At 41.8% G+C, this 134,463-nt stretch overlaps 1 protein-coding gene across 11 annotated transcripts; it reads right to left on the bottom strand.

Moving 5' to 3' along the window:
• Nucleotides 1–19,843: 19,843 nt before the first annotated feature.
• On the bottom strand, nt 19,844–134,252 carry LOC144683541 (high mobility group protein HMG-I/HMG-Y-like). 11 transcript variants are annotated; one of them, XR_013577287.1, is made up of 7 exons: nt 133,876–134,158; nt 133,456–133,567; nt 130,168–130,251; nt 106,433–106,483; nt 78,734–78,784; nt 23,696–25,351; nt 19,844–19,900 (listed from the first exon to the last, which is right to left on the bottom strand). XR_013577287.1 is itself a non-coding variant. In XM_078546644.1 (6 exons), exons 2-6 carry the CDS (start codon nt 133,555–133,557, stop codon nt 25,289–25,291), a joined length of 351 nt encoding a protein of 116 aa, XP_078402770.1. In that variant the 5' UTR covers nt 133,558–133,567; nt 133,876–134,158; the 3' UTR covers nt 19,844–25,288. The 11 variants fall into 11 exon arrangements, 10 of the variants coding, with proteins under 10 accessions (XP_078402770.1, XP_078402771.1, XP_078402775.1 ...); XM_078546644.1 differs by having other exon boundaries at nt 19,844–25,351; XM_078546645.1 differs by lacking the exon at nt 133,876–134,158 and adding an exon at nt 133,743–133,869 and having other exon boundaries at nt 19,844–25,351.
• Between the last annotated feature and the right edge of the window lie 211 nt (nt 134,253–134,463).

The following is a 134,463-nucleotide window of genomic DNA, read 5'->3' as shown; positions in this document are numbered from 1 at the left end:
GGGCTGGCAACATGGTGGGTGATGGGGAAGGTATCGGGGGAGGCTGTTGATGGGGGGGAGCCCAATGCCTTCCTACGCCATGCTATATTCCCAGCAGCAGGAAGATTGGTGGCTTGGGCACCCGCTGTGAGGCCAACTAAGCCATTTGGGTGACTTCCCACCTTTGTGGACATTTTTGCCTGCAATCGGAGGGCTTGCTGCCATGTGGTGAGGCTACCAGGTGAAACCTGGCAGCTTCCCAGCAGATTCTGGGGGTGGGGCTGTTGGGGGGGGAGGAGGGGGTGTACCTCCTTCCTAGGCACTCCATGGCCCCCCCAAGGCAATGGTCACTTTCACAGCAACGTCATTGCCAGTGCTCTGAGAAACCCCACCCCTCCCTCTACCAGCCTGATCACAGGGGCCTGGCTGCCAGGCCCTGTCATCCCCCAACCTTACCTGACTTTGAGAGTGCTTGGCCATTGAAGCACCGTCTCCCTGGTGTTGAAGCCTCAGCAATGGCCAATGCTAGTGGTGGCGCAGCTGAGTCTGCTGAGTGACTGACAGGTTGCTGTCCTTAATTGGCTGCTACTGGCAATATGCCACCCTAGGTCCTGCTGCCTGAAGTACCTCACACTTTCGACCCCAGCGTGGGACTAGACAGTAATCTTGAGGGCAATCACGTTAGAATTTTTGGATTTTATAACCAACCTGTCAATGTTCCCCCGAAGATCAACTGGTTTTTGGCTATGTGGTACTAAAATCTGCTTCTTCCCACTGTTTCTTTTCACACTTTCTTCCATCTATCTCCAATAGTCATTTCTAGAGGCTGTCGGTCAATTTTGCCCATGTAGCTGATAATTGTGTGCCTGGCCTCCCAAAGTCTCCCAGCTCTTTGGCCCATACATTACTAATAATTCATTTTTGTCAAAATTATTTTGGTATGGACTAGGACGATGAACATCAATTTTCATTTGCTACTGCTTTTCATTTAGGGTCGTGATCCCTTTCATTCTGCTGCACAAAAAATAAATATCATCATCTGATCTGAGGCTGAGTCATGATGAAGCCAGATTCCAAAGTGATCTTCATTCAGATATTTAACTATATTAGTTATGATATAAGACAGCCACACAAAGAAAATCTATAATATTGCCTGTAATATGCAATGTTGAAATTACTGATGGTGATAACTTTTGGTGAAACAAGGTTGGCAAATAAAAATACTGAATACAGATAGCATATGATTTTTTTGTGACTTTGGCATGCGTGTATGCTTTGGTGTGTGCATTGCACATATTTGAGCAGTAAAAGGGCGCATATGAAAATGCAACTTGAGTAATAAAGCAGGATTTCTAATTGGAACTCATCATTCTACTTGCATTCAATAAGAATTCGCTGAGGTGCATTCTTGGCTGAACATATTCTTTCTACTCTTTCACTCTATGCACCTATTTATAAAATCTAGAATGTCACAGCGATGCGTTGTGTGCAATGTGGAATATTAATTGTTAGGTTCATTGGCTGGTGTAATACCTGAAATTGTTCTTAAAAAGGAAAGAGAATAGCTAGAATTGCAAAGATAGTGAGTTTTAAAATGGCTGCAGAAGTCACGACCTACAAATTTGCCAAGTTTCTAGAAGTCTCTGAATGGATTACCAGGAGACATGGCTAAGCAGTTCACCTAATGGACTTCACACCTGCCGTTGTCTGAACTCTGCAAAACAAGGACAATAGGCTATCAGACTTCCTGACTACAGAAACTGCCAGGAACGAAGAAGGACTAACAAAACTCATTATGCACAGAGGGTGCTAACAACTCCCTGTTTCAATGGCATCTTGATAACTTTGACAATGGGAGATTGAAGCCCCTTTATTAATATGGATTGCCCTCCATTATGTGCCAGTAGTCGCTGTCACATGACAGGAACCCCACTTGTGTAAACCTACGAACATAAGCTTGTCTGTCTGTTACAGCAAAAAGAGGAGTCTGCAGAAGGCACCAGTAACATCCAGAAGAAGACTGCAGAATGTAACATCATCTGGCTCCTTGCTACTCTCAAATTCCAGATCCTCTCTCTGTTACCTTTTGGAATACATCACAGACATAAAGAATTTTAATCAAAAGGAACTTAAAGTGACATCGTATCCATTTCGGAAAAAGATGGTTTACAGCTTAAAAGAGATTGTTCCCAGAAAAACAACCAGCTTGCATCGGCTGCGACACCACTGGAATTTCAAGACCATCAAAAGAACGTCGGAACATATATTTCTGTTTTTTCTCACAGATGTTAACTCTTATCAATTCCATCTCCTCCACCCTCTAACTTGTACTGTGTTGCATGTTTGTGTGTGTGTGTGTGTGTCGAGGGATTCAGGACGTGTTTTTACCTTTGTAATAAGTCTCCTACTTTTATCTGAGTGAGTTTTAACAATAAAACTACCTCCTTACTTGTTAATTCAAGATATCTGGCTGGCTTATATTTTTCATATAGCTTTACATACTGGTCAGGTACATACTGAATTGAAAAATTCAAATTCTGTTATAGCCAAGCTCAGGAGTGGGAAAGAGGAATTTATTCACCCTTCTGGACTTGGTCGTAGCAAGTTATATAGGTAAGAAAATTGAAGTTTTAGCCCAGAAGTGTAAACATGGTAGTGCCTGCCTGAAATGCATACAGCACTATTCCTATGGGGTGGCGCCCAGAATTCTACACAGTACTCCAGCTGAGGTCTAATGAGTGTCTTATATAAGCTCAGCATAATCTCCCCGCTCTTGTACTCAATGCCCCTATTAATAAAGCCCAGGATACTATATGCTTTGTTAACTGTGCTCTCCACCTTTCTGCCACCTTCAATGATCTATGCACAAATACACCCAAGTATTTCTGCTCCTGCACCCCCTTCAAAATTTCACCCATTGCCCATGTTCTTCCTACCAAAATGCATCACTTCACACTTCTCCATATTGAACTTCATCTGCCACCTATCTGCCCACTCCATCAACTTGTCTATGTCCTCTTGAAGTTCCACAGCATCCTCCTCACAATTCGCAACACTCCCAAGTTTCATATCATCCGTAAATATTGAAATTGTCCCCTGCACACCAATATCTAGATCATTAATATATATCAGGAACAGCAAAGGTCCCAGAAACGACCCTTGGGAAACTCCACTACAAACCTCCCTCCAACCCGAAAAATATCCATTGACCATTACTCTCTGCTTCCTATTTTTCGGCCAATTTTGTATCCATGTTGCTACTGCCCCTTTTATTCCATGAGCAATAACTTTTCTCACAAGTAGGTTGTGTAGTACTGTGACAAATGCCTTTTCAAAGTCCATGTACACCACATCAACAGCATTACCCTCATTGACCTTTTATCTTACCTCTTCAAAAAACTCCAGCAAATTAGTTAAACACGATTTTCCCATTTAGAAATCCATGTTGGTTCTTCTTTATGAACCCATATTTTTCCATGTGACTACTAATTCTATCCTGAATAATTGTTTCTAGCATTTTTTTTTATTATTCATTCACGGGATGTGGGCTTCACTGGCTGGGCCAACATTTGTTGCCTTTGAGAAGGTGGTGGTGAATTGCCTTCTTGAACCACTGCAGACCATGTGGTGTAGATACATCCACAGTGCTGCTGGGAAGGGAGTTCCAGGATTTTGACCCAGCGACAGTGAAGGAAGAGTGATATATTTCCAAGTCAGGATAGTCAGTGACTTGGAAGGGAATTTCCAGGTGGTGGCATTCCCATCTATCTGCTGCCCTTGTCCTTCTAGGTGGTAGTGGTCGTGGGTTTGGAAAGTGAAGTTTAAGGAGCCTCGGTGAATTCCTGCAGTACATCTTGTAGATGGTACACACTGCTGCTACTGTGCGTCAGTGGTAGAGGGAGTGAATGTGGATATGGTGCCAATCAAGCAGACTGCTTTGTCCTGGACAGTGTCCAGCTTCTTCAGTGTTGTAGGAGCTGCACTCCTCCAGGCAAGTGGGGAGTATTCCATCACATTCCTGACTTGTGCCTTGTAGATGGTGGACAAGCTTTGGGGAGTCAGGAGGCGAGTTACTCATCGCATGACTGCAGCCACAGTATTTATATGGCTAGTCCAGTTCAGTTTCTGGTCAATGGTAACCCCCAGGATGTTAATAGTGGGGGATTCAGTGATGGTAATGCCATCGAACATCATGGGGTGATAGTTGGATTCCCTCTTGTTGGAGATGGTCATTGTCTGACACTTAGGTGGCGTGAATGTTACTTGCCACTTGTCAGCCCAAACCTGGATATTATCCAGGTCTTGCTACATTTGGACATGGACTACTTCAGTATCTGAGTAGTCGTGAATGATGCTGAACATTGTGTAATTATCAGTGAATATCCCCACTTCTGACCTTATGATAGAAGGAAGGTCATTGATGAAGCAGCTGAAGATGGTTGGGCCTAGGACACTATTCTGAGGAACTCCTGCAGTGATGTCCTGGAGCTGAGATGACTGACCTCCAACAACCACAACCATCTTCCCTTGTGCTAGGCATGACTCCAACCAACGGAGAGTTTTCCCCCTGATTCCTATTGACTCCAGTTTTGCTAGGGCGCCTTGATGCCCTAGCATCAAATGCTGCCTTGATGTCAAGGGCAGTCACTCTCACCTCACCTCGGGAATTCAACTCTTTTGTCCATGTTTGAACCAAGGACCTTGTAATGAGGTCAGGAGCTGAGTGGCCCTGGCGAAACCCAAACTGAGCATGAGCAGGTTCTTGCTAAGCAAATGCCGCTCGATGGCACTGTTGATGACCCCTTCCATTACTTTATTGATGGTGGTGAGTAGGCCGCTGGGGCGATAATTGGCCGGGTTGGATTTGTCCTGCTTTTTGTGTGTAGGACATACCTGGGCAATTTTCCACATAGCCGGGTAGATGCCAGTGTTGTAGCTGTACTGGAACAGCCTGGCTAGGGGCGCTGCAAGTGCTGGAGTACAAGTCTTCAGTACTATTGCCGGAATGTTGTCAAGGCCCATAGTTTTTGCAGTATCCAGTGCCTTCAGCCATTTCTTGATATCACATGGAGTGAATTGAGTTGGCTGAAGACTGGCATCCATGATGCTGGGGACCTCCAGAGGACGCTGAGATGGATCATCCACTTGGCACTTCTGGCTGAAGATTGTTGCGAATGCTTCAGCCTTATCTTTTGCACTGCTGTGCTGGGCTCCTCCATCATTGAGGATGGTGATATTTGTGGAGCCACCTCCTCCAGTGAGTTGTTTAATTGTCCACCACCATTCACAACTGGATGTGACAGGATTGCAGAGCTTAGATTTGATCCGTTGGTTGTGGGATCGCTTAGCTCTGTCTATCACTTGCAGCTTATGCTGTTAGGCAGGCAAGTAGTCCTGTTTTATAGCTTCACCAGGTTGACACCTCATTTTTAGGTATGCCTGGTGCTGCTCCTGGAATGCCCTCCTGCACTCTTCATTGAACCAGGGTTGATCCCTGGCTTGATGGCAATGGTAGAGTGGGGGATATGCCGGGCCATGAGGTTACAGATTGTGGTTGAGTGCAATTCTGCTGCTGCTGATGGCCCATAGTGCCTCATGGATGCCCAGTCTTGAGTTGCTAGATCTGTTCGAAATCTATCCCATTTAGCACAGTGGTAGTGCCACATAACAGGGTATCCTCAATGTGAAGGTGATCTTGCCCACCACCGAAGTTAAACTGACTGGTCTGTAATTGCTGGGCTTATCCTTACAACCTTTTTTGAACAAGGGTGTAATTTTTGCAATTCTCCAGTCCTCTGGCACCACCCCTGAGTCTAGGGAAGACTGAAAGACTGTGGCCAGTGCCCCTGTTCTCACTTCCTTCAATATCCTTGGATGCATCTCATCCAGTCCCAGTGCCTTGTAAACTTTAAGTCCCGACAGTCTATTCAACTCTTCCTCCTTATCAATTTTGAACCCTTCTAGTGATAGAGTTTCAGAGTGACAGAGAGGTAATTTTGTCTTAGGCTAAGAGGCAATTAATTTTAGTTCCACTAAGAACCAGGCACCAACCATCTCATCAAAAGAACAAAGAGGATTTGTTTTTGCTCTTGAAGATGTTTACCAGGTGCCATTTATTGCCCATCCCTCGTTACATTGTCATTTGTCAATATGTACCACCTGACTCTTCTGCGGTTGCGTGCCGGTTTCCTCTACAATGAATAGGGCGTATTCTGGCACGCCGCGCATTCTGGGTAACGACGTCCCCCATTAGCAAGTGGAATAACGGATCAGATCCCAATTCAAATTGAGGCCGGAGAGAAGCAAGAAATGCGGGGCAGATCCCGAAATAAAGAAAATAAACAGAAACCTGAGTACTCTTGGCACTGCGCAGGGTACCGGAAACCCACGTATAACGTTACAGCTACCGACTTTGGTGAACTTGGGAGGGTTTTTCAATTGAAATGCTATCATTTATTTATTTTTTATTTTGTTTTCACTTTTGCGAATTAATTAACTTTTGAGTTCAGGCCTGTCTCTGACCTGTGAACAGTGAAAGCATAAAAGACACAAACTGTCACTGCCAATGCCAAGTACGTTTTCTCCCATTTTGCCAACAGCAGTGTCTGGGAGACCAACTGTTCATTCCCGGAGTCTTCCAGATAATCCGAGAGGTTTGCCGACTCTATTGATAGCACACACCTCTGCTTCTTTTGGGGGGAAAAACTGTTTGGTGAGGGTCGGCTCTGTTTCAGTTGCAGCTTCTACCCCTTCAACCTAAAACAATGGGGATTGTTCACATTCACAGTTACCAGAGGGTTCATGGTATCAGGAGAACTGGGTCCCAAGGCAGGAGAGAGTCCAGACCCGCAGCGAGGTATCTTGCCCAGCGCCAGTATCGGAGAAAAAAAATCTGGCTCGTGCTGACGGCGATCGAGATATTTCAGATAATCGTAATGTGAGAGATAAACTGTTGTTCGTGTAAATACAGCAAGGTCGACCCAATGTAAAACATAAGAAAAACAAACGATCACAACATTTCTCTTAAGTCGCCACTGTGATATGAATAAGTGATAGGTTTGCACCTTGGGAACAGATCACACACAGACCACAGCAAAACCCAATACAAAAGAAAATACCAGCAGAAATTCTTAAACTTAAAATTGGAATGTAAATCTTGAGCCCAGATCAAGCTGTTAGGAAAAATGTAGTTGAGGAATTGACCAAAAGATTGATTTGTATTTCAATCTCAGTGTTGAAATTTTCCATAGCAACAATGTAATCTTATGTAACATCTTATGTAACTTTTCAAGAAATCAAATCGCTGCACGATAAACCTACTCGGGCGTCCTGATACCTTATTTTATTCTGCGACACTATATTACATCGTAGAAGTTCACAAGATCTTTCTATAGACGAGGACGTGCAGATCGCGTGATTCCCGTTCGGAAAGGGAGTGGGGACAGAAGAGGCGTCACCGCCGTAAATGATCAGCTGATCCTCACTGTTATGGCACCCACACCCCTGTATAGAGAGGAGTCACTGGAGGGAGATGCTAGAGCGGTGCATGTGGAGCAGAATCCAGCATGAGTCCGCACCTGCAGGGCGAGGGCGACGACGACGGACGGAAGATGGAAATTGGTGAGATTCAAAATAAATGAATACTAAAACCTTAGGATTAAAGGATTTGCTCTTATTTATAATTTACTCCTCAAATTAATAAGGCTCATAAACACAACATAAACGACAGGACTTACAACTGAAGTCTGCTGGTTTGGCGGACGGTCTCAAACGAATCATATTTCCGAGCTCCCTTCACAGGTTGATCAGACTTTAGTCGAATCCAAATACTGATTACGAGCAGCGAATTGTTAAATATTTCCCTCATTCCCTCCGTGTGATTATCCATACAATTCCATTCCATGATTATGTCACGAAACCATCATATTTTTCATAATATTATTGTTGGCTTGTGGGTGTGAGTGTGGATGGTTCAGTCTGTGTGACTGATTTAATTAGGCTAGAGAGGCTTAGACTACAAGATTGAAATGATCAAAAAAGTTAGGTGTAAAGCAGACTTTTGAAATGGAAATGGATGAGCTAGGATGAGGATTCTGCAAATATATTGCCTCCAAGAGCTAGACTTATTAGGTTAGGATTGAAACTAATGAGATGGGAGGATTTAGGCCCTAAATTAATGGCAATGCACCGAAAAAGATTAACTTTATTATTACTTAATTGGCACAGCATGAAATAGTGCACAGGATATTCTAGATCAGGTTAGAAATAAAATTGTAAACCTGGTAACTGATGATGAATTCTGGAAATGTGAGACACAAAATGGATAAAAGCAAAATACTGCAAATGCTAGAAATCTGAAACAAAAAATGCTGGAAAAACTCAGCAGGTCTGACAGCATCTGTGGAGAGAAAGACAGAGTTAACGCTTCGAGTCTGTATGACTCTTCTTCAGAACTAAAGAGAAGTAAAAATGTGGTGAAATATATACTGTTCTGGGAGGGAGGGAAAGGTGTGAGGGCAGAGGCGTGGGAGATGGGTCAGACATGGTTGAAGTCCCTATCAACCACCGTAGGTGGGAAATCTCGGTGAAGGAAGACATGTCAGAAGCATTGTTTTGGAAAGTGGCATCATCAGAACAGATGTGACAGAGGCGAAGGAACTGAGAGAATGGGATGGAGTCCTGACAGGAAGCAGGGCGTGAGGAGTTGTAGTCGAGGTAGCTGTGGGAGTCGGTAGGCTTGTAATGAATATTGGTGGACAGTCTATCATCAGAAATTGAGATGGAGAGGTCAAGGAAGGAAAGGGAAGTGTCAGTGATAGACCATGTGAAAGTGATGGATGGGTGGAAATTGTAAGCAAAATTAATAAATTTTTTCAGGTCCAGACAAGAGCATGAAGCGGCACCGAAACAGTCATCGATGTACCGGAGAAAGAGATGTGGGAGGGGGCCTGAGTAGGACTGGAACAAGGAATGTTCCACATACCCCATAAAGAGACAGGCATAACTGGGGCTCATGGGGGTACCCATAGCCACACCTTTTATTTGGAGGTAGTGAGACAAGTTTAAGGAGAAGTTGTTCAGCCAAATGGAGGAGAGTTGTGGTGGATGGGGATTGTTTGGGCCTCTGTTCAAGGAAGAAGTGGACCATCCTGGAGGTGTAGAGGGATTGGACATCCATGGTGAAGAGGAGAGGTGGTTGGGGCCAGGGAACTGGAAATTGTTGATATGATGTAGGACATCAGAAGAATCATAGATGTAGGTGGGAAGAGACTGGACACGGGGAGAGAGAACGGAGTCAAGATAGGGAGAAATGAGTTCCGTGGGGCAGGAACAGGCTGACACGATCGGTCTACCGGGTCAGTCCTGTTTTTGGATTTTGGGGAGAAGGTAGAAGCGGGCTGCCCGAGGCTGGGAGACTATGAGGTTGGAAGCTGTGGAGGGAAGATCTCCAGAGGGAGATGAGGTCAGTGACAGTCCTGAAAACAATGGCCTGATGTTTGATGGTGGGGTCATGGTGCAGGGGGAGGTAGGCAGAAGTGTCTGCGAGTTGGCGCTCAGCCTCTGCGAGGTAGAGGTCAGTACGCCAGACAACAACAGCATCATCCTTGTTGGCAGGTTTGAAGACAAAGTCAGGATTGGACCTGAGAGAACAGAGTGCAGCAAGTTCAGAAGGAGACGGGTTAGAGTGGGTGAGAGGAGCAGAGAAATTGTGACAGCTGATGTCACACCGACAGTTCTCAATGAAAAGATCAAGAGCAGGTGAGAGGCCAGAGGGAGGGGTCCAGGTGGAGGGAGAATATTGGAGGCAGGTGAAAGGATCCGTTGAACAGGGGGGAGGACTCCTGCCCAAAGAAGTGAGCACAGAGACAAAGGTGGCGGAAGAAGAATTCAGCATCGTGCCGAACCAGGAATTCTTTGAGGTGAGTGTAAGGGTATGAAACTGAATCCTTTGCTGAACACTGAACGTTCAGCATCAGAGAGGGGAAGGTCAGGAGGTATGGAATACATGGCCGGGGCTGGGATTAGAAGACGGGATGGGGTCAGAGGGACGGGAAGTGGTGGAGGATCCTGGGTGAGCGTTGGCATCAATGAGTTGTTGGAGCTTGCGTTCCTTAGCACCTGAAAGGAAGAGACAAAAGTTTCTTGTTAAGGCGTCGGATGAGACGAAGAATGAAATGAAACACAAAATGGATTTCTGCTGGAGATTTTGATATGTCACCTAGTGTGCTACTCTATAAACTGAGAATCCAACTCTGCAAGGACTCTGCATGGGTTTCTCAGTTACTGTACGTTCATCTTTGTGAAAGAATGAAAAACAAACTTTTTCCCTACAGTGAGTCATTCACCTCCAAGATCTAAGTTCACATCCGTTCTAGATTACTGGGATGAAATTCAGACAGCTGTATGCACCTTGCATGAAATAAGTTCATGCAGTTCAGTTCCAAGTGGGGCCTGGGCTCATAGTCTAAACCTAGAAGTAGTAAACTGGCAATCTCACTGAGAGGTAAATCTCACAGAATGGGTTGAATTTTATGCCTTCTCATCACAATTTTAGTGGTGGGGAGGGCATTTAATCAAGTGGGAGGGTGGGGGCTGGGGACCCCGTCACCTTCCCGATTAAGTCCATGACAGGGAAGCCCGTGGATAGCCTTTCTGCCCTGCTGCCAACTGAGACCCTTAGGTGACTAATGAATGTCCAAAGGCCTCATCCTGCCGCCACTAGTATCAACCCAGCGGCAGGCAGACCTGTTGCCCTGTGGGGAACATGAATAGAAAATCCTGTCACAGTTGCTTGCAGACTCTGGGGGGTGAGGGAGTCCTTGTTCAAACTCATTCAGTGCCTGATTGAGGGACCTGGCAAGAGGAAGGAGGGAGGGATGTTGAGAGTCATGCTCTAGCCCTTGCTGCGGGTTCAGGGCCCAGGAAAGCCACCTTCCCCAGCAGGGCAGGCAGATAATTCAGACCACTAGGAAGAGCCTTGTTAACGGTAAGTTTAGGAGGCCAAGTGGAGTTTCCCAGTTTCCAGAGGGCAGATCAACTGCCTGGAGCTGGGTACCTTGCAAACAGCCGGGATGCCAGGGTTCCAGATAAGCCTATGGGCAATCTCTCCCTTCTTGGGTCGAGGTGCAGTCAAAGGCTGCCCTGTAGAGGGGTGCCCACCACCAGCAACCCACGCCCACCACCACAGCCACGGTGGTGATCTGGCTGCTTTTTTTGTTTTTTTTAATCAAAGGTTTTAAGAAGTGCCTGAGAGAACACCTTTCTGTTGACACGACCTCTCACTTACCTTATGTTGCAGCTGGGTGCTCCTACAAAACTGGATAACCTCTGATTTGCCCTCCAGCTCCAAGAGCATGCCATCCCTAATTGAACAGGGAACCCATCTCCAAGCCAATTAAGGGTTCAGCCATATGAAACCTTTTAACTATTAGTTTCTCACCAAAGGCGGGCTCCTGAACCGAAAACAAACCCAGCTCCTGTTGCCGTAATGCAAATTCAGCCCTCCATGCCCAAAGTAGCACATGTTGCATTCCACAGCACAAACATTCTTCCCCTTGAGCACATAATTCACACACACCAAAGAGAGTCCTCCTACTTGAATTAGGTTGTGAATATCCAACCATGGAACTTGAAACTTTGAGAAGTTTTGAAAAATAAAACTGACAAGATTGAGAGCAAAAAGATATTTATTTGTAACTTTCCATTCACAGCACATAATCAAGCATTTTGGGGTCAAACAAGTAGATTGTCTACAGACTGTGTGGATATATTTTCAAAGCTCACTAAGTTCTTTTATATAGAAAAATGCAACCAAATGTAAGAGAAAGGTTTTATGCAAAGAGCCAACTTGATGAATTGAATTATTTTAAAATACTTTTTCTTTTTCTTCAGAGGATGCCAAACACAGGAGAAACCAGCCTGTGTGTGATACTGAACAGTATGTTACATGAGCTGTTTGAATTTGTCACAGCAATGATGATGCAGCAGGCTAGCTTATTTAAGACTGACCATATTTGCTTATGATAACTCAAATGTACAATCCATTAATTAGGAAAAAGTGTAAAACTAAATATTTATAGCATATTTACAACATTACTTAAATAAGCTACAAATCTTGAGCGTTTGGATGAGTTGATCCTTTTCCCCATCCTCAACTAACACATGAGTCAAAATCTAGACCAGAGGGAGCATCGCAATCATCACTTCACTATTGCCATATTACTCTTTTACTGATTATAGGTTTCAGAAGTTGACTGAAGACTCTGTTTTATTTGACTTCTGTATCCTTTAATCTTGTCAGAAATGTAATTTAAAGGTTTTTAAATGGAGTTACACTGAGTCCTGCATCAAAAGGCTATATTGGAATGTCGAACTGTCGCTAAATATTTTGTAATTGCTCGCATCTCAGTGAAAGAAGGTAAACTATGAAAGGACGCTTACTTTCAAATCTGACTTTATAAACAGGTCCATTTAATTCAAAGTTGCTTGGTACAGACTGTCACTGCGTCGAGTAAAGAATAGGGTTTTAGAAGGAAAACAGTGCAACAAAAAAGCCTCTTTGCATAAATCCTGAGAATAGACATTACACTAATAACAAGAGCGGGGAACAGCTTCTGAATTGTTTCATTTTAAACTGCTACTTTGTGTTAAAATCCCAGGTACTAATATGCCCTTATGGTATTAGTAATAGAATTATGGGGAGACAGTTGCATAGTGTTAATGTCACCGGATTAATAATTCAGAGGCCCAGACAAATGCTCGAAGGACATGGGTTCAAATCCCATCATAGCAGCTGGTAGAATTTAAATTCAATCTGGAATTGAATAGTCTCAGTAATGGTGGCCATGAAACTATCGTCATCTGGTTCACTAATGTACTTTTGCTATCCTTACCTGGTCTGGCCTACATGTGACTCCAGACCACAGCAATGTGGCTGACTCTTAACTGCCCTCTGAAGTGGCCTGGCAAGTCATTCAGTTCAAGGGTAATTAGGGATGGGCAACGAATGCTGGCCTTGTTAGTGATGCCCACATCCCATGAAAGGATAAAAAAAGTACATGGATAATTGTTCTACGACATTATTTTTAAAGAACTGAAAATGTTGGTGATATTTTACCGGTTTAATAGGTTATATTCACAGTAGAGTTGTGTTTATGAAATGGTCTTGCAAGCTAAGTTTCATTGACTTAAGACCAGACTTTGGACTACATGAAACAAATGTTTTTTTTTTACCTCTAAGAATTGTCTGTACGTTTCAGTCATCTTTGAAGCAGTCACATTTTCTGACAGGACAAGCTTGCAATAATAAAAAAAAAGTGCATATTTTAGAATTTGTCCTCTACATGTTAAACTGAAAAGATTTATGTTATAATAACACATTTCCTAAATAAATAATTTTCAGTTGTTTAGGTACAAAACTGGCTGTTGTATGCTATCAAGGAACTATTAAAAAGTTCAGCTTTAGCACTTGTGCTCACCTTTATATTCCTGAGAAACTATAGCATTTTGTAAAGGGTACTTTGTTGGCCTACTCTTGTTCCTATGTTACTATAATTTCTACTTTTAAGATGAGCTGTGGCATTTTCAGACTGTGATATGAATAACATTTGTAACAAAATGAAGATGAAACACCAGAGCTGACACTCAGCAGTTATACATACAAATAAGCCTATCACATTCACTTTTATAGCAGTTGTTACTTATAACAGTCGATAGACAATTCATTTACAATAAAAAAAATTTAGTCAACCATTTTATTCAGCCAAGCACTGCAGCAAAAACTTAGACACACATTAGTCTGCTTTGGTTGACAACTTTGGTCATCAGTTATACTATGACCAGTGATTGTGGCTGTAACGGAACTTCCAGAGAAGCAGCTATTTTAACTGGTGTAAACATTATGGCAAATGAAACTGTGCAAATGAGGTGGAAAACACACAATTGCAAAGAGGACATCAAATTCAAGTTACCTGCTGAACCAAATTCATTAACATGTTATGCTATTAAGGATACAATTGTACAATAGCTGCAGAGAATGGAGCAGTGAAGAAAATGTTTTTGTTTCATAGGAAGAAAAGCATTTCATTCTGCACTTGATGAAATATTTTAACTAATAAACTGAACCAAAAAGGCATTGAGGGAGTGTGCATTAATGTAAAATCACACCTCATGACTATTAAATGATGAATAACTGTCAAGGTTCAAAGTTATTAATTTTTAGAATGAACTGAAAAAGTGGATAAGTTTGTATTTATATAGTGCCTTTTAATGTAATAAAACATCCCAAGGTGCTTCAGAAATATTATAAAACAAGATATGACTCAGAGACACATAAGCAGATATTAGGACAGATGACCAAAAGCTTGGTGAAAGACAGAAGTTTTAAGGAGTATCTTAAAGGAAGAAAGCAAAAGAGAGAGCTGTAGCGATGGAATTCCAGAGCTTGGGGCTAGGCAGCTGAAGGCATAGCCATCAATGTTGGAGTGATTAAAATTGGAGATATTTAGAGAAGTGCAGATACCTCAGAGAGTTGAAAGGCTGGAGATTACAGAGATAGCGAGCAGCCAGGACATGGAGAAATTTGAAAACAAGGAGAACTTTACAATTGAGGTGTTGTTTAATCAAGAGCCAGTGTAGGTCAGTGAGCACAGGGGTGATGGCTGAACAGGATTCGGTGTGAGTTTGAAAGGGCAGCAGAGTTTTGGATGAATGACTCCTATGGAGTGAGAGGCCAGTCTTGATTGCATTAGAATAGTCAAGTCTGGTGATAACAAAGGCATGGATGAGGGTTTCAGCTGTAGAATAGTTAAGGCGGGGCGGAGTCAGGAAATGTTATGAATGTTCAAAGTGCACCATATAGAAGCAGAAGCAATATTTCCACTCTAGATGACACCACAGCCTTAAAATATCTGCGGTATAAAGATTAGCGTATGAATGCATTCCTTTGCTCAGGGGATAATAACCTGTCAAATACAAATTCCATTGATATAGTGGTCAAAGGAACTGCAAATGACAGGTTAATTCTGTGCACACTAATCTTTGTACAGTGTAATGTTGAGTCCTAATCTTTATCACTCAAGCACAAAATACTGTTCCCAGCTTACAATGACACATGCAAATATATATATATCCTGCAACGCCTTAACAAAACTATTATTTAGATTTGAAAGCCTCTGGGCACTTTTAATCTAAAACCATTCATCCATGTCTGGGTATGCCTCATTAAGGTGTTATAGGATACATTTCTTCATGTTTTGGTCTTGGAATCATAACTTCATGATTGTTTTTCAAATATATTCAATCTGAAAGCTGTAAATAACACATGGCTTTTAAAAATCTGTGCAAGTTTTAAATATTGATGGTGAAGAATGTGTTACTTTCAGTGGGATCACAAAACATGGGTTGTGGTTATTTAAGGCATCTAGATGGGAAAACTATGAAATACATTTCAATGTAACAGCATATGTAAACCAAAGCAGAAAATTTAGGGTGCATTGACAGAAATCTTTAATTTTCTCAAGGTTCAGTTCAGCATGATATATAATATTTACATTCAGGGTTACCTGAAGTTGATAAATTTATTATTTAATAAATAAAAGTTAAAAATATTTCATTTAGCTTTCCCATTAGTGCAGTGATTTTTTTTTGGTTAGTAACTTCACAGTACAGATCAGGAAGGTTCTAGGTTTGATCCCTGGCTCTGATTACTGTCTAGCATCCCCTACTGGATGTCAGATGACAATAGGAACTGGCTCAGCTGTGATGTTTGCTGCAGTCAAATAGCCTGCTATCAAACTCACACAAGAATAAACATCACTTGGACCACGTGCCACTGGGGAGCTGGTGCCTGCAGAACTTTAGCCCAGGAAGGAGTTAACATCGGTAGGACAGGAGGAGAGAAAAATATATTTCCAATATCGCACTACTGGTAGTAATTTTTGTGCAGGATTAATGATGCCACTGAGGTTGTGAAAAAGTTCAATTTCACGAAGAAGGGCTTTGGAATTTGGAATTAACACTGAAAATTATTCGAAGAGAGAAAATTTGCAGGGGAAGAGGTAGCGGAGTGGGACTAGACCAGTTGCTCTTGCAAACAGCTGGCACGGACACAATGGGTTACATGGCCTCCATCTGTGCTGTAACCATTCGATAATTCTGTGAAAAGGTAAGTTAAATTTTTAAGTTTTAAGCCATGAAATGCAACAGTCACTCTGGTTTGATTTTATTCTTTATTATTTCAGTGCATTAGCGCACCTTGGCACACGAGATTATGTGGAGTTCTCTAGGTTTTTGAGTTCCTGACTCCAGCTATATTATTGAGGTGAAGAAGAATTCTGCTATTGGAAGGGAATGAAAACCTGTAGGTAAGTCAACACATGGCACTTCCATAGGTCTCCCCAAAGCCAGTTCAAAATAATATTTCCACAGTCCTGGAGACAGCTGAGTTTGGAGATTGTGCATAATAAGAGGAACGCAAAGAGTTATTTATGAAAATTGGCAAAGAATTTTCTAAGATGATTTGTATCAATTTTTAATTTAGCACTAAAACACTTTTTAGAGCACAATACTGAGAAATCAGTCTTTGTGTGATTTTGTTTATAGACATAACAAGTGTATATGGTGAAGGAGTAATGTAAATGAGCAGTGAAAGGACTTCAAGGGGGAGATGCTTCATGTTCAGACTAAGCATGTTCACAAAAGGAGGAAAGATGGGCATTTAAAGCCAGAGCGCTCTGCTTGACAACAAAATAGAGGTTAAAATAAATTAGGAAAAAATTTATGACAATGTCAGGTAAAGAAGACAATAGGAAAATCAGACAAAATGTAGAGTGTGCAAGGGGTCACTGAAGAAGGATGAAGAAAGAATATGAGAAAAGCTTAAAGGGTAACGTAAAAGGAAACCTCAAAATCTTGATTAAATATAAGAATGAATAGTCAAAGGAATAGTAGGGTTCATTAGGGACAAAAAAGGAAATCCTCTTACACAGGCAGAGGGCGTGACTGAGGTACACTGAATGAGTAATTTACATTTGTCTTCACAAATGAAGATGAAGTTAATATGGAAGTAAAGGAGAACAGACTAAGAGATATTAGATAGGATCAAAAAAAAGGATAGAAAGGTGAGGCTAAATAGGTTGGCATCACTTCAAGTTAACAAGGGAGCACCACCACCTGGAACTTCCCCTCCAAATCACAGACTATCCTAGCTTGGAACAATATCACTGTTCTTTCACTGTTACTGGGTCAAAAACCTGGAAATCCCTGTTTAAAAGCACTATGGGTGTGCCTACGCCACATTGACTGCAGCAGTTCAAGAGATGGCTCACCACAACATTCTCAAAGGTAATTAGAGGAACAAATTCTGGCATTGCCAGCAATGTTCACATTTCATGAACAAATAAAAGTCTCCCAATATAGATGTGGTGCATTCTAGGTTGCAGAGGGAAGCTACTGCGCAGATAGCAGAAACTCTGACCACAATCTTTCAGTCCTCCTTAGATATATAATGGAGGATTGCAAATGTTATACCTCTGTTCAAAAAAAGGGAGAGTGATAAACCTGATAACTACAGGTCAATCAGTCTAACGTCAGTGGTGGGAAATTTATGAGGTCATTGTCAAAGTCAAAAATTAATTCATAGAATCATAAAAAATTACAGAAGGCAGTCATTTGGCTCATTATGTCTGTGCCAGCCCATAAATAGCCATCCAGCCTAATCCCAGTTTTCAGCTCTTAGTCCATAGCCTTGTAGGTTATGGAAATGTTTAAATGTTATGAAGGTTTCAGCCTCTAACACCCTTTCAGGGAGTGGCCTCCAGATACCCACCAACCTCTGGATGAAAAAACTTCCCCTCAAATCCCCTCTAAACCGCCTTTCTCTTACCCTAAATCTATACCCCCTGGTTATGGACCCCTCAACTAAGGGGAACAGGATCTTTCTGTCCACCTTATCTAGACCCCTCATAATTTTACAGACTTCAATTAGGTCTCCCCTCAGCCTCCTCTGTTCTTCTGAAGAAGTATGGGTTAATAAGTGAAAGCCAGCACAGATTTATTAAATCATATGACTAACCTGATTGAGTTCTTTGATGAAGTAACAGAGAAACTTGTTGAAATTAGTGCAGTAAATTGTGGATATATAGGCTTACAAAAGGCATTTGATAAGGTTCCACATGACTGACTTATTACAAAAATAGGACAGTGAGAACTTGGCTATGTAATTGGCTGAGCAATAGGAGGCAGAGATTAGTGGTGAACGCATGTTTTTCTGGCTGGACAATGTCCTTAAAGGTTATTGCTTTCTTGTTTATATATAAATGATCTAAGCTTTTGTATAGGAGGTACAATTTCAAAGTTTCAAACTTAACAACATTGTAAGTAGTGAGCAGAATTGTGTCAGACTTCAGGTGGAGATAGACTGGTGAAATGAGCAGACACATGGAAGGTGTAATTTAAGTGTGAGGTGATTTACTTTGGGGAAAACAATACAGAGAGACATTCTAATCTAAATGGTACTACTTTTGAAGGGGATGCAAGAGCAGAGGGATATGGATAGAAAAGGTAATTAAGAAAGTGTATGAGATTCTTGGCTTTAGAGACACTGATTACAAAAATACAAGTCATGCTAAACCTTTACGAATCATTCAGCTGAAGTATCGTGTACAATTCTGGGCAGTATTGGAATAATGTTAAGGCCTTGTAAAGGAAGTTTACTACAATAATACTAGGGATGAGGAACTTCAGGTATGTAGAGATTGGAGAAACTGGGATTACTGTTCCTTAGAGCAAAGAATGTTAAGGGGAGAAATGATAGAGAAATTCAAAATTAGGAGGGCCTTTGATAAAGTAGGGAGAGAATATTTTCTCTGGCAAATGGTTGATAACTAGAGGTCACAGATTTAAAATAATTGGCAAAAGAATGACAGGAAACAAGGAGAATTTATTTTCATGTAGAAGGTTGTTATGATCTCGAACGCACAACCTGAAAGGTTGATGGAATCAGATTGCATAGGAACTTTCAAAAGACAATTGAACATTTATTTGAAGAGAACCAACCAATTTGCAAGGTTATGGGGAAAAATGTGGGGTGTGGGTCTAAATTGTAAAGTTTTCAAAGAGCTGGTACAGGCACAATGGGCTATAAGATTCTTGGGTACACTGCACTAAGTCAATGGTCAACATAAGACCATATTGAAGTAAGAATTCTAATTCTGTAGTTATAAGGACACTAACAATTAAGTTTGAGTGGTTCGTATGGTTATCTGTGCTTGAGAATAGCCTGTTTCTTTGAGGTAACTATTTAGTATTTATTATATGCTTGCGATTTTAAAGGGGGCATTTAATTAATTTCGTTAGCTGTTTTGTTGACGATGAATAACAGTGCAAATTAGTGACTTGTGTCCCCAAAGAAGACAATCAGAACATGATTACCATAAGTTTTGGCTACATAACAATTCACTACACCCCAGTAATTCATTGTGTAAAGTGCTGTGAGGTATTTTAATGTGAAAGCTGCTATTCAAGTGTTATCAAGGAATAATGTATTTGATTGTCAGAAAATCAAAGCAAAGTCATTTTATAAACCATCGTTTGTCAGTTTTTTTTCCCCTTATTAAAATTCTAGGTCATTCGGTTCTACAACATTCTGTACAATTTATGAAGCTCTGAGGAAAATTTTCATGCATCAGCTTGTAATATCATGAATAATCCAGCAGATGGTGATCCAGAGGTGTGATTTTGGTTTAAAAGTGCACACAACTCCATACCAGTTTGTCTAAATTTTAACTTTATTGTTGCACCAAACACCATCCAAATAAAAATCCTACTGGACCAAGAATTTTAGCAATTAAACACAATTAGGGGATTCATGTACAAATCATCTGCCACATTTATTGATCAGTATATATGTTAAAGTACCAAACTCCCACAGAGTGCCAAGAGATTAGATTTAAAAATAACTGGAATGCATAATATTTCTGGTGGGAAAACATTTAACTTATAACATTGTATAATTGTTGTGTCCTTAATTGCACACATTTGCGTCTCAATTTTTCACAAGCAATGCTTCAAGTGTTTCTATGAATATAAAATATTTCTATGACAATTGCTCTTTGCTTTAATCAGTAAAAATGAATTTTCAGTAGAACTTTCTAAACTATGTGTTAAGTCAGCAGGATCACCAACATTTGTCCTGAGGTAGGCTTTCTTAAGTGTGTGTGTTGCCTTAAACATAACCAGGTTTTTTTATTTAACTGAGGTACAATCCAAATCTGTGCCATAATCTCCTCTGGATAACAAGTGATCTTACAAAAACTGAGATCCCTACAGGAACGTTATTTTATTTTAATCAAACAATTATCACCTCGCTGACATTCAACTATCCATGAACTTATACGATGCATAACATCACTGAATTCCATAAATTCAAACAGTAAGTTGGTAAAATCATACAACACGTACATCATCGCATTCATTCTTGTCCCTTTTGGCATAGAACACCCTCAGGAGAGTGGCACACAAGCACAAATTCTAAGTAAACACCAGAACAGATGTTACATATCTTGATATTGAACCTACTGATTTTGATGTGGTTGGCAAGAAAGAAGATATTTTCTGATTGTTATGTGCCACAAATTTACAAGCCTTTATAAATTTACTTGTACTTTAATTCCACAGGTTGCACAAAAAAATCTTACTCCAGGGTTACAGGTTTTATATTGAAGTTCCATTCATCTAGTATGTTTTGCGTGCATTTTGTATCATGGCAGTTTCAGGGGCTGTGAAGCAATGTAATAACTAGCAATTTCCCACCACTACACTGATAGGAGCCGGGACTGTAATTACTGCCAAAAGCACCTTTGTGACTACTGTCAGCAGAATTCAAGTGTTTCGACTGCCAGAATGCCAACATGGATGGAAGGAGGTTTACAGAAACACGCCATCAGTAACAATAACCCTACACCCCAAACAACTTTCTCCTTTTATCCATTCTTTCAGTCCTACCTCTACTGCAATAAAAATTGTTAAACTGGGTGCAAGCCTCTCCTGATCATTCAAATACATCACACAATATGGTACTGAGCTACCTAGACGAACAATATCCTAGATTTGATCCCTGTTCTATACTGAGTTAGCTCACCTCAATGGCGAGGTACTACAATGGAGCACTGGGACAACAAAATCAGCCAGAGTTTGCACTCCTTAACACGATCCAGTGATCCATGATTAAATTACAATTATAACATAAAACCAGTGACACCCACTATAGTCAAAAAGCTTGCCAATTCTTAACTAACTAGGGTTACACATGGAGTGTTCAATTGTCAGTCAGAAGAGATACTATATAACTACTGGCAGCTGCACAGACTACATATGAGTTTTCCACACTGGAGGGGAGAACATTCAGGTTTAGGGAGAAACCCAGATGCAATCATTTAGATTTATGATTTGTTTTCCAGAAAATATTTTTAAAATATTTATTTGGAAATTTACACTTTGTCATATTTATCAAATTCTCATCCACGGTGTCCTAAATCTCCTGAATGAAGGAGATGGACATTAACATGGGGAAATTTGCCTGCCAGTTATTAACATATGACCATCCACCAGCCATCAACTGTGCTGGGAATGTCACAGCCCAATTACCATCATTAGTTGGTAATAAGAAGTGCTATCTTTTATTTTGACTACTAGTTCGAATTTACGTACGTTTGAAATTCAAGCATCAAAAAAACCTCTTTTCTTGGTGCCAGTTCTTAATGTGCCTCCTGTGTCCTTCATATAAATTACTTGTGATCATCTAGAACATTTTCTTGACATTAACTCAACATTTACATTGTAAATCCCCTTTGTTTCTCTCCCTCTTTTTACCAACTTACTGTTTTTTTTTGCAACGTGGTAAGCAGCAAATTCAGAACAGTTTTACAATTATTTTTTCCTCTCAATCTGGAATTGTACATGTAACCTGTAGACAATAATTCAGAAACAACATTATTCACTGTAGTTGAGGAGATGCACAAATGAATTGTATTTTGTGTACAGCAGCAACCAACCGAGAGACTATGAAACTAAAAGAGGTAGTTGTGATTAAGGAAACCAAAGAAGTTCCAACTGTTCAATACAGTACTAATACTGCAAAATTATATGAAAGCTGAGTAATGAACTGACTCCTGCTGAACAACCTATTAGGCAGATTTCATTTTAAGTAGTAAAGAAAGTTGTACTTTGCCAATATTTGAATATTCACGTTAAGCGCCATTTAATTTGCCTCCTTATATCTTTGTCACTTAAGAAGAAATATCCCATTTGCTTGTCCTTAGACTGGATATTTAATCACAACCAAACAGTGCCAATATTTTCCTTTAACAAGCTCCAATTTAATTCAAGTGTGTTTTTTGGTTAAGTATCTAGGAGAAAACACAGCAGTTAACTGAAATTTGGTAGTCATTTTTGTTCATTGCAAAAAGTTCTCAGTATTTGTTCAAATTTTATGGAAGGACACAGAGCTCAAACTGTTCAATTCAACAGCCTGAATATTTTGTAAAAGAGAGTTTCATGGATTCAAAATTCTGATCATTGAAATCACAGTAGACTGTGAAAAAAGTTTTTAGTAATGGAACAACTGTTTGTTGGTCCAGATTGGCTTGTACATTAAGCCACATTTATAACTGCACAATATTGTAAATTATTGTAATGATCGTAATTCATTGTATATTAGATACATGATCATGGGACATGGAATAATCTGCTAATGACATCTTGACAAAAGCATATGTATTGAAGCTATCACTACCTGTGCACAATGTTAAATTTTAAAAAAGGAATGAAAGAAAATAGGCATTCATTTCTTTGGTTCTGTTCTATTACAATGCTTTAAATCCATACAAGTGAGAATCAGTCCCTCAGCAATTTGTGATGAATGTTTTGATATTCTCAAATATTTAAATGTATGCAGTTGTTTAATTATGACCAAAGCTTTACTTCCAGAATATGTGATGCAGGAAAACACATGATAACAACAATAAATTGGTCCACTTTAGGTTCAACTGAGAGTTCTGTCTAAGTAACATTTGAATAAATTGATTAAACAAGCACAATTTGCCATCGCTAACCAGGGATTAAGTAGAATAACAGTTTATCTCTAGTCTTTGGTGTTTGTTACAGTAAAGCAATATTTAGTAATATAACTTGATCATAGCTGGTGAGAGGTATTACAAATCTATATCAGAAGGTACTTTAATAAAGCACTTTATTTTCAATTAATACTTCAAGCACTGTATTCCAGATGCAGTTATTGATGCCATTTTACCATCAGTCCTGATATTGTTCAGCATGTCGTAAGTTAGGACACTAGGACCCAGACATGTATGACAAGCAAAAATCAAAGTAGAATTTTTAATGCACTTTTATCCCTTTATTAAGCCTGAATTCAATGTCTACTCCAACATGGCTAAATTTTCAGCATCTGGCAATCTTTCTACTTGAGTATCCAATGAAATTTAAGGGATTTTAAATCTATGCCAGTGTATCCAATTTGTTAAAGACACCCTATACGATCCAGCAAAAGGGATACTTTCTCTTACTTGAATAATAACAAAAAAAATTAAACTGTGTAGCCAGAGTATAAATCTTTATATTACTGTAAATATTGTATGGACTAGAAGCAATGCAGCAATTGTACTCTTCCACTGAATTGGGCCAATAAATCCATCTTAACTTTGTGTATTTGAATACAAATTGGTTAACAAAGCAGACAAAAGTCAGTTAAATAACAAGATGATAGTAGGGTACTAAACTGTTGGTGTAACCGTTCTGGACCAGGCAAAGGTTTTTAGTTGTGTGTAATTACTGTCATAATTTATTTATAAAACCAATATTACTTTCAATTTAGGAGTTTAAGATAATGGAGGAATAGAATTCTTATGGTTTCCATAAGCAATAACTTTTATTTTGCAGGTGTTACTTGAACTCTTAAACTATTATAGGGTGGGATTTTTTGCACCTGCCCTCCGCCGCGATCTTCCGGTCCCGCCGCAAGTCAATGGACCTCTGGCTGGGGCGCCGCCTCGCCCGCGGCGGGTCCCACCAGTGATGGGGCCGGAAAATCTCAGCCATAGTTTGGGATGAAACAATTCTCTCACTGACATTTTGCCTCATGCAACTTTCAAGTTCTTTTGGACTAAATGTCACTACAGAGGAGGGGAAATAATCTTTGCCTGGCCACTGTTAACCTCACATTACTGTACTACAAGTGTGTTTACCGACAAACCATATCCTAATCCACTTGCTTGCAGTTCAGAGATTCTCTGGTCAAATGCTTTTCCATGGGTAGGAAAGATTTTGCTGCTTCATATTATGAAAAATTAAACATGCATTCAAATAAGAAAACAAAGGAACAGGGAAAAAGTACTTGCTAATAAAATGTTGCTCTTTTAAGTTTCGCATGTCACTTAAAATGTATTTGCATGTCACAAAGAATGGTATATATTAACGTAAAAATTAATTGATAATGTAGTATAAAAATTACTAACTCCAGGCTAACAGTTAACTATTATATAGAGCCTAGAGAAATGCCTAGTCCTCTTAAATTCAGAAAGACAAGACTACAAAATAAGAGACCATAATCTATTTCAAAGACTAACATAGGTTTACCTACACAATCCTAAGCCATGCCAAAGACATGGCATTCTAAGCCGTGTCATTAACAAAAAAAAAAGATTCACGAAAGAAAAGTAAATACAAAGTGGATAGTTTTGTGGCTCTAAATGCAACAGCCATTTTGATATTGTGGGCAATGATCATTCTACAAGCTAGTATGGAATTTCAATGCAAAGCTTGGATTGACATTCTATTACAATATGGCAATGTTTGAAGATTGCTTTTGGAAGTACCAGTATAATAGCCACTACAATTATCTTCATGTTAGCCAAGGTCATCACCTCCAATATGTGATGTACATTTTCTATGTGAATCATCAGCAACAGAACAAATCCCTATTGTACAATATTTTGTAGAATGAAAATGTTGATTGGCATGGTCCTATTAGCTGGTTTAACCTGAAGACTAATGCTTAGAAGTTTGAAAGAAAAAAAAAATTGATGTGAGTTTGAAGGTTTAGACTTCACCCTTTTATTAAATGTCAATTTCTTTGAAATACCTTGAACTGTACTAAAAGAAAAAAAAGTCCTGTAGTGTTCCAGTGCTGTTGTAGTCTCCTGTTAAGACTATGATGAGAACAGTGTGATAGGATTTTTAGTCCAGCTATTGACATGAGCCATCTGTTGAATGAGGTAGTGCCAGTCTTGCAGATTTATTGATCGTCTTCTGAGGACTCTGGTGAAGCATGCTCCTCTTCTTCCTGTTCCACCTTTTCCTACAAAAATAAAAGTGAGAGTTACAATCAAAGAATTTGGATAGAGAGCTTGTAAAAGAAAAAACTCTGACTGACGTTGGCTTCCAAGTCACGTTAGTCTTTTGCAGTACAGGATCCTGGCCAATTTGCAAGACTGTGGTGTAACTGAATGAAAGTGAATGAGAGTAAGACTTATCAGTAAAAAGAAAGAAAAATAGAGAAATACAAAGTACACAAAAACAAAAGAAATGGTGATATCTGAATTGGAATGAACGGAATACATTTATGTATGTTAAAGGAAAGTTATCCTATAGTTAAGTGCCATAAAAGGTAATGCCAGAAAAATGTCCAAGGGAGTTGGGAATACTTTTGCACATTCACTTTAAAAAAAACCCTAATGCAACTTTTTCATAGTATTCTCTTAATCTGCAAGAATTGCAAACTTCCAAATTTAAAACAAAGGCAATTACATTGTACACTTATTAAACACCAACATCTTCATGAAGAAACAGCTCAACTGTAAAACTTCACTTGAAGGATTAAGCATACAGGGATATGAGGGAGACAACAGGAGTCAATCCTAGTACTGGGCACCATACATTTACCCAAATGCTCTTCTTTTAAATGATTAGGAAGACAACGTTTTGAGTGATTAATGTGCCCACTGAGGAGTCATCATGAAAAGTTGGCCTTGCAGAATAACAAAAGATAGCCACTGCCACTGGCCCCAAAGATCTGAGCTGGGCCTTGATTATGAAACTGTTGAATAATGTGAAGGATGTTAACTTTAAATATCAAAACATATGTTCTCCAGTCTGATAGGACCCCAATTCCTAATTACAACTTCTTAAGTTCACAAAATGGACTAGCGTGTCAAAAGTGCAAAGTGAATGGGGAACAAATCCCTCAATCTGTCCTGAAATGTGCTCTTACAGAAAGCTGTCGAGATGTGGGGAAATGCTTAGCTCTTGAGGCACAGACATGCTGCTATTATAAGCAGACTTAAAAGTCAAGCTGCAATGTTAGAAAAAAAGCCAATCTTGTGAGCAACATATGCTCTCTGTATGGTGCTGGTGGATAGTAGGATCAATTTTGAAGATGATTTTCTGGTTTGCAAATCCGTAATAGATTTAAAGTCGTCCACACCCCCATCCCCAATCCCATCCCTAACAACCACATTAAACATGCAAAGCGACGAAAATAGAACCATATCCTTTTCTAGTTTAGAATCCTTCCATATTCTTAACAGAAATATTAGAACATAGGAACATAGAAACAGGATTAGACCAAGCAACCCCTTCTAGTGTTCTACCATTCAATAAGATCATGGCTGAACGTTACCAGTCTTTAATCCATGTTCTTATCTAACAAAAGTCTATGGATCTCAGTCTTGAATATTTCAATTGACCCTGCATGTAACCTTTGAGAGAATGAGCGCTAGATTTCCACTATCCTTTGTGAGAAAAAGTGTTTCCTGATTTCACTCCTGAATGGCCTACCTAAAGTTGTAAGACTTTGCCCCCTTGTTCCAGATTCCCCCAGTAGAGGAATTAGTTTTTCTTTGATTACCCTATCAAATGCTTTTGTCACTTTAAACAGCTCAACCTTCTATCATCAAATGAAATGAAAATCTGCACAATGAAAATATTTAACTTTTTCCAGCTTTGGATTGAGATAGCTGATTGCAACTAGGGTGGCAGTAGAGGTACAATTCTAGAATTATAGAATGTTAGAGCATTATAAACAACCACATAATCAGTCAAGTCTGCACTTTTCTTCATGATGGCTTCAACATTTAATCCCACGCTCTCATTTACTTGCAATGCCCCTTAATATTTCCCTTTTTCATGCAACCAATTCCCTTTCAAGAGTACTTTTGGACTCTGAATCACTAATAATTTGTGGCAGAGAATTCCACATCCTAACCACCCACAGTGTTCAGACGTTTTTTTCTAACCTTCCCCCTTCGGCTCTTGTGCTGCTGGTTGCACATCGTCACGGATCAGTTTGCATATCTTCAGTGAGTCACAGTCCATTTGGATAATTAGGGCCTGCTGATGTTGAAAATACCTCTGATTGGGAGCTTGCCCACTGGGGGACAGGAAAGAGTGTGGTCATGCAGGATTTGAGAACTGTAGCAGCTTCAAGAGTCATTTTTGGTGTGCACACCCAATTTATTATCACTCAAATGTCGACACCATCTTTTGTAGGTACAGAATCCCTTAGATTGCGGATTCAGATGGGTACAAGTGTTGTTACAGGAGGTTATCCCAAGAAAGACAGTTCTTTGTAGAACAGATAAAAATGAGAGCTGCTCAGAACCAGTAGAAGGAGATGGCGGGTGTAATGAGTGCATGCACAATCACTCATTCGTTGCCATACGGTGCCGAAACAACTTTTATGATCTTACCAGATCAGGCAAGATGAGGAGATTCAGCCACATCTACCTAAACTACATTCTGCTAAGTCACTTGCACCGATCTTCTCCTCATGCAGTGTTAAAATTTAAATTGTTTATAATCAATGCCTCTAAAATAGGAAAGTACTCTCTATTACACCAATCTGGAAGTTCTGAAGAGTCATATTGGACTCTAAATGTTAACTCTGTTTCTCTCTCCACAGATGCTGCCAGACCTGCTGAGTTTTTCCACTTTGTTTTTATTTCAGATTTCCAGCATCTGCAGTATTTTGTTTTTCTTCTTCTGGAAATGTTTATACACTCACATCCCCATGTGCATTCACACTGCATAAGCTACACATGTGACGTACTTGCTTGCTGCATTCACTTTTTACCATATCATAGAATCACAGAATAGTTACAGCACAGAATGAGGCCATCCAGGCCATCATTTTCACGCTGGCTTTCTGCAAGAGCAACTTGGGTGGTCCCACTCCTCCACCCTTTTCCCCATAGCCCTGCAAATTTTTTCTCTTCAGGGTGCATTGGGTGACACACAGGTAGGATCAAGGAGACACAAACAGGCAAAGTGCTTCTTGGTTGCTGAGCCTGTGGGCTGAATTTTCAAATGCCGGTGGGGCAGGGAACAGCTGCAGGCACGGACCCCTGGAATGCAACACAACTTTCATAGGGAGAGTGGGAGCAGCAGCATGGGGAACTTGCCTCCAGTTAATGGCCCATTAAGCTTTTTGAGGAGCTTGTTAATGGGCCAGGGGGGGCAAGAAGGTAAATTGTAAATTTGTAAATTGCTGAACTCAAACAGTCTCGTGCACATTAGTGCACAGCTATCAGGTCCAAAGTAGGCAGAGTTAAAGGTTCTTTTTTATGGTGAAATATTTTTGGACCTGAACCTGATCGTGTGAATTATCTTTCATTTTGGCCATTTGGTCACTTTTGTGCTCACGAGGATGCTGGCCCTCCGAGGTGCTGTCTCCTCTCCTCTGCAAGGCAATGGTAGACTCCATCATGGTTGCCATCTTCCCTTGACACTCATGCTGTGCAGGCAGCTCCCACCTCCTGGTAATGGTCACGCCACTAATTAAGCGCTGGGCTCGCCTCTGGCCCAATTAGGGCATTTACATTTAAGATTGCAGTGTGGGGTCAGGTCCCAGAAATTATCTGGGCACCAGGTTCCTGATCCCAAATTAGAAGTCAAGCCCTGCTGATAAGAAAATCGCAGCTCCTGTGTTTAAACGGACAATGTTAGAAGTGCATTTATTGTGAAAGACCATTTCAGATGATGACTGTACCTCGAACAGAGGAGTCCCCTAGTAGAAAGCAAATTATGCTTAACACCACCATGGAATTTGAAGAGGTTCCAGGAACATCACAGAAATCCTAAGGACAATTCTGTGTTTCCTCCATGGATACTTAGACTGCTGTCATAAAGGCTTGGTAATGGCAGGTTGGAGGTTGTTATGAGATTCTAAGTTTTCTAAATTGGAGAAGAAAATAAAAGAGGTTATGCCAGGGTCATACAAATCACTGGTTAGGCTGCTTTTGGAACAGAGGGCTGAATTTTTAACGGACCTGACCACAGGGCGGGAAGCTGATCAGTGGAGGTCACAGCAGCATACAAGTCTATGCCGGGGATCAACTGGGGGGTGTGGGGGCAATCGGGTGCGTTGCTGATCCCAGAAGATCGGCCTTGGGAGGAGGTCATCGGTGGGTTTGCCTGATTGTTGACACTCCCCAGGCAGGCACCTGGATTCAGGAGGTAGGCATAAAGACATTTATCTCCTGAATCTCCCGGGTGAAGCTGCCGGATTTCCCAACACTCGAGAAATCAAAGTTTCAGTCGCCACATCCCACCCACCCCGCATCGGATTGGTCACCCACCCAACTTCCAGCCAGGAATGTGTATGTTGAAGGTGGGTTTGAGTCAAGAAACAGATTTTTGAGGCTTTAACCACTGATCCGAGTCGAACCGCCTGTTTCTCTTTTTAGTTGAAATCCAGCCCGTGTGCCTAATTGTGGACACCTTGCTTTAAGGAAAGACATCAATGGCATGGAAAGGACACAAAAGATATTCAGAAGTTTGATGCTAAGAATGAGAGGTTTTAGTTATAGAGAGATAGTAGAGCAATGGGGCTCCTTTAGAGAGCAGGTGAAAGTGCAATAGGTTGAAAGGTCTCCCTCGTATAATTTACCATTTCTGGATCAACGTTGAAGGGAGTATGGCAACAAAATCCATGACTCTCAAATCCTTAGGAAATCCAGCCACCGTCAGTTTTGACAGCTTTGTCATACATGGGGAAGGAAATGAAGCTGCTGGTTCTGGCAAATAATGTACCTGTGACTTGCTTAATGAATGTTGCACTGCTGATTGGCTAATGTTCATGTCCAAAGTCGCAGCCTAGTAGGATCTCTTAGAGTAAAGGTTCAGGGTGGTTGAAATCCTCAGTGACTGAGAGTGTGATGCCGTGTGGCACAGCTTGACTGTGGATCAGGTTGCAGTGTGTGGCATAACCTGCCGGAAAAGTCAAAAAGCAGCAAGGTAAAGCAGTGTATAATAGAGAATAAAATCAAAAAGAGAAAAGCACCTAACTAATGCCAGAAATAAGGGTACAGAGATTGCCTGCTGTGTTGGCACAAATGCAGCAGGGCAGAAACCCAAACCCAATCTAGCCCCAGCCTTGGGGTCAATGTTACGCCCCCCTCCTCCCCACCCCCTGCTGGCGTATTTGAAGGGGTGGGGAGGGGGCATGTAAAATCAAGCAGGTGGCCAGCTTGCTGCCTTCCTGCCCACCCCTCACCTGTTCCCCCGTATTAAGGTGGGCAGCTAAGGTGTCAGGCAGCCCACCTGCCCTCAGGCCTATTGAGGGTTAAGCGGACAATTAACTGCTACTTGCGGGCCTCATTTCACCCATGCCACAAATTTTTGGTCTGCGGGGGAAGGTGGAAGCAAGGCAAACAGCCCGGCAGCTTTGACAGTGCAGGCTGCTGTCGGGCAGAAGTGGGGGAGCCTCCTTTGGGGGAGGGGGTCTCCTTGTTAATGGTTGGTTTATTATGTTGTTAAAGATACACAGGTGGTGGGCATTGTTTGTTAAGAACTGAGAACACCTAAAGAGAGTCAAGGGAAGATGGTGGTGCAGCGGTGATGTCACTGAATTAGTAATTCAGTGGGTCAGCCTAGTGCTCTGGGGACATGGGTTCAAATCTCACCATAGCAGCTGGTGGAATTTCCGTCAGGAGTAGTGGCTGTCATCAGGAAAACGCTGCTCAGGAATGCCCACCTCCAGCGTTATGACGTCAGGTGGCCGGCGGAGGAGAGGGCTGTGGCTGCCGGGATGACCAGAGTCAGGGACGTGCTGGATGGCGGAGGAGCCGGCTGGATGATACCATTGAAATTGGCGCGCCGTGCCTCGGTGGGTGTCCAGCTCGCGGCCGATGTCATCCAAAAGCTTAAAACGGATGTGCTCGGCCCCAACGACACACCTCTCAAGGCAACTCAAATGTGCGGTCTGAGCGTACCCCTGCTTGGGCGGAATTTCACATTGACCCCACGTCTTGAAACCTCCCTCGGGAGCTGGAGCCCCACAATTGGAGCCATCTCGCGGGAATTCCGTCTGAGCCTTCTCGGTCGGCGCGGAGGGTTTTCCTGTATGGCTGCTGCTGCTACACGCCCTTCACCTGCCGTCCAGACACGCCTCGACGTACTCTTTAGCCAAATGGCATGGGAGGTTCCCAGTAGGTGGGGGGGGGGGGGGGGCTCCCTACATGGGAGTCCTCCCCCTTTTGTTCGAGGACCCGAGCTGGAGGGTGCTGCATGCAGCAGTCCCATACAGCCGGAGGTAAGGTGGTTCATGGATTCCAAGGCCAGTTGTGTTTTCTGTGGCCTAAAGAAATCTGTGGACCATGTGTATATAGGTTGTGGCTGTTTGCACCCATTTTTCAGTTTTCTTGAGGACTTGCTCCTTGAATTTTAGTGCCGTGCTCATGATCTTTGGACACCCAGTGTGGAGGGCGGGGGGGTGGGTGGGAATGGAGGAGGACCTCTTTGTGAGCCTGCTCCTGGGCCTGGCCAAGCTGGCAATTGATAGGTTCAGGCAGCAGACGGTCAAGGGAATCCTCCGACCCGACTCTTCCACGGCTCGGTGTCCCTGGAGAGGGAGCATGCGGTGTCCGCTAGCACAGTTGAGGCCTTCCGCAGCCAGTGGGCACCGCAGTGGCTGGGATGCATCAATGATCCCCAGAATTACATTTTAATTTAATGTTTTGTAAGTTTCCTTTAAGATTTTGTTTTTAGTTGCAGTGCCCTCCAAGGGGTTATCCCCCTACTTTGACCTTTCGTTAATTTGACCTTTTAATTCATTTGTTCATGCTCAAAAAAGTTGAAAGAGGGTGCATCAGCAGCTCTGGGAACATAATTTAATTTCACAAGTTTCCTTTGTAGTTTTTGTTTTTTGTTGCAGCGCCCCTTTCAAAGATTGTTAAATAGTTAATTTGTTCATTTGTTTCTTGTTTACTCGAAAGAGTATAAATAGAGTCAGCTGGAACTGGTAGGTAGTTAGGAGGCAGAAATCTGTAATGCTGCATCCTGTGAATAAACTTACTAACAAGGAAAAATCTGTGTCCTATTTTGTACTTTGCCACCTGGCTTGGATCCATTTAACAACCCGTGCCCATCAGGGGGCAGACCCCACAAGATGGTATTTCACCTTTGCCTCCCCCCTTGGCCTCTCTAACCCGATCCCCACCCACCCCCACAACCCCTCGCTGAGGTCTCCCAGTCGTGCCCACCCAAAATGCCTGTGTCCATAGATCTCTGAAGGCGGAGGGGCATGTTAGTGGGGTGGTGAAAAAGGCATATGGGACACTTGCCTTTATCAATCGAGGCATAGAATACAAAAGTAGAGAGGTTAAGTTGGAGTTGTATAGAACCTTGGTGAGGCTACAGCTGAGTACTGTATGCAGTTCTGGTTGCCACATTATAGGAAGAATGTGATTGCACTGGAGGGGATGCACAGGAGATTCACCAGGATGTTGCCTAAGATGAAACATTTAAGTTATGAAGAGAGGTTGGATTGACTTGGGTTGTTTTCGTTGGAGCAGAGAAGACTGAGGGGCGACCTGATCAAGGTGTACAAGATTATGAGGAGCATGGACAGGATGGATCGGGAGCAGCTGTTCCCCTTAGTTGAAGGGTCAATCACGAGGGAACATAAGTTCAAGGTGAGGGGCAGGAGGTTTAGGGGGGATGTCAGGAAAAACTTTTTTACCCAGAGGGTGGTGACAGTCTGGAATGTGGTGCCTGGGAGGGTGGTGGAGGCGGGTTGCCTCACATCCTTTAAAAAGTACCTGGATGAGCACTTGGCACGTCATAACATTCAAGGCTATGGGCCAAGTGCTGGTAAATGGGATTAGGTAGGTAGGTACATCAGGTGTTTCTCACATGTTGGTGCAGACTGGATGGGCCGAAGGGCCTCTTCTGCACTGTGTGATTCTGTGACTTATCTGATGTCCGGGAGACATCTTCACTTCTTTGTGGGGACTGCTTGTAGTCCCAGCAGTGGCCACTACTATCTTCTGGCGCTACTGGGACTACAGAGCTGCTGGACAGTCAGATTGGCCAGCAGCTCTCTACGGTGGGATTCCCGTTCCCAATGGGCGGAAGTCCCACTCCACTCTAATTAAGGCCATCCGTGGTATCGCCACAGGCCAACCAGATTTCACATTGGTGAGTTGTCAACCGACTTTTCAGTTGGGGGTGGGGGGAAATGGGTAATCCCGGGGACAGGGTGATTTGCATTTCTGGAGCTGGCCGTCCATGCCTGTAAGAGTACATCAAGTTTGATGGAAGGAGTGCTCCGATCAGCCCTCCAAAAGCACAGCAGTGCCTCAGCACACTGCCCCAAGATCCCATGCCCGACTGGGCTAACGAAAAACATTTGTTTTTAATATGTAAAAGTCTCCAGCTCATACTGGAGCCACCCAGATGCTAGACAAGGAATTAGATCCCCTCGGGATTTCTATTAAAGTTTTAGGGGCTTCAGAGGATTAGGTTTGAACTGATGTATGTACTGCTGAGAGCTTGCTGTAGGGAATTTGGGTAGAACTGAAAACAATTTAAAAGGTTGGTGTAATTAAGGCACCATGTTCTGGCCCATTTTCCAGGTATGCATCCCAGGAATTTTGAAGCCAAGATTTCTGGATGTTCTACAAAAACTATTGCTGAGCTCTTCTAATTAATAACTGCAGCTTTGAGTACAGTTTTATACAGGTGAGGACATGAGCTGGTGCAAATGAGACTGAAATGTCATTAATACTTTTGTTATATTCAATTTTCCAAGAATTGAACTGACACTTTCTTCATTTGATGTAAATGCATTGAACATGGGGCAGGTATTAAAGAGGGTGGAGTTCCAATCGTGTTCCAACAAAAAGAATCTCCCATCTGCAGATTTACTTCAGCGCAACTAGGTACCAGTAGTGGGGGAGAAAACTCAGACTAGGCTATTGTCACATTACTGTACCTTGCAGTTAAGATGTCTTTGGAAATTAATTCTGTTATAATTAAATACTGAATGAGATGACTGTTCTCCTGTTGTGAATGTTGGTGATTAACAGTGAACTTGGATTAAGTACTAGAAAGCTGGTAAACACAAAAGCTTGGTGATATCCTGTGAAACTGTTTATAGAAATGTGTTTTATTTTAATTTGTGTCTCAGTCCCATAACTATAACTCTGCTTCTCTCCTGCTCTGTATAATGCATTCTGTGTACTTCTCTGTAAGTCTGCCATTCTCCGTGCTTTCTTTCCTTTGTATCTCTCTGTGTTTTTTCCCCATTACCACCTATGATTTCTATAGGCACATCCTAGTCTGGATCACAGCAAATCTTCCTGAAACACTGTAGGTAGTTTACCTCAGTTTGCATCAATTTTGCCTAGTTGGTTCAACGATGTAGCGCATAGTAGCACATGCTTAAAAACATACTCTAATGCTCAATATTGTTAACAACTAGCAGCTAAAGAAAGGCATGCAAAGATGCAGAGACAGCAGAGATGTACCTGCACCTGAGATTAATTGTATGCAGTCTATAAATATGCTTGTCAATGCAATTTGCAGCATCCGAGCATCCACACTTTAGTAATACGCCCCCAACATGGTTAAAGAGTTAGGAGTGCGGGGTCGCCAGCAGAGTTGACGCAACACACATACAACAGTGGAACTGGAACAGTGAATTTGAACTGTGGCTTTTAAAATTCGTTCTGAGGTGCTAATTCAGCAGAGAGACTATTTCCAGCATTCCCACATGTCCAGTTAACTGCTATGATTGATTTCAAGCCTTCAGTGGGACAGGAAATAACTCTTGAACCATGGTTGCTCATACGCAGGGATTTCCCCACCCATGTCAATCAATTGGTGATCCAAGTCTTATCCAGAGTTTACAAATACACACTGTCCATAAAGAGATGTGGGTATATAATGGGATTTAATCATTCCACTGCAATAGCAGGCATTTTGGGGAAAAAAATACTATTTGTATAATCTTAAGCACTTTAGAAGTTCCAGATTTCAGTTCATGCCACTTAAACTGAAGGGAAGCCTACATGTGATCATTGGCTCCTCATAATATTTCCCTTGCCAGAAAGATTTATTAAGTAGATTTCTATAGTAAAACATTGCAGTGCTTGACAAGACTGCTGTTCCAAACTACAGCTATGTGGAAAACAGATGAGTCAGTTTCAAATGTGACTCTGAGTCAGCGTAGCCACTTCCTCCTTGGCACAATAGTTGAGAGAATCAGATGCAGAAAATTCACTGAGTAAAAACAGGACCTATAGTAGGCCAAGTCTTCAGTCTTCATTGATATACACAAGCCTAACAGGGAACTTCAGCTGGATGCCAGCAACTAATCTTTGTTCGTTCATGCCAGAAAGAATGTGTATTTCTCAGTTCCGTTCCTTACCTTTCTGCATTCTGATATATTATTTCCATTACATCGTCTGTTAAATAAAAGTGAGTTTCTTATTTAGTGTTTAACAAAAATCCTCTCCACTTTTCATCTCTACCTCCTTGCCTGCTGAACCATTTTGATGTGAGACCATGGTTTACCAAATCCGATACAATTATTTGTTAAGATTAAGACACCACAACGAAGGCCCAAAACTGAACTATGTACGTAAATGTGCCTCCTCACTCTGGTTTCACACTGCGGATGACGTGCCGCTGCAATTTAACCGTAAATTTAGACACACTTAAGATATTTTATATTTGCCCCACCCTCATATATTTGCTTTTGACAGCGGTTCTGTTACAGGTAGAGAACTTGTGCTAATGTGGATGGAAATTTGAGAAAACATCACAGTTTCTGCAGACATCTACAATACCCATCTAAGATGTATCTAAACACCACGGGTCAGATTTTCAAGTGCCTGGAATGATGGGGGCGGGAATGATGTAATTTGAAAATTGCGTTGCTGGAGGGTGGCACTGGATCCCACTGATTCTGGGATAGTTTGGAATTTTCAAAGGGCCTGCGGGATGCAGGGAATGGGAAACCTGCTTGCCACCAATTAACGGCCCCTTAAGCTCTTTAGGAAGCCTATTAAGCAGCCTATCCAGAACAGAAGGGAATTTTTAATCCTTTTTCCGGATGAAGCTGAACATTCGGGTGGACATTAGTTTCCAGCAGTTGGGGCAAAAAGAAGTTTACTTCCATCCATGATTTTCTGCGAAATTTGAGGCCAGTTTGAACGCTTTACTTGACTTGGTGTCCATGGCCACTTTGTGCCATCTTTATCTGCCTGCTCATTTCATGAGCTGCCTGCTCCCCTCAGCAAGGCAGCGGCAGCCCCTAACATGGCTACTGCATGCCTTTGCTGCTGGTGTCAGGCAGGCAGTTTCTGTCTCCCAGAGGCACTCAGGGCCTGGACTCCAAACTTGCCTTCTGCCCAATCAGTCCATCTACATTTAAAAATAGTGTCATGAGAGCTGGACCCACATCATTATAGTGCAACAGAGCATCATGACCCCAATCAACCATCGCCCTCCTTTTCACCAATACCAACCCCATCAGCCATGTGATCTCTTAGATGAGTCAAACAAGAAAAAGGAATGTAAAACCCAAGTTTGATTCAAGGAAAAACATCTGAGCGATTGCTCTCCAACACCCAAAGGTGTAAAAATCATATTCCAGGAGATCATAATGACCAAGAGACACTCTGCCCATTACCCTACTTATGTTTTAAATGCTCTATCAGCCACAGTTAGGAGCCCAACCTGCTCTCTTTGGAACCGAGTGATTATGCATTCATCCTATGAGACAGCAATTGGTTCCAAAGGTCACTGACCTTTTTCAAAAAGGAACACTTCTCAACATCTAACCTTGGTCTAAGCTTATTTAATTTATATGCATGTCCACAGGTTATCTGTAACCTAACCAATTCAAATGCAATATCCAGATGGGTATCATCGGAGCCCAATATGCATATTTCAATAGGACCTCACCGGTTTTAGTACTGCAGCCAATTCCAGGGTGGGAAAGGTGTATGTATGTTCCCCACTCCATTATAACTTCCCACTGCTCAGTGTTCTCCAGGAAATAACATGAATTCCCCATTCTCACCGGTTGCCATTTTTAAATATTGGCACCACACGGGCCTGTTTCCAGTCCATTTGAACAACCCCATGCCCTAGTAAACTGGAAAACTTATGTGCGAGGAGCTCACAGAACACAGCTTCAATTTCTTTGAGCACCCGCAGGTGAACGTCATCCAGACCAGCAGCCTGATCTATCCAGGACCATATCTGCATCCACTTTGAAAAGATTTTATGATTGCCAGCTTGGCTATTCTCTGCTTTCTTCTCCAATGACCTTCTTGGCAGCTCAGATAGCAGCTTTTTGCTGCCTTTAGCTGAACTCAATACCTATGTTTGTTCTCATAAGGACTATTTTCTTTTACTCTGTAGAAGTATTTTTGCCGAAGTCCAATTTGTCTGTGTGCATGGCCAGTTAACCGTTGTCTTACCACATGCCCTTCTCTTGACTAGAAAGGGGGTGTTTTATCTTGGGGGGTGGCTGCCCCACGATTGGCAAGGGGCAGCCCCCAAAAATAGTAACCACCCCCCTGCTTTGAAGAGATTATTTAAAAAGTCAGGCTGCCCATTCCCATCCAACTGCTCAAGCCAAATAGTTTATGGTGTGGGCAGCGTATTATCATGGTCAATTTCCTTGATAACAGGCCTTTGGCCCTTGATTGTCTATTTAAATATGGTGGGCGGGCTCTGATTTCAGTGCCCACTCATGCACCGTATTATGGGCGTAACCCAGGGGATGGGTAGGTGGGAAGGCGGTGCGATGGCCACCCGCCCTATCTGATGTGTTCCCCCGCCACCGAAATCAAGCCCAGCGAGGGCACATGAAATCCAACCTCTGGATACAAGACTCTGCCAGATAGTTTTTAAATTAACCCACAAACACATTGCTAAATAGAGATTTATAAACACACATATTGCTCCTATCTTTGCTGACCTACATTGGCTCCCGATTCCCCAAAGTCTCAAATTTTAAAGTCTCATCCTCATGTTTATGTCTCTTCATGGTCTTTCCCCTGCTCATCCCTTTAGCCTCCTCCCTCAAACTCACATTCCCTCTAATTCCAGCCTTTGCTGCAGCGTTCTCTTCCTTATCGCCTCCTCTGGCAGCAACGTCTTCGCCCATTTTGGTTCCACGCTCTGATATTTTCAGAAAGCTCTGTGCCTCTGCACCCCTTGTCCTGTTTTAAGGTCCCCATTAGAACGTGCCCCTTTGCCAAAAGTTGTCATCTCCCCTCTTATCTCCTTCATTAGTCTGACATCTGTATATTTCTGTGAAGCACAAGAATGTTTTTTTCTACTTTAAAGACGCTATATAAATGCAAATTGTTGTTATTCTTGTAAGGCAGAGAAACATAGCAGGGTATGTCTGAAAATAAGCATGTACTAAAAAAATACTTGAAACAAAGTTATTCCAAGAATTTATGCACTTTCTGGGGATGAATTTGGTGTTTCCTGCCAGTAATGGGAAACGTGCTCAAAGCAATTCGGCAGCACATTTGGCACACTGGCTGATTTTTGTTTCGATTGAAGTAAACGGAAACGAAAATCAGCGATTGTGTGTAAAGTGAGCTGCTGATTCACTCTGAACCAGTTTCAAGACACTTTCACCCCTCCGTTTTCCCATTAACAGAGTTATGCTAAACATTAGCATTTAAGAATTATCCAACAGCAATAACTTATATTTATATACCATCTTTAACATAGTAAAATGTCCCAAGGTGCTTCACAGAAGCGTTATCAAACACCATGTGACATTAAGTTGCAAAAGGAGATATTAGGCCAGGTGACCAAAAGCTTCAAAGAAGTAGATTTTAAGTAGCGTTTTGAAGGAGGAGAGAGAGAGAGACAGAGAGAAGAGGCTAAGGGATGAAATTCCAGAGTTTTGGGCCTTGGCAACTGAAGGCACGGCAACCAATGATGGAGCAGTTAAAATTGGGAATGCTCAAGATGCCCGAACTGGAGGAGCGTGGATATCTTGGGAGTGATGGAAGAGATTAAGAGATTAAGAAATAGGAAGGAGCATTTGAGAGATCTGAAATAAGAATGAGAATTTTACAATCAAGGCATTACTTAACTGGAAGCCAGTGTAGAACAGCAAGTATGGGGTGACAGGTAAATGAAACTTTCTGAGAGTTAGAACACAAGCAACAGTGTTTTGGACAACCTCAAGTCTATGGAGGTTAGAATATGGGAGGCTAGCCAGAAGTGCATTGGAATAGCCAAGTCTAGAGGAAACAAATGCACGGAATAGTGTTTCAACAGCAGATGAGCTGATGGAGACACCGACATAGCCAGCAATGTTACAGAGGTGGAAACAGGTGATCTTAGTGATGGTGCAGATATACAATCGGAAGCTCATCTCAGGTTTAAACATGGAATTAAATTTATAGAACAGTCTGGTCCAGCCACTGATAGTTGCCAGGGGAAGGGATAGAGTTGTTAGGGAACAGAAATTGTTGTGGGGGCTGAAGACAATCACTTAGATTTTCCCAGTATTTCACTGGAGGAAATTTTTGCTGATCCAGTACTGGATGTCAGACAAGCAAGGATGCATCCTTGGGGGACATCAGAGGGGTGTGGCAGCAGGAGGAGAAACCTTTGCAGGTGATTCTCTGACTATGACTAGGTAGATAAGAATGGACTCAGGTGAGTGCAGTCCCACCCAACCAGACAATGGTGGAGAGTTATGAGAGGAGGATGATGTCATCAAGCATGTCAAAGTCCTTTGTCACAATCACAGAGCATATCATATGTTAACTTGGTAAGAATCATTTAGGTACTGAGGCAGAGGCGGAAACCCGATTGGACAAACTGAAAAAAATTGTTGCTTTAGCATAATATTTAGAAAGTAGTGAACTAAGGTAAGCATCCTAATATCAGGTTTTTACATATATGATTCAGGTAACAATATTTGTGCAAGCTTTTGTCAAACCATTATGTTATCATATCTTTGCTAACTCCATTTAGTAACAATATACAAACATACGAATTAGAGCAGGAGTAGGCCACTCGGGCCTGCTATGCCATTCAATAAGATCATGGCTGATCTGACCGCAACCTCCTGTCTACCCCGGTAAACCTTCACCCCCTTGTTCATCAAGAATCTATCTACCTATGCCTTGAAAACATTCAAAGACTCTGCTTCCACTGCCTTTTGAGGTAGTTCCAAAGACTCACTACCCTCAGAGAAAATATTTCTTCTCATCTCTGCCTTAAATAGGCGGCCCCTTATTTCTAAGCAGTGACCCCTAGTTCTAGATTCTACCACAAGAGAAAACATCCCCTCCATATCCACCCTGTCAAGACCCCTCAGGATCTTATATGTTTCAATCAAGTCACCTCTTACTCTTCTAAACTCTGGCAGATACAAGCCTAGCCTGTCCAATCTTTCCTCATAAGACAAGCTGCCCATTCCTGGTATTAGTTTAGTAAACCTCTGAACTGCTCCTAATGCCTTTACCTCCTTCCTTACATAAGGAGGTCAATAATGTACACAGCACACCAGATGTGGTCACACCAGTGCCCTGTACAACTGAAACATAACCTCCCTACTTTTATATTCAATTTTCCTCACAATAACATTCTATTCATTTTCCTAATTACTTGCTGTACCTGCGGATTAGCGTTTTGTGATTCGTACACTAGGAAACCCAGATCCCTCTGCATCTCAGAGCTCTGCAATTTCTCACCATTTAGCTAACATGCTTCTTTTTTATTCTTCCTACCAAAATGGACAATTTCACATTTGCCCACATTATACTCCATTTTCCAGATCTTTACCCATTCGCTTAACCTACGTCCCCTTGTAACCTCCTTATGTCCTCTTCACAACTTACTTTCCTATCTATCTTTGTACCATCAGCAAATTTAGCAATCATGGCTTCTGTCCCTTCATGCAAGTCATTTATGTAAACTTTAAAAAGTTGAGGCCCAGCACTGATCCCTGTCGCACACCACTTGTTATATCCCGCCAACTAGAAAAAGACCCATTTACGGTTACCCTTTGTTTCCTGTTAGCTAGCCATTCTTCTATCCATGCCAAAATGTTACCCCTTACACCATGAGCTTTTATTTTTTGCAATAACCTTTAATGTGGCACCTTATCAAATGTCTTCTGGAAATCTAAGTGCAGTACATCCCCTTTATCCACAGCACATGTGACTCCTTCAAAGAACTCCAATAAATTGGTTAAACATAATTTCCCTCTCACAAAACCATGTTGAGTCTGCCTGATTGCCTTGAATTTTTCCAAGTGCCCTGCCAGAACATCTTTAAAAATGGCTTCTAACATTTTCCCTATGACAGATGTTAAGCTAACTGGCCTGGAGTTTCCTGCTTTCTGTCTCCCTCCATTTTTGAATAAAGGAGTTACATTTGCTATCTTCCAATCTAATGGAACCTTCCCGAAATCCAGGGAATTTTGGAAAATTAAAAGCAATGCATTAACTATTTCACTAGCCATTTCTCTTAAGATCCTAGGATGAAATCCATCAGGACCCAGGGATTTGTCAGCCTGTAGTCCCAACAATTTGCTAAGTACCACTTCCTTGATAACTGCAATTTTCCTGAATTTCTCCCTCCCTTCCAATTTCTGATTTACAGCTATTTCTGGAATGTTACTTGTATCCTCTAAAGTGAAGACTGATGCAAAATACCTGTTCAATTCATCTGCCATCTCCTTATTTTCCATTATTAATTCCCCAGACTCACTTTCTATAGGACCAACGCTCACTTTGTTAACTCTTTTCTTATTTAAATATCTGTAGAAACTCTTACTATCGATCTTTATATTTCTAGCTAACTTTCTCTCATAGTCTAATTTTTCTCTCCTTAGCAATCTTTTTGTCATTCTTTGCTGTTCTTTACATTCTGTCCAACCTTCTGACCTGCCACCCATCTTTGCACAAATGTGTGCTTTCTCTTTCAGTTTGGTATCGTCTTTAACCTTTTTAGTTAACCATGGCCTCGCCTTGGAATTTTTCTCTCCTGTGTGAATGTATCTATGCTGTGTATTCTGAAATATCCCTTTAAATGTCTGCCACTGCATCTCTATTGGCCAATCCCTTATCCTCATTTGCCAGTTCACTTTAGCAAGCTCTGCTCTCATTCCCACATAATTGCCTTTATTTAAGTTTAAATACTAGCCCTGGACCCACTCTTCTTTACCTCAAACTGAATGTAAAATTCAATCATATTATGATCGCCGCTGCCCAGGAGCGCCTTCACTATGAGGTTATCAATTAATCCTATCTCATTGCCCAATACCAGGTCTAGTATAGCCTTCTCTCTGGTTGGCTCCAGAACGTGCTGTTCTAAGAAACTATCTCAAACATTCTATGAGCTCCTCATCTAGGCTACCATTGCCCATATGAATCTTCACATACTGGAAAAATAAAATCCCCCATGATTATCACTGTACCTTTCTTACAAGCTCCCATTATCTTTTCCTTTATACTCTGTCCTACCATGTAGTTACAATTAAGGTACCTGTACACCACTCCCACAAGTGACTTGCCTTTATCATTTCTCATCTCAACTTACACTGCTTCTACAACCTGGTTTCCTGAACTGAGGTCATCCCTCTCTAATGCGCTAATATTATTGTTAATGGGTAGAGTCACCCCCACCCCCCCACCACCTTATTCTAGTTTCCTATGCTTCCTAACAGTCACGTACCCTTCAATATTCAGGCCCCAATCTATGTCATCCTGGAACCATGGGCAGAATTTTCCATGACCACTGGTGTTGGGCATGTTTGGCGGAGTAAATGAACAATGTAGTGAGAAGGCCAAAAATTGGATTCTTGACAATGTGAAACCATTTTGTGATTGTGCGCTCAGCCTGTTGATGGCGGGCTGCGTTTCCTGTCGTCAGACGTCGGGAACCTCATTGTAATACATCTTCATATCATTATAAAGCCAGCCCGCCGGAATCATCCGCCCCCCACCCCAGCTGGATCGTCCACCCAGGTCAGCTTGATTGCACACCAACATGTTTCACAACAGCATAAATAAGGCACTTGGTGGGCTGCACTTTGAGAGGAACTCCGAGGTGAGTATACAGTAACGTTGCGGCTGAGGTGACTTGGGGTGGCGGTGGGTGGGGGGGGCAAGTGCTGCCCTGCGGTTGAAGATAGTGCACAAGCACATGCAGGTTGAGGGGGAGGGAAACAGCCACCCAATAGGGACACCTTGTATAAAGTGACCATTCCTCCGCAGCTGAGACAGTTCAGACGTAGCCACATTGCCATGCGTGGAGTCAGGCCTCTAGTTTACCTGCTCACTTAAACAATGCAAAGGCCTGAAAGTGCCACCAAGTGCTCCAGAGCTTTTCACCCCTCGGGCGCAGAATGCAAACTAATGAGCGTTTCAGTGGACTGCACAACAATTGGACAACTGGGCTTGTTGTACAATCTCCTTGCTAAAGCTGGCCATGGAGCAGTCACTGGTGGAGGCGCTCACAGCCCCTTGCAGTGTCATCATTCAGGTTTGGGCCAGTCTCCCCCATAGTTCAAGCTAACAGCGCAGCCTTACAGTTAGGATTAGGAGAATGCCTGCACCTGAGCTGAGAGCACAGCATGCAGTCCAGTGGGCAAAGCTGCTGCCAATCGGTCAGGTGGAGTGGGATGGAGGTGGGTGGGGTTTCGGGCAGCCATGCAACGCACTAAACTCTGGCCATCCAAGTGGTGGCCAGCGCTCTCCGGGATGTGTTAAGGGGTCTTCAGACTTAACCAAGAGAGGCCCTAAGAACACCCAAGCTAACCCTTGCGTCACTGTCTTTCACCCTGCAGGAGTGCCACATCAGGAGCATGGAGTCCAGCGAACTAGCTGCATGCCTCGTGATGTATAGAGAGTGAAGATGACAAAGAGAGCGACGGAGCCGCCTGACTGCCCAGAGGGAGGAGCAGCACCCTCTGGAAGAAGGGGCTGCTGGGGCTCTTGCACACTCCGCCACAGGGCCATAGCAAACCATTGCAGGTCGACGCCGAGCTAGGCCCAGGGTCTATAGACGCTGCCTTTCATTCCTGCAGATGACCGAGAACCAGTGTCACCAAAGACTACGCAATTCTTGGGAACTGGTCAGCAACATCTGCCAGCATTTGGCACCATAGGAACATGGAGGGCATCCACTGCCCGTGGCTGTGAAAGTGAGCATGGCGCTCAATTTCTATGCCAGTGGCTCCTTTCAGGGCTCCACAGGTGACCTCCGTGGGATATCACAAGCCTTCATCCATAAATGCATCCATAAGGTCACGGGTGTCATCTTCACGAGGGCACACAACTTGTGCATCTTGTCCGGGACCAGGACAGCCAGGATGCAACAGCGCTGGGATTTGTACAGACCTTGGGTTTCCCACAGGTGCTGGGTGCCATCGACTGCACTCAACGTGGTGCTCAGATCTCAGTTGCAACAAGCGGTCAACTATGTCAACTGCAGGGGCTTCCCTTTGCTGAATGTACAGTTGGTGTGCGACCAACACAAAGGTCTGCGCATGGTTTCCAGAGAGCATTCACGACAGTCACAGTTCCCTTACGGCTTCCAGGGTCCACAGACGCTGCAGGGGGACAAGGGCTACCCGGAGAGGACGTGACTAATGACACTGGTGTGGCGGCCTCAGACTGCAGCAGAGCGAAGGTATAACGAGGCTCATACTGAAACTCTTAACTTGGTGGAGCAAACTATCAGGATGCTGAAAATGAGGTTCCAATGCCTGGACCGGTCTGGTGGAGCCCTGCAATATAGTCCACAGAGGGTGTCATGCATCGTCATTGCCTGCTGCTTTACAACCTGGCACTGCAACGGGGCGAGGAGCTGGCTGAGGAGATGGAAGAGCTGGAGGTCTCCGCCAACAAGGAGGACGTCAACAGGAATGAGGGTGAGGAGGTCCTCGAAGGCAACGATGACGGTGATGAGGCCCTTGCACTGACCAGGGGAGGCAGGCATGCTCGGGAGGCCTTCATAGCTGCTAGATTTGTGGAGAATGATGCCATGCAGCGAGGAGACACCATAGATCCTCACATTGCTTTTATGAATGTTTGACTCCAGTCTGGCTTATGTCAGCGCACATACCCTCTGTGACAATGCTCTTGCCATGGAGACGCAGTGGAGGTCCTAACAGTTGCTCGATTGCAGGAGGATGATGACGACATGCAGTAAGGTTACTCCATAGATCTTCGTGTAGCCTTTGAGATTGTTTGACTCCTGTCTGGACGAAGGCAGCTCGCTTGCGCTCAGTGATCAGGGTCATATCATAGACACACAGCAATGAAACTTTAAAAGCACCTGATCCTTTGTCCGCCTTCAGCACCTGACCCGTTCAGGAGCACAGCATCATTGGTCACAGATGCTGAAGAGATGGGGGGTCCAGCCACACCTTAAAGGTACTGAGAGCACACAGAGAGAATGATGGTACACTGTGAAACCTGCCCAAGACATTCTGGCAGCAATGATAAGCATCGCCAAGGTGCAGGGATCAGTAATGTGTCCAGGGAGTGTGAGGCTGGACCATCACTTTGGTCTGAAGCCTGCACAAAGCACAGGGAAGAGGCCCTGGACTGAGACACCTGCCTTAATCTTGTGCAGGAAAGTTTCACATCTGGGTGACATGAACATTGCTCATCAGAACAAGGAGCCATAGGCTGGGAGATATTCTTGGGAGTTTATTGATAATAGTGAACAGTATGTACAAGTGATTAACGCCCGTGCCCAGGCTGTGCAACTACTTCTTCTTAACCTTCCTAGCCCTGCCGCTATGTCTTGGTGCTCCCCAGGCATCTACAATGGAAGTGGAGTAAGCCTGCTGACTGCTACCCCCTGTCTGTGATTACCTTTGCAGGCGTCCTCTGGAGATCCAAGGCCGGGAGGGCCCCAGCCAGCTTTCAGGGTCCTGCTGTGTGGCAGTGGCACCCACCTCTGACCCGTGGAGCTGGAGCTGGAGCTGCTAAGGTCACGGGAGGAGGGGATTCCGATGGGCTGGATACTCCCAGAGTCACCTGGGTGGATGGCCTCGGGTGTGTGACTGTTCATCCTCCTCCCTATGGGTGCCCAACGGCCCCTGGCTTACGTTTTGAGGAGAAGGGGTAACTGGAGTGAAATCGGGCTGTCCTGCACCTCTCTCGCGTACACAATGTTGGCAGGCAACTAACGCATCAGTGATGGAGTGATGTCCTGGACCAAGGTTTCTATGGCAGCTGCCATCCTACCAGTGTTGACTTCAGTGAGTTGGCATGCCGTGCTATCACCTCAGCCTGAAGGCGGACGGGCTCCTTCATCATGCCTTGCAATCTGAGGAGTGCAGCGGACATCCCTTCCTGATGTTTCCGTTGACTTTGCTCCGGCAACTGAGACATGACTAAGTCCAGAGGCTCGTCATCTGACTTGGACTCCAGCAATCCTCCGCGTGCCAAAAATCTGGGAAGTACCTGCCACCTGCTGTAGATCAGAAAGCGCGATGTGCTCACCAGATTGCAGAGCACCACCGACCTCACTATCAGCACAGAAATGGTCCAGGTCCTCGTCGCCCAGCTGGATGGCTCTGTTTTTGAAGTTCATGACGACCTTGATTTCAGGCATTCCTCCACCAGTCTGCAACCTCTCCCTGTTGTTGTGTGCCAGCTTGTCCTGCATGAATAGAGATGGAGAGAGTGTAAGCAGGATGCCTACCAGGTCCCATGACGGGCTGAGGACAATGAAGGCGTGTGTGAGAGAGTGAATGGCGATGTCCTTTGAACTGGCAGTGAGTGAGGTCCCTGTGGATGTGTGATTGGTTTGAGAGTGAGAGAGTTGAGAGTGATGAGAAGAATGTCTTACCCTGGTGGAATGGAGGAGATCATTCAACCTCTTGCGGCACTGGGTGGCTGTCCTCTTTTACAAAGCGTTGGCGCTGACTGCCATTGCCACCACCTCCCAAGCCGGCTTGGCGATGTTGCTGCCCATCCTGCGACCACAGCTGGGGTAGAGGACATCATGGCAGTCCTCCACTGCAAAAGGCGCTCAAGGGACGTGCCATTAAACCTGGGTCTGCAGTCATTTTGCCTTTCGGGGCCATTTCTTCCATGCAACAGCCATGGGCTGGAAACACTGAGAGGTGTGTGCGCGGCTGCACTTTAAATATGGCGCCCAGCATCTTGAAGCAGCAAGGTGATGGCATGGCAGTCGAATAAGAGCCCACCCGTCATCAAAGTGTTTTCCTGGAATGCATAATTAATGCGGCAGGATTGGGATTGGGATGATACGGCGTGAGTAGCTGCCATTGCAGCCAGCGGGTAAAACTTTGTTTTTCCTGCCCACTACCACAGTTAGTGCAAATCTGGGACAATTTCCCCCCATGCCCCTGTAATGACTATCAGATTGTACTTACTTATTTTTATTGGCGCTATCAGTTCATCTGTTTTGTTTTGAATGCTATGTGCATACACATACAGAGCCTTTAGTTTTGTCCTTTCATTGTTTTTGTAATCTCTAGCCTTGACCGCTGTCTTACTCTTAGATTTATATTACTTATCCCTTCCTGTCATCTTCCGTTTATCATTTCCAATATTAATACCTTTCTTTCTTGCCAGGATCTGGACTGTTGCTGTGCTGACGGTGAGGTCGGTGGTGCTCTACCAAGTGAGGACGCAGGAGTGCAACATCCATCAGGCAACCATGCTGTGAATGATGTGTCCTGTTTCATGGGCCACTGCCATCACTAATTATCTCTCCTTGCTTTCACAGGCACATCTGGGAAACAGCCAATGGAGTCTATGACCCAGCATTTCCAACCAAGCCCCAAAGAAACCTCTGAAGAGGAATCTCAAGGCAGCCTCCTTGAAGACCCGTCACAGCGCTCACTCACACCCTCCACCAGTGCAGAGACACACAGCTCGGTGGGACCTAGCTTTACAGTAGCCTCGGGATCACAATCTGGTGAGCACATCAGACTTTCTGATCTACAGCTTGCCTTGTTTCTACTCTTTGGTTTACCACATTTTCCCAAATTTGATCCCTTGCCCCCATTATTCAATTTAAAACCCTCTCTACCTCCCAAGTTATGTGGCTCGCTAGAACATCAGTCCCAGCACGGTTCAGGTGTAGACCGTCCTAACAGTACAGATCCCACTTTCCCAATACACGTGCCAGTGCCCCACAAACTGGAATCCATTTCTCTGACACCAGCCTCTGAGCCGTACATTCATTTCTCTAATCTTAGAGAATCTCTTTCCTAGTTCTACCTATGTTGTTGGTATCTACGTGGGCCATGACAACTGGATCCTCGCCCTCCTACTGCAAGTTCCTCTCCAGCAGATGTCCTGAACCCTGGCACTGGGCAGTTAACACAGCTTTCTGGGCTCTCGCTCTTTGCTGCAGAGAACAGCATCAATCCCATGCAATATACTGTTCCCTGCTACCACTACATTCCTTTTTGCTCCCCCCACTTGAATGGCTTCCTGTACCGCAGTGCCATGGTCAGTCAACTCATCCACCCTGCAGCCTCCATTCTTATCCAAACAAGTTGAGACAACCTCAAACCTATTGGACAATCGCAAAGTCTGAGGCTCCTGCACTCCTGCCCTCTGGGTCCCCTTACCTGCCTCACTTGCAGTCACACCTTTCTGACCCTGACCACTGACCAAATCAGAAGACCCTATCCTAAGTGGTGTGATGCCTCCTGGTATAAAGCATCCAGGTAACTCTCCCTCTCCCTGATGTGTCGCAGTGTCTGCAGCTCAGCCTTCAGCTCAATGACTCTGAGCTGAAGCTCCTCTAGCCACAAACACTTACTGCAGACATGTTTCCCCTGGATCACACTGGCATCCAGGAATTCCCACATGCTGAATATCTGTGGACAATGCAAACCCTAAGATGTAGCAAACCATTTATTTTTACACTGATTGGACAATCTGTTACTGCTTTCTAATAGGACAGTGGAATGATAGAGAAACATTAGGATAGATAAAAAATCCATAAAGACAAAAGACAGGGATGGACACTGAGGGGTAGAAATTCATCTTGAGCAATAGCTCAGACTGCTTCTCTGTAAATGAAAATCCATCCTGAAGAATTGAAGAAATTGATATGAATTAGTACTGGCAATGTAGCAATACTGTTACTCAGCAAAATAATCGATTTTTTCATCACTTGTTGATGAAATTAAATGACTAAGTCTTGTACGAGATGTAGGTCAGAGGTATGTAATTCTGTTAGCAGGTAGCGGTGAAAATCCGGTCCCTCAATCACTGGTCACGGACGTAGAGATGCCACTGATCTCCATTGCCTCTTTCTCGTCAGTTATCAGCTGCACAATCCATGGCAGGCCAGCTCCTAGTCCTCTCCCTCTCTCTTATGTTCCATGTTCTCTCCTCATGCAATGGGGGAAAAGAACAGATGTGTGAATGACTGTAAGAGCATGTGTTCCCCTGAGGATTACAGTGCATTCGTGATGGTGGCTGTCAGGTACATCACAATGCATAAGGGTTAAGTTGAGTGGCGGTGGTGGATGGATAAATGGGGATGTGAGGAAGTGCATCGAAAATGAACAATGGAAGACATTTTTAACTTAAGTGAGTGTGAGGAGTGATGATATGCTTTTCAGAACCACCTGTTATACACCCCACCCTACATTCAGTTGATTGACATCAATGAAACTGAATATCAAGTGGATCATATAATGGGCAGTTAATCAAATACCATCCGAGACAAACTTCTACCCTGAAACTTTCCCTAATGGAAATGCCTTGGTGAATGAAAGAGCAGTGGACATTAACATTTACCCAGCACAAACTTAGTTTTAATCCAGATAAAGAGTTGGCAATAAAACTTGACATCTTAGTGGCATTTTAGGTCCAATGAAACAAAACACAATTGGGTCCTATTGTAACACTTCTCAATAGTGATTTGTCAAATCTTTGTAGCACCTCTGCCTTTTAGATCACTTCTATCTCACTTCATCTGTCTTGACTGGAGATTTACTGGTTTTGAAACACAGCTTAACTGAATGCATTACCATCTAAAATCAAACAACTCTGTGAAAAGCATTGTATTTGGCTCTGGTTGCTTTTCACTAATAAATTCCTATGGAGACAGAATAAGGCCCAAATGGATGACTGCTAATTAAGCACAGTCCTGGAGTTGTTGAAAATGAGGCCAACATCCAAAAGCATCACCAAAAATATATGTGTCTCTGGGGGAACGAAAGAACAATCTGAATGGCGCATCCTTACCCCCAAATAGCAGCTGTTTTTGCTGAGGGAATTTTCTAAATTGTAAATCAGAAGAAACCTGCAAGAAATTAATGGTTTTCCACTTCCAAGATGTTACTTGCATATTCTTTAAGCTACAAAAACACCAAAATTCAGGCCTGCAGTGAGATGTTTGGTGGATGAGATTAAACCTGATGCAGAATGTCTGTAACATTAAAACCATCAAAAACAGATTACGCTATATTTAATTTAGTGGAAAATTAGTTTAATCCACATTAGTCATTCATTCTCTAAACTAACAAACTTCGTTAAATTGGTGAAATGATGACATTTAAACAACTGATTGGCTGATGACTATTTTCGAAGTGATTCACTTTACCAGTAATGAGAGAGGTTTGAAATAATCTTAAGCAATAAGACCTTCTACAGGGTGAAAAATAAAGAGGAGATATTTATTAATACAGTTGCCAGTTACATATGGAGAAATACAGACAGTTTGGTACAATTGGAAGTAGCACTATAGAAGGACAGAAACCGTGTTGATATTTGTCCAGTGTTGGAGGCTCAGTGAGAGCAGGTGGAATCAAATAATTTTATGTATGTCTGTGCAATGTCTTCCTTCTGCTTTATGGATTGGGGGCTATGATGATGGTGATGGTTGGAGAGGGAGCCAGGTTTGAAAGTGCGGACATTAGGGTGAAATTAATGTTTAGCAAGGGTGGTAAGGCAAATTAGATAGAAGATAATGAATGCCTGATCGTTCTTTTCTCCAAGGGGAAAAAAAGAGTTAACTATATAACAATCTTAGGTGAAAAGATCAACATCCAAAAGATCCTAAATTCTTTCAGAATGGATCAAGTATTGTTTTGTTTGCTTAACACTAGTGAAACTTTGACTGGCGGGTGGTATAGGATTCTGGACTAATAAAACATGCTTGGCACTCTGTGGAAATTTCTGCATTAAAAAGTCTCTATTCAAGTCAGCATTAGTGCATGTTTCCTTGTAACACTGGATAAGATGTAGATCTGTTGTGACATATGTCAACTACAAGGAAAGGACAATTGCTGTGCACAAGGAATGAAAGGTCTTTTACAAAAGCTCCACATAAAATGAATGTAAAATTCAGCAAAGAAGCGATTACAGTTGGATGACACAATGCCAATGGAAACTTAAAACAGAGCATAATAATGAGTGCAGTTTTCTTCTAACAACACGTGATGGCATTCAGAGACACTGTTACAAAGTGCACAGTGCAAGTGCATTCAAAGGGTTCTGGTAGTAATTTTGGAATTAACTTCTGGTGCTATAGCATTTTAGCTATTTCATCCTCCTGTCCCTCTTCCCAAATAATCTGCCCTCTTCTCATTTGATGGTTCATATTGGGGTACAACTAGATGGGGAAGGGAAGCATTCTCCATGTGACAGCCTCGACACATCCAAGTCTAATCTTCTCCCAATATTCACTAGTGCGCTTTCCAGCAGTGAATAATAATCAGGACTGGGAACATCGTGCTCATTCTGCCCTCCATAAGCTGAGGGCCAACAGTTTATCTAATGCTATAGGTGGGTATGCCAGGAATTTTACTGTCATGTTTTCAATCTTGACAATTATTGTGGAGCTGGTGCTCTGCCTTGCAATTCGAACTGTAAAAATAAAAGAATGATTGTACTAGGAGTAAAAGGCAATCCTGAATTGTAGGGTTGGTGGTGGTGGTGGTGGGGGGGTGCGGGGAGCAGAGCTGCAGTTCCTTCTGGCTCCAGATAATAATTTACTTAAGAATCTGATGAACAGGGCAGAAGCAACCGCCACCCTATTCATCAGTAACATATTTTGTAGAGGTGTCATTTAACAAGTTAGGCCAATAATTAAATTTAACATGGAAGGAACCTAATGCCTATTTCAGGCGGCTTCCTGAAATGAGTAAAATGACGGGCTGGACAATTTAGAAGTGAGCACAGATTGGGCACAGGCATTTCCACTGCTAAATTTGTAAATTTTGTGTCTGTTTTATGCCCTTAAAATGATTTGAATACATATCTACTTCTATCCCTATATTTAGTTCTAGAGGTAGCTGTGCTGTAGTTGACATATTTATAAACTGATTGGAAAATGTCTAGTTTTTCCAATGCTGGATTTTAAAATTAAACCACAAAATGGGGCCCATTGTGCATGTGTAAAGCAGGACACTCATGTGATGTGCAAATATGAAACAAGCCCAGTTTGTACCGGCGTAAGTGTGATCAATCCCATTTCATGAAGCTGGGTTTTTTTTTTAAGTGCCCATTCTGCTTTTGCACTGGGTAAAAAGTTGGTCAGTTTAGTCACTTCAAAGGCTTACAAGATGTCTCAGTCGGAATTTGTGGCTTGCAAGTGAATAAATTCGTACAATGGCTCCTTTAATGCAGTCTCATCAGGACAACATAGCTTTCTCTGAATATTAGTTTGCCAAAAGAAAAAAATGTATTAGAGCTTGACTAAGAAGTAGGATGCTTAAATGTGGTTGACAGCATTGTATGCATGTGAAAACTAGACCTTGAACACTAAAGTAGAAAGACTGGAAGCAGTGTTACAACCTATGCGGAAAATTAGTTGAACAAGATGAATGGCTCTCGAGAAGGTCCTTGAATTAGCACGAGGAAAGAGAAGTGATGGACACGTTATTCTAGACTCACAGGAAAGTTGTTGAGATTGCTGCTGTCTGGGGAATTGGTGGTAATGGATCAAAAGGCAGGCAAAGAAAAATGTGACAGATACTAGCTAGTATGGACTGCACTGCTACCAGCCTCCAGAGCAGAAAAGGAAGAGAGAAATTAATTGACTGTATTCCACAAACTGGAGGAATTAAAGCATGGAGTCCTATGCTTTTAGTGAATATATTCTAGCTATTCAACACAAACTACCTACCAGTGAGCTATCGCCCTAGTAATCTAACTCTAAAAGGTATGTTGACAAATGTAATTTGGAAAAAAATATTAAGAGCACTCAAAACACACTATAAAATACAAAGCAAGACCACAGAAAACAGGAAATTTTAATTCAGAATCACAGCAGGTGTTTAATAGGTAAAAATACAGAACAGAACAATATACTGCAGCAAGTCGTAACACAATTGTAAGAAATATTCGATAACAATCATGAATCTACTTTCAAAATAGCACAAGAACAGTGCAGGAATTAGCCTTATGCTACAGTCAATCTCTAGGGAAGAACCATGCTGTTTACTTGGCACTACATTTAATTTGTATAATGATCTAGGTACAAAACAAGGCCACAATCAGTTTCCTTGCCACCAAAACACACTAGCTCAAAAGTTCTAAACCACAAGAAAATTAAAGTAAAACCCTAATGTTTAAAATATTTTATCTTTCACTCAGCCTATCCACATTATTTCCTCTTTTTTTTTCTCAGAGATACATTTAAAAATCACTCATGCACATCTCATCATCATCTCATCATCTTCCCCTCCCAGTGGTTCATCTGTGCTTTCCTACGAGAATTACATTTTATTTCATTATTGCAGTTACAATGTTTGCTATTTCTGCTGCAGTTTTCCTACAAGTACCTTTTATCACACTCAACCAGAACCAACAATTAGTCCACATAGCTCTGCACCTCATACCTTCCAAATGCAATACATAAAATCTCCCAATCAGCTACTATGACGATGCTAAAAATCTCATACTTCTCCAGTTCATCATTGCAGCAATGTAATATTATCAGGTGCCCATAGTGCACTGTTAACAAAAATACAGCAAGCCTTAAGCTTTCTCAGTGCACCCACACACCAGTGCAATAACCTCCCCAGTACACTACTGTAAAACTATTTTCCATTTAGTAAGAAGGTGTAGTGGTGAAGCTGGGCATATGCTCTCCACGATTTTATGGCAATTAATTTTATGGGTGATGTTCTATTCCAGGAACATGCTATCAAAAATTTGTATTTTCTCCCCTCTCCATCTATATAAAACTGAAAAATTGTAATATATATGTCCTATCTTTTAGGAAATAGCTTTTACACAATAATTTCAGCAGTTGCAAAATACCCATGAACATGAGCAGAAACCAGAATCTTTTTTTCCTTCTCAATGAAATACACTGAATACTAACTGTGTATTTCTCCCAACGGCTTATCACTGTTATATAGCAGGAAGTTATACAAAGGGGCCTTAAACATTAAACATTTTTCCTATTGAATTTCTTTCATTGTTTCAAAATGAGTGTTTTTAATCACAGAACATCAGTAAGAATGACTTCTAAAGATACTAACACTCGCTGCAAGGTAAGGGTTGAAGGACTGTATAGACTAACGGAACTTCTGCAATTTTCTCCTGATAAAAGGCAAAATTGTAACTTTGTCAGCATTCCTGTTAGACCCCACCCTCGTTCATCTTTTAAAATTTGTTGGTACCTGTCCCTTAGTTGCTTTTTGTTCCCCTGGCAATTTGTCCACAGAAAGGACAACTGCAGGGCACCTGTCAAAGTCCCTGCTGTGTTAGTCACCAGAAAGTGACTCAACCAGGTGACGTCTTCAATAGTTTTCCTTCCCGGTAAAGAACTGCTTTAGTACATCCCAGAAGGAGCATCAAGAGCAGTACTTTGGGTGGGGATATTTTTTTTTAATTGAAACACACAGAATTGCAAAGCAGAAAAAATATTATGGCATTTTATTCACAATTTTAAATCATATGAATGCAGGAACAGGAGTAGGCCATTTAGCCCCTCCAGCCTGTCCCTCTATTAGTAAGGGTCATGACTGATCTGTGACCAATCTCCACATACCTTTGCCCTACATCCTTAATACTCCTGGGCCAGGATTTTCGGGTCAGTGAGCAGGGGTGGGGCCCGCTCGCCGACGCGTCATTCAGATCTTGAGTTCAGTGGGCATGCACCGGAATTGGCTGCGCGCCCAAACTGTCAAAGACCTGTTAAGGCCATTTAAACACCAATTAACGAAGCTGGCCGTCCAACCTTAAGGTTGGCGGGCAGGCGAAGAGCCCAGGCGGCCTTGGCGTTTATCATGAAACCTCATCCACAGGCGGGATGAGGTTTCATGAAGGTTTTTAAAGTTTAATAAAAGTTTTTAATAAAATTCATTGACATGTCCCAACTTACATGAGGGGACATGTCTTAAATTATTTTTTTCTTTATTACACTTTTCCAAAATCAATCTAATCTCCCTGAGGCAGCCCTGTGCCTCAGGGAGATTTCTGCGCTCTTCCGCGCACATGCACAAAAGAGCGCAGGCCCCAACTAAGCCTACTCCCCCAGCTCGCACAGGGAGCGCACAGTGCTCCGGGTGCACGTCATGCTGGGCGGGCCTTAATTGGCCGACACACATAAAATGGTGGCATGCAGCCGATCGCTGACGGCGATAGGCTACACGCCCTCCCGCGCCCGCTCCCGTCCAATCCCCCCGATGGGGAGAAAATTCTCCCCCTAGTTAACAGACATCTATTAATCTCAAAGTTTAAAATTAAGAATTGAACCGCTACTGTAAATACTGACACAAAGTAATTATTTAACATCCCCACCATTTTCCTTATTTTCATTTTCGTTATATTATTGGACTCATTTCCAGAGGCCTGGCTGATGGTCGGAAGACACTAATTCAAATCCCACCAAGACAGCTAGAAGTTTATATTTAGTGAATTAATAAATCTGGAATAAAAAGCTAGTATCACTAACGTCGACAATGAACCTACCTCATTGTCATTAAAAACCTATTTGGTTCACAAATGTCTATTAGGAAGAGAAATCTGCCATCCATTCCTACTTGGTCTGACCTATATGTGATTCCAGACCCACAGCAATACGGTTGACTCCTAATTGACCTCTGAAATGGCCTCGCAAGCCACTCAGTAGCATTCAAGAAGGCTTGAATACCACCTCCTGCACAAAGTCAATTGGGGATGAGCATCACCCATATCCAGTGAATGATTTAAAAAATTATGATATCACCATTATCAATTTGTAAGGGTCCTGATTACTCTTACCCACTCTCTGTTTCCTAACATAATTGCCTAACAAAGTTAAGAAATTGGGCATTTTTGAAATTAGTAGGGCCAATTTGTTTTTGTTTCAGCATAAAATACAGTTGACACAGAAACAATAAATCATCCCGCCTAGACCCATTCAAAAGAGCAGTTCATACTGAAAACTAAATTAGAGCACTACTGTTTAATCAAATTTCTTTAGTTGTACAGAGGTTGTTGTAGATCAGAGTATTGTTGCCAGTAATGTCTACTAGTGACTGACTCTTAATCCTATAACTGCACATAAACACTGCACCATAAAAATAAAACCACCTATTCAACTGAAAGTGAGGAAATTTTTGGCTTCCATTGAACAGTACAGTGGTTATAGAGCAATTATGTCCTCACTGATCTATGGGTATATTCTCCTTCCACTGGGTGATAGAAAGTCTCTCCAGACAGTACCAAAAGGCACATTAGATAAACAAAAGAAGCAAGAAAAAAAAGAGTAAAGCTGAAGAGAAACAAAGCAAGAATTGACATGCCAGCTTCTGGGCTCAGACCCAAGCACTGATGCCTATTATACTCAACCAAAATTCTAACACAAAACATGTCATGGAAACAGTGATGAGTGTTGCTCATTTGGAAGGAAATTTACAGACATAACTAATAAATGATCCATCTCTCAACAGGCTTGAGGCCATTGTATTTTCTGCAGGATTCATAAAGAATTTGCTTGGGGCTATAGAACCTGAATCAAGCTGACCGAACAAAGTTGCAAATGCAGTAAATGAAGATTTAATCAAACGATTCTAAAATCAATGACAAAAAAGAATGGACTGACACAAATGGGATATAACATGGCATGTTTAGACCCAAAATGTATACTTCAAAGGTGAGAATAAACAGGCTCAATAGGCCTCGCTTTCTTTCTTGCATGATTGAGCCCAATAATAACCCAGAGGTGAGTTCTGAGCAAAATGACAAGAGTGTAATTGTGGACAAGAAACCCAGGGAAAGTTTTGGTGCTTTGGAATATCTGATTTTAACATGGTTACCTGATAATAATGTTACTTCCCATCTCCGACGATCAACAGTGGCCTCAATTTTACTTTTTAATGGACCAATTCAAAGATGGCACTTGGAGGAGTTAGGAGCTTGTGCAAAGAGACGTTGAATTTTAAAGGTGGACTTAGGACAGTCAAAGACCATTGCCCATTTAATGTCGAATCTCTTGGTGTATTCCTGGGTGTAATGCAAAGCTGGAAGGAGATCATAGTCCCTAGTATTGGGAGCAAGGAACCTGCTGATGTCGTGTAGCGTGGTTGGAGATGGCTGAAGAGGTAAAACGCAGGAGCATTGTAGTAAATTCCTAGATCCAGTGCAGGAAGTAGTTTAATGGCCTAAATAGGGTAGGATAGGTGAGTAGAATTGCAGATTCACCTAGATCCTGTCATGTGCATCATGCCTCCCCTATCACTCTGTCTTGTCAAGTGTATCATCACTCCTCACACTCACTTAAATTTAAAATGCCTTCCATTGTTCATTTTCTATGCACTTCCTCACATCCCCATTTATCCATCCACCACTGCCACTCAACTTAATCCTTATGTAATGTGATGCATCTGCCTGACAGCCACCTTCACGAATGCACTGCATCCTTCAGGGAAACACATGCCCTTACAGTCACTCACACGTCTGTTGTTTCCCCCATTGCATGAGGAAGAACATGGAGCATAAGAGAGAGGGAGAGGACTAGAAGCTGGCCTGCCATGGATTGTGCAGCTGATAACTGATGAGAAAGAGGCAGTGGAGATCAGTGGCATCTCTACGTCCATGACCAGTGATTGAGGGACCGGAATTTCACCACTACCTGCTAACAGAATTACATACCTCTGACCCACATCTCAGACAAGGCTCAGTCATTTAATTTCTTCAGCGAGTGATGAAGACAGATTATTTTGCTGAGTAACTGTATTGCTACATTGCCAGTACTAATTCATGTCTATTCCTTCGCTCCTTTAGGATGGATTTTCATTTGTAGAGAAGCAGCTTGTTGACTTTCCTGATGACAATTTCTCAAATCTGATTGCTTCTGAAGGTGCACCATCACAGGACACATCATCATTCACCAGCGCAACTACTCACACTTTATTCAGTTAGGCAAGTGGTTGGGATTTCATTTGGTGACTCCCAGCTTACAGACAGATGCTGCTGGCAGGAACAGCTGTGGAGAGACTGTGAAGGGAAGGCACAATCCTCTCCAAGCTCTGCTCAGTCGGACATAGCTACCAGCCCCTTGGGGGCCATCGATGAAAAGGAGGAACATTGAAAGCAGCAGCAAATTTGCAATATACTAGCAGTTTTGCCATGCACAATAGCAGAGAGGATGGCAGAGTCCAGCTCAAACATTTGTAGGTTGGTGTTGCAGGCCATCATGAGAATGTCTGCCATGGATGGAGTGGCTGTCTCCAGAGCACTTCAATCATGGTTATCAAACCAGTTCATGCAGGCCATGGCAACATTGTGCAGACTCTTGATGCGGCTTTTCTTAGGATGACAGGTACCTTACCTGTGGTCTTGCAAGTCATCACTGCCCTGAACCAAGCTGCCCTCTAGCAAAGTGGTAGCGATGAGATGCCACTGGCTCAGGAGAGTGATGACGGCGGAAAGGGACATAGATTGGGGAACTTTACTCATAGTGTTGCCAGGTCTCACATGTTGCCTGCCTTATCTGTCAGTACCTGGCACGCGGTCTCCTTTCCCAATGGTCAAGTCTGTCTCTGCACAGGTGCAGATGGAGCAGTTATTGGCAGGGATATTGTGGGCTCCAACAACTAGAGAGGATTGACCAAGAGTGTCGCAGCAGTCGGAGTAGGAATCTGATCAGCCTACTTCTAGTTCTGCTGCATAGGGCTTGTACCTTTTATGAGCAGTAGGAAAAAGAAAAAAATGATAATTCACCAGGGTTATGTGCATGAGTGTTTGTTAAAATGTTGTTACTACCTCACATAAAATATATTGAGATGCACCATTTCCCCATGTTGCCTATTCTTGTTTTCAGTTGTTTGATGTCTGAAGTGAATATTTGAGCTTTTAGGACATCACTGGCATTCTTAACAGCAATGTGAGTGGCTTTGGGTGCACCATCTTCATCTTCCTCATTCTACTCCTCCTCTGCATTGGGTTTGTTATCAGGTGATGAACGATGAGTACTTTTTTCATCCTCCAGCTCTAGTCCTGTGCAAAGTTGTGTACAACATAGTGCACTACAGTCATTCTAGCTTGGCAGGATCGGGTTTCCAAAACTTGATATTTTACACACTCACCCACCACAAACCCTTCTGTCCCGGAAGGTTAAAACTCCCCCCATTATTTCTGATTTACACATTCGCTAATCCATGACAATCTATACACTACATATAAGCAGCATAGTTATCACTTAGGATATTACAATTTTCCAACTTCATAGGTTATGTCCCTTCCTAACAGCACTGTGGGTGTACCTACAAGACATGGACTGTAGCAGTTCAAAAAGGCAGCTCGTCACCATCTTTCTCAAGGACAATTAGGGATGGGCTATAAATGCTGGCCTAGACAGCGACACCCGCATCCTGTTAAAGAATTTTTAAAATGCCCAAAACACCCCCAAAAATTTAGCCATTTTTTTTTAGTGAAGGTAAAGCTTAAGGGCAGTCTTTTCAATGCAGAGTACATTCTCAAATGTATTGTTTAAGTAGATGATATTGAAAGGCAGGACAAAGTATTCAAGAGTTAATATTACGTGCTTGTGATAAAGGGACGGCAATAATCATGGGTGATTTTAATCTACATATAAACTGGAAAAATCAGATTGGCAGCAGTAGCTGAGATGAAGAGTTCTTAGAATTGTTTTGAGATAGTTTCTTAGAGCAGCATGTTCTGGAACCAACCAGACAGCAGGTTATATTAGACTTGGTATTGTGTAACGTGACAGGATTAATTAATGACCTCATAGTAAAGGCATTCCTAGATAGCAGCGGCCACAATATGATTGAATCTTAAATCCAGTTTGAAAGGGAGAAGAGTGGGTCTAAGACTAGTATCTTAAACTTAATAAGGGCAACTATTTGGGCATGAAAGCTGAGCTAGCTGAAGTGAACTGGGATACTAGGCTAGAGGATAGATCAATACAGAAGCAGTGGCAGACATTTAAGGGGATATTTCAGAGTATTCAGAATAAGTACATTCCTATTATTAAAAAAAATCTAAGGGGAGGACCCACCATCCGTGGTTAACTAAAGAAGTTAAGGAAAAAGCATATAACTACGCAAAGATGAGTGGCAGGACAGATGATTGGTCAGAATATAAAGAACGGCAGAGAATGACCAACAGGTTAATCAGGAGAAATAAATTAGAGTACGAGAGAAAGTTAGCTAGAAATGTAAAAATGGTTAGCAAGGGTTTCTACAGATATTTAGAAAGGAAGAGTAAGGAAAGTGAATGTTGGTCCTCTAGAGAATGACAGTGGGGAGTTAATAGTAGATAATAAGGAAATGGTGGAAGAAATGAACAAATATTTTGCTTCAGCGTTCACTATAGAGGATACAAAAACATTCCAGTAATGGCTGCAAATCAGGAGGTGAAAGGGAGAGATCAGCTTGGTGAAATTGAAATCGCCAGGGAAATGGTACAGGGAAAACTGATGGAGCTGTGGACTGACAAGTCTCCGGGTCTTGATGGACTACATGTTAGGGTCTTATAAGAGGTGGCTAATGAGGTAGTAGATGCGCTGGCGTTAATTTTCCAAAATTTGCTAGATTCTGGAAAGCTTCCATCAGACTGGAAAGTAGCAAATATAACCCCTCTATTCAAGAAGGGAGGGAGGCAGAAAACAGAAAACCAAAGGCCAGTTAGCTTGACGTCTGTCGTGGGGAAATTGTTAGAATCGATCATTAAGGAGGTTATAGTTGGGCACTTAGAAAAGCTCAAGGTAATCAGGAAGAGTCAGCATGATTTTGTGAAAGGAAAATCATGTTTAACCAATTTATTGGAGTTTTTTGAAGGAGTAACATGCACAGTGGATAAAGGGGATGTACTGTACCTGGACTTCCATAAGGGATTTGATAAGGTGCCACAACAAAGGTTATTGTGGAAAATAAAAGCTCATGGTGTAGGGCGTAACATATAAGCATGGATAGAAGATTGGCTGGCTGGCAGAAAACAAACAGTATGCGTAAATGGGTCCTTTTCGGATTGGCAGGATGTAACAAGTGGAGTCCCACAAGTTGCAGCCTCAACTTTTTTACAATTTGTATCAATGACTTAGATGAGGGGGAGTGAAGGCATGGTAGCTAAATTTGCAGATGGCACAAAGATAGGTAGGAAAGTATGTTGTGAAGAGGACATGAGGAGGTTGCAGACGGAAATAGATAGGTTGAATGAGTTGGCAAAGATCTGGCAAATGGAGTTTAATATGGGAAAATGTGAAGTTTTTCACTTTGGCAGGAAGAATAAAAAAGCAGGTTATTACTTAAATGGAGAATGGCTGCATAATTCTGAGATGCAGAAGGATCTAGGTGTTTTGGTTCATGAGTCACAAAAAGTTAGTATGCAGGTACAGCAAGTAATTAAGAAGGCTAATGGAACATTATCCTTTATTACAAGAGAAATTGAACATAGAAGGATGTTATGTAGGACATTGGTGAGACTGTATTTCGAATACTGTGTGCAGTCTTGGTCTCCTTATTTAAGGATGTAAATGCATTGGAGGTGGTTCAAAGGAAGTTTACTAGATTGATACCTGGAATGAGTAGGTTGTATTATGAGGAAAGGATGGACAGACTGGCCTTGTTTCCACTGGAGTTTAGAAGAGTGAGGGGTGATTTGATTAAAGTATACAAGATCCTGATTGGCCTTGACAAGGTGGAAGTTGAAAGGATGCTTCCTCTTCTGGGTAAGTCCAGAAGTAGGGGGCACTGTTTTAAAATTAGGGGTCGCTCTTCCAGCACAGAGATGAGGAGAAATTTTTTCTCTGAGGGCTGTGCAACTTTGGAATTTTCTGCCTCAGGAGGCAGTGGAGGCAGGGTCATTGAATATTTCTAAGGCAGAAGTAGATTTATTCCCTTACCTAACAAGAATCTAGGGTTTTCGCGGGGGGAGGGGGGGTGGTGGTAAATGGGAACGTGGAATTCAAAAGACAAGCAGATCAGCGATGATCTTATTGAATGACAGAGCAGGCTTGAGGGGCCAAATGGTCTACTCCTGTTCCTATTTCTTATGTTCCTTATGAAATATTTTAGTAGCAAATTTTGTGTGGAATATAAAGGTCACCATAGACTAGTTAGACTGAATAGCCCATTTCCGTGTGTATATTCTATGTAATTTCATTTCCTAAGGAGATCTGCCTTTTTAGATCATTGCTCATGAACAGAGGTGCTTCAAGTATGTGTTTATCAGAAAAGCTTCAATAGGTTAAACTTGGGATCAGTACAGATATGCCTCAGTTGGCAAAATTTGGTGTAATAGCAGCATGGCCTACAGTACTGGGAGCCAAATACCGATCTACATACCTGTGCAACTTCATAAGATGGCCAGTACTAAGTGAAAAAACAAAAAGTTAAGTTTCCACAGGAGGGAAGCTCCACAATGAAAACACCTCCTTCCAGGCAGGAACACAAGTGACATGCTTTAATGTTTTCCAAGCCCTGTCTATGTGTCAGCATTTACTGACAAAAGTCAGAGCCCCCTGATGCTTCCAGCCTCTATTCCTGTGATGCTTCAGAAATGACCCGCAATTTGCTTATGCATATTCTCAAGAGTTTCATGTAACTATAGGATTCAAATGCTTCTGCACATGCAAAGTGGCTACGCACAGGCATGAATGTGTCAGAGGTCACCGGCACCCGTCAACAAATTGGTAATGAAGGAAAAACATTATTGTTACTATCCAGAGTTATTATGAATTCTTCTGTCTTTCAGCAACTATAGAACATCGTAAGGTTGCAACCAAAACTGACATGGCCCCTCACTAGAACAGACTTTCTTTCCCCTTGTGGATTGTAGCAGTAGAGGGGTTCAAATGTATCAAGGGAATATATGCTACAGAGATATAGGTGTAAAATATCAGGGACATGGTACATACATGCCAACCAACAAATATGAAATGGGGCAAAGTTCTTGGAAAACAGTACCCATGGTCCATTGATATTATAAGGAGCTGCATCTTCTGAGGCTGGTGAATGGAATTCTGTTTGAGGCATACACACCCACAGTGTTGCAAAGAATAGTTGTTCTTTCTATCTTCAGAGGGGAATCTGGTAAGGCTGACAACTATCTGAAACCTTGCTAAGATCAGTGACTTTTACAGTGGTTTTTCAGGTTGTTGTGGCTTGTGTATCAGGTGTGTCATAAAGCACAAAGAAAACCCACTTAGGTTGTGTTCATTGATTTTTGAAAGGTTTTTAATTCAGTGCATCATGCTTATGGAATACCAGTGCAGAACTTGGCCAAATCTTGGACTTTATCTGGATGTGTATTCCACCTCTAAGATCCACGTAATGTTTGTGGGGGAATTCATTGAAACTACCTCTCCTAATGAAAGAACTAAGTTGTTGACTTTAGACCATCATATTTGAGATTGTTAGACTGCTTATTCAACATCTAGTACCAGATGAGCAGAAATTTCTTCCAATGAAATATTTGGCTCCCTGGTAGCTGTCTGAGATTAAACCAGTATCATATATGACCTGAGATGAGCTATGACATATTTGCACCATGACCAGGGTCACCTATTTCCATCTCTGCAACATCATTCAACTTCGCCTCTGCCTCGGCTCATCTACTATAAATCATCTGAAATCCTCATAATGCCTTTGTTACCGCTAGACTTGACTATTGCAACATTCTACCCTTTGTAAACTTGAGGTCATCCTAAACCCTGCTTCCTTTGTCCTTACTTGCACCACTCATCCATACTTCTGTGCTCGCTAGCCTACATTAGCTCCTGCTCAAACAATGTCTAAATTTTAAAATTGTCCTTCTTGTTTTCAAATCCCTCTATGATCTCGCTCCTCCTTATTTCTGCAATTTCCTCCAGCCGCAGGCTGGGTATTGTGTGGTGTTATGATGGCTAGACATTATAAGGCAGCAATGTTTTAAACTGTCTCTTTTAATTAAAGGTAAAATGAAACATATGACCTCATACTTGTTCTGCCTGGTGATAAGCCGACGTAACCTGGTTGCCATGGTTGCCTAGGTCAGGTCCTACTGAAACCCAACTGCCAGATTTAACACCTGAACACTAAAGGCAAGCAGCTGGCTAGGCTTTGTGTAGAATTAGAGACTCAGATTTATTGACTCAGAAGCCCTGAAGACACACACAAGGCAAAAGGTTTTTATCTCTGTCAACTAGCAGGCAGAATGCTGGTCCTCTGGTCGAAGAGATGGAACATGCAAAGATTTAAGATTTCGCCCTGACGAGTCCGAGAGAAAGAATCACAAGAGTGGGCCTTACTGCTGGAAGATTCTCAGAACAGAGGGAAATTACTTTTGACGGACACTGGATGTTACGGCTCAGGGAAACAGGGAGTCAAGAGCCCATTGGTAGCTGGGAGTAACTTTGGACTGGTTCCTGTAAAGACTACAATTGTGCTTAGAGTGCAGAGTAATGTATAAATGCAGCGTGAAGTTATCAGTTGTGTTAAGAAACTATGAGGAATACCTGCTCTGTAGTTTAGAGATATACTAAGTAGTGTTTAGCTAATGTTGATTTTAGTTTGTTTGTTACAGTAAAAGTCTTAAAACTTGAAACCGTACAATGAAATTCTTGTTTTTAAATCTTGCATTTAAGTCAGTCATTGGGAATTCAAATTTCTTTTTAAAAGTTATTGGTCTCTGTGGTCATTGCAACAGTGGCAAGAAGCTCATCATCTGACTCCCAAACGTCCACCACCTGCAAGATACAAGTCTGGAGGGTAATGGAATACTCTCCACTTGTCTGGATGAATATGGCTCCAACAACAGTCAACAAGCTCAACGCCATCCAGAACAAAGCAGCCCACTTGATTGGCACCCCATCCACTACCTTCAAAATTCACTCCCTCCACCACTGGCATATAGTGGCAGCAGTGTGTACAATCTAAAAGATGCATTGCAGCAACTCACTAAGGGTCCTTCGACAGCACCTTCCAAACCCATCCTTCCAGGTGATGAGGTCACATGGGCCGCAGACATATGGGGACACCACTACCTGCAAATTCCCCTCCAAGCCACAGACCATTCCGACTAGGAACTATATAGCCACTCCTGTTGCTGGATCAACCTTGGGCTCCCTTCCCAACAGCACCATGAGTGTACCTGCACCACATGGACTTCAGAGGTTTAAGAAGGGCGCCTCGTCACATGTACAAGAGCAGCTTGGAATGGGCAATAAAGGCTGACCTTGCCAGTGACCCTCAGATCTGATGAACACATTTTAAAAAGCGCCCCCCAAGGTATGTACACTCATTTAGTCCTGGTCTCTTGAGCATCCCATATTTTAATCAATCCAACACTGGTGGCTGTGTTCTCAGTTGCCTATAGACCCTAAGCTCTGGGATCCCTCCCTGCACCTCCTCATCTCTCTACCTCACTTTCTTCCTTTAAGATACACCTTAAAACCTGCTGCTTTGACCAATCTTTTGGTCATCTGATCTAATATCTCCTGTAGTGGCATGGTGATATATTTTCTTTTATAATCTCCCGTGAAGTGGTCTGGATGTTTTATTATAATAAAAGGTGCTATATAAATACAAATTGTTGTTGTTGTTGTTGAGGAATATTCATTAGTACATTTTGAATATCATCATAAGCAATTGCCTCGGACTGTCTGCTCAAAGGAAGCTATTACTCCTCTTTGCAGATGATACTGTGTTGCTGGTGGACTCACTTGCAAATCTAGACCACTCTGCTCATTCTCATATTCAGCTTCAAAGCCAGGAATTACAGTCAATTCCAGAATGCCAAAAATTCACAAACAGTGTCAAAAATCAAAACTTCTTAGGGTCAGCATGCTCTCAGTTCCTCCACAGTTAGAACATTCAGGGCTAACTTTCCACTTTAGTCATTTGCCAACGCAAAAAAATTGCACTTTTGTGTAGTTTATTGTTTTACCTGTAATGCAAGTGGTATAATATTAGATACACACATGGTTTAAATTACAACAAGTTCATGAGCCTCTCCACTCAACTTTTGAGAGTATTCTGGGTTGGCATAAGAGACAGCATCTTCAACTTTCATTTTAAAGGAGAAAACTGCTACATTTTGCTTAAAATAACTCCAACCGTTCTATTGTAAACACTGGCTAACAGAGAAGAAATTTCTGATTCGTGCACTCTCATTTTATGAGGGCATTTCTTTTCTGTTGATTAGACCAACAGGGAAAAAGATATGTTCTGTGACAAACGTGGGATGCAATGCTACCGATACAGAGCTAGCAAAGAAACTCTGGATCACTGCCCACAGTTCAGTGTGAGTAAGACACCCTGTTTATTTTGTGGCGAGTTTGAGGAAATGGGAACCCTTATGACTAACGGCTGACTCTCACAGGAAACAGGAAGAAACGCTGATTGAGATCAGACTCACACCACAACATTGACTACCAGCTTAAAAATCCGATAACCCTGATGAGCAAGAGTGAATAGCAGATCATGAACTACGAATGCAAGCTTCCAAGACAGGAAAAACATCCCAACTATACTGCAGAGTAAAATATCTTTTTACTTCTCTAGCACGAGATATTTTATATTAAAAAAAACTGCCTAAGAACAACCAATTCATGCTTGTCTTGCAATTTTGTAATGTTGTTATCAATGACAATCCTTCTAAGTGAAGCAAAAACTCCAACACAGTTTATACCTTCTAATGAGAGGTTCTTACATGCTCTGTCTTATAGTGGTGTAAATGCACTGATGAAACTTTCAAGTTGTGGTAAATTTCCAGGCTGGTGCAGCAAATCTACATATGCACAGTAAGCACAAACCACCTATAATACGTTAATGAAGTGTCCCACCAGGTATTTTTTTAATTCTTTGATGGGATGTGGGCTGGCAAGGCCAGCATTTATTGCCCATCCCTAATTGCCCTTCAACTGAGCGGTTTGCTCGACCATTTCAGAAAGCAGTTAAGAGTCAACCACATTGTTGTGCGTCTGGAGTCACATGTAGCCAGACCAGGTAAGGATGGCAGATTTCCTTCCTTAAAGGACATTGGTGAAGCAGATCGGTTTTCACGACAATCGATGATAGTTTCATGGTCTGAATCTAGCTTTCAAATCCAGACTGATTTTATTAATTGAATTAAATTCCACCAGCTGCATGGTTAGATTTGAACCTAGCATTAGCCTAGGCCTCTGGACTACTAATCCAGCGACATTATCACTATGCCACCTTCTCCCCCAGCCCTGTAGCCTTAAAAATGGCAACAGGCGCATGCACAGTGAGCTGGGGTTGCATTTTGCTTATTTGATGATTTGACTCCACCCATCGACCCTTTCCTGTCTGTCTTGAGGGAATTAATATCAAGGCCATGGTTTTATCAGGATTCTAACTTTCACTGAGATTTCAATATTAAACGCGGAGAAGAATATTGCAAGTTTGCAAAAGCCTACATAAATAAAACCGTGATCCCATACACTGTAATCTAGATTTTTTTTATACATAGTAACTCTCAGTTTCGGTGTTACTTACATCATTTATGCTGATTTGTTAATTTCAGCAATTGCTGTAAACTTAGGGTGGACCAATCTGGTTAGCACTAATCGCAGCACAGTTTTCCTCAGCAAGAACAGTTGATAGAAGAGATCATGAGATTTCAAAAACTGCACACTGGAGCTGTTGGGACACCCCAGCAGGTAATAAACTACTTTTTTCAATTCCACAGAGACCAGGCAGGAGGACAGAATGCTAAACTAGTTCATGATGTTTTGCATTGTCATCTTTATTCTGGTCTAATCTCTGATCTCCAGTCAAGCAACAATATCTTACATTTTTATAACGCCTTGAGCATTTTTAGCATTCTTTTAACATAATGAAATGGCCCAAGACATCTTACGCAGGAGAGCATGACAACTGAAGAGTATTTTTTTTATTCATTAACAGGATGTGGACTTTGCTAGCTGGATCAGCATTTATTGCCCATCACTAGTTGCTCTTGAGAAGATCATGGTGAGCTGCCTTCATGAACTGCTGCTGTCTCTGTGGTATAGGTACACCCACAGTGCAGTTAGGGAGGGAGTTCCAGGATTTTGACCCAGCGACAGTGAAGGAACAGTGATAAATTTCCAAATCAGGATGGTGAGTGGCTTGGAGGGGAACTTCCAGGTGGTGGTGTTCCCATGTGTCTGCTGCCCTTGATCTTCTAGATGGTAGCGGTTGTGGGTTTGGAAGGTGTTGCCTAAGGAGCCATGGTGAGTTTCTGCAGTGCATCATGTAGATAGTACACACTGCTGCTACTGTTTGCCTATGGTGGAGGGAGTGAATGTTTGTGGATGGGGTGACAATCAAGCGGGCTGCTTTGTCCTGGATGGTGTCAAGCTTCTTGAGTGTTGTTGGAGCTGTGATTATCCAGGCAAGTGGGGAGTACTCCATCACACTCCTGATTTGTGCCTTGTAGATGGTGGACAGGCTTTGGGGAGTCAGAAGGTGAGTTACTTTCTGCGGGATTCCTAGCCTCTGACCTGCTCTCGTAGCCACAGTATTTATATGGCTAGTCCAGTTCAGTTCTGGTCAATGGTAAGCCTCAGGATGTTGATAGTGGGGGATTCAGTGATAGTAATGTCATTGAATGTCAAGGGGCAAACATTAGATTCTCTCTTGTTGGAGATGGTCATTGCCTAGCACTTGTGTGGCATGAACGTTACTTGCCACTTGTCAGCCCAAGCCTGGATATTGTATTTGGAGGAGTCGCGAATGGTGCTGAACATTGTGCAATCATCAGCGAACATCGCCACTTCTGACCTTATGATGGAAGGAAGGTAATTTATAAAGCAGCTGAAGATGGTTGGGCCGAGGACACTACCCTGAGGAGCTCCTGCAGTGATGTTCTGGAACTGACACGACCATCTTCCTTTGTGCTAGGTATGATTCCAACCAGCGGAAAACCCTCGATTCCCATTGACTCCAGTTTTGCAATAACTGCAGCACAGTTTTCCTCAGTGAGAACAGTTGATAGAAGAGATCACGAGATTTTAAAAGTTGCACACTGGAGCTTTTGGACACCCCAACAGGTAATAACAAACTACTTTCTTCAATTCCACAGAGACCAGGCAGGAAGATAGAATGCTAAACTAGTTCATGATGTTTTGCATTATCATCTTTATTCTGGTCTAATCTCTGGACTTCAGTCAAACAACAATATCTTACATTTTTATAACACCTTGAGCATTTTTAGCATGCTTTTCACATAATGAAATGGCCCAAGACATTTTATGCAGGATAGTGTGACAACTGAACGGTAATTGTACAGTGAGAAGGGAAATGACTGACAGCACAACTAGAAAGTTAGATTTAAGGAGACTTAAAAAACTTGGGAGTAAAACAACAATGTGAAGAGGTTTAGTGGGGGCTAGGGTTGGGATGGCCAAAGACTGTGCCACTAATGGAGGGGGATGCACAGAGACAGGGCAGGATTTTCCCCTCGGCGATTTGGGGGCGGGGCCCACTCGCCAAGGGGAAAAAGACACGGGATGACATCGGGAGGAATCCCCGACGTCATCCCGGTCCCTTTAAATTTTTAGGAAGGCGGGCGGACAGCAAAATCAGCTGTCCGCCCGCCGACCTGTCAATGACCAACTGAGGTTAAGATAATTAAAATAATTAAAGACCCTGCCCCTCCAAGCTTAAGGCTGGTGGGCAGGCCAGGAGCCCCAGCGGGCTCCAGATTATTCATGAAACTTCATCCCGACGTTTCATGTCCGTTTTTTTAAACATTTAATAAATTTTATGTGTTTCTTTTAAAAACATGTCGCATCTCGTGTGACATTGTCACATGAGGGGGACATGTTAATAATTTCAATATTTATCTATTTTTAGACTTTACTTACCTGTCATGAATCTCCCTGAGACAGGACTTTGTCTCAGGGAGCAGTGCGCTCTTTCGTGTGCGTGCGCGAAAGAGCGCACTTTGACAGTTGGGGAATCCCTCCCCCCCGGAACAGGAAGCACATAGCGTTTCCTGTCGGGCAGGCTGAAGGCCTGCCCACTCAAAATTCTGCCCACAGAACTGGGACACTGACAAGAGGGGGACTGGCACTTGAGATTGGAGAAGGTAGATGAGTGAGGATAAAATGAGGCTCGGATAAACATTTTAAATTCAATGTATTGGGAGATAGGCAATGGTGAAGGTTGGCAAATATATGGGGTGATGAATAAACAAAACTTGGTGTAAGTTGTAGGGTGGAGTCAATGAAGCTAGTGAGGAGCACATTCAAGAAATCGAGTCTTGAGGTATCAAATAGAATTTCAACAGCAGTATGGATGAATTAATTGTGGAGATGTAAGTAAGCATTCCTGGAAGTGGCTAGGGTGCAGGATTTGAAACTTTGGCTCACGGTCATTCATCTGGTTCTGCCTGATGAGCAGCTGGAGAGTGGATGGATTTGGAATAAGGATGTGGAGTTATTGGTGCTTTCATTTATGGAGAGAGATTGAGGCTTTTTAAATCAAAGTAGAGACAATTAAGAGATCTGAAAGAGATGTTCATAATGATGCAGGGAAGTTGATAAGGAAAAATTATTCCTGCTCCTTGGTGTAACAGCACCTAGAAGACAAGTTTATGACCATCAATAATACAATGAAGGGACAGGTTAGGAGAACATTCACGGAAGCAGAATCCATAACCACTTTTAAAGAGAAGGGAATAAATATTCATAAAAATGAAAGAAAGTCAGTAGGAAAAGGGCAGGAAATGGGAGCAAAATGTGCTGTAAAATTCTATAATTCCATGATTCCTTGCAGCCCTATGTTGACCCCCTGTCCCCCAATACAAGGAACTTAAATTCCTTGTTGGGAGAACATCATAATTTTGGGTGCAATACCATCATATAAATTACAATTACAACATCAAACGATTGGTAAGAACAATTTGACATTTAGTCATAGAACCTGCAGCTAAATTGCTCCCTTTGCATTCAGAGAATACTTGTTGTTTCAGAGTCTGAACATGACTTCCGAATTATGGCTCATTACACTCTGTAGGTGTACTCATCCTGAAACTATGAACAGCCCACATCTATATAGCACAATGACTACAGACTAAGATTGAACAAAGGGTTTACAATTCAGTTGCTTCTTTAAATAAATCCTAGCAATTTTGCGGTCACTGATTAGTTTAAAAGTGTGAAAACTTCACATTAGAAACCAAGACTATTTGGGTTTATAAACAATAGCAGAACAAGGATTTGGTATCCTTTTGAATTACAAGGAATGCTGTTTGTAAAGAACCGTTAGGAATAAAGAAACCAATTGTCACCCTTGGCCTAATTCAAGGTCTCCCAAAATTTTTCTGCTTATCCTTCAAAAATTGATGTCCCGTGTGCACCCTGCCCCACCTCCCCTCCCCCATTTCTGAGACAGTATTTTATCATAATTAATGTTAATGTTGATAAGGCTGGAAACCCAAAATAATTCAACTGTTTTATCACTTTAGCTACTTTATTTCTGCTTCCTAACACTCCGTTACACTGTTGGGGGTTTTATTAGGTCCAATTGTATCATTAGAATTCACCAGCTAGGAAATTCCTCAAATCTCCTTCCTTGTCAGGAAGACATGGGGTCTCCTGATCACTATGACTGTGTAAGCAACTTTGCTGCAAAGAAAACTGCCAATGGAGCGATGAATAATCCTTTGCAGATGGAGTTAGAAGCGGAGGTACATTTGAAAGAAAACAGGCCATTCAGCCTTTTGAGTCTGCTATGCCATTCAATTTGACCATGACTGATCTACACCTGAACTCCATTTTCCCACTTCCATCTCCTGGGACTCTAAACCAGCAAAAATCTATCAATATCTATCTATTTAAATCTTGAAAGCTCCAGTTGTCCTAGCACTCTCAGCATTGGCGAGGGTGGGAAGGGTGCTGGTATTAGTGTTCCAAATGTCTTTTTCAAAGACCCACACAGATTTCTATGTTTTCACTCTTGAATAGTTTATCTCCACTTTTTAATTATGTCCCCTTGTTCTTGATTCCCCATCACAGGCAATGGTTTCCCTGTATCAATGCTATTAAATCATTTTAACATTTTAAAAACCTCAATATTTTAAATTCAAGGGATTTAAGCCATGTTGATGCAGCCGGACCTCATAACTCTCTGGGCCACATTATTATTCTGATGCAAATACATAAGACACGGTTACCAACTTCCGACTATTTGTATGGATATTAGCTTTTCCAGGCCCTGTCCGCAATGTCCATGCAGGGGTCTGGTACACAGCACAGCTGTGGGTTGGAAAATTTGACTGTCTGCTTGAAAAGCAGCTACTTGACAACTACAACTATGTAAAAGAAACTAAAAATAACTTATAATTAAAATAACTTATATTCAAAATGTCCCTTCGATGTGCAAAATCATCTAAAGGTGACTCAGAGGTTCATAAAGGGAAAAAGATATTGAGTCATAAAATTAATCCAAGAGGTAAATTTTGACCAAGATTGAGAAGTAGATGGATGGAATGTAAGCTGCTGAATTAACAATTGCCAATAGTACAGTTAAAGGAAATGGTGATGGGTGAGCAGAACTTGGCACAGGATAGACTACATCAACATTTTGGATGGACTGGAATTTTTGAAGGTGGAAGATGGAAGACCAGGCAGGACAGCATTGGAGTAATTACGTCTAGAGATGGAAAAAGAATGGATGAGAGTTTCAACAATAGATGGGCTGAGGTAAGGGCCAAGTTATGCAATGCTTCAGAGGTGAAAATGAAACAGATGTTGAGGCTGCAAACTGTGTGGTTCATACTAAAGTGGTCAGGAAGGGTGGATGGAATTGATTGCAAGGTTATGAGTTTGTGGTGGTAGCTGAAGTCAATGCCATTGATCATCCCAATGTTTAGCTGGTGTAAATCATAATCATCCAATAGTGGATGTCAAAGGTCTTAAGATAGCACAGGTGCAGGTGAAAAGGTCAAACTAGGCGTCCTGGCGTACATGCAGAGGCTGACCTCATGTCTGCAGATGTCATCAAATACAGCAGATTGTGGGGTGGGAAGAAAAACAATTGCTCGAGATGCACTGTGTAATCAAATGTGTATGTCTCACTGAGCTGGACAACAGAAAAGAGGTACTGGAAGGAGGATGATATGGTCCACCTTGTTAACAAAATCAAGGAGATTAAGGACGGAAATGTATCATGGTCACATTCACAGAGTATGTCACACTGACATTGTTTGGGCAGTGTTACTGTTGTGGGAAGTGCAGCAACTTAATTATTGGGATTCACACAGGAAGTTATGAGAGACAGGAGCACAGATCTAGGAGGTGACAACACATTCAAGGACAAAAGGAAACAAATGGGCCATGGAGAGATAATTTACAAGAGCACACAGGCAGAGGGCTGCATTTTTGAGAGGGCATATAGACTGCAGTTTGGAAATGTAGAAGTCAATGCCTAAGAAGGGGAAGCCATTATCATTTATTAGTAAGGGAGACAGAAAGGGATGTTCAGGCATTAGCTGTTTCATAGGAATGGGCCAAGAGGGCAAGAATTAGGTCTCATGCTTGAGATGGAAATAGCTGAGGGAAAAGATGAGGGTTAAAAAAAAGAGAAAGAGCAGAGATAGGGAAAGAGAAAGGTGTTCTTAGCAAGCAATGGGAAGGAGTGAAGGAGCATGGGCAACTGAATGTATAATCTCTAAATTGGTAACAAAGCGTTAATGGCTTTTCTTACTTCTTAAAGCTGGGGGAAGTTATTAATAAATAAGATATATGGCAGATAATTTGCAATAGTATATTCAAGCACTAACAATCCTGTGAGGTGGTCAAGATGGTGTCTTGAGCTGAAACTCCAGCTTAGTTTATGTTTAGTGCAAGACACCAACTTGGTAAAAGAACTGAGTCAGTGCTAGGAACAGCTGTCTGAAGGCTCCTTAAACAGCTGATTGCCACTTAAAATGCTTGCTGGCACTCATTAATGAGGCTGCACAGCATTTTGGTGTCTAACACTTCAACTAACACCCCCTCTCCTAACAGTGGCCAGCTGTTTGGGAGTAAACATGGTGCTGGTGTCGATTTCAAACACTACTTCAAGGGATATACACCATTTCATGTTCGTCACTGCTGGAGCTGTGAAGAAGACCTCTCAAACATATTGAGAGGTTTTCTGCAACACTTCATCAAGATTTCACCAACACTTGTGCAACATATATTCTGGAACTTCTCTGAGGCCTTCACCTAAAAAGACTAAGTGCTGTGCTGCTTCACCTTACAGGAGAGCAGGAGAAAGGGTGTGCTTTTTCATGGGAATCTTGCTATGGCTTCCCCTTGGTCTGGACAAAGAATTCGAGGAGGACATGAGGCCTAGCCATGTAGCACTAGCTGCTGCAGGAGACAGGGACAGGACGGCAAGGAGAGCGAGGTGGCATCCTTCCCTCCTCTCGGTTTTTGATATCCCATCTCCTCTAAACCTCCTCCATCAGGACTTCCAGTGCTGCATCTGAGAGCCTATGCCAGCCTACAGCATGCTGCTGTATGTCAGCTAGAGCAGTTCACGCCTTCAGTAGAAGTGAGTGCAAGGAACCTACACAGACTCCTCCACAAACATCGCATCAAATCAACACTTGAGTGCTACACCTGCAATTTTCTGGTTTAGCACCTTCAGGCAAGTGCAAATTATGGTGATAAGGAATTAGACTGAAAATTGTTTGCTAAATCCAGACTTTCAAAGGCTCGACATATTAGCACTGCATCCACTTAGCACCTGTTTTCACCTCTTTCTTAAATAGCCCCCTCAAGTAGTTGCATCTGAATGAGGTCTTCTCTGAGACCGTCATTAATTTATTTTTGCTAATCAAATCCTAGTTCTCAATTTTCTGTCTCTACTTCTTTAACTGAAACGTACATCTTTACCTAACTCTTCCACCTTAACCACCTACAGTAAATGGCCAAAAGGTTCCTCCAACTCCTCTTGAGGAAGGGGCCACTGCATAAAGTGAGGGAGAAAGTTTACTGACGACCCTGGCTTCCTAATTTTAAAGTGGGCAGAGATCAGAAGAGTTTGTCATCGAGTCAGTTCAATGTAAAGTGCTTTTCCAATGAGTATCACCCCAATACTCAATATTACTGATTAATAAAAGAAATTAATGGCAGTCCTGGAGAAGACCTCACTCAGATGCAACTACTTAGGAGGCTATTTCACACTGTCTCGTCCATCTCCAAGGCTTTTGCATTCCAAATTAGTTAAAAAAAAATTCTGAAGTTCATGACAAAGATAGAGGCTGGACCTCAGTGAAACATGTTTGTATTTCAATTTTGAAGTCAATGCAAGATAAATCAGGTGGATGGAAAAGGTAACTGTGTGAAAAGCTGACAGTTAGCAAATCTACCATCTGTTTATTAACATTTGATCTGAGCTCACTGTTGTGAGATATAATTTTCTTTCTACACTTTTCTACTTTCCTGGTCATCCTTGTTTTCAAATCTCTCCATGGCCTCGCCCCGGCCCTAACTCTGTAATCTCCTCCAGCTCTACAACCCTCCGAAATATCTATGCTCCTCCAATTCTGGCCTCTTGAGCAACCCCAATTTTAATTGCTCCACCATTGGTGGCTGTACCTTCAGTGCCCAGGCCCCCAGCTCTGGAATACCTTCCTTACATTTCTCCTTCTATCTCCTTCACTTTCCTCCTCTAAGACAGTCCTTAAACTCTGCTCCTTTGACCAAAGTTTTGGTCGTCTCACCTAATACCTCCTTTTGTGGATAGCTGTCTTATAATGATCCGATGAACCATCTTGGGACATTTTATTACATAATGGCTCTATATAAACATAAGTTGTTGTTGCAAGCTCATCTTCTTCACTAAACACAAGGTGTATGCTTGGTAACAATACATTGTGTCCTCTATCATTAAATTTTGAACCAATCCTAACTTGTGTCTTTGAAACCCACCAAAGTTCAGTATAAAAGCAAATGATTTGGCACAATTAATTCACCTAGTATTTAATTTCAACTGGTCAGGAGTAATGCAAGTTAGTAGCGATAATAGCTGTTGTTGAAATTTGTAAATGGCACCAAACTGAGAACGCTTAGTAACTTTTTGTAGATAAACTATGCTCCAGTGGCTCCTAGTTTTCATTTAGCGTTAGCTTTAAAATTAATTTATTTGCAGGGGCAGATTAAACATCCATAAGATTTGGATTAATGGGGACTAAACTGGACAACTTCTGAAAACCGGTGCAGGTATCACAATGCAGGGTTGACCAGCTCCTGTTGCTTCTGAAGCAGGCAGCCCCGCAACTTCATGCCACCTGCTAATTTGCAGGGTAACTGCATACAGACAGCACTAAATGTGCTGTTAGGTGACTGCATGCCTCAGCAGGGGCTCAAGTTTGTGCAAGGTTAATATCAGTTCCATGAACGTTGTAGTCAAAGGATAGCTCTCATCATCCAGTAACCACCTATGATTTGTCATGGTGGCTCAATAAAGGTGGCACTGTGGAATGCCGCAGAATAAAGGCATCATGAATCTGCCAGGATACCAGGCACTGGCCTGCATGATACTCTGCACATTGTCATACACCTGCTGGACATTGAGGGAGTGGAATTCCTTCTGGTTGTGGTACATCTGAGTTGACATGCAGCATCCACAAAGCAACGTGTATGCAGTCAGTGGCACCTTCTACCATGGGGAAACCTATAGTCCTCGTGAACCACCAACTCACTCCGCCTGCTTCTCTCTGGCAAGAGAAAATGAAATATATTCCGCTCTCAGAACCTCGAGACCTTCTTTATGCAACAGCGGACAGCGAACTGGGAGATGTTGCAAATATCGCCTGCTATAGGCTGGAAGGAGCCCAACGTTTAAAAGTTCATGACCACCGTTACCTTCACAGCCTCTGACAATGTCATCTTCACCCTGATCTGAAGTTGCAAGCATGGCTGCAGCAGGTGGCTGCTTTCAGTGAGGATGTCCTTACTGAACCACAGATGTCTAGCATATCATTCCTTGCTGAGGTTCAGGTGAATGATATAGCCTCCTTGTTCAGAGTCCTTCTCCACTTCATCATCCAGCAGCTTGTCCTGCTCTGTATCTCCTCTGTTCATTCTCCTTATCTTGCTGTAGGCTCAGGGGGATGGACCCACATCTGAGAGTTAGCAGTCCATGCAGAATCCTTGAAGTCTGGACAAAGTCCTTCAGCATGTGCCAAATCATTCCCTGTGGACTTTGACAACTTTAAAGTAATGTAGATACACCAAAAACTTCCGCAATTGCAGCAAGAGCCAGTAGAGATCAATCAGCAACTAACCTGAAAATAGTTGATGATCCCTTTAAATAATGCCAATGGGGGACGTCCTTCCTGCTGCTGAATGCACGTTCAAGTGTGGGTGTGGAAAATGGCAGTGCTGGCATCAAATCAGAATTACATGCTGACTGATATCACGATCTGCTTACTCTGCACAGTTCCAGCAGGTCCTCCCTGCGCACTGTTAACGCCATCACCAAAGTGGCCTTCTGCGCAGCTTGCTCCAGAATTGTGCGCACGTGTCATGGACTCATAAATGGCACTTGTAGTTATAACTCCCTTGTATAAAAGTCAGTGTGCTCAAAAAGCAAATAGTTACATTGAACATAATGGCAGTAAGTTAGTAAATAAAACTCAAACAAAGAAGACTGGGCAAATTGAATTAGTTGTCTTAAATTCATTGGCAGTTATTGGTTATTTCAATTATCACTATTCTGATAACCTTACAGGTGCTTTCATATTTCTTTGGTCTTTTTTGTGGCAGGTGTATGATAAGCATGGCAGACATGACGTGACATGCAAAAGTTCATATTGAAAGGAATCTGGCTTTGTCTGATAGGTAGCCTTGTATGATGTGAATTTCACTTTTACAGAACACTGGAATAATAGAAAATAAACTTTTTGGAAGTGTAATAGAGATTTACAAGGCTTTGAGAAAACTACATCACTAAAGCAGACTTAAAAGCAAAATTTAAAATGCAGAAAAGTAGCAAAATATGTAGCAAACATTGTTAGTGAAGCAATGCTTTTGCATGGGAAAACAAATTGCTTACCCTTTTTCTTGGTCTACCTCTGGGTTTTTTTGTTCCTGATGTTTCACCTTTCTGGAATTCCATGGAAAACATAGTTAGCATGCAAAACATTGATGGTATGACTCTGGTTTAAGAATCTGTTCTTTTTTCACAAGGTCATTACAAAATAACATGTACTAAAACAGCATATAATATAGCAAAAAAAAATATCAAGATGCTTCACAAATGATGACCAAAGATGAAAATCAAGGAGGCAGGTTCTGAGGGAGCTTTTAAAAATGGGAAAAGTCAAAGCATGGAGGAGTGGTTTAGGAACAGAATTCCAATGTACAGTCCACAAGTCATATGCAGTATCAGAACAGGTCCTACAAATATCACAAAGTAAAATCCATAAAGACAAAAATGACAGTAGATCGAAGGGATACATTAGAAGAAACTAGAGTGAAGATTGAAAGAGATGGTGTCACACTGAAGCAAGTGAATAAGTTTGTCTGTTTAGGACAAATGATAACAGAAAAGGGTAGATATGTCAAATTTAGAAGAAGGATAGAGATAGCCAAAAGTAATTTTGTGAGGATGAAGGATGCAGTAACAACAATAAAACTCAAGCTTGCAACAAGGTAAAAAAAGCTCATAAGATGCTACATCCTATCCACTTTCCTGGATGCCTCAGAAACCTGGGCAATAAGTAAAGATATATGGAAGAAAATAGAAGCCTTTGAAATGTGCTTAAAACAGACAAACGCAAAGGTGCTTGAAATTGCAAGAGTAAACTCTAAAAAGTGACATCCAGAAAAGAAAATGTCAGTATTTCGGCCATTTGATCAGAGCTGAAAAGCTACAGAGATCCCTTCTAGAGGGCATGGTGCAGGGCAGCAGAAAGATGGATTGACTTTGGTGTAGTTGGATGATGGATGTCACAGAGCAGTTGCAGACAAGCTAAAGTGAATGTGTGAGGATAGTGCAAGACAAACGAGTGTAACATACCATGCCAGTAGATCCCCTGGAATGAGTAGCTACAAACAGGAACAGGAATCACCAATGCAGAAGAAGTATATGGATAGTGGATAGAATTAGTTCAGACTCAGAAGAATGGAGGATGTGAGCTAGAGGGTTTAAGAGTACAGAAAGACCATGGAGGAATTTATTAAGTAAGGATGAGGTATTGTAAATGAATCCATTTGGAATGGGAGGCAGTAGAGGTTGCTGAAGGCAGAGCTGACGTATTAGCATGGTTTACGAATATACAAACATAGGAATTAGGAATGGGAGTAGGCCACTCAGCCCTTCGAGCCTGCTCCACCATTCAATAAGATCATGGCTGACCTGATTGTAACCCCAACTCCACATTCCGAATCTCAACTCCACATTCCCACCTACCCCTGAAAACCTTTCACCCTCATCAAGAATCTATTTACCTTTGCCTTAAAGTGTTCAAAGACTCTACTCCTACCACCTTTTGAGGAAGAGAGTTCCAAAAACTCACAACCCTCTGAAAGAAAAAAATACTCCTCATATGGGCTCGTTTGCAAAAGTTGAAGTTTTGGATCAATTGGAGTTTAAATACAGTGGATCTTCCGAAGTCGATTAGGAGGGTGTCACAAAAGCCAATTCCTGAGTGACAAAGAGGTGATTGAGAATGTCAATGCCATTGGGAGCAAAGTAGAGGCCAAGGAGGTAATGTTTCAAAGATGAGAAAATGTGGGGTGGAATCATCCCAGATTTGCACTAAGTGCAGTAGCGGGCAGGAAAAAGAAAATTATACCTGCCAGCTGCAATGGTGGCTTTTCACGCTGTATCATCCCAATCCCACTTCATTAATCACACATTCCCATTTAATGGCGGGCAGGCCCTCATTCGCCAGCGATGCCGTCACCTCACTGTTTCTGCACGCCGGGCGCCATATTTAAAGTGCAGCCACGCACACACCTCTCAGTGTTTCCAGCCCTGGATTGCTGCGCAGAAGACACGACCCCAAAAGGCAAAAAGACTGCAGACCCCCCGATTCAGTGACATGTCCCTGGAATGCCTTTTGGACATCGTGGAGGCCCACCTTGATATCCTCTCCCACCACTCTGGGTGAAGACCAGCAAGGTCACCAATCCAGCATGGGAGGTGGTGGCAGCAGTAGTCAGCACCAACGCCCTTTAAAAGAGAACAGCCATGCAGTGCCGAATTAGGATGAATGGTCTCATCCATTACACCAGGGTAATTCACTCTTCTCATCACTCTCAACTCTCACAAACCCATCACACATCCACAGGGATCTCACACCTCAAGGGACAACACCACGAACTCTCACAATGACCCTCACATCTCCATCAGGCTCATATCCTCTGGAGCTCATGTTCTCATCTGTCCATGGCTTTATTCACCACACAAACAATCCATGTAGTGCCATGTGTCCTGCTCACACTCTCTCCAGCTGTTTTCATGCAGGAGAAGCTGGCTCAAAGCAGCAGGGAGAAGTCCCAGACTGGGGCTGGAGTGGCCCACATTAAGCTCCTCACACACTCTGAGGAGCATGCCATCATGCTGACCGCTGAGGATGTGGACCGTGCCTGCAGCGACAGTGGGGATCCTGCACCACATCCTCTTTCCCTCAACGCAAACGTGAGTGCTCTCTCTTCTGAGAGCTATGCACTAATTATCTCTACTTTGGTTCACAGGGAGCTCTGCCAAGTGACCGACATCCTCAGCCTGCCAGCCCCTCAGCTCCATCAGTCCTCATCTCCAGCCAAGAGGACACCTCCTCCATTGAAGAGCTGGAAACAAGCAGCCTGGAAGACCCGCCGCAGCGCTAACCCACACCCTCCACCAGCACAGAACCACACACCTCGCTGAGGCCTAGATCTGGAGCAAGCTCGGGTTCACAATCTGGTGGTCACTGCACGGACATGTGTCCACAGGAGGAGGCAGGTTCAGCCGAGCTCCCTGGCATTTGGAGGACTGCTGGAAAAGAGGCATCCGTGAGGTCCGAGTCAGATGACCAGCCTCTGGATTCAGCCTTCCAACTCATTGTGCAGAGTCAGCAGAAAGATCATCACGCAAAGCTGTTGGAAGCCCTCAACAGAGTGGCATGCGAGTCGGAGGAGTGTATCCATCTGCTCTCTGATGAAGTGGTACCCACATGTGCGTGGTCCAGCAGAATGCAGCGATGACCTGCACTCTCTCACGGTAGCCATGGGTGAGTTCCTGCAGTGGCAACACGAGGGGGAAACGGGGCATCTCAATGTCCCTTCAGGTGCTCCTTCCACTCCAGGAGTCAGACAGGGCCCTCAGACACCCGGAGGAAGGAGAAGCGGCACCCTTGGGTCATCCACACAGGAATTTCAGAGGCTGCCCTCTCCCTCTTGAGTCCCCTTTGCCTGTGACACCCTCAACCTTATCCTCTGTCACCGCAGGAGGAACAGATGGCCCACAGGAGGACAGCCAAAGCAAGCCGGAGCCCCCAAGGCCTCGGTTCTCCAGAGGACCCAAACCTAAGTCATCAGAGGCAACAGGGCCAATCACTGCACAGGCTGTCTCCACCCTCACTGTGTATGTCAGAGCAGCATCTAGAAGTGTTAGGCCTAGGAAAGTTAAGAAATTTTGATTACAAGTGGTTGCATGGGTGAACACATTTTGTCACTATAATCTGAAAATATATTCGCTTTCACTGAATAATGTGTAATTGTGTCTTTCAGCTTCATTTACAGGCGTTGCAAGTCCTCCCACTGCATCCCCCTTCACTAGCAGTTCAGCTGCACGCAGCTGGTCAACACGTGATTCTGGAGGGAGTGTGTGTGTGTGTGTTTGTGGCAGGGCCTTCTGGAGCCTCGTGCATGCACTCTCCCACGGACATGGATCCTTCTTCATCGCACTCACTTCACTGTCCTGAGCACTTTTAATACTGCCTGCTGGGGTTCTCCTCGCGTTGTCCATCTCAGCTGTCCTGCATCTCCGTCTGCCCACTGATCACACTCCCATGCAGCACCTGCTCCTGCCCACCACAAGTCTCCTTTCACTTTCAGATTTACAAGCACAGTGCAAGTAACATTCTTCTCCAGCTCCCCTGTCCTTTCCCCTCCCCCAGTCACCCATTTTCTTCCCATCATTCTTCACCCCCTGGTATCACCTTCCCCTCCCCACCATCACCTACCAGCCACAACCCTTTTCTTTCAGGGATGTCCAAGTGAATGTTCAGGTTCCCTGCCTTCCTGAAAATCCCAATCCCATCCACGTTAATCTCCCTGACCTCCTCCTTCCCATCCCCAGCGTCCATGTCTGCCTCTGAGAGCCCACCAACCACCCTCGCCGTCAACTTCTACCGATACCTTCACATCCTTACCCTCCCAACCTACCAGTTCGCTCTGCCCCCTCTCATTCTCACTGTTCCAACCTACCACGCCCACCCTCATTTCGCTCCCCAGGAGACAGTCATTGACTCCACAGACACCTCCTTTGCGCCTTCACCTGGACACCCCATCTTACTCCTCTCCCCCTTGGATCTCCTTCCCCCCACCCCCCCAAAGCCCTGGACGCCTTCCCCCTTCCTCCAGCCTTACTTCTTCCTCCACCCTTACTCCCTCTCCCCTCCGGAGTCCTTCCCTTACACCTACCTCCCCAATTGCCGTATTCTCCCTCGTTACCCCCTCCTCCCAACCTCACCACGCTGACACCTTTATTCCCCCCTTTCCAAACTCACCCCACCCGACACCTTCGTTCACCCACTTCCAACCTCACCACCCCTCCCACCCCCGACACACCTTCCTCTCCACCCCCTTGGCGATCATCCATTGCAGACCATGGCCAAGGCACTGAAGTTCCAAAGCAGACCCTCAACAGGGATTTTCTACCTTCTGTGAGCTGCTACATGGCAGAGCCATGTCCATTAGAATCCACCCAGCATGTGATGTACATTCCTCCAGGGTCCCATTGCTGTCGGGCTCCAGCATCTTCTGCTTTTTGGATGTCCGTGATGTGAGCAAGGCCCTAACGGTAAGTCCCAACTTCTGCACGTCACATTTGTCGGGACGTGTTCTGCACCAACGTGTTTTCCCACCGGCGTGGGCGGTAAATTTCACGTGAGGGGATGATTCCGGCGAGCAGGGCTTATAATGAATTACAATGAAGTTCCAGTGTCTGGTGGCGGGAAACACGACCCGCCATTGACAGGTGGAGCGGATGGTTGTTTCACGACAGCATGAAACCAATTCTTGGCCTTCCCACCATATTGTCCACTCACACCTGCCATGACACCCGCCGCCAGCAGGCAAGGATGATTCTGCCTGTGGTCTTAGACTTGGAATAGATGAGGGCTTGGAAAATATGGATAGAGTAGATAGGGAGAAACTGTTCCCACTTGTGAAAGGATCGAGAACAAGAGGGCACACATTTAAAGTAATTGGCAAAAGAAGCAAAATCAGTATGAGAATAAACTTTTACACGCAGCAAGTGGTTCAAGTCTGGAATGCACTGCCTGAGAGTGTGGTAGAGGCAGATTCAATTAAGTATTCAAAAGGGAATTAGACTGTTATCTGAAAAAGAAGAACGTGCAGGAGTACGGGATGAAGGCGAGAGAATGGCACTAAGGGAATTGTTCATTCGAAGACCTGTGCAGACACGATGGGCTGAATAGCCTTCTGTGCTGTAACAATTCTGTGATTCTTGTTAAGAAAAGGGGCACAGTTATGCACTATCAATTCAGATTGAGTAAGCGCCTAAATAGAGTAATGAGTTGGGATTGGGTGCCATGGATGGGGAGCATGTTAGCATCTTGAGCCAAACCAATCCATGTAGGCATAAGAGAAGAATCCAATGGAAGAGTTGTGCCGGTCTAAGTAGAATAGATAGCAGTGAAATTTAAAACAGGCATTTTTTTGAAGTTGCACCACAGAGAGGCAACAAATCAGGATGGAGTGACCAACTATATCAAAGGCTATGAAAAGGTTGAAGTAATGAGCAGGGATAAACCTTCACAATCACACTCGTACAGGATCTCTGGCTAGGCTGGTTTCAGTGATGGGACTGGACTAAAGCCAGATTGAATGGATTCGAAAGGCAGTACTGCAGTACTGAGGGAGATGTTTGGCTAAAACAGTGAAAGCATCCCAGGATGGAACACAAATAGAGGACACTGTGTTAAAGTTGAAATTTGTCTAAATGGATAAAATACTTCTAACATTTATAATGTCTTGTAAGTCAGAAAACTGTGCAAATGAGAACTTTAGCAAGTATTTAACAATCTATGCCTGTGCTGTTATTAGTGTTTACCCTTAAAATTGTCAGTGACTCCATAATTGTCCATTAGGTACCAAGGCAAATAATGCAGAAAGCAAAATTTGTACTTTGGTCCAGCAAAGTAATGGAATTAGAGTCAGGCTGTAAATATATGGAAATCTATAATTCTAGTTATTTATGTTGCAACAGGACCCCTTACCAACTCGAAAGAATTTCTAAAAGCAAACTATAATTTTCAGATTGTCATATCCTGGATAATTTTGTATCTACTTTTTCATCCTCTCCATAATTATTTACATTTGCATATTAATAGCAAAACAACATTTTTAATTGACTCAGTGATAAATGCCAAGTCACACAGAAGAGTCAGGATGCTACAAGGCTGTGGAGTTGCTGACCTACCAAGACAAAAATCCAGGAAGAGAAATTCTGACGTGTATGACTGACCACAATAACGCCATGAAGAACCACAAAATATATTTCCATTCCAAAGATTTGATGAACCCAAGCACGCAAAGAGGCAAATTTTAAGTCTTAAGAGAACTGTTTAAGACTAATTTACAACAATGAAAATGTACTTTAAAATATTTTTAAAACGGGGATATACTATTCATAAACTATTATTTGAAAATAACATTCTCAACCACTACAGTTTTGGAGCTTCGTCTCTTCCACCTTTAAAGAAAGAGATTTTCCCCCAATTTTAGTTCATTCTTATGCTATTGCTGTGCAAAAGCAATTTTAAGCTACATTTTATCACTGGCTTCAGGTGGAAATCATCACAAGATTTTACAGATATAATGTAAGTGATGAAAAGAAATACTTATAATAAAATTAAAAATATAAATGAATCTTGCATCACGATTCAATTATAATTCAACCAAAATCAAAGACTATTTATAACAATTCAACACTGCCTACCATTCGCTAAAGTTTGTTTTGGTGATCTACAAGCCTGAAATTCTCCACCCTTCTGGCAAATTTCTTCAATGATGGGTCTGGTCGAGTCAAAGAAACTGTTGAGTGTTTTCTTGCAACAAGAAAAAAAAAATGCGTACAACACATCTGAGCACTGCTCTTTATTAAAATTAGCAAAGTTGGGCTATTGGCATTGCGCTGACTTATATATATATTCAGTATAATGCATACCTTCATATCACTATCTCCATTGGAAGATTGGAAGCACATTGAAAACCATTTGATCTATTGAGTCCAAGTAATCCAAGAGAAACGGTATCATAGTAGGTTTTAGGAAATTATTCATAAAAACATGAGAAGAACCCATCTCCTTGGCAGATTTCTTTTAGTCACATGAATGGCAATGGTTGACTAGCCATACTTGATCTGGCGTGAGCCAGCGAGGGAAAATCACCTCACCAAAATATAATGGTTCAAAAGGACAATGTGCTTTTAATACATATTAAATTCAAATTCCATCAGGAATTGCAATGAAAGCAGAGATCTGTAAAATCCCTTAGCAAATTAGATACGGAATTTGTTTCTGTAAACTGCAAAATGCCCACTGATGGAATAGCAATTCGAGTTAAAAATTCATTAACATACTGGAGAATTACCAAGAGCTCACAAGAAAGGGTCCAGTCTATCTGTAAACTAAATAACTGAAGTATCTTTCACTTAAAACCAGAAGCAGAATCCCAAGAACATTTCTTACGTTGTCAGTAAGGTTTCCACTACACTGGATATTTGGCTTTATTTAAGAATTTAAATCTAAACATTCACCCCCTCCACCATTGAGGCACGGAGGTAGCAGTGTGTACCATCTATAAGATGCAGTGCAACAACTCGCCAAGGCTCTTTTGACAGTACCTTCCAAACCCGTGACCTCTACCACTTAGAAAAAGAGCAGTAGATGCATGGAAACTCCACCACCTGCAAGTTCCCCTCCAAGCCACACACCACCCTGACTTGGAACTATATCGCTGTTCCTTCACAGTCACTGGGTCAAAGTCCTGGAACTCCCTTGCTAACAGCACTGTGGGTGTACCTAGAACACATGGACTGCAGCAGTTCAAGAAGGCAGCTCGCCACCACCTTCCCAATTAGGGATGGGCAACAAATGCTGGCCTAGCCAGCAACGCCCACATCCTGCGAAGGAAAAAAATGCTGCAGATCAATAGCCAGATTACTGGGTCAAGAAGTGAAAAAAATTACAATCTGATCGAAGCAATAAATTTCTCTGGAGGAGGGAGGTTACTTTGGATCTACTTAATGCAAGAAGATATCGTGATCGGGTTTATACCCTTTGATTTCTATGTGGATAACTCTGGAAATCAGTGAACCTACACAAGAACCACGACTGTCAAGTGAATGATAAACTGTCAAACGTTTGGGATGACTTGTCCCTAGAGCTGCATTTATTTGTTACAAGTTGCAGACAGGTCCATTTCTTCAAGACCAGGTTCAGTCCATTTGTGTGGGCAAACCTGGAATCAATTGGTCAATTTATTGTGTCTACTGACAAGATATTGAACCATGAGTTTGAGCAATTCTGATAACGTTGGGTAATGTGGAACATTCACAAATGTATCACTAGCAAGAGTTACCTTATTTGTAGAATCAATAGGGCTGATCCCTCGAACCCCCCCCCCCCCCCCCCCCGCCCCATACACCTCACTGACTCACTTTCCTCCTTTCAGATGCTCCTTGAAACCTACCTCTTGGGCCAGGTTTTTGGTCATCTGAACTAAGTTCTCCTTATGTGGCTCGCTGTCATGCTTTATTTTATATGTTCCTGTGAAGCGCCTTGAGATGTTTCACTACGTTAAAGGCACCATGTAAATTTAAGTTGTTGTTGATGGTATTTATTGTATTTATGGCCTTTGAATAACATGTTGTCTACTGAAAGTCCAACAATAATAACTATGTCATTAAAAATGTTCAGGCCTGTGTGTGCCATTTGGGCTTTCCTGCAATGCAAATCTAATCTGCCTTGATTTTCTACCCTGCCACCCTGTCAGAAAAATATTTATTCCCAAAATCAAAGAGATGACAGATTTGCATTCACAACCCTATTGTGGGTGATTGCAGTGGCATCTCATCTTTGACTGGAACCTGGTTCACACATGACCACAGCTTGCTTCTCATCAAAGCTTCACCTGCCCCGCCTCACCATACCTTCTACCAACTGACCTGCATAAACCACTGAGGTGGTGACCTGATTCTCATCACCAAGTCATAGTCTCTTCCCCCTTACTCCACTGGCACCCAATTCACCTTGTTCCACCTGTCACATCTTTCCTGTAAAATTCTTTGTTTACTTGTTTTGCCACATTTGAATCTCTCAAATTAGGTTTTCACCCCTTCCACATCACTGAAACAACCTCATAATGTGACATTTTCTATCTCTTTAGTCATGGTGCATTATCCCATTTGTTTCCTCTGAATCCTTTGACATGGTCAACTGCACCATCCTTCTCTGCCCTGTTCATTGAAGCTGTCATCATTGGGAGCATTTTTATACATTAAAGGTTCAACATAAATTTAAAATTTGTTGTTAGTTCCACTCTTGCCTATCCAATCATAGCCAGAGCATATCCAGCAACGGTTTCCCTTCTCATCTCTCCACCAGTATCGGTAGAGTCTCTTATCCTCCCTTTCATCATCTACACTCAAATACTTTCTTTAAAAAATTCAGCAAGGGAATGACTGGTAAGGCCAGGATTTATTACTCATCTCTAACTGCCCTTGAAAAGGTGGTGTTGAGCTCATTGAGCAGCTGAATGACTTGTTAGGTCATTTTAGAGGCAAATTAGCAGTCAACAACATTGCTCTGGGTCTGAAGTCACATATAGACCAATCCAAATAAGGACAACAGATTTCCTTCCCCAAAAAACATTAGTGAACTAGATGGGTTTTCATGGCAACCTGGTAGATTCACTGTCACTATTATTGATACCAGCTTTTTATTCCAGATTTATTTAATTAATCGAATTAAAATTCTCCAGTTGTCGTGTTTGGATTTGAACTCATGTCTCTGGATCATTATTCAAAGCCTCCGGACTACTTGTCCAATAATATAATCACCAAGGCTATCATACCTCCTGAGGACACCCAGCTCTAGTTCCCCATTATCCTTTTCAAACATTCCACTGCTCTGTTTGGGATACTGTGTCTAATATCCAGTTTGGATGAGCAGCAATTTTCCACAGCTAAACTTTGGGAAGACCAAATGCCACTGGGCAGGATTTTGGGTTGGGGCCCCGATGTCAGGGTCAAGTGGGAGTCACAACACTACCTTGTCTGGGAAATGATCACCCAACTGTGATTTTCTTTGAGCCAGCCAATTAGTGACCAGAGGGTGTGCTTGCCATCCAATTAAGAAAGGTGGGCGGGCTAGCCAAGTTTGAGAGTCAATAGGAGGCCCTCCAGTTTGGAAGGAGATGAAGCCTGCAATTCCGATAAGAGAGAGAGAGTGTCTCCATTTTGAGATGCCCTCTCTGCAGATCACAAAACTTTTAACTTAAAAAAGTCTCAGCAGCCAGGCCACCAAACCCTTCCACAGGGCAATCTGAGACCAGGTAGGCAGGGAGGGCCCCTTGGTGTACCACTGGAAATCTGACTCCCGGAAAACGGCCAAATTCCCAGTGCCTCTGAGGACCTGCATACTAATTGAAATATTCTAGTTGGCCTCTGATAATAAGCCTTAACAGGTTATTTACCCTGCTTGTGGGAGAAAATCCTGCCTGTCATCTTTGAACCCCACCACTAACTTCATTGTCTCTTTGTCGAGTCTATCCCAAGAAGCTTTGTTCGTACAAATAGTTATTGAAACCGAAAAGATCTTCAATTTTCACTAATGCAAAAATCAATGAATATAGACTGGAGTTGTTTTAAAATGTTTTACTTAAATGTCTCAACAAAAGATGCCACTAAACTCCTGATAGTCTAATCAGTAAAGGCATTGCCAGATGCATTACTAAAACATATAGAATATCCTAGGTTCCACTAGGTATATGCTGAGCTAGGTGTTGTCAGCTGCGCAGCAACTATTATTGGCTGTAATACCCTTAAGCCAGGAGCAAGAAAAGTAATCAGCAAGGTTTCCCACTTTTGGTTACTATCAATTGACTTCTGTTGGAAAATGTTGGTTTGTGGATGTCAGTTTAGACTCCAATTTGATGCCAACAACAGTTAAATTGCCTGCCAACACTCACTGTCTGGGCCCGCACATGTTGTGTAGGGAAAGTTACTAGTGGACTGCTGGTGCCTTTGACACGAATATGCCTTGGAGCTTGAATCCAGCCCAGACTGACGGGATAAAAATCTCCTCTTTCTGCCGTCTATAAGGCTCCCACACTAACAGTTAAGGTAAGCCAACCTAGTTCATATAGGAACCTATAATTCAACATAATTGAAAAAAGATAAATGCTTGGCATGAGAAATAATTTTTTAAAAATCACAAGGGGGATTACTCCTCTACTATTGGGTGGGCTTTGCTCAACACCAAATCTGTGTCACATCTGATTAGGAAGTGCTCCAACAAGTTTTTGCACTAATGTAACATCTCATGTACACAGCAGAATGCATGAATGCCAGGCAGACATATATCACACAATGAAACTGTTCAGAGACAAGAGTAAAATAGTTACTGCGCCTTGGATACACATACAGGTAAGTGCTTTTACCAGGCATAATGTAAACTTATTAAATACAATTTCTTCTGATTTAATGTAGCTTATTGTATCTCATTAGCAAAGCAGCTAAAACAGAATTAACCTCCTGATAGCTGGTTTAAATTAAAGTATAAACAAACATGGATTAAAATGGAGTCTGCATAAGAAATAAAGCAAAGAAATAAATCAAATGAAATAAAGCAAACATAAATAAATTGAACCATGATAAATAAAAATTATGAAAAGAGATAAAAGATAAAAGCAAAGTACATTTAAAAAATAAAAAAGTCCTTTCATAAGCACATAACAATGTAAAATCAGTGAATTTTACAGCACATAAGAAATCCATTTGGTCCACTGTAGTCATACTTGATCTTTGAAAGGGCTATGTGCTTAATCCTATTCAGCTGCCTGGTATCCATGCCTTTTAAATATACAAAACCTGTGTGAACTGATATCAGCTTAAGTTCCAGGCTAAATGAAAATTTGAACCAAGGTCAGTTTGATCATTTCAACCTTGAACCAGGTTGATAAACATAGCTTTTTAATACAGTCACTGTATTTGTCCAAAGAGGTCAAGATTTTTTTAAATTCCAAGGTCAGTTTGATCATTCCAACCTTGAACCAGGTTGATAAACATAGCTTTGTAATACAGTCACTGTATTTGTCCAAAGAGGTCAAGATTTTTTTAAATTCTATTTGCGTGTGGTACGAAAATCAACATCAAATAGTTAACAATAGTTGTCTAACTGAAAACCACAGGCATGAAAACCCACCCACAAGGCAGCTTTTTGTGGGTTATCGGTTTGGATCACTAGTGGTATCAAGATAACAAAATAGTCATTACAACGATATATCCTGTGTGAAAGAAATAAATTATCAGACGTCTTGAACCACAAAATTTATCTTACAAAGGGATGTGACCTTAAAAGTTAATTACCTTGATATAACTCAGTTCATCATCTTTAATGTTCATTAATGTTCATCTCTGATCTTATTAGTTACTATGCTATTTCATTGTATTCTTATTATTGCCATTTAAAATTCAATAAGCAAATTAATATTTACTGGTACCCATTTTTACTTTTGACAAACCTTCAAAAGATGATCATTTAACCTTTGATGTCGCGCCGTTTTCAACATACAGAGTCCAACATTTCAAATGTTGCTCACCCATCAAATCGGTGTCAAATTATACAGCTTCCCCACAATTTCCTTTCATAAATTAGAATTCTAATCTAGTAAATAGGCCTACACGCTGCTCAAAAAAATAGTTTCCATGGCAGAATAATTAGCAGCGGAATCCTCACATCTCTCAGTTAATTGGTTCAAAATGTCTAGACCATTTTAAGGGTCACATTCACTCAATGATGAGTCGTTTCCTTAGCAGAAGGCTTGCAACAGATCAACAGTTCCATGCAGAGTAAGAGGGTTTAGCCATTGTGGAGCCTGGAATAACCAAATGTGTGACACAGTCCATGTCTATTTTCCATACAACCAGTAATATATTGAATTAGAAAACAGTCACAGCAGAAATAACTATGCAATTCTACTTACAAACAAGCTCTGTTGATCACCATTAATGGATAGGTAATAAATAACAAGAGTGCACTATATATAAAAATATACAAAGACTTCATTTTTTTACAAGTAAATTTCATTTGAATACAAAGCATGCATCAATGAAGAGAAATAAGTCTGCAGAAAACAAGGTAATTAGCATTTAGAGCTTAGAGTTGGTTTTAAAAATGTTCATTATGTTTTAAACAACATTTGTAATTGCCATTCTTAGATTCTGTTTCTGTACTGAGCATGTACCGAAAGGGCAATTAGTGAGACAATAAGAAACATTCTGGTGTGAGGTGACTAATGTTGTTTCCTCCATTTCAACTAATTCAGGGCATGCGACAAATTCCAAATTTAAATTTAAAAGCAAATTACTCTCATAACAATTAGGCAGTCTGAGGGAAAATGGAGAATTGTATAGTTTATAAAATGACTTGTGGTTCTCTCATACTAGTAAAGTTGAGCACCTTTGATACTTCTTGGGGAAATCACTGCATCAGACTCCATTTCCTCACAGCACACAAGGGTCCCGATTCCAGGATTCCCAATCTCATTATCGGGCTGTCTTGATATTCGGGAATGCTTTTAAAAAACATGGGCTGGTTCGGGTCAAAAGCCCACACCCGGCACTTCCAATCTGGCCAGCTCTATTGCGGGGGTATGCGTATTATCTGCAATTTTCAAGGAGTCGGGTTAGGTTTTTAAAGAGTCATGGTTCACAGCCCCTCAGAGGGGTCATGAACCCTAGTCTGAATGAGGAGACATTTCAAAAGGTCCTTCTCGTGCACCGCACCCCCACCCCCACCCCCCACCCCCCAATGCCAAGGTAAAGACCCTATCCACCCCACATTGTCTCTCATGTCCTCTAGATATGCCACGCCACTCACCCCCCATCATGGCCCCTCGTGCCATAATGAGACTTGACTAAGAGCACAGGACCTCATTGGCTGCACCACCATTGGCAAGCCCATATTTTCAGCTTCAGAGCTGAAGAAGAGTCATACGGACTCAAAATGTTAACTCTGTCTTTCTCTCCACAGATGTTGTCAGACTTGCTGAGCTTTTCCAGCACTTTTGGGTTTTTTTTTTTCCAGATTTCCAGCATCCGCAGTATTTTGCCTTAATCCATTAGACCAGACAGTTTAACATAAGTGGTGGGCAAGATTCGAGAAACAATTATTCAGGATAGAATTAGTAGTCACATGGAAAAATATGGATTGAAGAGCCACATGGATTTCTAAAGGGAAAATTGTGTTTAACTAACTTGCTGGAGTTTTTTGAAGAGGTAAAGAAAAGGTCGGTGAGGGTAATGCTACTGATGTGGTGTACCTGGGCTTTGAACAGGCACTTGACACAGTACCACACAACCGACTTTTGAGAAAAGTTAATGCTCATGGAATAAAATGGACAGTAGCAACATGGATACAAAATTGGCTGAAAAAAGGAAGTAAGAGTAATGGTCAATGGATAATTTTTGGGCTGGAGGAAGGTTTGTAGTGGAGTTCCCCAGGGGTCGGTATTGGGGCCTTTGCTTTTTCTGATATACATTAACGATCTAGATCTTGGTGTGCAGGGGACAATTTCAAAGTCTGCGGATGATACAAAGTTTGGGAGTGTTGTGAACTGTGAGGAGGATGGTGTGGAACATCAAGAGGACATAGACAAGCTGGTGGAGTGAGCAGATAGGTGGCAGATAAAGTTCAATGCGGAGAAGTGTGAGGTGATGCATATGGGTAGAAATGACATGGACAGACAATATAAAATAAGGGGTGAAATTTTGAAGAGGGTGCAGGAGCAGAAAGACTTGGATGTACATGTGCATAGATCATCGAAGGTAGCAGGACAAGTGGAGAGAGCAGTTAATAAAGCATATAGTATTCTGGGCTTTATTAATAGGGGCATAGAGTTTAAGAGCAGGGAGGTTATGCTGAATTTATATAAGACACTCATTAGACCTCAGCTGGAATGTTGTGTACAGTTCTGGGCACCATATTACAGGAAGGATGTGAACACATTGGAGAGAGTGCAGAAGAAGTTTACAAGAATGGACCCAGGGATGAGAGACTTCAGCTATGAGGATAGATTGGATAAGTTGGGGCTGTTCTCCTTGGAGAGAAAAAGGCTGAGAGGAGATTTGATAGAGATGTTCAAAATCATGAGGGGGCTGGACAGAGTGAATAGGGAGAAGCTGTTCCTGCTCGTAAAAGGATCAAGAATGAGAGGGCACAGATTTAAAGTGATTTGCAAAAGAAGCAAATATGATGTGAGAAAAAACTTTTTCACACAACGAGTGGTTCGGGTCTGGAATGCACTGCCTGAAAGTGTGGTGGAGGCAGGTTCAATCGAGGCATTCAAGAGGACATTAGATGATTATTTGAACAGAAACAATGTGCAAGGGTACAGGGAAAATGGCACTAGGTCATAATGCTCATTTGGAGAGCTGGTGCAGACGTGATGGGCCAAATGGCCTCCTGCTGTGCCGTTAAGATTCTGTGATTCTGTTTTACTCTTGTTGAAACACCTGAGCCCCAGAGAAAACATTGCTTGACAGTTCAGGCTCTCTGATTTCTGCTGCCAATTTCACAATGTTTATTTACACCACGTTAGGTGGTTTTAAGGGTTTGCAGTTTCGGTTATTCATACTTAAAGGATCTGGATAATTGATGCTTTTACTGCCCTGGAGTGAAATTACATTTTTTTTTAAAAAAACGTAATGGAAGGTAATGAATGAATGACTCTTTTTAAAACACTTTTTTTTTCCATATCCTACGGTCACTATAGGATTCATTGATTCTATGCAGTGCATTGTGGGTCAATAGGCATGGAAATGCCATAGCTTGGCATGGGGGCATGAGAGGTCAAGGTGGGCTGCCTGGAGGGGCATAGTAAGTGTGTGGGGGTTGAAGAGGTACGAGGAGTAGGGGCTGGAGGGCCTTTGTGTTTTTATTTTAACTGGGACAAAGTCCCACAGCACCAAGATGGGCTTCGTAAACAGCCCGCCTCCGCACCCGGCAGCCCCTGTGGCTGCCTCCAACCTCTGTCCTGGGTCGGCTGGCCCGACTCCAGCCCGCAGCTGCCCCCTGACAATGAATATCCCACCTTTGCAGGCACTGACCCCCAAGGCGGGTGGGCCGAGCTGGCAATTTCCAAACTCCTGCTACCTGCCTTGGTGACAAAAATCCAGCCCTGAGTTTTGCACGCTTTCCAGCCTTGCCAGCTCAGCTCATTGAATCAAGCACGGACGGCCAATTAGTGGTTGTCCGGCAAGAAGGCAGCCAATTAGAGGTACAAAAGGGGGCACCATGTTCAAAGGGAGTCTAGGACAGGACGTCATGCAGCAGAGGGGTTATGCCACGAACAGGAAGTCAGTCGCGGCTACAAATTTAAAGCCCCCTGTTCTCTGAATCTGTCTTTATTTCTTATTGAAGGCTCAAAAGAGCTTTAAAAAATTAAATTAGAAAAGATATACCGATGTTACCACCTTCACCAGCAGAATCTGCAGCTCCTTTCGGCCATGGTCCAGGTGACAGGCCTTTTATTCTACTCCTGTGCCACCTTGTCATAGCTACTGTAAAACACTTCCACCACCCAAAAAAAGGCAGCAGGCAAAAAAATTGCAGACAATTGGGTTGTTAACAAGCTTGTTAATTAGTAATTTCAAAATGGTGGATGGGCTTCCAATTTCCACACCCGCTCGCCTTCCGTAATTTCAGAGACTGGCGTGATGACATTCTACTGCCAACCCATCATCCCATCCTATTTTACTTTCAGGTGGGAGGGGCAGCCTGCCTGCTCTGCAGCCATAAAATGCAGCCCCTTGTTTTCAAATCTTTTACTTTATTCAATCACAGGATGTGGGGCCAGCATTTATTGCCCATCTCTAGTTGCCCTTGAGAAGGTGGTGGTGAGCTGCCTTCTTGAACCGCTGCGGTGTGGGTACACCCACAGTGCTATAAGGAAAGAAGTTCCAGGATTTTGACCCAGTGACAGTGAAGGAACGGTGATATATTTCCAAGTCAGGATGGTGAGTGACTTGAGGGGAACTTCCAGGTGGTGTTGTTTCCATGTATCTGCTGCCCTTGCCCTTCTAGATGGTAGCAGCCGTGGGTTGTCCGTTAGTGGCTCTGTGACCACCCCCCTCTAGCCCTACAACTCTCCAAGAAACTCTGTGTTCCTCCAGTTCCGGCTTCTTGTGCATCTCTGATTTTAATTGTTCTACCATTAGCAACATACCCCTCAGCCGCCTAGGCCTTAAGCTCTGGAATTCCTTCCATAATCCTCTCTGCTTCTCTCTTCCCTGCTTTAAGATGCTCCTTAAAACCTACCTCTTTGGTCAGGATTTAGGCCACCTGTCCTAATAGCTCCTTACATGACTCAATGTCAAATTTTGGTTGATAGTCTCCTGTGATATACCTTAGGACATTAATTAGGTTAAAGGAGCTAGACAAATGGAAGTTGCGGTTATCATGTCTTCAGGCATTCAAAAGCACTTTACACCCTTGTGTTGAAATTGATATAAGTAAACAGTCAGGTTAGAGTACAGTAAGGATAGTGTTTGATTATAAGTATAAGTCAATAGTATTAATGTTAGTAATGGACTAGGGTATAGTAATGGATTTGGACGATGGTGCCATTATATGCCTCATGCAGGAGAAGTCAGTGTGTACAAGTAAATTAATTGAAGTATCTATATTTGTTACTACTACTTTTTCCATTCATCATTTAATATTCTATTTAACAAGGCTCACTCTTCAAGTCAGATAACACAGGGATCACAGAATTAGAATACATTTTTAACATAATGTGCATACTTATATTCTGTCACAAATTTACCAGTTTGTAAAGCTGCGTGAAAAAAAATGTTCAGTTGCAATTCTGTCTTATTTCACTTCCATTTCATTTTCAAACTGTTTCCATCATGACCTTGGAAATTATAGGAATACAACAAGTTCACCCTATTTCAAATCATTCACAATGGATATTTAAGAGTGAAGAACTGATCGAATTGGGAAAAAAAAACAGAACAGCAGCAAAGGTAGCAAAACTACTTCCCATTTGAATCAGTTGTAAAGGATAAGGATAGATAGTCTTCCATGAGAGAGGCACCCTCAGGGACATTCAGGCTTGGAACACTCACTCCACACTAATTTACAGCACAGCACCTGACAGGCAAGGAATAGTGAAAGGACCCTTTGCTCTCAAAAGGTTCCAATCTATCATTTCTACCAATTCACATAGCCCCTTTCCAAAGAAAGCTACATAGTTCTGGCAATTTACTGTGACACAGTCACACACTTTTGATTGGGAGGATGATTAAATAAGTCCTATAGAGTTATTCAGAGTTTAAATAGGTTCTATACAGAGTTATTCTGAACAATTTTGGTCACAAAATAAGTTCAAAAATACCAGTGTTTTGAGAACTTGGAGGAGAAAGGGCAGAAAAAGAATCAAAGACACAGTTTAAGTTTATAAAGTTTTTATTTCCTTGTCTCGGAAATAATTAAATAAATTTTCCATGAATCAAGAGTACGGGGATTTTTGTACAATCTACGATTACAACAAATTCTAACAATCAAGAGGGGGAATGATATAAATACCAAACAAATAACCTGCAAGTAGTAAAATCAAGTTGGCCTGCTAGTTAAAAAAAGATAGCAGGTGGCAGTTACAGGCCATGTGCTTTTAAGCAATTTCAGAAGGATATGATCTGTCCATAATGCCAGCTTGCAACAATGCCTCCCAGTTTTCTTTCCCAGTGCCTGATTCAGGTTTCTTGGATAACTTGACGGATATCCAACAACGCTGTATTAACAGTGTCCTCTAGGGCTTTAATGGCCCTTTGTATCCCCTCCAATTCCCTCATCACATCTCCCTGGAGTTCTTGAAGGTGCCTCTCTATCCTACTGATGCCACATATAGGGAGAACACTGTCTCTCTTTTGGATTGCCATAGGGACATCTTCAGCAGCATAATTTCCTGTTAGTCTCCTTCTTCGTCTAGGAAGCGTCTCCAGATCAGAGGAATTAGAGCGGACAGTGCTACAGGGGTCGATACAATGATTCAGTTTGTTCCCCAATGGCCTCAAGGTAAAGAACTGCAATTTCTTAGGGTTCATCTATTCAAAGAAAGAAAATTAACCCAATGTATCACAGACAAACATAACTAATCTTTAACAGAACCACTGTCATAGCAGACACACTTTTAAGGTTTGATTAGCCAAACGTTTGGACAGTATCTGCAATCACATGAATACAAGTAATCCAATTGAGAACTGTATTAACAGGCTGTCATGAATGTGTGTAATAACAGAATGAAACCTACCAAGGGGCTGGTGTTGTTCCTGGGGGATGGGTGTTACGTGTCCTGCTGGGTCCCAGGCTGTTGTTGCTGGTCTGGCTTGAGGTTAGTGCTATATCCTATCCACCACTCATTTGAAAACCTCCAGCCAGAGCCATGAGCAATCAGTTCCTCCAGTTCTGCAAGCTATCTTTCAATATTTCGGGTGGGAAGGGGCATAGAAAAGAGTCTCACATCTGTCCCATTTTTGGTGTTGCCCTGTCCTCTGAACGACAGTAATATCTTTGGCTATTTTCATCACCCAGAACTGTACATTGTAATTGGAAACTGCATTTACTTCCCTGTGAGAATTTTAGTGAGGGAAGAGCTTTCCTCAACTCAGATTTTTATTTCTTTCCTAGACATGAAAGACAGAGCTTTACCCCAACAGGTAAGCTATCCACTCATAGTTCTGCCTTGTCCTCAAAATAAATTTTGCCTGCCATAGAATAAAACAGATCATATATTTGAATGGAATGTCTGATTGCCTTACTCTTGCAAAACTGGTGTTTGAGTTGCAAAACAACAAAATAGTCTTAATCGCAAATATTTTACAAAGCAACAAAACTGTATCAAATTTGAAAATGCATATAGGCTAAAGATACTTAAATATTTCTACTTATTTTACTGAAAGGATTTTAGGACAGCAAGGCATTAGCAAACCTTACACACTGCTGTATTATCAATAAATATTTACGAACAATTTAGCTAGGAACTAATGTTATGCGTAAGTGTTCCAGGGACCACATTTCACAGCTGCACTGGAGACTCATGTGAAGTGAAACAGAACCAGTTCAATCCAGTCCTCCTTTGCACCTGACAGTATGGCAAAATTAAGCATAAAGGTTTTCTGATCTTTCCAAGCTTAAAGTGTGATTATTAACAACACCTGGGAACCAAAAGACAACAAGAACCCATAGCATGGTGACAGAAAATGTCTGTGAGTAAACCTAAGACATTTTAAATTGATTTGTACTGATTGGAAAATTGTGCCAGAAGAGAAAGTTAGTGAATCATGCAACAACTAAAAACGAAATGTTGTCCAGCATAGTAATGAATACACAGCTACAGCCCATAATGAATTGGGAGCTGATGATGTAGAGGCATTTGCAAGGTTTTACCTTGCAAATTTACCAAAACTGCAGATTTAATTCAGTAGATTCCTAAAAGGCACTAGCAATGAAGAGAGGGTCAGCTATGTCCTTCTGTGAGTAGGAGATATTGGATCAAATTTATTTAACAGCTGGGAGTTCACTGAAGAGGACAGCATAAACCCAGACAAAATTCGGCATTTTTCAGCCAACTTTTAAGGAAACAGATGAAAGGCTGATAGATCAACTAATTTGGGGTGCTACACACCCTGAAGTACTAGAAAGTGCTAATCAGAGCTTGTTAGGGGAAAATTAAAAATGCTAAAAGGGAACACTAAGAATTTACTGAAAAACCCCAAAATCGCCAGGTAGACATGGATGTTAAACATATTGACTGCTGAGGGTAAGCAGATGGACATTGCACACAAAGGAGCTTTGAGTTTTGTTTGATTTACAAAGTTTCAAGAGATGAGCTAATATCTAGGCACAGACAGAACCATTCAAGTGGTAAAATGGTGCGTTGAAACATTAAGAGCTGGATTGGAGATAAAACATAACAAAGTTAGTTTAGGTATACTCCTCTCTCAGATAGGGAAGGGGCAGCTTAGATATGGGAAAACATACAATGGACAGAGGGGTCTTTGATGAAACACCAGCAGTCTTGAGTTGTGAGAACCAAGGTCTTGCGTACGAGTTTTAATTTTGATTGGATAATATAATTATGTATACACCGTTTAGAATAATTGGTTAGCAGAATCGCATGTTTATGTACTCAATAGGATAGTTTTAACATGGCAACTGTGTGTCGGTTACCGAGTGGATATATTCAATTTACTCAAACGTACTGTGATAAGAAAAAGTATATAAGTTACGAGACTTTGTAATTATGGCAGAGCGCCCCTTGATGGACTAAGAGGCTGCTGTCCCTGCATATGCTTGTACAAGCTTGAATAAATCGTCTTGTTCGAGAATCCAAACAACTGACATCCTGAGTTATTTGTCCTGACCTGAGACCTGGTCTGGGCTGTAGTTAAGAGGGCGAAAGCCAGATCAACCCGGGGTCTCGGGGAAGGAGGTTGAATCCCGCCTAAAAGCTCATAATAATCGCAGGCCATAGACACTGGCAGAGCACACGAAGCCATCAACAGACAGATGAAGACACTGACTACCCAAAAGGCTAGCCTTCGGTTAAGCCAAGAGAAAGGCAGCAGGGTTGATGCAGTGCAGCAGAAACAGAAGAATGTACAAGAAACAGACAAAGAATTGTGCAGGAGATGTGGACGACCAAATGAATTCACAGACAAAGGGAAATGTCCAGCATATGGATCGATCTGCAAAGCTTGTGGAAAGGCCAATCATTGGGCAAAGATGTGCAGGACAAAGAGAAAAGATGGTAGATGAGCCACCAGAGCCAGAGCAACAGAGTGAATGTACAGGAAAAGAAACCAAAACATACATACTCTGGAAGATGATGGTGACTTTGAAAACACAATAGACATAAGAAACATGCTACTGCATGAAATGGCTGGATCAGACAGTTCCCAAAGAAAAGAATTTCACACAACCATTCAGATCAGGAAGCAGGCGAGAGGAAAGCCGACAACAAAATCTGAAGGTGAAGACTGATACCGGAGCGCAGAGTTACATCATCCCACTCAGACTATACCAAATGATCTTTCCTGAAAATTTGGAAACGGTTATCCAAAGAAATGTTCTGAAACCGAGTAATATCATGCTAAAAGCATACGGGGGAACTGATATCAACCCAAATCAGAGGGACACACAAAGGCAAAGATGTTAGTTGTACATTCTACGTCACTGAAATAGATGGCCCTGCTTTCCTGGGTTTGAGCAGTTGTGAAGAGCTGCAGATTATCTCAATAAACCATGACATGAAGTAGGGGACACTGAGGGCTGAAGAGGGTACATCCATTGAAAAGCACCCTTCGATCAGATACAAAGATCTCATGCACATGTACCCAGAGTGTTTTGGGGACATGGTTGAATGCTTTGAATATTTTGAGTATCACCTCACTATTGACCCAGCGATGAAACCAGTGATTCATTCCCCACATAAATTACAATAGAACTAAAAAAGCTTGAAAGAGAGCTCCAAGAGTTGGGAGAAAGGAAGGTGATCGCCTGAGTCACAGAGTCTACAGGTTGGGTAAATTCCATCATGGTGAGAGAAAAGCCAAATGGACAGCTAAGAACTTGCCTGGATCCCAAAGATCTTAATCAAGCCATTAAGAGGGATCACTACCCCATTCCAACACTGGAAGAGATCACACCAGCACTGATAAGGGCAGACATTTTCAGCAAGCTTGGTGCCTGAAATGGCTACTGGAATATGGCCCTCTGGAACACTTACACATAACACATTAGTTTCTAGCTATTTACAGATAATACAACAATATTTAACAACAATTAACTAAAATTCAAGTTGATTAAATTTTAAAAATTCATTCATGGGATACTGGTGTCGCTGGCTAGGCCAGCATTTATTGCCCATTCCTAATTGCCCTCAAGAAGATGGTGGTGAGCTGCCTTCTTGAACCGCTGCAGTCCGTGTGGTGTAGGGACACCCATAGTGCTGTTAGGGAGTGTGTTCCAGGATTTTGATCCAGTGACAGTGAAGGAACAGCATTATATTTCCAGTCAGGATGATGGATGGCTTGGAGGAGAACTTCCAGGTGGTGGTGTTCCCATGTATCTGCTGTCCTTGTCCTTCTAGACGGTAGTGGTCATGAGTTTGGATGGTGCTGTCTAAGGAGCCTTGGTGAGTTGTTGCAATACATCTTGTAGATGGTATACACTGCTGCCACTGTGCATCAATGGTGGAGGGAGTGAATGTTTGTGGATGGGGTGCCAATCAAGTGGGCTGCTTTGTCCTGGATGGTGTGGAGCTTCTTGTGTGTTGTGAAAGCTGCACTCATCCAGACAAGCTGAGGGTATTCCATCACACTCTTGACTTGTGCCTTGTAGATGGCGGACAGGCTTCGGGGAGTCAGGAGGCGAGTTACTCGTTGCAGGATTCCTAGCCTCTGACCTGCTTTTGTAGCCACAGTATTTATATGGCTATCCTTGAATATCCTTGGTTAACTGTTACTAGAGTAACAATGTTAATTTTACATAGCAAAAGTCTACAAAAATCATACAAGAGTGGCACCTAACAATGAGTTTAGGGACCTCAGACACCAGATTCATAAATGCTACTATGAAACTTTAATCAAACTCCTTCAATGGTAATTAAATGAACCCACTAGAAAAAAGTTTTTTTTGTCTCAGCCTAGGGTTAAGAGTTGTAATACTCCTAATATTTTAAAGAGGGAGGATATTAGAGAAACTGCACGATTGAAATGTTTTAACACACTACTGCACAAACCAACTTCAGAAAAACCTGTATATTATCTGTCAAGTGTTCATTTCTGGAAACGTCAGGTGAAACTCATGAGAATTAGGATCAAGTGATGTCAGACTCTTGTACATTTTTGGCCATCAAAATCTTAATCAATACTTTTTGTAAGTTGCATACTTGTTCAGTTAGCTCTTGCAGCTAGGCTGAATTCTCCAACCACAAACCATGAATATACAAAAAACATCCAGTTCAATTTATACGGTGATGCTAATTTTCAGTTATTCAGAAAATTTTAAAGCAACTAATGTTTCATTCTTTAAAAATGTTTGCATCTTCCATATTCCCAAGTCTTTTTTTCTTAAATTCACTAAAGTATGTCCATATTCAGTTCCTCCCAATGACTCTTTGGATAAATGTACAACCCTACTGTGTTGTTGAGACATACAGACTGTAAAAGGTCCCAGGTTTAATCCACGAGTTACTTCGGCTCAGTTAGGATAGTGAGGGGACAACTACAATTGGCCTCAATGCCCCTGTGCTAGGGAGAGGAAAATATCTATCAGGGTCCCCACAGGCTGATGGAAAATGAGCATGGGTGAATGCTGGTTAAGGCTCAGTTGTGATGTCTCCCATGGCCAACACTCTCAGTCCAGATGCTGGCATGAAGAATGTCCAATTAAACAAGGAACCAGAGGATTTCTGTTCAAGGAACCGTACCCCAGTGTGAGTCCACACCTTAAGGATGACAGGACAGAAAATAAAGAAAGAAAAAAGGTCCATATTGGTAAAAACGTGGCTCTCTAGGACAATGCTGCGTCATCCAGTCCATCTCAGCATATGGGGCAAACAATACGCAAATGCTCTGTTCAGACCCCACGTTTTCCTATTGCTGATTTAACAGTTAGCACATGCGCTGGCTTTAAAGCTGCATTTCTACAGAATTTCTGTGAATGGTATCATGCTTCACAATTATCCGAACAATATTATGGCTGTCAAACACAAATGTGGCACAGTCACTCTGCTCACATGGAGTCTTACAAATACCATCGGGGTAAAACACCCAATCAGCCTAAAAGAAATTAAAGAGTGCCCACAGCTCCTCAAGCTGTGGGTTCCTGTTGATGCATTGAGCAAAGGCAAGATGCTTCTATAGCATGGATATGAGGGAAACGCAAGTCAATTCACCACTCTCATGTGCTTTCACCTGCTAATTATATACGGATTATACAGTGGGACTGGAAAAAGCCTGGAAACAAATAGTCTCCAAGTATTCTTAAGATTAAAAAATGTTTAGTTTGGGCAATCAAAGATGGGGAAACAGGACAAGTTCAAAATAAAAAAGAAACAACGGAACTTAGTCGTACATTAGAATGTGCTCCATCAACCAGTCTCCTGTCAAAATTCAAACAAATGGAAGGATCAGAAGATGGCTTTCATTACTGTGTGGAGTACACACTTTGAAAAATATTAGTGAAGAGCATCTATTTTCCCAAGGCCATTCAAAAGTCCAGATACAGATCAGCTAGCACACGTGTATTGGGTTTCTTGCTTTTAGGATTTATTCCTTTTCAGGTTTCATTTTAGTCATTTTCCATTGCACTAAGTCCAGGACTTGTGAAAGTAGTCGAATTTTGGTGGTTTTATTATTGTAGTGGTTCATAAACTGTAATTCAGAATTATTTGATCAGGAAGGGAAATAAGGTTATTTGGTTTAAACTAGAAATTAGAATTATACAGAATCCATCTTCTATGGAATTAGTTTAGCTAAGAGACTTACAGTTTTATTGATGCAAGTTAGCAAACCGGTACACAAGAGCAAAAAATCTTCTTGGAGTGCACAATATAGATCTCAGAAATTATGGCTAACCACAGCAATGATAAAGAGATAGGCGTGACCAGGGAACAGTTCCTATCCTTTTTATAAGTAATGAATCATGGCAAAAAATTCAAATAAAAGCTTGGAAATTACTGCCACCAGTGCAAAGAGTTTTTTTCTTTTTTTTTTAAAAATACAACCGAAGAAACTGTGTCCAAATAATATTTATGCTCTTTGTAGTACATTGATGGAAGCTATTCGACTGCAGGTTTGTGAGCTTCATAGGAGCACAGTCAACGTAGATGCTCAAAAACAAAATCAAATTTTAACTCTTCTAGCAGTGCAGATGAGTTTCCTCATCCAGATTCTGATTGACTGAAGAATCCACTACAAATATACTCTTTCAATATCCCTGTGCTTAGTTCGGACACAGAAGTGGCAAAGATTGACCTGGGGCTAGACATTGGCTCAAAGAGCTTTTCTTGTCAGGAAAGTTATAGGTTAGATCCACAGCATATGATGAATTAGTTGATTCCCTGTTGGTTTGTGGCGCAGTGGTGAGACAATTGGCCTAAGGTGTTCCTGAAGTAGGGTGGATTACCACACTTTGTCATTATCCAGTGACCCTTGCTGGAGGGCAGATGTGGGCAAGAAGTCCCATTCTCCTCAGTCAAAAAGTCAGCCGAACTCTCAGTCAAAGCTCATGTAAATAATGGCCAATTTGGAGAGGATGAAGGGAAGGGAAGAACATCAAGAAGAAAATAAAATAGAAAGAAAGACCTAGATGCACATATGATGAAACAATGCTAACTTTCATATCCAGGATTTTTGACAGACTGGAATCCAGTCTTTTAATTTGTAATTAGACATGGGGAAAAAAACCTTTAAGAAATTAACTCGCATTATCAAAATGGATAATAGAAGCAAGATGAAAGAAATACAAGGAAACTGAAATAACTTGAACTTTATTTCTTAAAAGGGAGAAAATGTTAGGATAGAGAGGATAAGTTAAAAAAGTAAAATTTAAGGCAAGAATTGGAAATGGAAATAATAGGGCAACAGGTTAAACAGAATTAGTGTTAAAAAAATAGTTTAGTTAAAATTATAACTTAGTCCATACAATCAATATCATAACAGTAGAAACTAACCCTGTTGTTCGGGTAGCTTTAGTCTTCATAATATTAGTGTCACTTCCAGCTCCAGTGTGTGAGCTAAATTTTTAAAAAATAAATAGATTGGCCTAAACCTGTAGGCAAACTTATAAGTCCTTGCCCTTCCCTACTTCACATTAGTAAATGCATATCATAAAAGGTCCCATGATACAGCAAGTGTTTCATAGGCCTCAAAACAGGTCAATTTAATCTACAAATACTTTATCTGAAGATCCTCTCACCAAAACTATCGATAAGCTTGACACATTAAGCATCACAAATTAACATTTCTATACAATTAGTGTTGGGTTAACTGCATTACAATTCATGAGTTTCACTATTATATCATATGGATGTATCGTGTCATCATGATAGACAGGCATAACTTGAAATGTTATGCCGGTGACTGCACAATATTGCTGATTGGGATCCTGTTGCCAATTTCCATGAAGTCACAATCATCAATGTTAACATTTGGGTGTCCAATATATGGTGATTTGTTCAACCCAGCACTATGTATAATATTAGAAACAAACATGTAGCCTACCAGTTTCTTGGGTCTACCTCTGGGCTTCGTTCCTCCTGCACCACCAGATTTCTGGAAAAGAAATGAGGTATGAGAAAAAAATTAAAATTGAAAGAGTGTGCAAATTTCTTCACAAACACATTCTACAAGTGCTGTTGTGCACATTAATTCAAGAGTCATAGAGTCATATACAGGTAGCAAATTAAGTGATTAGGGTAATTGGGAAATATTGCTAGAGGGGACTTAAGTAATGTGTAAACATATTTATCACCTCCTGCATTCTGCTGCTTTTTTCTCACCTTTTAACAAACCTTGCAAGGATAACGAAAATGCTCCTCAGGGAAAGAAACCTGCCACCCCTATACTCTGGGCTACACAGGAATTCTATCCTAAACTACGTGATTGAGTCTTAGGCCCTGATTTTAAAGGGAGGATAGGTACGGTGCAGAGGAGCCCCAAAGGGACGGCAAACCCTGGCATCCAGGGATGTGGAGGCCTGGTCAAACGTACAGCAGGGCTTCATGTGAATAAAATGTTCTAAGAGAACAACTCAAACCCAGCCAGATCTTATTTGCTGGCTTTGTCTAGCCCAAGAGCCCCTTCCCAACAAGCCTGGCTTGACCTCCTCCACTTACTGCCTTCTTGAGGGGGTCCTGTTCTCCTGCTCAAAACAGGATCAGAACACGGAGGCAATGCAGCAAGATCAGAGGAAGTAAGTGACTGGCCTCATTTTAACTGACGCTCTGCCTGATTTCTGGCCTTAATCTCATCAAGATTAATGGGGATGGACAAGTATTGTGTCTTGCCAGAGTTGTCCACACATAGTATCGTATAACACAGAAGAACGCCACTCAGCATATCATGCCTGTGCTGGCTCATGGAAGAGCTACCCAATTAGTCCCACTCCCCTGCTCTTTTCACTACAGCCCTACAAATTCCTCTATTTTCTAGTATTTATCCAATTCCCTTTTGAAAGTTGCCACTGAATCTGGTTCCACTAATCTTTTAGGTAGTGCATTCCAGATAATAGCAAGTCTCATCAAAAAGTTATTTCTCTTCATCTCCCCTCCAGGGTTTTTATTATCCTAAATTATCCCAATTCTGTTTCCACTGGCTACTGATCCTCCCTTCAGTGGAAATTGTTTCTCTATATCAAAACCACTCGTAATTTTGAATATCTCCAATAAATCACCCCTTAACCTTCTCTGTTCCAAGGGGAACAATCCCAGTTTCTCTAGTCTCTCCACAAAACTGAAGCCCCTCATCCCTGCTATCAGTGTAGAAAATCTTCCCTGCACCCTTTCCAAGTCTTGATATTCTTTCCAAAGTGCATGACAATGCAATACAATACACCAGCTGAGGCTTAACCAGTGATTCATAAATGTTCACCATAACTTATTTACTTTTATATTCTACGCCTCTATATATAGTCAAGGATCATATAAGCTTTCTAAAAGCCTTCTCTAATTGTTCAGCCACGTCATAGATTTGAGTATGTAAACCCCCATGTCTTTCTATTCCTGTACCTCGTTTAAAATTGGACCATTTAATTTATATTGCCTCTCCCCATTTCTCCTTCCAAAATACATCACTTCTTAATCCTCTGCATTAAATTTCACTGTGTACTACATTTCCAAGCTCTCTGACTTCTGAAGACTCCCTATACCCAAGGTCAGGTCATTAATGTACATCAAAAAGAGCAGTGGTCCTAATACAGACCCCTGTAAACCACCATGTACTTCCCTCTGATAAACTACCCTTCACCACTACACTTGCCTTCTCTCATCATGAGAAGAAAGGAAGAGTCAGCTCAACGGGTCAAGTGGCCTACTCCTTTTCCTATATTCCACAAGACAGCTTAATACAACAAACCTCTCATAGCAGCAGATGCATGCAACCAAAAAGTGGAGAATTTCGACAAACTATTTACTATTGTGGTAGATTTTTAGACCGCCAGAAGTCCACATTAAGTTTTTGGTCTAGAACAAGCAAATTAATCCATCTCATGAACATCAGATCTGCAGAACAGCCTTTCAACAATTAAATTCTCAAAGTTGAGAGATATATAAAACCTTATATCAAGAAAACCTCATATCCAAAACACAAACAACAATATTCCACTTTACGGAAAGGTTTGAAGATGTTACACAGCGCTGACAGATAGAAAATAAAAGAGTGATTCTTCTTCTGTTCATTGCTTACAACGTCTATTATAATGAATGCATAAATACAGTGCACACACACAAAAGATTGTGCTTAAAAGTAAAAGGAAAAAATTACTATGCAACAGGACAATTATATTCATGAGCAAGGAGCTTGCAACCAACAACTTCACTTTTCAAACTCTTTCACATCCTGGGATTGAAATAAATTCAAGTCCAACTCTTCTCTAGGCTTGGACATTAGTCACCAAGGTCACAGATTCCACTGTGGCTTGTGGTTTGTGGAGGGAGGAGAGTTCCTTTACTAACTGCCATGATAAAGAATGGACAAAGAACTTAACCACACATGTTGGTCAGAGAGTTGGAATGTTACGCACTGCCAGATCTGAAACCAGAGGTGTCAGGCAAATGGCCACGAAATTCCATGTGATATGCATCAGTTGGCACAATCTTTAACAAAACAAAAACAAACCAAGCACTTTAAGAAAATAAAGTTCCAATGCAAATAGTTCACATTTAGCAACCTCCATTCATAAATGAGATTTGTTAAATATAAAGTGGCTATGAAAATGAATTCTCATGCAAAGGGTTTCAAAAGGTTCATAACATATAGTTGAGTTTCTGCTGCATACAAAAAGCATTCTCAGAAATGTATGCATGCAATCGAAACAGCTCAGGGTTTGATGCACATAAATTAAGCAAGAAACTTGAAGAATGTTAACAAAGTTGTTTTTATTCATTACCTTTCACAATAAAACCTATTACTGCATTGTTGAATGTGTTCATTATGGTTAACATTCAGATTTGGTGGGATTGCAATAGCCACTCAAACAGAACAGACAAATGCATCCCAGGGAAAACAGGTCTAACAATAGCTGTACCTTGAGTATCCTGCCATCCATTCTTAATTAGCACTTTTCTTAGATAATATCACCACCTTCAACACCTCTTTGATCCTTTTGTCTGTGACATCTTTTGATTCTCTGCTCCTATCACTGCTTGCTTATCCCTAAACGACCCCACCCTCAACTTCTCTCTCCCCCCGCCCCCCCACCTTAAACCAGCTTATATTTCACCTCTCTCCTAACTATACTCAGTTCTGCCGAAGGGTCATGAGGAATCGAAACGTTAACTGATTTCTTCTCCACCGATGCTGCCAGACCTGCTGAGTTTTTCCAGGTAATTCTGTTTTTGTTTTGGATTTCCAACATCCGCAGTAGCTTTTAGCTTTTTGTTTTTATCTAACAATAGTGTACCTGACAATGAGGCAGAATCAACTTCAAAAAAATTGCATTCCTGATCGAAGCAGAAATCACAAAGGTACAGAATTCTGAAACAGGATGTTTCTCATAACTCTGAGATAAGAATTTTCTAGTGTAAAATATAATGCAGCATTAATATTATGGGTTCCAGACAATATAAATAGAGTTGGCTCCATGAAAATATTGTAAGCTGTGGTTGGCCCAAGCTCACATCCCATTCCCCACCTCACTCACTTTGCCTCCTGCCCCCACTCCCTCCCCAACCACCTGCCTGTGTCACCCTGGCATCAGAACCAGCTGGAATGTTTCAAGCCCTAATGGGCAATCTGCATCGAGATCATTATTTGGCATCTGCAGCTTGCCATTTGATTCAAATGAGCTTGTCCCAGGCCTCAGGCTGGCATGGATTGGAACTCAAGAGCAGCTGCTCTGCTAACATGCCACCCATCATAGATGCAGGACAAATTTCTGTTCACCCCTCCCCACGCAACACCACCATGCCCCTAACCTTCTCTCTATTGATTATACTCTTTAGTATAAATGATGACCCAACCTATCTTGAATTTCGGAGTCACAAAAATGTAAACATGCTGTCAGTGCTTCAAGGACTCAGTCAGCATTTCCTGGAAAAAAAAAGTGTGATCTGGTTCGCTTAGTGCTGTTCAGTCCAAGAGTTAATGAAAGAGACTGTCAGGCCCTCTCTTGCTGCTGGATCCCACTTTTAACCAAATACTTGGGAACAATTCCCCATATTTATTTTAAATTAGTGCCTGTAACACAATGGTCCATATTTATTCATCTACAATGCTGCAAGTTTATTCTAGGTCAGCTGATTTACACTTTAAGATCACAAAAGTACCATGTCTGCAGTCAGTTTAAAGTAGGATTTTTAAAAATTTGTTCACAGGATGTGGGCGTTGCTGAGTAAGCCGGTATTTATTGCCCATCCCTAATTGCCCTCGAGAAGTTAGTGGTAAGCCACCTTCTTGAACCGCTGCAGTACATGTGGTATAGTGCACTCGCAGTGCTGTTAGGGAGGGAGTTCCAGTGTTTTGATCCAGTGACAGTGAAGGAACGACAATATTGTTCCAAGTCAGGATGGCATTGAGGGGCACTTGCATATGGTGGAGATCCATGCATCTGCTGCCCTTGTCCTTCTAGGTGGTAGCGGTCCCAGGTTTGGAAGGTGCTATCGAAGGTAGCTTATAGATGGTATACTGCTGCCACTGTGCATCGATGGTGGAGGGAGTGAATGTTTAAGATGGTGGTTGGGGTGCCAATCATGTGGGCTGCTTTGTCCAGGATGGTAATCGACCTTCTTGAGAGTTGCTGGAGCTGCACTCATCCACACAAGTGGAAAGTATTCCATACTTGACTGACTTGTGCCTTGTAGATGGTGGACAGGCTTTTGGGGAATCAGGAGGTGAGTTACTCTCCATAGAATTCCCAGCCTCTGATCTGCTCTTGTAGCCACAGTATTTCTATGGAGGGTCCAGTTCAGTTTCTGGTCAATGGTAACCCCCGGGATGTTGATAGTGGGGGATTCAGTGATGGTGATGCCATTGAATGTCAAGGAGAGATGATAGAATTCCTTCTTGTTGGAGATGCTCTTTGCATGGCACTTGTGTGGCCCAAATGTTATTTGCCACTTATCAGCCCAGGCCCGAATATTGTTCAGGTCTTGCTGCATATGGATGCAGACTGCTTCTGTATCTGAGGAGTCATGAATGGTGCTGAACATTGTGCAATCTTTGACGAATATCCCCACTACTGACCTGATGGAGGGAAGATCATTGATGAAGCAGCTGAAGATGGTTGGGCCTAGGACACTATCCTGAGGAACTCCTGCAGTGATGTCCTGTGACTGAGATGACTGGCCTCAAACAACCACAACCATCTTCCTTTCTGATAGGTCTGACTCCAACCAGTGGAGAGTTTTCCTCCTGATTTCTATTGACTCCAGTTTTGCTAGGGCTCCTTGATGCCACACTCGGTCAAATGCGGCCTCAATGTCACTCTCACCTTACCTCTTGAGTTCAGCTCTCTCATCCATGTTTTTGATTATGGTTGTAATGAGGTCAGGAGCTGAGTGGCCCTGGCAGAACCTAAATGCAGCATCAGAGAGCAAGTTATTGCCAAGAAAGTGCTGCTTGATAACACTGTCGACCACGCCTTCCATAACTTTGCTGAGGATCAAGGATAGAATGATTGGGCAGTAACTGGCTGGACAGGAACTGGGCGGGTTGGATTTGTCCTGTTTTTTGTGTACCGGACATACCTGGACAATTTTCCACATAGCCCGGTAGATTCCAGTGTTGTAGCTGTACTGGAACAGCTTGGCTAAAGGTGCAGCTAGTTCTGGAGCAGAAGTCTTCAGTACTATTGCCGGAATGTTTTGTCAGGGTCCATAGCTTTTGCAATATCCATTGCCTTCAGCAGTTTCTTGATATCACATGGGGTGAATCGAATTGGCTGAAGACTGGCATCTGTGATACTGGGGACCTCAGGAGGAGGCTGTGATGGATCATCCACTCGGCACTTTTTGCTCAAGATAGTTGCAAATGTTTCAGCTTTGTCTTTTTCAGTAATGTGGTGGGCTCCCCCATCATTGAGGATGGAGATACTTGTGGAGCCTCCATCTCCAGTTAGTTGCTTAATTGTCCACCACCATTCATGACTAGATGTGGCAGGACTGCAGAGCTTAGATTTCATCCATTGGTTGTGCGATCGCTTAGCTCTTGTGTGCTGCTTTCACCTTTTGGCACGCAAGTAGTCCTGTGTTGTAGCTTCACCATGTTGACACCTCAATTTTAACTATGCCAAGTTCTGCTCCTGGCATGCCCCCCTGCAGCCTTCATTGGACTAGGGTTGATCCCTGGTTGTTTAAACTAACTTGTTGGGAAGGGGGGGTAGGAACATGGGGTAGCTCAAATTGGAAGGAAATAAAGCTGGTAATGGGAACTAGAAAAGTAGCAAGTGAAATTAGAAGTCAGGCGAAATGAAGGCGAGTTTAGAATGCGGAATAATGTCAAAAAGCCAAAGTTAAGGGCACTCTACCTGAATGCACAGAGCATTTGCAACAAGGTAGGTGACTTAAAAACACAAATACAGGTAAATGGGTATAATCTAATTGCCATTTAGGAAATGTGGCTAGACCGTGACCAAGAATGGAAACTGAATATTCAAGGATATTCAACATTTAGGATGGACAGGCAAAAAGGAAAAGGAGATGATGTTGCGCTGATAATAAGGGTTGGATCAGTACATTAGTAAGGAAGGATCTGAGATTGGAAGAACAAAAATGTGGAATTTGTTTGCGTGGAGCTAAGAAACAGCAAGGGGCAGAAAACATTGGTAGGACTTGTTTATAGGCCACCAAACAGTAGTGGTAGTGTGGTGCATGGTATTAATCAGGAGATTAGAGAAGCATGTATCACAGGTAATACAGTAATCATGGGCGACTTCAATCTGCATATAGACTGGGTAAACCTAATGAGCACTAATGCTGTGGAGTACGAGTTTCTGGGGTGCGCTAGGGATGTTTTTCTAGAGCAGTGTGTTGAGGAACTGACTAGAGAACAGGCTATTTTAGATCTAGTATTATATGACAAAAAGGGCTAATTAATAAACTTGGAAAAACTCAGCAGGTCTGACAGCATCTGCTGAGAGGAATACAGTTAACGTTTCGAGTCCATATGACTCTTCAACAGAACTAAGGAAAAATAGAAAAGAGGTGAAATATCACCTCTTTTCTATTTTTCCTTAGTTCTGTTGAAGAGTCATACGGACTCGAAACGTTAACTGTATTCCTCTCCGCAGATGCTGTCAGACCTGCTGAGTTTTTTCAGGTATTTTTGTTTTTGTTTTGGATTTCCAGCATCTGCAGTTTTTTGCTTTTAATTAATAAACTTGTTGTAAAAGAACTTTAGGGATGAGTGACCATAATATGAAAGAATTATCCATTATGTTTGAAAGTGAGGTAGCTCAATCTAAAGCCAGGATGTTTTAATTTGAACAAAACAAATTATGAAGATATGAGGGGCAAATTAGCTGAGGTGGATCGCAAAAATACATTGAAAGGTATGATGGTACATAGGCACTAGACAGTCTTTAAAGAATTATTACATAGTTTATAGCAACGATACATTCCTTCAACGCACAAAAAACCAATAAGAAGTCAGTCAACCGTAGCTAACAAAGGAAACTAAGGGTTGCATAAGACTAAAAGAAAAGGCCTACAAAGTTGCCAGAAATAGTAGCAAACCTGAGAACTGGGAGCATTTTCGAATACAGCAAAGGAGGACCAAGAAACTGATATAGGGAGAACAGAATACAAATTTAAACTAGCATTCATTAACATCAAAAACATTTCAAAAAAGACTGTAAAAGCTTCTATAGGTATGTAAAACTGAGACGTTTGGCTGAGACAAACATAGATCCATTACAGGCAGAGTCAGGATAATTTACAATGGGGAATAGAGAAATGGCAGAGAAGCTAAATGATTACTTTGTCTGTCTTCACTGAGGACGATACAAGAAATCTCCCAGAATTAGAGATCCAAGGGACTAGGGAGAATGAGAAATTTAAGGAGATTAGTATTAGTTAGAATGTTGTGGTGGAGAAACTGATTGGACTGAAGGTTTATAAGTCCCCAGGACCTGATCCCAGAGTGTTGAAAGAGGTAACTATGGAGATAGTAGATGCACTGATGATCATCTTCCAAAATTCTATAGATTCTGGAACGGTTCCTGCAGATTGGAAGGTAGTAAATATCATCTCACTATTTAAGAAGAATGAGAGAGGGAAAACAGGGAACTACAGACCTGTTAGCTTTATATCAGCGGTAGGGAAAATGCTAGAATCTACTATGAAGGATGTAATTAATGGACACTTGGATAATAATGATCTGATTGTGCACAGTCAACATGAATTTATGAATGAGAAAATCATGTTTGACGAACCTGTTGGGAGTTATTTGAGGATGTTACTAACAGAATTGATGAAAGGGGACTTGGTGGACATAGTATACTTGGATTTTCAGAAGGCTTTTGATAAAGTCCCCCACAAGAGGTTGGTTAGCAAAACTAAAGCACATGGGATAGGAGGTAATATACTGGAATGGATTAAGGATTGGTTAACAGGCAGAAAAAAGAGTAGGAATAAATGAGTCAGTTATTCTTGAGTTGGCAGGCTGTGACTAGTGGGGTATTGCAGGGATCAGTACTTGGCCCCAGCTGTTCATAATACATCAATGATTTGGATGTGGGGACCAAATGTAATATTTCCAAGTTCGCGGATGACACAAAGCTAGGTGGGAATGTGTGTTGGGAGGAAAATCCAAAGTAGCTTCAAGAGGATTTGGACAGACTTGGTGAGTGGACAAGAATATGGCAGATGGAATATAATGTGGAAAAATGTGAGGTTATCCACATTGGTAGGAGGAATAGATGTGCAGAGTATTTCTTAAATGGTAGGTGCGCAAAGGGATCTGGGTGTCCTGGTCAATAAATCACTGAAAGCTAACATGCAGCTGCAGCAAGCAATTAGGAAGGCGAATGATATGTTAGCTTTTATTGCAAGATGATTTGAGTACAGGAATAGCGAAGTCTTGCTTCAATGTATAGAACTTTGGTTAGACCACACCCAGAGTACATTGTGTAGTTTTGGTCCCCTTGCCTTAGGAAGGATATTATTGCCACAGAAGGGGTGCAACGAAGGTTCACCAGATTCGTTCCTGCGATGGCAGGACTGTCCTATGAAGAGCAATTGAGGAAACTGAGCCTGTATTCTCTAGAGTTTTGAAGAATGAGAGGTGATCTAATTGAAATCTACAAAATACTTAGAGGGATAGACAGGGTAGATGCAGGTAAGATGTTTCCCCTGGTTGGGGTAGACTCTCCAACCAGGGGACTAAACTGAACCAGGGGACACAATTTCAAAGTAAGGGGGAAGCCTCTTGGACCGAGATGAAGAGAATTTTTTTTTTACTCAGTGGGTTGTGAATCTTTGGAATTCTCTACTCTAGAGGGCTCAGTCATTGAGTATGTTCAAAGTAGAGATTGACAGATTTCTAAATGCCAATGACATAAAGGGATATGGGGATAGTGTGAAGAAAAAGGCATTGATGTGGGCGATCAACCATGATTGTATTGAATGGTGGAGCAGGCTCAATAGGCTGAATGGCCTACTCCTGCTTCTATATTCCTATGTTCTCCAGGCTTGATGGTAATGGTAGCATGGGGCATTTGGTGGGCCATGAGGTTACAGATTGTGGTTGAAGACAATTCTGCTGCTGCTGATGGCTCACAGTGCCTCATAGACGCCCAGTTTTGAGTTGCTAGATCTGTTTGAAATTTAAAGTAGCGTGAATGTATCTAGCATCATAGCTGAATTAGAAAGATTTGTACGAGGCAAACAATGTACCATGTAGATCGGTTCAAAAATCAAATTTTCAGGATTCATGATGGCAAATTGTGGTGCTTCAGCAATAGGGCTGAATGTAGTATTTTTCATGTAGGCAGTTCTGTCCATTCTCTAGGTAACATATCTTCATGTATTGTACAAGTAGCCTACATCTCAATTTTTAAAAAATATATACTAACCCAGAGACTAAATCACTGTTTCTGGTATTTGAGGTCCTACCGCAGTCTAATGTGACAAAGTTTTCCCATCAGCGTAATACATCAAAATTTGCTCAATCTGTAAGAATTCCATGATACTGTTACTTGCCCCTTTGCAAAACTTGCTGGAGGAGCTGGAACTGTTCAATACTGAGAAACAAGCTTGAAGAATGATGCTGAAGCTAAATCCCCAGGCACAAAACGAAGAGGAAGGCAAGAGCAAGGCAAACTTCTTCAGACTTTTTTTAAAAATTAAATTATTATTGCTTTTTTGGAAAATTTCTTAAGAACTGTGTAATCTTAATTGCATTGTTAAACTGTTAATTTTAAAAATGCATATGCTGATCTCAGTGAGGAAAGAAAATGGCAGCCAAAAGCAGAACGAAAGAATTATCTGGAGTGATCTGAATGACTGGTTTAATGATAGTTGGGTCCTTATTCCCAACATATAATGGGATTAAGTTACATGCTGGACAATAATACCCAAGCTAATCTATACATTGACATCAAAATTGGAGACATAATAGCCTTGGAGCAATTGTGTCATCATTATTAAGTGATGTTACCAGAGAATATGCATTTAGACTTCAATATATTTCTGCAGGATTAGTAGAGGAAAGAGATGAAAAGGAGTCTGAAGTCTATGAATTCTACACTTGATTTGTGCAGGTGCATTAGTTATAGGAATGTTCCATACAACTCTACCAAATAGAATTAAAGTCACCCCAAAGGCTCCCAATTAACCCCAAGGAATACAAATACAACTACAACCTGCATTTATATAGTCCCTGTGTATTGACCTTTGTGTTTTTGGGAAAAGCCTGTATTTTCTTTTCTTTTTATTCGTTCACGGGATGTGGGTGTCGCTGGCTAGGCTAGCATTTATTGCCCATCCCTAATTTCTCTTGTTCAGAGGGCATTTAAGAGTCAACCACGTTGCTGTGGGTCTGGAGTCACATGTAGGCCAGGCCAGGTAAGGACAGCAGATTTTCTTCCCTAAAGGACATTAGTGAACCAGATGGGTTTTTATGACAATTGGCAATGGCTTTGTGGTCATCAGACTTTTAACTCCAGATTTTTGTTGGATTCAAATTTCACCATCTGCCGTGGTGGGATTCAAACCCGGGTCCCTGGAGGATTACCCTGGATCTCTGGAATACTAGTCCAATGACAATTCCACTACATTCTTTTGGGAATGTCCTTTTAATTTCAAAGTGAAATTGGGAGTATTCTGAAAGGAGTGTCATTGGACCTCCTAGCAAGCATTTTAATTCCAAGAAGTGTCCATGTGACACTATGGGGATGAAAGCTAAAAAGCAAAATGTAAACAGAAAGCTAATTGGGAGATTGAATTACAGCTGGTCTCAAAACACGCAGTTCAGAACTATCCTGGTGAGGAACAACTCCAAGAATAGAGGAGGGACTGTGTTACCGTGTGCGTTATACAGCTAGAAATGACAGAGACAGTGAGAGCAAGGATTGTGGATTGGATAAGACCTCAACCGCTGCTGTTTCAGTTTTGCCAGAGGCAACCAGAATGTTTGAAGGCTGCGGACAAGGGAGTCTTTCAGGGAGACTCGAGGGTTAAATCTACTAAGTGGGAAGTTAGGGATCCTATGTACCAGAGGCCAAGTTGGAAAGACTGTGTAATTGGCCGGGCAGGCAGGACTTCCTCCCCCAGGGTCCTTGATCCCAGGAAAGGCCCACCACTGCCTGGTTGGCACTTAATGCAGTGGACCTGGCTAAGAAGGGGTGATGTGGGCTCTTGCCAGCTGTCCAGCCGGTGGGCAAGAACCCCGTCGCCACATTAAATTCTGCCCATTCTGTGGTCTGTTATGTTTCTATGTTATAAATAGAATCAGTTAATTTAGTGATGTTTGCAGATATTACACACAGCCAAAACATTGCAGATAGTCATAGACAAAACAACAGTAACTGCTTGTTCAACATTCATTCCATAGATCCACTCTGGTGTATTTTACAGTTAAATGGAAAGATCTCAACAAAGTGGTTTCATACATTTCCACAAGCTAGCTTGAGATGTGGAAACGAAATCCGATTCCTACACTGTATATATCATATTGACCGTCACAGATTATAAGCTCATACAGACTGAAATTAGACTATCATGCCCATGGGCTTGCAATTAGGTTGAAAGATCAATTAAAGTAAAAACATACCTTAAAAAAATTCATTTCAACTATAGAAAAAAAATCTTGCAATTCCTACATAAAAAACTAAGACATGGAATGTTTTTTATTGACAATTTCTTACAGAAGTCACAATTAATTGTTATATTTTTCTTTAAATAATAAAGTTTTATAGCATTAGTACCAGTTTTGTTCTTGTTTATTAAACATTGCAATGTAGTAATCAGGAATGATGGACACAGAAAAGGCTTCTGAACCAATACAGGAAATATTAATTGCACAAAACATTGAGAGAAATGGTAAAAATCATATAATGTACTGTTACAGCAGTGAATGCTGTTAAAAAGCTGGTTCATTAAACTGATGTGTCTACAAACTCCACTATCCAAGATGGATTATAATGCACTCATATTATCAGGTATGTGAGTAGCAATGAATTAATTGCAAACAAATGGAAGCTGTTTAAGACATTGCATCATTTCCTGGGAAACATTCAATGACTCACTGTCCAGCTGTGAGTGTGTGCAATGTTTTAAATGTATTTAACTGCACAATAAAAACACATCCACCTACTGCTATACTATTGATTAGCATTCCGCTACAAGACTGACAGAAATTGCTCTGTTAGAAAAGAACCTTCAACAACCATGGTCAGTTTACGAGGATCCACTTCCTGTTAATTTAAAGTTAAATAGGAATCTCTGAGTTCTTTCTGAGTCACAGAAGACAAGACTTCCTTCCACTAGTTACAGCCCTAGGCACTAAGGTCAAATGCTGTATGGCACAGCCCTAAAATGTTAACTTAAATTCTACAGCATTATTAACCTCCATCCCCCACCTTTAGATCTCCCAGCTTATCATTGCTTCCTTGCAATGAACAGCTTCACATTTTGTATTATAGGCATGAGTCCAATGTGAAATGGATGGACAGTGCCCACAATTACTTCAGTTGGAAAGTTTCAAAGTGGGTTAAGCAGGTGTCATGGAAGAAATCTGATTCTGAAAAAGCAACAGAAATAGTTCATTCCATGAAGCCTCCATACTTCCTGATACTGCCTGCACTCTGCTACTAAATCTTGCTTCATTTTAATTAAAGTCTTTTAGCTGCAAAGTTTTAAATTGGTTGATCAAAACAAATGCGCTCACTCTGCACAATTAGTGAAACCAAGAAATCGCCAAGAATTAGGACTGTTGTTGAATAGATACAACTAAAAACTCTGAAGGTTAAGGCTACATTAATGCAGTCTTTTTTGAATATACATAAGATAGCACTGTTAAAAATTCTGGGCCTATCCTAGATAATGTCCATGGGTTTACAATCATCAGTCTCTCCTACAAACACATGCCTCTACATGCACTTTGCCCATCTCCTAAAAGGCAGACTAACAATTACTTCTTTCTAATATTTCTTTCACAGCACAGCTGGCAATGAGACAAGACTTCCATTCCAGCAGTTAGAGCTGGATGCAAATACAGTTATAAAAACAAAAAGAACCATGTAATAACCCACTGCACCACCTAATCTCAAATTTAACATTCTTCTATTGTTTGTGCACAGGCAAAGGTACTGAGAATGAATTACACTTGATATTTAGCAATCCCTTCTCTTACCACCCATTCCATACTGAATAAATACTATCATAAGAACTAGGAGCAGGAGCAGGCAATTCAGCCCCTCGAGCCTGCCCCGCCATTCAATACGATCATGGCTGATCTCATTTCGGCCTCAACTCCAATTTCCCGCCCTCTCCCCATAACCTTTCAACCCACTACTAATTAAAAATCTATCTCCTCCCAAAAATTTATTCAGCATCCCAGCACCCACTGCACTCTGAGGTAGTGAATTCCACAGATTCACGACCCTTTGAGAAAAGCAATTCCTCCTCATCTCTGATTTAAATCTACCACCCTTTAGTCTAAAACTATGGCCTCTCATTCTAGAATGCCCCACAAGGGGAAACATCCGCTCTACGTCTACCTTGTCTATCCCCTTTAGCATCTTATATACCTCAATTAGATCTCCTCTCATCCTTCTAAACTCTAGCGAGTATAGGCCTAAACTGCTCAATCTCTCCTCATAGGACAAGCCCCGCATCTCTGGAATCAATCTAGTAAACCTTCTCTGAACCGCCTCCAATACAGCTACATCCTTCCTCAAGTAAGGGAACCAAAACTGTGCACAGTACTCCAGGTGCAGTCTCACCAATGCCTTGTACGATTGCAACAACACTTCCCTATTTTTATACTCTATTCCTTTAGCAATAAATGCCAAAATTCCATTTGCCTTCCTTATTACCTGCTGTACCTGCATACTAGTTTTCAGCGATTCATGTACGAGGACACCCAGATCCCTCTGCACTGAAGCACTCTGAAGTTTCTCTCCATTTAAATAATAAGTTGCCTTTTTATTCTTCCGACCAAAATGGATAGCCTCACACTTATCCACGTTAAATTCCATCTGCCAAACTCCATCTGCCAAATTTTGGCCCATTCACCTAACCTGTCCATATCCATTTGTAAATTTCTTATTTCTTCATTGCAACTTACTTTCCCACCTATTTTGGTGTCATCTGCAAATTTAGCTACAGTACCTTCTATCCCTAAATCCAAATCATTAATATAGATTGTAAATAGTTGTGGCCCAAGGACCGAACCCTGTGGCACCCCACTAATTACAGCTTGCCATTCAGAAAAAGACCCATTTATCCTGACTCTCTGCTTTTTGTTGGTTGGCCAATCCTCTATCCAAGCTAATATATTACCCTAACTCCATGTGATCTTATTTGCATATTAATCTTTTGTGCGGCACCTTATCAAAGGCCTTCTGGAAGTCCAGATATACTACATCTACAGGATCCCCATTATCCACTTTGCTTATCACATCTTCAAAGAACTCTAGCAAATCAGTCAAATACGATTTACCCTTCATAAAAGCATGCTGAGTCTGATGGATTGCATTTTGACTTTCCAAATGCCTCATTACTACTTCCTTAATAATGGATTCTTTAATAATATCCTTCATTGTTTCCCTCTTGCCTACACATGTACCAATGGGATTTCACCTTCATGTACATATTGCACAGGCACACATGTAATCGTTTAAAGTTCAAGTGTCTAGGGGGAGAATAATTTTGCTGCATTGTGGTTTTACAGCACAGCTAATTTTTTTTTAAATGGAGGTCCCTAGCCAATGTTTATCCATGAAAGAAATTATAAAACCAAAAGGCATGTAATAAATTTTAAAACTACATATACACTACAAGTCAAGAATATAGTAACAAGTCAGCAAGGGCAAAGTGCACATTATTTAAACCCAACCACAGTTTTACATTGCATTCAGGGAACTCCTGCAGTTAGAATGTAACCATTGAATGGAAATGGTGAACCTTCTGCCGCTTATCAATCTGCACTCTGCATAGCATTTGTGACAGCTGTGGTTTTAATTTTCTATCGTCTATTACTTATGTAAGATACAATTTGCATTTCCCAATTTGACTTTTTCTTATTTTGCCCCACAATTCCCCACACTACAATAAATGTAAAAGTTGAATATATTAGTTTAAATTATACCATCCATCTAATGCTGTCTTAAGCATGTGTATGCATGTGGTATAATGTGCCAGCACTTTTATACATTATCGTAGGCAAGACAGGACATGGATTCACACACAGAAGGCTAGTTCCAAATCTTTGCCACACTATCATGAAAGATACCAGGCTTCTTCACAGAAGATGGTAGAAAAAAAATCATAAAATATTGCCTCAAATTATATTTCAACTTGTTGAACTGAAATCTATTATTAATGGGGCATATTTTGTGACAAGAGTGATGGTGAAGCTAACAGCAGTCACTGTTATAATAGGGGTAAATCAGGTAATATCAGGCATCTTCACACCGGCAGTTAAACACACAAATCCTGAAGTTCCTGTCATAGATACCCCTATTCCTCCACAGAATGAGCTAGTCATTTGGTAGTACAGACCTTGAGTAATGCTGAAAAAAAAGATATTCTTTGTTGAAGCTTTTTGTCTTGCACTCATCAGGACAATTCTCAGGAAAATGTCAATGTCAGGGGAAGCAACCATTTATACTGCATGAGAAGAAAGTACTGATTGGTTGGCAAGTAGACTCAGTTTGGTAGAGGCGTTGCCATGGATGCATTAGTTGATGGTGATTGAAAGTTAACTGCCAAGTATTGTTTGAAATTTAAACCGGGCAGCTTGACTATGATTGGTCAAGACATTGCCCTGGGGAATGAACCAGTGAATGGCTGTCACTTACTTGTTTAGCTGAAACTGGTGCAATGTGTACAGGTTCTTTCTGTCTGCAAAGAACAGGGTCCTGTGTATTAATATACATAGCTTCCAGTACACAGAAATGCGCCAAACTGCAAGCCCGACCGACGATCTTAAATTGGTTGTCAGCGTAATTCTTGGCACACTGAGAATTGTGTAGCAAATGTTGTCCAAACGCGGAATCACTGTGTTTTGAGTTGTACCTTGCCTGTTGTGAACAGTGGAAGAGACAAGCTGTTTGATATGATCCCCCAGTCTTTGGGATGTACAGCCTACATACCTAGCATCACACTGGCAGTGAAATTCATATACCACATTACTCATTTGTGAGATAGGCAGAACGTCTTATGGCTTGAAGGCAGCATCCTGTTAGTTGTGAATACCACTCATGTTGCTGCTGCATAGCAGCAGTGTGAAACAGCCGGCTTCACCTTTATCTCAAATCTTTGAGTTGCCTTGCCCTTTCAGGGTAATTTCAGGGCCTCAAGTGACAGCCTTGGGCCCGTTCATGAGTTTGATCATGATCTGATCAGGATAGCCATTATCCCGCAGGATGCCTTTGATGCGTCCTATTTCAGCATCAAGCTTGCATGGTGAGAAAATGGCTCAGGTCCTATTTAAGAGGTTGCCAACAAGGCCAATCTTATAGCGTGTGAAACTGTAAGAATCCCAACATGTGTACTGACCAGTGAAGTAGGCTTGTGGTAGTCAATGGTAGTGAAACCCCTGTCAGATTTCTCAGCTGGTAAATCAAGGAAATGGAGTTCATTTGACTGCTCCATTTCAAAGGTGAATTTGAGAACAGGATGGAGCCCATTAAGACTTGTAAGGAAATTATTACATGCAGCTGTGGATTTAAATATAGCAAACGTAATGGTGGTAGGTCTAGATCGCCATGATATAATGCTGCAGTGCAAATATCAATGGTTTCCTTAAGTGGAACATTGGTAAATAGGCTAGCAATGTCAAATGAGCACACGGACAGAGTATTGCTATCGATACGCTCTGCTCGATATGGTCTTCACAAATGTGAAGGAATCGTTCACCATGTATCTGCAAAACTTGCTCAAAACTGGTTCTAACAATTCGCCCAACCATTTGACCAATTCATGCTCTCCAGAACTGGTCATAGATAAGATAGGGCATTAAGGGACATCACTTTTGTGTGTCTTGGGCAGCCCATTCTTACATGGAAGCAGCGCGCCATGAGGACGAACCATGCCATATATATCACGTGGCAGTTCATCACTCTTACACAAGACCCATAAGTGTTTTTATAGCTTACTTTCGAGTGAGATTTTTCAGCAATACAGAATGAACTGTTAAATTCCACACCAACAGACTTAACATTGAAACAAATGCAATTTGTCGTACTTGCCCAATAGGTATGAATAAAATAAATGGCTGTTAAAGTTAGGGCTTACACATTCCAGATTGAGTGAGTTCTTAAAGGGCATGACAAATGATAATTACTCATGAATAAGCTCTCTGGCCCTGAAAAAAAATATATTTTTTTTACAAATGTGGAGTCTCATTTCCTCAGGAGAAAATAAGTGCTGGATACGTCTCAATTATTTTTTTTACTTTTTCTGCCTCTTTTATCTTTGTAACACGATCTGTATTTCCCAATCTTTATTTCACTTTCTGTACTTCATTTAAATCTAATCCTGCTTTATACTTCCTTGTTTAGACAGCATGTCTCAGTGAAGATTCTTCAATCTGATCAATTCTGTTTCTTGCCCATTCACAGATACTACATATCCCCTGTAGAGGGTGCTGCTCGGAAATAGATGCCAGATCAGTACAAGTCTACACTCTAAAGCCCACAAAATCTTTGTGGGTAGCTGTCAGTGAAATGGATGGCAAGCGCTGTTCCTTCACCACGCACTGCAAAACCTGGGCAATCACATCCAGTTTTTACATTTAACTGAGATTTGAAACGAAAAATGCTGAAAATACACAGCAAATCCATTAGAATCCGAAAAGATAGAATAAAGATTTACATTTTGGTATAGTCCCTTCATTTGGCCACTACCTTGAAATCACTTGTTTATCAATTTTTCCCCACATACATTGATGCAAAGAACTAATTTTTTCCCAATTAGGAATGAGAGCTTTCATATATAAGTATCTGTAGCTGTAAACCCTTAAGATTAGTTAGAATAAAACAGAATATCAATGTGAGCACTTTGAAATATCCTTTAAAGCATTTTTTAAAAAATAGTTACAAAGATTCAATACAATGCTCAATTTCCTTTTCCTCCTCATTCCAGACAATAAAGCATTTTATAAATTAAAATAAAGCATTTTATAAATTAATAAAAATAAAACAGTTACAAACTATCTTAACGAGATCGCTGATTTTTACTTTATGTTACCGGCCATTTTCAGTAACAGGTAATGGATGTTAAAGAGAGGGGTGAAGGAGAAGCATTTTCTACAGCAGCTGGTTGGCTCTTGATTCTGATACAAAGTTCCAAATGCCTGAACTACTCTCCAGCAGGACAAAGAACCCTCTGCTTTCAACACTACAACAATAAACATCACTGTATTTTTGCAGTACAGTATCTTATTAAAATACCTAAAAAGTGTTATCTGAAATATTAAAGCACTGGCCAACTGTATTTGTTTTGCGAACAATTTGGTGATCAGTTTATGAAGCACAATTATTCTGATACAATTGGAAGAATGCAACCTCAAAAACTGTTACTCTGTATCAATGTCAGCTTTGGCTCAGTGGTGAGTCAGAAAGGTTGTGGGTTCAAGTCTCACTCCAGAGGCTAACACTTCAGGCAGTACTGAGGGAATGCAACATGGTCTGGGGTGCCATTTTTTATTTTTTGAATGAGACTTTAAACCTGCTCTTTCAGGTAACCGTGAAAGATCCCATGGCACTATTCAAAGAGCAAGGGAGTGTGCATCCCTGTGACCTAGCCAATATTTGTCATTCTACTAGCTTCACTTAAAAATAGGTTATCTGATCATTTTCTCATAGCTGTTTGCGGGACCTTGTTGTGCACAAATCGGCTGCCATGGTTCTCTACAATTCAAAGTATTTAATTGACTGTGGAGCATTTTCAGACATCTGGAGGCCAGTGCAAGTTCTTTATTTATGACTAACACTGTAAAAGTAACAATTAAGAATTAAGTCTGGAAACCGCTCTTACTGATATTAGTGAATAAACATGTTTTTATGATATTCTGGGGTTTATTTTAAACAACGAAATGCCCACTTTAAAATAGCAAAGGAATGTCAACCTAATCTGTTAAATGTTCGTCCACAAAAATCGACAACAGCTATCTTTATGCTTTACTTTTTCAGTATCAGAACATGATAACTGTGTTCATGAGCACATGGTTATTCATACAAACCCGGGGCAGGAGCCTTACCCCTGAGCCTGCTCCGCCATTCAATAAGATCATGGCTGATCTCACTGTAACCTCAACTCCACATTCCGGCCTACACCTTATAGGTTTTTGATAAGCAAGAGGGTGAAAAGTTATCTACCTCTGCCTTAAAGATATTCAAAGACTCTCTTCCTCAAAAAGCGGTGGAAGCAGAGTTTCAAAGACACACGACCCTCGGAAAAAATTTCTCCTCATTTCCCTCCTTGAGCATTACCATCTCAGAACTACAAATGCATATTACCACATGATCGCTCATCATGTCCAATACTAGAAGCAAGTCCAGCATGGAGCCTGTCAATGCAACACATCCACAACACCCATATGATTTAAGTACTAAAAGTTCTATTTATACACAACCTTTGGCTGTTCACAAAAGGCAGGGTAATGACCATACTCAATCAGCCCGCGCTTGCAAAACTCAGAACATAATGGCGCAGATCTTCAGAGGAGTAGATCACCAGTGTATTGCCACTCCACTTGAACTTTCCCCCGGCTCAGTGCTGCTCCACTTTTCTTGCCAGGTCTTCCAAGTCCAGCTTTCCCAGAAATGTGGAGTGCAGCATCTCTCGGAGAGCTCCGTCACAGTGGAGTAGAGTAGGGAGGAAGATAGGACACACCCCTCATTTTGTGACATTAGCTGCTTTTGGTAAATTCAAAAGATCCAGTTTGAACATTAGCGAATGGGTGAGTGGATGAATAAAAACAAAAAACTACTGCGGATGCTGGAAATTCAAAACAAAAACAGAATTACCTGGAAAAACTCAGCAGGTCTGGCAGCATCGGTGGAGAAGAAAAGAGTCGACGTTTCGGGTCCACATGACCCTTCAACAGAACTGTTGAAGGGTCATGTGGACCCGAAACGTCGACTCTTTTCTTCTCCACCGATGCTGCCAGACCTGCTGAGTTTTTCCAGGTAATTCTGTTTTTGAGTGGATGAATAGGTTGGTAGGGTGGGTAGGTAGTTGAGGTAAGTGGGTAGGTGTGTGAGGTAGGGTGGGTGAGGTGGCAGTCCGGTCTGGGGGTCAGGTGGGTTAGTTGGGGAGGGTGGCGTCAGTGAGAGTGATTGGGGTGTCAGTTCTGGAGTTAGACTAGGTTTTTTCTGTTTAACATTTTCTGGGTAACTATTCAGGTAAGTCCTACAGAGCTGTCCAAGGTCTCCAACTCCCTAAGTTAGGGTCAGACACATTCACGGAGGGTCCCAGGGAGCAGGAGAATTGCCCATCAGAAGTTGACACTTCCTGGACAATTCCCATGTATGTCAGCACATCAGGACTTCCACAGTGTCCCAACACACATCTCCCATCGTACGTCCGGTTTCCAACAATCCAGAGACCGGAAGATTTGGTCCAATCTAATGTTAGATATGATTCTGCGATTTGACAGCACTTGCTGAACAATCATGATTGTGCTAAAAATTACAATAGCAACCCAATTTAAGATTATCAGTCAGGCTTGCGATGTGGCTCACTTACACTTGCTAGAGGCTACATATATTCATATGCAGAGACCTCTCCTCTGCAGGCAAAAGGAATGTGTCAGGCTCTGCACCTTTTTTGAATTAAACAAAAGTGTGGGGGCTAATAGTTCCCTGGTGCATTTTCCATGGCAACACCCTGACCAGAGTCAACTTGCCAACCAATCAGCACCCTTTTCTCTTGCCATATAAATTGTTGCTCCCTTTGAAATTTGGCATTCTTGCATCTGTCCTGCTGAGTGAAAGATGAAAGCTTCGACAGCATGTCTCTTTTTTCAGCAATACTCAAGTTTTGTACAACCAAGCATCTATTTATACATAACAACTTGTTTCATTCGAGTTACTCTTGATATCAGGATTGTCACTAGGATTTCAGCAAAGGAAAATGCTGTACATGTGAAATTTTCATGATGTGCCCACTTGACCTACTTAGTAGTACGACAATGGGTTTTGTCTTTCCAAACCTGTATTTATTGTGAGCAATCGGCCTAAACAACGTTAAGGTGAACTTTGATTTTAGGCCGGTGGTGATAAATTAAAAGCATTACACAATAAAAAAAAGTCATGATATTAAAGCATCCTGGTGCATTACTAAAGCAGACTGACCACATACCATATTTTTTTCTCAAGGACATTGATCTATTAACTGAGTCTGCAGCTGGTGTGAAGTGAAAACAATTTCAACCCAGATTCTGAAGGAAATTTACTAAGTCATAAGGAAGAAACTCAAATGTCACACTGGAACAGCAGGGGCACAGTGAGATTGGTTTATATTGAGACTACACCTTCTGCACATCTATACATTAGATCTAGCTATTTCACACGATGATCTATATATACACTGCAGAAAAGCAGCAAAACCTTCCACCTATCATCACTAACGTCCATAAATGCTTGAACAAGACACAAAGTGATATTTTTTTACATAGTTGAGTAGCGTGACTTGTTGCATGAAACACACGCCTGCAATCTGGTACATTGAAGGTACAGACATCAAATAGCCTATCTGCAAGTCTCTGGAACTTCTAATCATAACCAACCTGTTGTTGTAACAAAATAAGGAATAAGCACTGGAATCAGCCAAACTGCCCTCAAGCCTGTCCTGCTGAACTTCTGCATCCACTCCACATTCCCACCTTATCCCCATATTCCTCAGTTACCTTAATGCCCAAAAATTTGATGGCTCAGTCTTGAATATACTCAATGACTGAGCATTCACAGCCCTCCAATAATTCACAATCTTCTGAACGAGGAAATCTCTCCTCATCTCAGTCCTAAATGGTTGATCCTTATCCTGAGACCATAACCACCAGTTCTAAACTCTATAGCCAGTGGAAACAGCATCTCAGCATCTGCTTTGTCAAGCCCCACCTTTTAAGAATTAGGAATATGTTTTAATGAGATCATCTCTCAATAGAAAATATAGGCTCATTTTACTGAATTTCCCCTCATCGAACTGCCCTCTCATCCCAGAAATCAATGCAGTGAACTCTTCTAAGGCAAGTATAACCTTCTGTAGGTAAGGAGACAAGTATGATCTCACAAAAGCCCTATATAATTTCAGCAAGAATTTCTTACTCTTACAATCTAACTTCTAGCAACAAAAGCTGACCTTCCATTTGCCTTCCTAGTTGTTGGCTGCACTTGCATGTTAACTTTCTGTGATTTGTGTTCAAAGACCCCCAAAACCCACTATATGCCAACTAGTCTCTCGTCATTTAAAAATATAATGCTTTTCCATTCTTCCTACCAAAAGGGGTAACTTCGCACATTCCCACACTATATTCCATCTGCCAACTTCTTTCCCAATCATTTAACCAGCCTAAAAATGGAAATACTCAGCAGATCTGGCAGCATCTCCAGTTCTGAAGAAGAGTTATATTCGACTAGAAATGTTAACTCTGTTTCTCTCTCCATAGATGCTGCCGGACTGAGTATTTCCAGCACTTTCTGTTTTTATTTCAGATTTCTAGCATCCACACTATTTTGCTTTTATTTAACCAGCCTATAATCCCTTTTCATTCTCTTTGCACCCTCCTCACATCTTACTCCTCCTGGCTTTGTAATATCATAAGTTTGGATACATTACGTTTGGTTTCTCCATCAAGTAATTGATACAGCTGAGGCCCAAACACTGATCAATTTGGTTCCCTAAGAGTTGCCATCCCAAAAATGACCCATTTACTCCCACTCTTCGTTTTGAAAATTTCTTGCCTGAAATGGGTTCCATTGCCAATGGGTTAATGATTTGATCATTCAATGGCCAAGAAAGGTAAACAAAATAAAGTGTTACACATACCTCTGATTTCCAATACAAACCATTTTAATGATACTTTGATAGGTTGTATAATATTAGAAAATTATATGGACTGCATGTACTTACTCTGCCAGATTTAGGAGAAACTTTATTTCTGCTTCCTTTTGGTCTTCCTCGTGGTCGTTTTGGGGTAGGAGCTCCAGTTGGTTCCTATTAAATGGAAGGAAAAAAACGTTAATGGCACAGCTATAGTAGACAAGCCACTAGCTCTATGTGCATGCCTATAATTTTTGATTATTGTACCATAATAATAAAGGGAGAAAGAAGGACAAGGTTTTATTAGATTCATCCACTGTTATGCTTTGTCACAGGATTGCCCTGTCATCAGCACACAGCAATCATTGCATTTTATTAGTTTATTATTTATATTCTTTCATAGAATAGTTGCTGGAGGAACATCAACCTATTGTCAGCTCTACCCACCAATATAAACACTGACAGCTTCAGCTAGTCACTACATTGATTAATTCTGATGCAAAAAAATGAGCCTCTTAAAATTTACATATGTGAATGATAAACAATCCCCACTATTTCTGCTGTTGCCCTATTAAACATTTCCATCAAACTGGAAGGCTTTCTGAATATATATGAGCAGAATCATAAACCTGATAAAATGTTAATAGAGCTGAAACACGGAAAATTAATTCTGATGCAAAAAAATGAGCCTCTTAAAATTTACATATTTGAATGATAAACAATCCCCACTATTTCTGCTGTTGCCCTATTAAACATTTCCATCAAACTGGAAGACTTTCTGAATATATATGAGCAGAAGCATAAACCTGATAAAATGTTAATAGTACTGAAACATGGAAAATTAATGGCATATTATAAAAGTGAAAAACATTTTACTGGATTTGAAAATGTGCATATAATTGGTGAAACTATGATCTCACCAGAGACCAATAATATGTCTAGTCTTTAAGAATCCGAAACCCCAGGTATTTACTGAAAGAATGAAGCCACAAGGTTCACGCTTTAAATCAAAAAAAATTTACGACACCAAGATCAAAGAACATGAATCCTAATACCTATGTTCTATTTTAAATGATCAGTTACGTTAAAAGATATTAAAAGTATAATGAACCCTTTTTTCCTAGTGTTCATCTCCCAGGCAGCTTGGTCACATGGCCATTTATTGGCAGCCAGTTGGTCTTTTTTTAAACTAAGTCCTACAGTAATCGAGTTCTTAACAAGGGACCATCACCCCAAGATAGCTTTCTCCCCCATAAAAGGACATGAGCCATCACAATATTCTAATATCAAGTACTTCTACAGATTGTATCCTCTAACAAACTCTCTCTATAAAAAAAAGAGAAAAACACACTAAAACGTACTGCTGCAAATAATAGTGTTTCTACACCGAAATAAACCCCCTCCAGAAACCAACATTTCAAAACTGATTATTCTAGAAAATTAGCCTGCCTGAAACCATCCCAATATACAAGCATTTCTATGAAAAGTAAAGGGTCAGTTTATAAAATTTACTGTAAAACAGCTTAAAACAAAATTTAAATAAAGCACACGGGCACAATATGTCGCAAAGGTTTTCACAATAGCTAATAAACAACCAAGCAACCAAATGAACATACTCTGGCAGCCAATATTCAAATTGAGCATCTTCTCAATAGGTTGATCCAAGAATTTGCAAAATCGAATAATCTGGGCCCTCACCATGAGGTGGCAATATTGTTTTAATTGTAACGTAATTTAATTTAATGTACCCCCATTTTGAAACAGTCAACACACCATAGATGCAGAGAGGATTGAGATAACTGCACACATCTATTCATAAAAGCCATGATTCACACCCATTAATAGAAGATTTATAAAAGACCCACTTTCCTGTTAAAATTAGAAAGGATATAATTGCAATAGAGAGGGTACAGAGGACATTTACGAGGATGTTGCTAGAACTAGAAAATTGCAGCAATGAGGAAAGATTGGATAGACGGGGGTTGTTCTCCTTGGAACACAGCCAGCTGAGAGGAGATTTGACTGAGATGCACAAAATTGTAAGGGGCCTGGATAGAGTTGAATGGAAGGGCCTATTAACCTTAGCAGAGAGGTCAGTGACTTGGGGGCATAGGTTTGAAGTGATTGAAAGAAGGATTAGAGGGGAGATGAGGATTTTCTTTTCACCCAGAAGGTGGTAGGAGTATGGAACTCACTGCTTGAAAGGGTGATAAATAAGGCAGAAAACTTCATCTCGCTTAAAGGTGTCTGGATATGCACCTGAAGTGCTGTAACCTGCAGGACTACGGAGCCAATGCTGGAAAGTGGGATTAGGCTGGGTGGCTCAGTTTTTCAGCCGGAGCAGAGACAATGGGCCAAGTGCCTCCTTCTGTGCTGTAAACTTTGGATGATTCTGTTTTTTAGTTCATGAGATCTAAATTTTAAGATTTGGTTTTAATCAATTAATTAGGGGGGGTGGGGAATGAGAAGTCAATGGAAGAAGATATCAAGGCCCTCTTGCAATGCCTCCTACCATAAGAGTCATACGGACTCGAAACGTTAACTCTGCCTTTCCTCTCCACAGATGCTGTCAGGCCTGCTGAGCTTTTCCAGCAGTTTCTGTTTTTGTTTCAGATTTCCAGCATCCGCAGTGTTTTGCTTGCGCCTGTGACCATAATGTTTGGGTTGCACCCATTAGCAACACGCTGACGTCACCGGGGGAGGCCAAACGTCGCCCCGCATTGGACACGCTTTCCACGCGACTGACAGCCGGGTCGAACCAATCACAGCCCGGCGATCTCCGCCAGCCGGCCAATGGGGGCAGGGAAGGGGCCAGGACTACCGGTTCACAATGGTTTAAAGGTCTCATGTTGCGCTGGTGCTGAAAGCAACAGTGTAACAAAGACAAAAATCGAAGGAAAGGCTCGAACACAGGGTGCTTGAAACAACCCGCGGCAACACGGTCTGAACATCCCCTAAAAATACCTCGAAGGTCGCGCAAATAAAAACAAGGAGAGAAACCTTACACCGGCTTATTTGCAGCCAGATGGTGCCCCGCATATTCGGAGCGATTGTAAAATTGATCAATTATTCAAAGGCGGTCTCATGCATTTTGTATGTAACACCAAAATAAACTGCGGCCAACAACAGGCGTATCGGACGACTGCACATGCAAAATAAGAGAGAAAAAAAAAATTGCAATAAAATCCAAAAACGTGTTCCTGGGTCGGTAAGAGATTTAAAAAAAAAATGCAGTTAAAAATGCAAAATGATGGTGGTTAACAGTAAATTGCTGTGTTTTACGCGTGTGCATACTTGTCTGGCTAAATGGGAAGAAAGTATGCAATGTCCAGATTTCAGTTAAAAAGTATGAGAAAATGTAAATTATACATGTCATACTTGGGGTTGCTTCCTGGGTCTGCCGCGTCCTCTCTTTGGTGTGACATCCTTCTCCTGTTTTACTGCTAAAGGCTGGCTGGGCTTTGCACCTGTGTCACTCATCGTTATTTTTCTGCAAAAAAAAAAGATAGAAATAAAGACTAACCCATTCAAAAAAAAAAGACAGGTGAAGATTAAACAGCCTCACTGCAGCAAATATAAAAGCTGAAACTTCCCACAGTCAAATCAGCATGCAATCGATGCACTACAAGCTTTGCACTATTATACTTAAATGGCAAAACACTCACAAGAATGCAACGTCAGTGTGGAATAGAAAACACTTTTTGCTCCTAGATCAAAATGAAACTAAAAGCTGGTGCAAATGCAGAGTCTACATATACAAACACACACACTAGGCCTGTTCCTGTACTCGATTCCTACCCTGAATGATGATCACACTGGCTCTAATAACGGCGGCTGGAAGGAAACGGAGAATGAAAAAAAACACACACACTTGGCTCAGATCCAAAGGCGGGCGATACGATAGACAGTAATGGTATATTTTATAAAAAATATATATATTTTTTAAAAATCCTAAACAATATCAAAGCAGCTGCCACAGCCTGGACCGAGTTACATAGCAGCAAAGCAAGTTCTGATTGGATCCCATCCAGCAGGTTATTATACAGAATCCTCCTAAGGGGATGATCTACCCACTCAAATATGCACGCTTACTATTAATATTTTCAACAGGGAATCTTTTTTAAGCAAATTGTCACTATTTAAAATATGTTGCAATGCTTCTGTTACGCATGTCGATGTTCATAGGTTTATATTTTGCAGCATCACATGCTCTGGGACTGGACTCGGATTGTCACCTCCCACCAACCGGCGAGCCTTTGATCGGAGCAAGCAGCACACCATCGCCCGCTCGCTGTGCTTGCTGCCTTCCTCAGATCGGACAAGGAGCAAAACGTTAGCCTGAATTTTAAGGAGCAGTTGGTCCACACGCTTTCTCCTTTAAGGCAT

This window comes from Cetorhinus maximus, chromosome 8 (genome assembly GCF_964194155.1).
Source record: "Cetorhinus maximus chromosome 8, sCetMax3.hap1.1, whole genome shotgun sequence".
NCBI classification, from domain to species: Eukaryota; Metazoa; Chordata; class Chondrichthyes; order Lamniformes; family Cetorhinidae; genus Cetorhinus; species Cetorhinus maximus.
This window is presented reverse-complemented; position numbering and strand designations above follow the sequence as displayed.

Bases quoted from the DNA above. Each gene is read 5' to 3' on its own strand.
- LOC144683541 (XM_078546642.1), bottom strand. From the start codon at position 133,557: ATGAGTGACACAGGTGCAAAGCCCAGCCAGCCTTTAGCAGTAAAACAG. The intron at 106,484-130,167 runs GTAAGTACATGC...TTTCTTTTCCAG, and splicing joins TTTCTCCTAAATCTGGCAGA to AAATCTGGTGGTGCAGGAGG. The intron at 98,249-106,432 runs GTAGGCTACATG...TTCTTTGAATAG, and splicing joins GAGGTAGACCCAAGAAACTG to ATGAACCCTAAGAAATTGCA.